At 40.1% G+C, this 144,179-nt stretch overlaps 3 protein-coding genes and 1 long non-coding RNA gene across 9 annotated transcripts; 1 reads left to right on the plus strand and 3 right to left on the minus strand.

Moving 5' to 3' along the window:
* Nucleotides 1-772: 772 nt before the first annotated feature.
* Nucleotides 773-19,023, minus strand: sall3a (spalt-like transcription factor 3a). 3 transcript variants are annotated; one of them, XM_086310620.1, is made up of 5 exons: nucleotides 18,561-19,023; nucleotides 15,027-15,220; nucleotides 3,402-6,557; nucleotides 2,753-3,090; nucleotides 773-2,423 (listed from the first exon to the last, which is right to left on the minus strand). In XM_086310620.1, the coding sequence occupies exons 2-5, from the start codon at nucleotides 15,106-15,108 to the stop codon at nucleotides 1,992-1,994; spliced, it is 4,008 nt and encodes a 1,335-aa protein (XP_086166746.1). In that variant the 5' UTR covers nucleotides 15,109-15,220; nucleotides 18,561-19,023; the 3' UTR covers nucleotides 773-1,991. The 3 variants fall into 3 exon arrangements, with proteins under 3 accessions (XP_086166746.1, XP_086166745.1, XP_086166744.1); XM_086310619.1 differs by lacking the exon at nucleotides 18,561-19,023 and adding an exon at nucleotides 15,552-17,329; XM_086310618.1 differs by lacking the exon at nucleotides 18,561-19,023 and having other exon boundaries at nucleotides 15,027-17,329.
* Nucleotides 15,057-80,684, plus strand: LOC147318593 (uncharacterized). Of its 2 annotated transcripts, none has more exons than XR_015131471.1 (5): nucleotides 15,057-16,755; nucleotides 18,698-18,772; nucleotides 48,588-48,702; nucleotides 64,741-64,786; nucleotides 78,825-80,684. It is a non-coding gene; the product is annotated as an uncharacterized LOC147318593 (long non-coding RNA). The 2 variants fall into 2 exon arrangements; XR_015131470.1 differs by lacking the exon at nucleotides 15,057-16,755 and adding an exon at nucleotides 18,507-18,592.
* Nucleotides 80,685-81,402: 718 nt separating this feature from the next.
* On the minus strand, nucleotides 81,403-91,325 carry LOC147318594 (uncharacterized). Of its 3 annotated transcripts, none has more exons than XM_086310622.1 (3): nucleotides 84,295-91,325; nucleotides 83,976-84,086; nucleotides 81,403-83,889 (listed from the first exon to the last, which is right to left on the minus strand). In XM_086310622.1, the coding sequence occupies exon 1, from the start codon at nucleotides 91,169-91,171 to the stop codon at nucleotides 85,595-85,597; it is 5,577 nt and encodes a 1,858-aa protein (XP_086166748.1). In that variant the 5' UTR covers nucleotides 91,172-91,325; the 3' UTR covers nucleotides 81,403-83,889; nucleotides 83,976-84,086; nucleotides 84,295-85,594. The 3 variants fall into 3 exon arrangements, with proteins under 3 accessions (XP_086166748.1, XP_086166747.1, XP_086166749.1); XM_086310621.1 differs by having other exon boundaries at nucleotides 83,976-84,112; XM_086310623.1 differs by lacking the exon at nucleotides 81,403-83,889 and having other exon boundaries at nucleotides 84,035-84,053.
* On the minus strand, nucleotides 91,239-102,552 carry LOC147318595 (uncharacterized). The gene is made up of 6 exons (XM_086310153.1): nucleotides 101,682-102,552; nucleotides 100,697-100,728; nucleotides 98,396-98,422; nucleotides 92,724-94,097; nucleotides 91,334-92,639; nucleotides 91,239-91,244 (listed from the first exon to the last, which is right to left on the minus strand). The coding sequence occupies exons 4-6, from the start codon at nucleotides 93,083-93,085 to the stop codon at nucleotides 91,239-91,241; spliced, it is 1,674 nt and encodes a 557-aa protein (XP_086166279.1). The 5' UTR covers nucleotides 93,086-94,097; nucleotides 98,396-98,422; nucleotides 100,697-100,728; nucleotides 101,682-102,552.
* Nucleotides 102,553-144,179: the final 41,627 nt, after the last annotated feature.

Genomic DNA, 144,179 nt, shown 5'->3' on the forward strand with positions numbered 1-144,179 from the left:
TGTACGTGTGCATGTTTACCTTCAAATGACAAAGGAAAACAAGGATTGCAGCTTTAACAACCTTCTCTTTGCATTACAGACAATGAGATCATTTTAAAATTGTGTGCATTATTACAAATTGCTGCATCTTTTTTCCTTTTTTTATTTATAAATAATTATAAATGTGCCTTTTTCTGCACGTGCAGAATAGTGGATCTCCAGCAGCCGCATGCGTGTGTGTGGACAGAAGAGCACACACATACACACACATAAGTAAAATAAGTAAAAATATGCAGACAATTCAGTAATATTTTTTCTTGTAAATTGAAAAGCTCATTGCTAAGTAAAAACATAAACAAAATATTAATGAATGAATTTTTTTCTTGAAGAGCCTCTTTGAAGAAAACGCTTCCCAGACCATTATAAAGCATCTGGAAATGATTCCTTGTTTCCACCCATTTTTTATGACCCAAAAGAGGAAACATATCTTTGCTGAAAATCATTTTAGGCTCATCCAAAAAGCACCAGTTTGTTTTGGCAGATAAGATAATAAGCAATTTCTTACTAACATATCTGCTATATGTGTGGTGGAATTTCAAAAGCAAAGTTGTTGTTTTTGCAGATGTTTAAATAGCAATGGATTTAAAAGCTGTTTTCCACACTCACATGGTGGCTCACACTGCAAGACCAAATTTCAATGGTAATAATTAGGATGACTAAAAAAAAAAAAAAAAAACAAAGAGAAGGAGAAAGCGTATTAAAAATAAGGAGACCACTGCAACACACACACCTGTTTTCGTTTTATTTTATTTAAGAAGGTTGATTGAGTGATGAGTTTGTACTCTGACGAGTAGCACAGATGCAATGACAGAGAACTGACTCTGCCAATTGTAGGAGTGGTATGCTGAAAACAATGAAAACAGCACGTGATAGATAGCTCAGTCAAAAGGTTAACGGTAACTCACAGACAAAACGTCTTGTTTTTAAAAAGTGCATTCACAAACATGACAAATACTCTCAACTCATGATGTCTATTTTTTTAAGTGATACAAAATATGCATACCTGTTTCAGATTTGTCTTTATTTCTATACATAGATATTTATTCAAAAGGGTCACTTTTTTTTCTTTTTTACAAAGGTTAAAAGCAGGGTTGTGGTCATAGCAGCTTCGGATATCTCTAGCTTCTTCACTGTGTAATGAGATAATCATAGTCTCAACCGATATCCAAATAAAACCTACTGTTTTTCTCTGTTGTTCAACTCAAATGACATATTGTCTTCATTGAAAGAGATTTTCATGAGTGAAGCCTGCAGTTTAGAAAAAAAGATCAATAAAATGCTTGGGCCATTAAATATATTTTTGTATACCCGCTTTTTTTTTGTCAATATCATAAATACTAAAGACACACGACAATAATATAAGACAATGCTGGGAGACTAAATGTAAAGATTAAAATAGTTCAAACATTATTTTTTTCAAGTTTTCTAGATCATGAAAAAAAAAATCAGGCGAACACAGAACGTTATACTTCAGTCTTTTCTTCAGTCTATCCATGGCCCTTTATATTTAAAATAGCAACCATAAACGAGGTTGGCAGACATTGTTCAGACTGACTTTGAGCTAAAACTCTGTCCTTTTTGTGTTTTAGTCCTGTCCAGATAAGATGCTTGCTAATCATAACTGAGGCAGGATCCTGGTTTTCAAAGGAATTCATAAAAGCAGTCAAACGTACTGATAAAAACCAATAAGTACCATGCAAATCTTGCAAGACGACATATTCTCAAACAAGAGACAAAGTATTCTTCGTATAGGCGAAATATCAAGTGAGCAGGGAATGGGTGAAAGGCAAAAACCTCTAATCAATACTAAATACTATGTTTCCAAAAACAAACAAAAAATATTTAATCTGTACATAATATAGTACGCATGAGTTCAGACTGGATCAGCAGTTTCTTTCCTCATAAACAGCCTTGTAGTCTTTGCCTACCTGGAATTATACAGAAAAGTCTCTTTAATTGATCCCAATTTCTTTGTTCTCCTCCATAAATCTGGAGAAGGGACGGTTAGCTGTGACATCCAGACCAGTCTTTTCCATACCCGTCATGGGAGGGCTGCTGCCTGTGTGAACGCGGTCCATCCCTCCAGGCATTGCTCCCAATGAAGTGATTCCTGCGCCACCAAGGCTGACGGGCAGCTGGGGGATGCCTCCATTCTGGATCACAGAGATTTCATTGTTCTTCATGGCCAGGCCATTGGTGATGGCGGCTGCGTACTGGTTCCAAAAGCCCGGGTCAACGTTCATGGCCCGAGCAGCAAGATCTTTCTGAAACATCTCGCTGAACTTCATGGCGTCCCCACCCAGCAGGGCCATGGGATTCTCCACAGACAGTCGTCGACCCCTTCGGGCTGGGGCATTGTTCCACATGTGCGTTCCCATGTGAACCTAAAATTATCGACAAAATGACAAACAAATGAAAAAAATAATGACTCTGTAATTGTAAATGGAAAATACTGGAAATAGAAATTGTGTGGGATGTGCTGGAAAGGAAAACTAAATGTAAAAACATATAAGGCCACATTTTTGGAAGGCTCTCTGTTTTGTGCTTCTTTTTTCTTTTTTTTAATTGATACATAATTTTAAGCAAATAAAATGTATTAATGTAGTACTTTTCAAGAGCAAAAAACTGTTTGTTGGCAAAATCTGTAAATATTACAGAGCTTTGAACCTATGTAAAACTCAACTGATGCAATGTACTTTAAGCTGGGTCATACCTTGAGATTGCCCTTTGTGGTGAAAGCCCTTCCACAAATAGAGCAGGCGAAAGGTTTCTCCCCAGTGTGTGTACGCTCATGGATTTGCAGAGCACTGGCTGAGGAAAAATTTTTCCCACACGACTGGCAGTTGTGCTGCTTAGGAGTGCGTCGTGGAGGCGGGGGAGCCAACATGGGGTTGATGCTAGGGCTCATGGTGGTTGGGGGCGCTGCAGCTGGAACCTGAATGCCCACGGGCAGGTGAGGGTTGTCGCTCAGAGACATTGACTTCCCATGGCCGTTCATTTCCATTTTAATCATGTTTGATGCAGTGCTGGCCAAATTGGGAGTGCTCAGCCCTGAACAAACAAAAGTAAAAAAACAGAACAATTCGATTTATATTCTATTAGTAAAACACCAAAAGCTTTTGAACAGTCAGAATTTGACTTGAAAATCTAAAAAGTACCTGCTGAAATCTTATAGTTATTTGGTCAAGGTCCTTATTATTCATAAACAACTCTTTTCTATTTTTTCATTCTCTTACTGTCAACAATTTTTCATCTTTAAATTATTATGCTATTGAGATGTTGTTATTAATTCATTATTATGAACTCCCAAATGTGCCCAGATAATGAATTCACTTTAGATTTGTGTTTTTGCACATACACACCTCGATCTCTGTTTAGAAACAGCACGTTGAAGTGGCTCTCCTCTTTGATAAAGTGCCTGCCTGGCTGAGTGGCAGTCAGGTCAAGGGCCCCAGTGCCTTCAGTTGCAGGAAGCGGAGATGGCGTCTCGGATTTTTCCGACTTTACTGTTGCCAGGCCAGCTGTATTGTTGTCTTGGACCTCCTCTGCTGTCATGGCACTGCTGATGTTATTATTGTTGAGTGCAGCAGGGGATTTGGATCGCTGGCTCTCAGAATGACTGTGGGCTGGGGACAAATGCTGGATAGAGCCAGAGGACTCAGACAAAGCGGGGCTCCCCAAGCTTTGACCCTCAGCATCCCCAACTGCAGACAGAGAATCAGTGGTAAAGCAGTCAGTCTCCCCTCCAAAGCTACTGCCATTCTGCAAAGGCTTCAGACCAAATGTACGAGTCATGTTGACGGTAGAGTCAATCATCTTCATCTGGTTCTCCATTGCAGCAATGCTGGAGATTACAGAAGTTGGTGGAGAGCTCCCAGGTGAAAAAGGTTTGGATGAGTCCATATCTCCCTCTTTTAAATCAGCTTCATCATCTATGGCCTGCTCCATTTCATCCAGAAGGTCATCATCATAATTGCTCATGGCATCTAAGCTCTTCTCATCAAAGGAGGGGTCAGTATCCATTTCTTGCAGGCTTTCGGGGATGGGTGTGTTGGGAATTTGCCCGCCCATGTGCATACGGATGTGCTGCTGTAGTACAACTGCATTGGTGAATTTCTTTTGACATATAGGACAAGAGTGCTGAACCCGAAGTGGAGGTTTGGACCTGTGGACACCAAAGTGTGTTTTCAGATTTCCCTTGGTTGTAAATGCCCGCCCACATATCTTACATTTAAAAGGCCTTTCACCAGTGTGGATGCGATAGTGCATCTTCAGAGCACTCTGGCAACTCAGAACACGGTGACAGATAACACACTGGTTGGGGTCAGTCATCTTCTTGTCAATATTCTCAACAAGCTGCTGCAACTTGGATGTCTCTGATGTTTGCATAGAGTCTAAGAGGCCTCCAAAGGGAAACTTGGCCTTAAAATGGTCTGAGAGCATGGGAAGGACAGGATGGGAGACAGAATTAGAGGCCGAGTTGGGGCTACTGATGGGTTCAGAGACCTGTCCACTGCTGGACGATGATGTGGAGGTGACAGTAGTGGAAAGAAGCACTTGAGTTATGGTCGTTGTGCTAGTCGTGTTCTCTCCCGGTCTAGTAGAGCAGCTTGCGGGCAAAAGAATGCCTTCGGGTTTCAGTAAAGGAGGTGCCTCACACCCTAGGCTTGGTTTTGGGGATGGTGAAGTAGTGGTCATGCATGAGTCAGTGATGATATTTGGGGACAAAGATGCACAGTCACTTGAGGGTGGGGATGGCCTCTGAGGAGACCTGTTGAGCGGAGTGAGGCTTGGAGACTCACCAAATCCTCCCATCATACTCGGTAATGTTGGAGGCAGCTGGAGTCCGACAGAGGTGGGAACTGTGGGAAGAACTGGCTTACTGTCTAGCCATGTGGTAACAGGTTTTTCTGGGGGCAATGACATGCCATATGGGATGCCTGAGCTTGTGGGAACATTGTCCAGGTACTCTGGCACAGGGTAGGGGTTCATCTGTATATGTGGGTATTTCTCTTTGTGCCTCTGGAAGTGGACTTTCAGATTCCCCTTGGTGGAGAAGCGGTTGCCACATATGTTGCATTTGAAGGGCCTTTCTCCAGTGTGGGAACGCAGGTGGATCTGTAGGGCACTGTCACTGCCAAACACCTTGGCACAGAACCGACACTTATGCTTGAAGAAGGGGTCCTCAGAGCTGGGCTTAGTGTCAAATACAGACACATTTGGGGGCTTCCCCTTGCGGTGCTTCATTAGAGCAGAGAGAGGATCGAGTGCATTGGCTGTGGCTGCTATACTGGCCAGTGGATTAGGGAAGATAACACTGCTCGAAGAGCTGTGAGGTATCAGCGGTAGACTGGAAGAAGAGCTCAGGAGGGTGCTGTGAGTGAGGGAAGGAGGGGTGCTAGAGTTCCTGGAAAGAGTTGAGCTGCTGCTAATGCCACTGCCTCCTGTTATACTACTACTAGTGCTAATGCTGTTGTTTGTGACAGAGGATGAGCAGGGGGGAAGTAGAGATGACAATCCAGTACCACTTGGTGGAGGAAAAGCTGAGTTAGTTGAGGATGTGATCGGAGCTGAAGAGTTAGATTGCTGACTGCTGCTTTGTGGTGTTTGAGAGAGAGGCCCTTCTATTGTTGAGGTCAGAGGTGAAGGTCCTTGACCATGGAGAGTGGCCGGCAGTCTAACAGGCAGCTGATGGACTGGGGGAGTGATAAAATTATGTAGCTGAAGCTGACTTGCAACAGGAGGGACACAGGAGGAGACGGGCCCCTGGCTTCCAGTAGCGTTGCTGTGATGGTGGTTAAGAGCAGGCTGTGGGGCAGACTGTCTGTTCATGAGAGCCACTTGACTGCGAATTTGTTCTATTAGCTGCAGCTGATGAATTTGCTGCTGTTGGAGGGCCATCAGCTGGTCCAAGATCATGGGAATAGCCATGGTGGAAACCCCACTGCCCGCTGCTGCCCTTACACTCTGTGAAAACTGGGCAACTGCAACACGGGTGCCATGAAGAGTCTCTAAGGTAACATTGGTGCTTGGCATGGCGTAACTGGTAACAGCAGAGGGAACGACATCATTGAGCTGAGGTAGGGAGCCATCTGGCTCAGGGGATGTCACATCTCTTTCTTCAGGATCCACATTTTTTTCGGGAGAAAGCTCCAGCTCCATCTGCTCGTCCTCCTTTTCCAGGACACTGACCCCATTTAAGGTTGCTGTCTCTGGGATGTCATCCCCCTCACCAGCAGGGCTGTGGCTCCCCTCCCTGGGGTCCTCACTGTCAGCCTGCTCACTAGGGCAGCTGGGTACAGGGGAGGGCTCTGTAGGGTACTCCTGTGAGGGGTTAGGTGTGTCCTCATTGTCATTCACTATAAGCACCAGGGGGTTCTTAGTGCAGCTCTTTAAATGTTCACAGAAGTCTGACCATTTGAAGAACTCAGCACAACACTTCTCACATACATGGGTCTCCTCACTGCCACTGCGGCTCTCATTCCCGCTGTCGGCATCATCCAGCACATCACCTCGGGCTACAAAAAGCAATGGGAGGGGGGTCAGAGGAGTGAAAAGGGACAAAAAGAAACCAAAGGGAGGAGGGCGGGAAGAAAGAAGAATTAATGAATAAATAATCAATAAAGAATCCACACATATTTTCCAGTGCAGTGCTGCAAAGATTTAACCTTTGATTTTTTTTCTCTCTTTTAACATAACCAAAATCAATATTCTTTTTTTTCCACTCTGAACAAATTGCCCTAGTTCACCAATTCTCAAGACCCAGATTTGTGCATTCACACACTCTCCATAGGGCCAGGTAATAATTTTCTTTGTGCAATCCATCAAATTATGAGGGCCTATCAGTTGTGGATACTGCCACTTAATGAAATTCCATAGAACATATTGATTTCCAATATTTCATACAATTCACAGCTGCCTCATCTGTTGGGTACAAATCAGGACCTTTGATGGCCCTATTAGGATTCCCCTCTGCTATCAAGCTCAGTCATTTCCACTTGAATTTCAAATGCCTGGCTTTCCATTTAGCATCGCAAAGGTAATGCTAGAGCCCTGAATCTAAGCAAATAACTATACTGAACTTTTGCCACATTGTCACAAAAATGCATTATCATATGTAAGTAATGATATCTGTTGACTTTCAACTTTTTTTTGTACACTATCTACAAATAGAAAAAACCCATAAATCTTGACCTTTTAAAATGTGCGCTTTAAATCACTATAATTTTAAAGTTTTCACAATTTCATTCTTTTTCAAAATGTTCCAAATAGAAAACATTCCCTTTAAGTTAGGCAACACTCAGTGTGTTACTCCTCTCTCTCCACTGGCCATGCTCTCTGACATAAGACTCAACAAATTACATGCTAGTGCCATGGCAGCAAAGTCACTGATTAGTTACACATGTTTAATCACAGTTGTAGGAAGCCACTTCCTCTTTGACATGCAACCATCAAGAGTCAAACAGACCCGTGCGAGCTCCGAGCGTGGACCAAATTCACACCTGATATAAACCATGTAAAAATGGCCTCCTCTTATTAAACCCCCCCCCCCCCTTAGTTATAGCGTGCGGGTCTCTCTGTCGGGGATGTCTGCATAAATAAAAATGTCTGAGTAGGAAGCACACTCAGTCACCACAAGACATCTAGCACGTACTTTATTTCGTAGTCGTCTCCTGTTCAGTTTACATTTGACGACCAGCGAATACCTGGTAAACTATTTATCCACAAATTAAACCACTGTGTATACACATTTAAAATATTAAGACAATTTCATGGGCAATTGCTGGAAATAGAAAAAGATTTACTTCATGCAAAGGCTGCTATAAAACAAGGTTATGTTCTTCAGTGATCCTATATTGTTTAAAAGTAGTTAATAACTAAGAAAAAAGTTAAATTCGGGTTAATTATTACTGTATGTGTATGACAAAAAAATCCCAAAGCATAAAAGTTGCATGTCTGAATTTAGCTGCTTTCACTTGTGTATATTTTCCTTTTTCCTCTAAGCAGCTCACCCAGTGGGCTAAACCAGCTTGTTCACTAAATTTTAAAAAAAGAAATCAGAATCAGAAAATTCCTTGGAACATATAGTGCACATTTCCTTATCATTAAAAGACCCGTTATGCTTTTCAAGTGAGCAATCGAGATTCATACATTGCTTGTGCTAACTTCAAAGGTTAAAGTGGAGTAAACCATAGCAAAGCAGAAATGAAGCATTTTTGCCAATTACAGTGACTCATTAGGAAAGAAATTCATCACTCCTCCTGTAATTTGTGGCCAAAGGGGCCATGCGCCATCGTGGTCTGGTGTCTGTGACTTAATTAATTATCAGCAGAACAGTTTTGGACAGACTCCGTGCTCTCATCCTCATTGGGGTTAGAGCTGACAAAGTAAGATATTATTTTACTAAATCGTGGGTGCTGCCAGTTAAAAAGAAAATCAATTAAGGAATTAAAGGAAAAGAAAATGTAAAATTCTTATGGTTTTATCCCAAGACATACATTGTACATTGAGACCTCGGTATTAAAAAAAAATCCATTGAAAAACAAATTAGTCATTTAAGCTCAAATACAAAACAGAAATTGACAAGTGAAAAGGAGCAAGTGACTGGAAACGTCAGCGACACGTGACGGCAGGCTAAAAAGCTCCTTAGCCCAGCAGCGGACAGCAGAACTCATTTCCATAATTGAGGGTTGAAAGGTCAACACAAATGAGTAGGCATTGTGTTGAGCTGATTAGTTATTAGAATGGTATTACTGTCAATCTCTTTTATTCATTCATACAATTACAAGTGGGGGTCTTTGTATGCCTCTGACCTCTCGCTCTCGCGCACACACACACACACACACACACACACACACACACACACACACACACACTGACACGTTTCCTAAGACGGACAAAGAGAATTCACAGATTATGTGCATATGTACGAGGACAAACACCTAAAAAATTACGACACGTAGACCTGCAAAAGCATGCTTTTTTGCCGTTAGTAGAGTGTACCAGTCACCTCTACACATACACAGGCCTCTGCTCCTAAATTGACTTATTTTCAAAAAAACAAAAACAAAAAGGAAAGAAAAGACTCTTATAAATTACATTTTGTCCATTAAAAAAAATCCTTCCTGTCTGATAACTTTAGTAACTTTAGAGCGCTAATTATTATTATAAAATCAAAAAAATCTTATGTCCGATGCTTTTTTTAAAATTCAAATCTGAACGCTGTGTAGTTGTATAAAATACACTGCCTCTTTAAAAATGTGCACGCCGCTAAAAAACAAGGAAAACACACGAAATTGCCGTTTTCAGGTTTACTTTGACTAATGCTAGTTAGTCAGCATTAATCATAGAAACACAAATTACAGCTGCGTGCATTGCAGATTATTGTCATACTTCCCGAGGAAAAAACAAACAAACAAACAAACAAACGAGCATTAGGAAAGCTCATAATCTTAAAACAACTGTGTTGCTTTAACCTGTACAGTGCTTTTGTGCTGTGGAGCTAAGAGGCGACATTTTGTGGTTGCTTTGGGTTTGCAATGCAACACAGTGGAAAGGGATGCATGCATACGTGTGTGTGTTTCTATATGATTTTATATGTGTTTGTGTTGGGGAAGGGGCTAATATTGATTTTCCTATAGTATGAAAAAGAAGGGGACGGAAAAAAAATCCCATCCATTTTTCATTGCTTTAAGAGTCTTCATTTACGAATATTAAGTTGAAGGTAGTCAATAGGGGGATTGTAGACATTGAATCTGTGTGTCCGCTATCTTGCTCAGCAATCTCTGGCATGCCAACTGAAACTGCTAATCTGACATATTATATCAGATGAGGTATTCATGCTTACCACAGATTCTGTGAAAGTCACAGAGCCGGGCATTGAGAGAAGCACCGAAGCCTTGGCCAATTACAAATTTTCCCATTCTTAACAATTTCCAGATTCACATAATGAAAACAAACAGCAATGACAGTGGGAGCATTTACCCTACGTCGAGGTATTTCAATCTCAGTAAGTGCAGGGTATTGTAATTTAAATGCGCAATTAAAAAGTCTTCATCATACCCCGAGAACTTACATGTCATTTACACCAACAGCAGTCTGTGAGAGCAGTATATCGTGACCAGCCTCTGTGATTGCGCTCTTCCTAAAAAAAGGCCCCTCCTTCTGCCCCCTTAAAATGCATTCTTCTCAAGAATGTGAGGATAGCTTAGGACCCTTAAAGAGAGATGCATCCCTGTTGGTCCTGCTCAAGCTGGAAGTTGAGGGGGGAAAAAAAGAAAAAAAAGAGGCCTGCTGCGTCCAACAATGTTGGAATTTGTGGCCTGATTAAATTTTTCCATTACACTTTTTGACACACTTCCGCAACTCTAATCGTGAGTACAAAAAAATAAATAAATAAATAAAAAATAAAGACGTTTCAAGTTATTTTAAGTTGTTTGACGAGACATTTTAACTGAGACACAGCGTGCACTCTGCTTCGTTCTAACTGGGACATAATCTGCACCGGAAGAAGACAAATGTCACTTAAATTCTGAACATTTGTAGTTAGTTCATTTTTGTTTAAAAGAATGACTCTTTAGCATACTGGTTAAGCGTCCTAGCAAAGTTAAGATTAACTGCATGTTTGCATGATTTAAAAAATAATAATAATCAAGATTCAATAAAAAAAGGAAATCTAAATAATTATGCTGTCCTGCTGTACCCATGAAGCATATCCACGAATGACCCAGTGCATCCTCGGACTTGCAGAGGCTCAGTCGTCCTCAGCACAGCGCTGTGAGTGTGTGTCATCGGCCTGGTCAGCCCTACTGCAGAGTGGTACAGTCATATCTGTCCCAACAGAGAGGCCTTTGTCATGGCCTGCAGATGTGGAGCAGCCAAAACATTAACGATTTGTTTGTGTAAGCATTTGCAATACAGTATTCAATGACGACACTCTGTCCAGATGACACTCGCCAAGATTCCTCTCTGCCTCCGGATTTACAAAAAGAGTCCGAGACGAGGCGCTCTCGTTCTCTAACGTCAAAGGAGATTTTTTATTAATCTTTGCTTGGGGTTTGTTTAAATCAAATTGAACTCAAAGCTATATGTTTCCTGTTTTACACAGAAGGCAGAGCTGCACATCTTCGCTCACACGTTGCTCCTCCGCGTCCCCACTTTCTGGACAAACTGGTGTTTAAAATCATCTGAATAAGCCAAAACCAAACCATCGAAACCAAACCATTTAAAGGAGAAATTTACCCCTTCTGCTGACTACATGTTAGCTTTTTACCTAAATCCTCCAAATCTGCTGTCTTGTCTAACATTAAATAGTTCTTCCCTTCCCTGTCTAGTCCTTCCTCTCAATCAGGATCTCACTTGTTCGTGTGCTGAGTGGTAATTAAGACACAGCCATATTTGAGTGCCTTCTTGAAGACATCTTTGGCACAACTATGTGGGTGGTCCACAGGCCTGCACCCAATGGTGAGAGTGGATTAAAACAAAAGGCAAACAAAGCCCCGCTGCAGGGGAAGTGGTAACAACCATGTTGTCACTACCAGCAGGGATTTTCTCACTTTATTACATTTTTTTGGATTCATAACCATACACGCCCGTGCCTCTGCTGCTATGACGAAAAGAAAGGAAAAGGGCTCAGCCCAGAATGAACTCTGAGAAGATTTTGACTTCAAACAATTGCGACTGTGACCTGAGCCTTGTTGTTACCTGTTCCTCAAGTGTCTCATGTTTTTCCAGAGTAATAATTTTAGAAAAAGAAATCTGCCTTTCTTGCTTGAACGATGCTGTGCATGTCCACTGACAACTGAGGAAATTTACCTTTGAAAATTCTTCTAAATCTTCGTGTGACAGCGCAGAGTTTGGCCACCATTGCTCCCCTGCACATTCACACCTTGAACGACACTGGATGCCGAGAAAGCGGTGGCGTGGTGAAAAGCCTGCTGCTGCTGCTGCTAACGCTTTCTAGGACACGAGGAAACTGCGCTGCCAAGGTCAACGGCACACATGTTCTAATTGTACAAGGAGCTTGACATCTAGCGGCAGGATCTGGCTGCCCGGGGCTACACAAAGGTTAAGACAGCAAGCTTTATAAAAGCACTTCCAAGCAGACCACCCCCTCCTCTTCCCTTTCCCCATCCTAGCACACACACACACACAAACACACACTCACGCACACACACAAAAACCCTCCCATGCCCCCAGGAGGAAAGTGTCCGGAAAGCCTGAGGGGACATGATATGCCAGACAAGGGCTTGTTGGCACTTGATTTTAGTTTTTCATGTTTTCATGGATGCGGCACATTAAAGAGTACTCAGTAAGCTGCAGAGGGACAGCAGTCATAAATGCCACATACAAAGGAGACAAAATAATATTGGGAATATTTAGGGAAAATGAAGGTGTAAGCTGAAGCTTTGCAGGCACAGGGTTCGATTTGGCTGATTCTTTCCTTGTTTTCTTATTTGTAAGAAATGGTGAAGATCCCTGAGCACAATTTGAACACCACATTCTTCTTGACGTTCTCTTCAGCACTAAACTGAGCAAAAATGGATTTTAAGTCTCAGTCGAGCAGCGGCTGACGACTGGAACTTTTGAATCCCATCGACGTTAATACGCGGTGGTTATGTCAAGGCCAACAATCGATAGTGTTCGTCGCAAGCTGCACCACACAGCAACAGAGAGCGGAGAATCCGATCATGCTGCAACGACACACTGACAGGGTGACATTCGTAGCTCATCATGTAAGGTAGTGTTGGTTGAGGCATGGTATTATTAGGTTTATTTAAGTATGTATGGGCTCACTGTGCTCTGCCAAAGGCTTGAGATTGTTTCACTGCTACGTCTTTCCTGAAAACAAGCGAGCCAGTATAGTTGCTTCAGCAAGGAAAGAACATTCCACGGACACTTCCAGTCTCGAGCACAATGGCACTGACAGCATACAGTATGTTACCGATAACGCTGTCTGAGTCTGTGTGTATTTTAATTATGCCAGGAGGTGTGTGTTAATCTGTGGAATAAAATTCAGAATAAGTGTGTAGAGATTTTTTTCTTTTTAAATTCCTCTCTTCTTTTTTCCCTCTCTCTGTGGATCTGACTGTTTTCTGTTTTATAAATTGCAATCAACATTTCAAATCAAATATTTGTAACCTAAACTCGAAATCATCCAAACGTGAGATTTGACAGGAGCAAAAACAAGTTTGATTTTCAATCCACAATCCTACAGGAGTGCAACCTGATGGATGATTATCTCTGTACAGAATCTGAGCAGGGTCATCTGAAACACCGAATCAGGAAAAGTGTCTGTGTTTGTCAATTAGTCAGAAATTATATTTAAAAAAAAGGAGAGATCCAAAGAGTAAACTGAACAAAAGAGTCGGGAATCATCAGTGTGATCCCCCACCCACCCACCCCTCACACCAGCATTTCCCCATGCAAAGAGAGCTTCTCCCCAGAGATTACATCACACATTTCTATTCTAAAGAAACCCTGGAAAATGTGTGTGTGCGTGTTCGCGTGTAAGTGTGTGTGTGCATGTGTGGGTGTCTGCGTCTGGGTGTGAGTGTTGACCAACATGGGCCAAGATAGAAAGGTATAAATAATAGCAGTGATTTGTTGAGAGCTCTGAGCTTCACTGATACCCAAAACACACACAAACATAAACACGCACACACACAGCTTTCTAAGTTTAAATAAGAGAAATGAAATTGACAAATTGTGATTTTTTTTTAAGTTTTCAAGTAAATTACAGTATTGTTGTTAAGATATGCTGCAGTAAATTGACATATTTTGTCTTATCCTCATATTTCCAATACATAAAATGATTTTTTTAAATGTTAGATTTGCCACAATTTCAATAATAATCTGCCAAATAATGTGGGACTTGTGCTCTGTACGTTTTTTTGTTTTATAGAAATCCAGTCATATTATTCCTGCAGCACTTCATCTGCCTTCGGACCTGACTTTAGCCCTATAATGATAGTGTTGCTGCGCAAAAGCGCAGTATAAAGGACAAATAATCCTTTTTTCCCCCCACATGGCGAAGACGAGCTTTGTCAACCGATCTTGTCGATACTGTGCGCAAAAAGGAACAAATCAAGTGTGCTAAATTTATGTGGGGTGGGGAGGTGGGGGTAAACAAAAAGCATTTCCATAACAAAACAAGTCTTCGACCTGCAACAGATTCCGCAGGCGCTCAGGGACAAGAGACACACATGCAAAAAAAAAAAAAAAACTAAACAAAAAAAAAAAAAAACAAGATAAAAAAAAAAAAATAGAAACGTATAAATTAAACGGCTTTTTAAATGAAGTATTTTTTTTAAAAAAAACTATTACGACCCATTGCTTTCACATCTGCGGAATAAATAATTCTAAACCTCTGGGAGAAAAAAAAGCCAAATAATTTTCCAACTTCTTTCGTGTGTTTGTTACAGTTGTGCTTGCATTTCGGCGCGTGCGCGTGCACGTCCGAAACCAACTGCAAAAGTGTTGAAATACACTATTTTGCAGTGTACAGAGCTCCGAGATTTTTGTTTTTTAGACAGGCCTTTAAAATGGGCCTCCGGCACCTAATGTAGACGCTGTAACCAAAATGTAAACTCTTAACTATTATTCAAATTAACCTGCCTGACAAAAGACGATCATATGATGCAGGTTTAACAGTTTTTTGGGGGAGGGAGGGAGGGGGGACAAAACAGACACAAAACTTCTAAATCGTCAGACTTCTTCTTCGACTAAGGTGACACTTTTGACTTAATATTCGCATCGTTTTTTGATTTATTGCAAATGATTCCGCCTATGCCTATGAAATAAATCCAGTATCCCCACTACAAAAAAACAAAATAATAATAATAATGATGATAATAATCCAAATGAATGTGTTAAAACGTTTGTCAAACAAAGTAAAGAAACAAACGTAAATTGAAGAGCAGAGCTGCGAGGGAAAGCTCTGAAAGCAGATCAGGCTAAAGGAACTTCAGCTGATCAAATCCACTCACCGTGCTCGGAAATCACCCCGGCTAGTGCGGGATCCTCGTCCGACTTGAGGTGCTGCGGTTTGGCTTGCTTGCGTCGGGACATGCTGCTGGCTTTAGTGGTGGCGATGCTGCTGCGTTTGCGCTCCGAGATGTGTCTGCGTTTTGCAGATACATCAGCGAAGAGCGAATCAACACACAAAAAGTTCGCAAACAGTCTGGTGGCGGAGAGAGAGAGGAGGAGAGAAAAAATATAAATCTGAAATTAGCCGGTGTTGCTGCTGCCGCTGCTGTTGCTGTGCGTTGGATTGCGCATGTCGGTATAATAATTATGATAGTGAATAATGCCTCGCGATTAATGGCAGTGTGTGAAGGTGGGGAGGATTGGCTGGAGGCCAATGGACGCGCATTGGATATGGTAATGAGGGACGGACTAAGCAATTAGCCGCTTCACTCTCAGACTTTATCCGTCTCTTTTGTCTTTACTATCCAACCTCCACCTCCCCAACAACACAAAACAACACAACACACCAAAATCTCTTGTTATACCCAGTTCACATGGGGTCTCCAACGAGGGGAACGCCGGGCTCCTTTGCCCCCTACTCCTTTGAGTAAGCGCACTGACTCACAAGTGCTAAGGATTCACCAGCGCTTTCTTCTTTTTTCTTTCTTTTCTTTGACGAAGTGTCTCTCCCTGGCCTCAACGATCCATCGTTTACCGCAAAACTTCAGAAAACGTTTTCTCGTTAAGTCTGTCCCGAGATACTGGCTCAGTTCTCGCAGCGCCTCTCTCTCTAACTTCTTTTATTTATTTATTTTTCTTGTTCTGTGCGTGTGGCGAGGTGAACACGCAACTCCTTGAATCGGACTCAAAGGAAGCGACGTCTAAAGTCGAGATGTGTCAGATTTCTGTCGGTGGACATCTTCCCAGTGAAGCAGCCGCTGTTTGAGTTGCTACACGGGCACCGGCAGCAAGGAGAAGTGGACGGGACGAGTTAAGTTCTTTGCAATAGAGCGATAAACTGCCACCAGCTTTTGCTTTTCTAAAGGCGCAGCTCCGCTCTCCAAACTTTGACGCGCGTCTTCCGAGAGAGCGGCGCCAAGATTAGCAACAGTGCTCCTCTCAGTAACAACAAGAACGTCTGTGTGATCAAACACTCGTGTGTCCGACAAAGAGAAGTCGCTTCGGTGCGTGTCTGACCGCGACGAAGTTCCTCCCGTGTACCTCCTCTCGCCGTGTATGCGCCCTCTTCTCGGTGCGCTCTCCAAAAGCGTCTTTTCTGGATATTTGCTGATCAAAAAAGCCCTAAGCACCACTTGATTTCCGAAAAAATCCAAACCAAAACAAACAAACAAAAAGAAAAAAAAACTAAAGCTTTACTCGATGTCTTTCCTTCGCTCGGCTCTCGGGCTCATATCGAAACCAACTTTGAAGTTATCTTCTGGCAGCCCTCTAGCAGCGTCGGTCGGTCTGTCGCTGTTGGGCATGGCTCTGTGTGTGGGGGACTGCGCTGTGTGTGAGAGTCAACCCCCAAGCAGGGGTTCAGCCCATTGCTTTCAGCCACCACTAGGATGTACCACCACGTTACTGTTCAATGGATCGTCCTCAGACTTCTGTGTGAACACCCAGATTTGACCTCCCATCATATAATATCTCACCCGTCACCGCCCGTATCCGCCAGAAGGCTGGGTCATCATATTAATGCGGCAGAGTATTTTTATTTCGTGACATCGGCGATTTTCTGATTACACGGTAGGCTTTCAATCACAACACCCCGGCTTTATTCTAATTTTGATTCTGGAATGTGGACATTTTACGCACGGTGGCGGTTTTTGAACATGTGGGCTGCTTTTTGATTTATGTACCGACACTAATATTGGGGAATTATTGCAAAACAACACAATAATAATAATAATAATATGAATAAGTAAAGTGTGTCAGAGTACACAACATACAGCATATAATTAAAACCTCTTTCCCTCAACACACAGTTAAAATAAATACAGAAATTAATTATAATTTTGCACTAAAATGTACGCATGCACGGTGGGGAGAAAGGAACCAAATAAGCTCGTGCTTGAGTGCCATGCGAACACTGCGTTTTATTTATTTAACAGAAGTAACGGTTTCATGTTTATTTCCGTATTGCTAACTTAAGGAAAATGCATTTTCATATTGCATCGTTAAAAGTGGATGTGGAAAATGGGCACATCATAATCGCGCTTGTTTCCGACTTCAGGCGCACAAATGCTGCCAATTCCTGACTAAATTAGAAACCTTTTTACTGTAATGATAGATCTTCAGCTTTTTTCAGTTCATGGGTGAGCTCAGTTAGAGCTTCCCCGCTCTCCCCCCTCCCTCGCCCTCCCTCTTGTCTGTTTGACTTGTCTATTCCCCCGCGTCCACCTCATATGAGAGACAAATCTGTTGACAACAAGGTCGTCCTGTGAGCAAACTTTCGGTGCCCCCCCCCCCCTTTTCTTCTTCCTCTCCATCTCTTTCCATCATCCCCTTTGAAGTTATGTCCAAAAGGCTGTTATTATCTGGTATTAATAGATGCAGCCCCAGGAAGACAAAATCAGCTATTGATAATTGCAAGGAGTATACGGCAGCTACTGTATCGATCGGCGTGTCCTCCACTCCCCTGGTACTGAGAGATAAGGAGACACACTCTTTAGAGCAATATAATTTCTTTTGACCTATCTGCTTGCTACAGACTTATGATGAATAGCCAGAGTGGCTGAAGTCCTTTATCACCAAAGTTACCCCCTTGATATAATATTGATTCTTTATAACTAGCTCGCCACACAAAAATCAAACTGTCCACTTGGCCATCATCATCATCAATATCATCACAAAGGCGGAGGAATGAAGATCCCCCGCGCGTCTAAAGGCGAGCCGTTACAATCTCCTCTGTAGGCCTAATCTTTATTTTGCTGATGATGAAAGGAGAGGGGAAACGAGGCAAGGTGCCATTTAAGACGCGGTGCCATTTAATCCGGTATAGACTACACATACACACACGGCACACACTTATAGAGAGAGAGGGAAAGAGAGGGGGTGTCCAGACCGGGCTGCCGAACAGCTTTGGAATTCACGTCGCTTGAAAAGTTTGATTTCCACTAAGCTTTACGTAACCCTAAGAGCCCCTGTGATTTTATATAGTTTGATCTGACTTCAAAAATAAATAAATTACCAAGTCAAATATTACTGTTCTCCAATTTACTGCGTTGGACGAGCAAATAAATACATAAATACTTTTTTTTTTTTAAAAAGCACTTTTTTGTTTCATGGCACTGCGGATGCCGGATGCGCCTCAGAGGTATCCTTTAACCTTAGAGGCTGCTTCGCTGCAGAGCTGGAGCCCCACCGAGGCTATTACAACGGGGGCCACTCTCTCTATTCTCCGAGAGAGGAGTGAGAGTGCTGCTGGTGCTGCTGGTGGAAGAGGAGGAGGAGGAGGAGGGGGGGGGGGGGGGGGGGGGGGCATGGTGGCGGAGGAGGGTGGGAGAGGAGGGAGAGCAGAAACGTGTAATCACCCAAACAACCGTTTTTACCCGTTTCACCCCCTCTGGATCTGTGTCGCAAGGTGAGAAAAGGGCTGCTTGGGCTTCCACGCTGGCCCTCGCTGCATCACAAAGTGCACAGGCAGACTTCGGTAACAACTCCTCTCCTCTATTCTTACACCCCGCAGTCCGCTGTGAGCCTGTCTGCCTTTCACTGCGGATATCGTGGAGGGAGGCCGGAGCGTGAAGAAGACACCAGAGAGGTAAAAAAAAAAAAAAAAAAAAAAAAAGAAGACTCCCAGAGTTTGAATTTACTGCTTCGCTTTGGCCGCTGTGCATCACTGTATAATAATAGCTTTACAGTTATCCGTTACATATCTTTAAATAGAAGGATCTAAGAAATTGAATTTTTATATGTGTGGCTCAGGTTGTAAAGCATGTGATTAGACCGCTAAAGTGGCGCAGTATGAAAAAAAAAAATGCGTGCGTTGCGTCGGTGTCCAATCAGACGTCTTTGCGCCGCCGCAACTGGTGCCAAGACGCATTTACACACACCGCAGGCTACTGTAGCAGCCTATAGCAGCCTATGGCATAATCCCAGGGCTTCATCTGCACCAATCAGAGATGAGATGGAACTTTTTCTGCCACTGAATGAGCCCAATTACAGCGTCTCTGAAGGCAAACCCAAACAATATTTATGTTGTTTCATTGTCTGCGTACGCTTTTGAAGCAATCTATACTTACATTCTGTCTGTTGCTAAACTTGTACTTTATTCCTTGTAATTAGTCCACGAATAATTTACAATTTAGCAATGATTTTTTTCCCAGTCTTAGAGCTAATAAATACAATTATTACGTTTTGGCAAATGCATTATTAATAGTAGAATTTAGCGTATTTGAAGTATAATAATACTACACATATACAGAATCATTATGATGATTGTAATTATTGGAGCATGGTCACTATAGAGGTTTTAATAATCTTGTGTCCTAGAGCTAATTTCTGCATATATACTTGTAAATGTATAAAGTAAACACATTGTTATCCCCCACCAGCCTTTATCCTTATACTACTGTATGTCTTAATACTTCGAAATTTGCATTTAAAATTTAATTATTTTAAAATGAAAAAAATAGGAGCACAAGTTGTGTTCTAAAGTTTATTGCGGCATGCAGAACTGTTTGTATGTTCTTTTTTAATTAAGTTTTGTTGAGGGGGGGTTCAGAGAAAGTCACTTCATGTGCAGCTTTAGCAGACACTGCATAGTTTTTGCTATGTGCTACACATCTTTTAGTTGGATATCTAAACGCACACATACTTGCACACGATTTGATACATAATTGTGGACATCATGCATAAGTAATGGCTGTTGTAGCTGGGACTCTAACTAAGTGGTAACTGTCTGTGATCCTGCTCTGAAAATTGAGTGTTGTGCTCTCACACTGATCGCACAATCAGAGATCAGGCGGCACATGAGTCTGCTTGATAGAACCCAACCATATATTTCCAGTTATCATCAGGACCTGCTCATCGTGCTTCATTTGAGCCAAGCTGAGATAAAATGTGACAGGCAGCTTGTACCTGAGATGAGTAAAATTTGATTTGACTGGTCCCATCAGGTTTAATTGAAATGAATTGAATCAGCCCATTTCTTCTGCTACTGTAATTAAATTAGTAGCTGGGCCGCAATTGGACGTCGAGTTGGCACTTGAGAGGAGATGACAAAATGCTCATTGCTGCCGCCAAAGGACTATGTGTCAAATTTGATGTGAAAATGCTGTTTGACACACTGGCATAAGCTGTCGCTTTGCTCGAAGTGTGTACAAACAAACACGCTGGGATTATCTCCTGGACTGAGCCACTTCCTCATGTGAATGAAAAAGTGTGGAGATATGCATGCAAGTCATCAGAACAAATTAAGTGTGAAAGCACATTTGCTGCATATAGAGTGCAGCAACATTTCTGTTATTGCTTTATAGCCCCCAAAACACCTAAATGAATGCCAAAAACACTGACGCTGGCTTGCCACTGCAGCTCTTACAAGGTCTGAAATAAAAAGGAGTCACAGACTCAGAGTCTGTAACCTATGGATCTTTTGAAAATTCAAAATTAAGAATTAACATGAGAAAAAGTTGAATAAAATTCTGCAGCATGCAGAAATAATAACACTGTCGACGTGTGATAAAACTGCAGTGCTCGTAGATTGGTTTATATTGGTGTAAGCTTCCTCGATAAAGATACACGTGAGAACATTATTGCACTTTGATGTTTGAATTGGAGGCCTTGTGTCAAATATCTCCTGTATCAACCAGGCCCACCACTCAGGAAGGGAAGAGGTTTTACTGCTCCAAGGCCTTGGTCATCTGTGGCTCTAATGCCATTTCCAAGAACGATGAGAAGAAAAGGGCTAAAGCCGCACTGATGACACTTAATCTCATTGGAATTCCTTGTCAGGTTTGACCTTGGAAAGATATTAGCCACTCGACAAGTGACTGTGGGCGAGGGGAGGGGCTGTGTGTCTGTCTGCAGTTACTGTGCAATTGTAAGTTTCTATTTAAGTATACAAATATGCTTCCCTGTGCTTTATCGCATATCATAGTGGCAAAATGATTTTCACTGAACTTGAAAGCCATTTCAGGTTTACAAGTGCAGCGTGAGCTTTTCTACCGAGTGTGTCTGCGCAGCGGTGTAGCAGTCGTGATGCGACTGTGGGGTTGTCTAGAAAGAGATTATCCATATGCATGTGAGCAGCCAGAAACCAGACCATTGGGCTGCAGGGATCTGTGGTCCAGTGATGTGTGTGCCACATTGTCTGTTCAATACAGGCATCTAAATTTTTAAACAGCATCAGTTACTTCATACTGCCATTGTTTTGGCACCATTTGCCTTGCTTAATCCTGTCACATATCTGTGCTATCTTACAGTGCAGAGGTATGTGTCTGTGAGTGTGTGTGTGTCGGTGTGGGACGCTGAGAGATTTTGTGTCATTATGAGTAGTTTGCGATTAGAAGTTTGTGTGTGTGTGTGTCAATATCTTTACAAATTTGTGGAGAGAGATAAAACTTAAACGCACTCATTTTTACACTGTGCCTCTGATTTTCGACATTCTCACAAGTGTGTTTCTGTATTTTACTCCCAAAGTGACTGCCTTCATTCAGTCCACAGTGTTGCATCAGTTTGTTTCAGCTGTTCCCACTACAAAAATGCATACAAGGTGACATTGCTTGCAAACAGCCTGCAAGCATTAAAAGCAGCATTTAGAATCAAAACGATATCCATCCAAGTAAAGCTGAAGAGATCCCGTGTTGCCACTTTTTGCAAAAAAAACCAACAATTCCTGACTTTTTCCTTTTAAGTACTGGTATCTAAATAGATGCGCATTTGTGCACGAATGTGTTTCACAGACTGTTTTCAACTTAAGAAGTAGAATAAATTGGAAGTAAATATGACGCAGCGTTTGTCTCAGTGATATCAGACTTCAACACCCGCACGTCCCAGAGACATAAAAAAAAAGCAAAGTGCTGTTAGAACATTACTGCTGTAAAGGAGTTGCATCTTGTGGGGAAGATTCCTCAGTTTACCATTCTGGATGCACCGTTATGTCAACAAACCCTCAGTCTTTCTCTTTCTGTCTCCAGGGAGAAATATTTGCACAGGGAACCCTTCTCTGTATAGTTTCTATAGTATTCACTTATTTGTCCCCAACGCTGACTTATTTATGGCAACCCGCTAATGAGCTATACGGTCTTTTGTAGTGACAGACAGCATGTGTAAACATTTAGATGTTTTTTTCTCCCTCTTCAAGTACAAGGCGAGATCCACCAAATTAAAAGGCACAAAGTGAAATGAAATCGCGCAGCAACCTAACACCTGATCAAATACAAGGTTACCCATGCAGTGTTTTGTGTTTTGCCGTGTTAATGCCCTATGTTGCTATCAGTCTGGCGTGTGTTTTGGAGGACTGCCAGCCAGAGGAGGAAGAGCACCTATTTTGTGGAGAGGTAATTGCTACACAGTAGCCTCTGATTGCCAGGAACTTTCACTGGGAACGGCCCCGGCTCCCTTTTCACTCGCACCGACAGCCTGATTACAAATCATCTTATTGATTTGATGAGTGCAAGATGTTTGCTAATAACTGTTCTCATACCATCTGTTAATCTTTGTTGTGATTAAAGAGGTAATCCCAATACCCATTATTCCCAATGACAAGAGCGGGGGGATCGTTCTCTTACACAAGCTTTAGTCTCTCGCAGGCCAGGCTGGGCTGAAAGGGAAGCTCGGGAGAGGGGGATGGGGGTGCAGTACCTAGGATATCAGCGATCTCCGAATGCAACTGAGAAGTCTGCGCCACCTTCCACATAACAAACGCGATACGAAAATAAAAGGGGGGGAGAATTACATCCTTGCTAAAAATCCATTACCTCGTGTAATCACGCAAAATGATTTTTCTTAAATATGATAATAAATCACAGGCTGGATCAATAGCCTGCGGACCAACTGCTATGCCCTGATAACGTATCAATCAATATTTAGTATTTAGTATTTAGATTTTAATTAATACCTTGGCGGGGCTCGGAGCCCGTTAGCACACGAAAGAAATATAATCTGTGATAAAAATAGACCAGAATAAATACATTTTTAAAAGCAAATGAGCTCCTGTTAGCATTTGCACAGTAGCCCCTCGTATCTGTCATTGATCAGTCAGTTTCTCGGTTGTGATTAAGGACCCTTCAAAATCAAGCTTTGTGTGTGTGGAGGTGTGCGTGTGTGCATGCATTGCATAGAGGAGGGATGGACGTGTGCGTGGGTTCACGTGGAAACATTTTCATCGATCATTCTCGGTAAGGCTGAGCTTCTGAAGCACCTGATCCAAACTGTTCATACACAGAAGATCAAGTGTGAAGGATGTGTTGTATTTCAAGTGAAAACATAAGCAAAAATATGAATATGAATATGCTACCAGAAGATTTCTGGTTTATCAGTAGTCTGAGATATATTATATATTGACAAATCATGTTTCTGTATGCTATGTTTACATTGTTTGGATTTGCTAACATGCATATCTCAAAGAGTTTGGTATTGCTTGATGATTCAAAAATATATATATTTGTTTGCTTTCTCCTCTTTTAAAAAAAAATCACAAAAAATGACTAGCAGACAGAGAAGTAGGTATACAGCTAATTGGTTAAGGCCAAATACTTGCGTTTAAAAAAAAGTTATCGTTGTTGGAAAAGACTCCAAAGATAATTGCAATTTCATTGGGAGCCTGAGCTGTTAAAACGTGTCTGTGTGGGAACGAAGTCTGCAAAGTTCCTCAAAAACTTCTGCTAGAAAAACAGCGGTTAGTATGTGTAACTCACAATCTATTAGTATGTGTGAAGTTCCCGTTAGAGTTCACGAGTGTTGTTGTGGGGTGCAGTGATGAACAAACTTTCGTTTGTGATGGCTATGGGTTTGCTTACCCATACCCTGGCTCTGTCCATTCCCAAACTGTGATCTTTTCCTGAACTCTACAAAGGAATTTTGTTGCATAAAGCTAACACAACAGCCAATGATTAGGAAAGAAGTTAACAATAAGAAAGAAACACTGATTTAAAACAAAGCAGCGCTAAGAGAGACAGAAAAAAACTCACATTTCCCACAGAACATGAGACACAAACTAATTTATTCTACTTCCACTCATCCGGCCTCCTTGTGTGGCCTTTGGCACTCTTTAGGGAGATCTTTGTTTCTCTTTTAGCAGAGTTTGCACTGGATGTTTAGTGTCGCCATGCTAGTGAATCACAGCACCTAAAGACACTTTGGTGTGTACAGCACTGACACACCAGCAGCTTCAGCAGAATGGCAGAATTTAAATAGGAATAAGAACAGGTGGAAATACCATGCAGACTATTTGTTTTCCCAGCACTAAAACTAGTAATCCTAATCTTAATACTCCTGCATGCTTACAGATATCCTGCATGCAGTAGCTTTAAACAATTTAAGTGATGCTTCCTTGAATTACTCTGGAGCATACAGTAAGGAAGTGCAATTAATCAAACGATGTCCTGTTCTTACAGAAACACTTAAGCAAATAGTTTCAAACTGATGCATTTAAGTCATTGCTTCTTGAATTTACACGCAGGGGCCCTTTTATAATCTTTCCTTAAGGTTTTAAGTGTTGAACACAGGACTGCCAACCGCTTTTCAATTGGATTGAGTCCTGTGGCATTTGTAATTGGAATCCTTTTGCTTTATAAAGAGATTAAAATAGTTAAATATAGAAGCAGAAGGGCAGAGTTTGACCATCAGGATGTGCATGGCTAACACAAGATTAATAAGACATAGTTAAACAGGATTCAGCGCTAATCCTCCTTCGAACTAGTGCATCTGACTTGACTGGTTTGACTTGTAATCTGATGACACGTGTCTTTCCTTACTATGTATTTTCTTAGTTAAAAATGCACGAATTATGATTCATGTATCAGGTATGTATTTACAACTAACTAACTATATGATGTCAAGTTGAGTTTATCAACACGACATTTTGTCTTATTCTGTTTGAAGATCAGCATTTAGTTGTACCTTACAGAGCATATGAAGAGGAGACTGAAGGGCTCTACAGATTTTTGGCTGGAGGCTGTGGTAGTTCTAAGGTTCCTGGAAAGTCAGTCGGTGAGCTAACAGGACATGTGCATGTTGCTCTGGGCTACGGCTGGATTTAAGTGTCTCACGGCTGTCTGATGTCTAACCCAGGTTAACAGGATATTAGGCCACAGCAAGTGGCTGGTCTCTCATTTAAGCTGATCCCTGACACACACGTCCAGTGTCACTTTGGCACATACTGTAGGACACGCGCATAAGTCAAGGTCACACCTTTGCCTGAATCTTTTTCATGTTTTAATATCTATTCAATGATCATTCCTTATCAAAGTGATGAACCCTCAGACACAGACAAGTTCCTCTGACGTGATAAGTCTGATTCAATATTTTCCCACATCCACAGCCATCAAACTGCAGTTATCACTGTTGAGCTTGAATATCAGATTAGCTCCGTGTTAAAGCTCACACACCATGAGACTGGACTGCATGGGCCAATCCCCATTAATCCCGTCTTACTGTTAGGTGGACAAGGTGCCAAGGAGGCCCTGTGTGGGCTGGCAGTGGGTGTATGTTAGCAGAGTGAGTCAGCTGCTGCCGGAATTACTGTAATTGAATTAGTGTATGTGTGGTAGTACACAGCAGTTAAAGTGATATCATGTAAAAACAATGTAAAATTCACAAGTTACACACTGTGTATCATCAAACTATATATTTAACACTTTCTCAGCATCACCAGCATGAGGATTTACACGGACCAATCATTAGTAATACTGTGAGAGTTTGTTGACTCATTATGACGACTGTAAGGATATAGTTTCCCTTCTTTACATGCAGCCTGATTAAAGATGAGGTTATTAATGTTTACTTAAAAATAAATGAAGAAGTATTAGTATAAATACTTTTACCCTTATACATAAAAAATCGTAGGTTTACCATAAACTCTGCATAGTGATATTATTTTTTTTTTCTTTTTGAATTTTAAGCTGGCTGTGACTTTACAGTTTACTGAAGGGTCACTGCTATCATCAGCCCCATTTTCAACCATTTAAACAAATAAATATATGCTTAATCACCCAGTAAAGTAAGTTAGAGTCTAGTCCTAAAAAATAAGATTTAGCTGTTCACGAACTTCATATCCGTGTTGTTGCAGACCAAAGAAAAATATACTGAATTTATACAAAGTGGAAAATAAAATGTGTCGTAACTTTTTGTTTGTGTGGAAACCTGTATATCATTAGGATGTATTTGTGCGAATGTAAATACACAGATTCACTGCTACACAAATGAAAGTTTAGAGTCCTGGTCTGCAGGATTTGTCTTGATCAGGTGCCTCTGGCATCACATTTCGGCACTGGATATGCTTATGGGTTTGCTTTTTCAGCATGCAGGATTAATGTTGGGAAAAAAAAATATTTCAACTCAAACCCAAAAGGAAAAGCGACTCCCAGAGTAGCTTTGTTTAAGTCTTGTGTATGGGAATCTAGGATAGCATTAGCGCACGTTAGCAGATGCCTTCAGCTGATGGGAAAAAAAATTGTTTAAGGAGAGTTTTGCTTGAGCTTAGTACTTTTGCAAAGACATCATGGCAATAGAAAATATATACAGAAAATTGCGAGAACAGTATTTTGCTTCTGATTGTTGAGTCGGTGTTTTGTTCGAGAATAGCTCACAAGCCTAAGCAGAAAGGTCCTAGTTTAATTCAAACTCATTTCTCTCTTCCCCATTTGCTTTTTTTTTTTTTTTTTTACATATTTATTAGAAAACAAGAATAAAAAATTATGTTTCATTGATTCACATGTGGAATTTCTGAAAAAAAAAAAAGGTCTACAGCTGAAAACTAAATTAAGAGAAAAGAAAAGCAGAGCAAACCAGAGAAACTGAAAAATTGAAATAATGCTGAAGCAGAGGATGAAGATGGTGGAGGGGGATGACGGACAGTTGTGGAGACAGGGTTGTTAGTTTATGTAGGCTGCGGGCTGACTCGACTGGAAAATTTTGATCACTTTAATTTACTATATCCAGGGTTGCCTCTCTCCCTGTCCAGCACTTTTATCAAGCCCTGTGAGCCCGTATTGATTTTTTTATTTTCTGCCCAGGATAAGAAGACAGAGAGTTAGGGAGCTCTGGTGAATGGAGAACTTTCCTCAGATTGCTGCTATTCTCCAGCTTATTGCATCCTGTCGTTTGTAGTTTCAGATGATGTCCAGTACGCCACGGCTGCTCCAGCCAATAAACAAGGTGACTAACAATGGAAGAGGGCCAGGAATGAAGAGAGGGAGACAAGCTAACCACCACACCACACACAGCTAGAATGCAAGGGCGGAAGAGGACATTTTATAGCTAGAATTTGCCTTTTTTTTCTTTGTTTTTACGGCTATGTTGAGAGGCTGTTTTTAAAACGTATCATTATGACTATACTGCAGTATAGAAAGCTCATGTCATGTGTTTTATTTTTATTTCAGTCTTTTTAAAATCATTTTTTTGGGCATAAAATTTTGTCATCATATTAAGCGAAGCTCTGTGAGGCAGGGGCATGATTTCTTAGGGATTTCTTAGCTGGGGCTACAGCTGTAAAACATTCAGCTTAAATGTAGTTTCTCTAAATCGTGGCCATTTAGGATCTAAAATAGCAAACCTTTTTTTCCTTGGACAGCAGAGTATTATAATCCTCCCCGACCCCTGAAGACAAGATACAATTTAACATTTTTTAATATATTTGTATATATCTGTATTCTTGTTACTGTGTTTCTCCCAGAGCCAAATTAATTATCACCTTTGCCCCAAAGAAAAGGCAATTAAACAGGAGAGCTAATGGTTTTTCCTCTAAAAATGAAACGGGACAAAGGTTTTGTTCCCATTTTATTTTTTTAATAACGTGTGTATCAGACAAATTGTTGCATAAAATCTTCTGATTTTCTTTTACATTTTTTTGCTTCTTTCTTTCTAGTGGTTCTATTTTTGCATTTTCATATGTTAGCCTGTGTGTGTGTGTGTGTGTGTGTGTGTGTGTGTGTGTGTGTGTGTGTGTGTGTGTGTGTGTGTGTGTGTGTGTGTGTGTGTGTGTGTCTGAGAGAAGAGAAAGTGGGTGGGAGAGAGAGTAAGAGAGAGAGAGAGATTAGTGACAGTCTGATAAAAGATGTCTCCAAAACCCTAATTAAAATTGAATACCCCTGCGAATGCAAAGCAACATGCAATCTGCAGGTATTTCATTTAGAGCAACTATCTCAGCGTAAAGCTGCTTTTTTATGTCTTTCTTCATTGCACACAAATAGCTATACCCAGTTCATTTTATTTTTCACACTTCCACATCTGCCGCCGTCTTTGTCAGACCACACAAGCTTGCCCTTCTGTCCCTCTCTTGATGTAAGACAACACTGATAAAACAAAATCAAGCTGAGGAACCTGCAGTTTGTCCCCCCCCCCCCCCCCCCCCCCGAAAAGGCTTTCAAGGTTCAGCTCATTAAGATACTTAAAAAACAGAGAGCTCTAATGAAACTGTGAGCAGTGATATTTTGATAACGCAGGCAGCCCTTATAAAAAGGATCTTCCTCGCCTTTATTTCTTAACAAATAGCTACGCTGATAATACTTTGATAGCTATGGCGCATCTATTTGTCAGCAGCAGTTTTTAGAAACGGATTGGAAAGAAAGTCAAAGCAGTAACTCATTAAACTTTGATCCGACTCGTTTTGGAAATAAAAAATATGTAGACAGTTACAGTGAGTTTGATTGGTTGGTGGAGATGTGCACTTATGGTAACCGTGTGAAATAACGAGCGAGACTGATTTAATTTACAGATCATATCTGGTCATTTCTCCTGTTCTGTCTTCAATAAAAAGTGCGTGTTCACAGTTCCTAAATCTTCACATTGCCTGCTTGTTGCATCATTTAAACTGAGCCTCTTCCTCTGTCTTTTTTGTGTAAGTTTTGTGTGTAAAACGAGAAGACCTATTGCACTGTACAACTGAGATATGACCTGTGTTGTGGCTGCAGTAGCACTTTCACTTCCTACTGTCTGGACTCAGACTGCCGGCCATGTGATCTCAGTTTAGAGGAATCCACACACACTTGCCAGTGTCATCAGCAACTGGTGGCATATGGTTTACCCAGCGGTCAGACTCTTCAACTAGTTATTAGCTAGTTATTCATATTATTATTATTATTATCCGTTAGCTATTTCATTTGTTTGTTTTGGTTTTTTGGCAGGACATTTTTTATTTTGGGGTTTATTTGTATGTTTTCTCCAGGTTCTTGGGAAACCACCTTCACATATGAAATAATTCTAATGTTATAGTAGCAAAAAAGAAAGAACTAATCAAAAAGAGAGTTCAGTCTCAATAACTAGAAGCAACGCAAATATAGGTTATAAAAAAGTAAATATTTGCCTGAAAATAGGGGAAAACGTTGAATGGGAAATGAAAAATGATCTTTAAAGAGTAAAGGAGAGGCTGACTGAATATTAACCAGGCCACATTTTGTATGTTTTGTCGTGAAAAAGCATGAGCTGCACAAACAAACTAGGCTGCAACAGCCTTAGTGCAAAAATATACCAGTATCCAGGACCTCTGGTTTTGAAAAACCAGGAGTGCTTAAACATTGCTCAAAGCTCGCACCTATAATCATTTTTACTTGGCCGTCTGCCCATAATGCAGAGGAAATTGCTCTGGCTTGAGCCGCCGTTTAGTCACAAGGATATGGTCAATTTGGTACTCTGCCAAAGCCATACCCCTGAGTCATTTTACTGTATGTATTTTTTGTTATCCATTCCCAGAACAGCAATTGAATCATACAGCACATAAATAATCCCCAGCACAGAGCTGAAAGTGGTGAACAATAAATGTGTCTTCAACAAGTGCTTGTTTTCCCCTAACCCCACAGAGCAGGCTTTTTTAACCTCCTCATTTTCCATGTAGACAGTTATTAACTTCTCAGATGATATCTTGTCATTGTTAACTATCGATTCCCTTCATCATTAGAGCTCTTGCCTTGACAATTTTTGTATATCTGCCAGGAGTGACAGTCCCGCGTGTTAAAGACATGTTTACTTCACTCCGGGATCAATAAATGCTGTGAGCCAGCATGAGACAGTATAGGCCCTTACCAGTGTTATCGATGCACAGTGTATCACATTATGAAATATACGTAGGTGGAAGCTGCCCACAAGATTAAGGAGTCCTCATAGATCAATGAAGAGTATGAGCATTAATATGTGCTGCTACTTCCATCCCCTGGACACCATAGGTTATTTTTGCTCTCAGGCTGAACACCGATGCACGTGCTTTTGCGTGAACTGGGAGAATTAGATTTGCTTACCGGTGTTACAATCCAATATCTATCATTGAAAGGATTCTTTTCACACACGGCCAAAGGTCTCTCATTTTAGGCCCGGGCAGCGGCGCTGCAACTGAGTTCTTATGTAAGATTTTAAACTTATTAAGATGGGAGAAAGTCTACTTTTGCAATGTGTTTGCATGACCGTGTGTGCGTGTCTGTGTGCGTGTGAGACAGCAGTGCTGAACTTGAGAATGAGGGTGGGAAAGCTTCACGATGTCAGGAAATGCTCTTTCTTCAAGCGATTTCACTGTTTAATTCCATGCTGAAATTTCGTCACCTTATATTAACCCTTTCATGATCTCGCTTTATTTTTTTCCCTTTAATCTGTGAAAGAAACCTCTTTGTTATTTGCATGTACCCTGAAAATGACTATATTACCCAGCACCATAAATATGACGTTTTCCCCTAGTAATCATCTTGACCACAACCAGTTGTCCTCATATAGAAAATGAACTCATAAAACTCACTTCCTATGATGCACGTCAGCCCTAAGAGCTTCTCATCTGAATATATCCCCACTGTGGAGGACAACAGAGGCGTGTTGTCATCCAGCTGACCCTTGAAGTGGCTAGATGAAGGGCATTGAGGAGGAGGGGTGAAGGGTGGAAGGGAAACTTGGGCCAAGGTCAAGAAAGCTAATTTGTTTCCTGTGTCCCCCTGCCGTCCCTGAGAGGCAGACCACACACTGCCCATTCAAAGGGGGGGGCTTTAATGTGGTCAAGGGTGCATAACATGGGGTTGAGCTCATCAGCTGCTGGGTCCTGTATCATGTAAGAAAGAAATCATTTGTATTTTTTTTCTTATTAAGAAAACTATTGTATAAAAGATATAATATTAGTGCTGTACAAGACTATATTTTGGGACATTGGATAGAATGACAACTTGTGCACAAAAAAGTACACAGACACAGTTAACATGGTTATTCTATGTTGGGGTTGAATGAGATTTCACTAAATGTGGCCAAATATTTTACTAATTATCTTCAAATGACACTAATTAGTGATTATATCACCTTTCTCTAACTGTGTCAGCTGGTCAGGGGAGCATAAGGAATGTGAAATAACAGAAACTACAATTGACAATCACTACAGTCATCAGCTGTGTCACCACGAAAATATATTTCACACACACACACACACACACACACACACACACACACACACACACACACACACACACACATGATTATCATTAATTTATCATTATCTGCTTCTCAAGTAAAGTTTTGTGTTAGTTATTACTCTTTGTTAAAGAAAAAAAGTATCAAACAAAGAATTTACAAGTACTTTAGGAACTAGTGACTCCTCTGGCATCATTAATATGTTATTAACAGTAGAATCCTGAGTTGCCTTATAAGTAGCTGCTATTTGCACCACCTTAAAAACTGTGATATCCATCAGTAAGCACTGTAAACTGCAGTGGAACTACAGGTTAACAGCACTGCTCGTTATAGGAATTTGAAAACAAACTTTTCTTTTTAACTGATAAAGCTGCGGTGGGATTTGGTGAGTGTAGTCATGTATGAAGCTTCTCCTTTATAAACTGAAAGGTAGCTGTGGTGTGTGTAGACTCACAGAGAGCTTTGATGTAAAGCTGTAAATATTAATTATAATTTTTACGTTTGCTCTTGCTATTTTAGTTATAATAAAGCTGGCACCCTCCGAGTGGTCCGTTGAACACAAACGGGTTGTCTAAGCGGAGCAGCCCAGCGTTGTGTTATTTTAACAGACAAAGTCAAAGAGGAAGCGAATACATTTGCCACCTCGGGGGCACACATGGTACCTCTGTCGATCCTGTAAAGCAGTATTTAATCAGTGCCTGCATAAGGATGCAGCCTTCAGTAGGGGGAAAGCCGTCAGCCATACAGAGAAAAGGCTTCAATTACTCAGCTACCGCATTTGACAAAGGCCAGACCCTGTAATTCACGGCGCATAGGTGTGTATATGTTTGAGGAACAAACGCTGATTCATTTACTGTACAAATACTGGGATATAATAACAGTGAACATCTAATCGCAGATAAGTTGGCTAAGTTTTTAATGGATGAACATATAGATTGATGGACTCAAAGTTACCAAAGAGATCAGTATTTTTTTTCTTTTTAATTGGCACCTGTGAGCTGTTTCCCATTAACACTGTGCACATTAAAAATCCCTCTGCTTTTTCTAATTAAGTAAAGTGGAAACAGATTAGATGGCTTCTTTGAACAAAGGTCAGTGATTGCACTTTGTCTCGCCCCACTGTTTGTTTGTTTGGCCGGCACCAAGAGAGAGTCTGCCACTTCTTCGCAGAATTTCACTTCACAATCACTGTTTGTTTTAGGGAACAGCCTTTTCTTACCCTTTCTGTTCATCTCCTCGCAGTGTTTTTTTGTGCCTTCTTCAAAATGTGATCAATAGATAAAGACGTGCCTCTCGCTCCTTTTTTTTTTTTTCCCCTTGGTTCCATAGAGGCGAACGTATATTCTGCTCTACAGGTGGGAAAGAACGGCTGATGCGATATAGATTTTTTTGCTGATATGATTATGAAGCACGTGGAATGTCAGATTAAAGCCAAACTGATGAAAGATAGGCATCAATCGGGGACATCTCCGGAGAGGCTGCGAGGCATGACGTGCTTGTCAAGAAGGAGGAATATAGTGACTCATCCCTCCCTAATCTCCCCTTTCCTGGACAATTGATCTGCCTTTCATATCCATTAGCGTGTCTTTCATAGGCGCTGTAATGAATGGCCAGACAACAGACATACTTCAAGATCAAACTCGTCTCTTAGACGGAGAGGAAAAAAATAGCTGAAAAAACCCACAGATAGCAGCTGTGATTCACACAGGTATCTCAAACTTCTCCAAGTAGGACCTTCATCTTAGTGTTACTAAGAATAATGGTGTAACTTACAACCGTGGTGTTATTCAGTTGTTAGTACTTAGAGCTGTGTTTCCCATTCATAATGTACTTTTTCTGGTAAAAGATGGAAAGAAGAAACAAAGTAGTAGTGTTGTACTGGTATAAAGTTATTCCATCTGTTATTTTAGGGATTTTTCTAATAAACTAGTGGTTAATGTCACATCAATAACTAGTACTTTTTAGGCTGGCAGCTGACAGCGGATGTCACTTTAATTTGCAAATGTTTAAAATGCACTGCAGTCAATGTCTGAATTCACTGCGATTATGATGACGCAATAAAAATGATTTAGGCTTTAAGCAATCTCTTGTAAACTATGAGCAGCTACTCACAACCACCCAGTGAGCACAGCCCCAATCAGACCACTGAAAAAGTGATTAGGTGGACATTTTCTCTCGCAATAAGCGGTCAGCACGCATTCCAGACGTTTTGATTCATCTCGGTGTGATTTTTTTAGGTGGTGCTATGATTACCACCATCACATTCTTTCAGTCTGAATGTCCTCAACAACACTTCTGCGAAAAGTAAAAAAAATAAATAAATAAAAGGAAAAAAAAAATCCGAGTTACGCATGAGAGGAAGCTGACAATGGGAGTCAGACAGGAAGGAGAGAATGACAGAATTTAATAAAGTTCAACAAGGCAGAAAGGATTGCAGAAGCTTTCTTTTTTCCCACCACCTCCTTCTTTACAACTTCTGGCTACTTAAACACTTTTACACCCTGTCCTTTTATCTGTGTCTGCATTCGCTGACAGAGGAATAGCCGGACACAGAGGGAGACGCTCATTCCATTTTTATTTGAATGTTGACCGAGGATGGCCACCATCTGTGCAAACTGTCTGACTCTATGACTCTCCTGCATTTCCAGCCATAAATATCAGACGGGGCTTCGCTCCTCAGATAATCCGCACATGGCAATTTGTCCTCCCCGCTCTGATTTGCCACTATTTAGGCTTCGATCACTATTCTCTTAAGTTGACACAAACAGAAGCACTATATCATTTTCAGCAAACAGCAATTTCTGTCTAACATCATCTCACACCCTTTTGTCAAATTTACTGTGGCATCTGGTGCCTTTGTTTTTCTTATTCCTCATCATAAAGAAACCTCTTCAGTCTTCCCAGAAACCCAGCCTACACTTATGTCTTGCTGGGTGCGTTTTTTTTTTCTTTTCCCCCCAGTCACCGAGAAGCCTTCCACTAAGCTCAAACACACAAGGGGGAGTGGTGAAAATGGGGTAGATGACATTGTTTTCAGTGATATGGATGCACGGCTTAAAGACAAAAGTGTTGGTTGAATGTTGTCATGTCAATAAGCCATCAGTCGCGCCGCTAACAATAAGTTAATGATTCCCCAGCAGTAATACATTTATGAATAGAGAAGTGTCTTCTTCAGCCCAGCGGGTGTGCCCATTAAAACAGAGCATGAACAAAATAATTGTGATTTGCAGATAAAATCCACTTTAGAATGGGATTCCGACTGAGGAATTGTTGAAAGAGCTGTAATTTTCCACTACACACACTCACAGGAGCCCTGCTAATCAACTGTGTGTGTTTGTGTGTGTACATGTATGTGTGTGCCTGTTTTGAAGTTTGCATCTTTGCACTATATTCAAATTAAATGACAAATGCATTTAGTGGGAAAAGGTTTCCTTATTTTTTCCCAATCTAAATGTTTTTTTGCACGTCCTTCGCAGTAACTCGTTTGATTTAGCTCATAGGTAGTAAAATATGTTTCCCTGCTGTAAGTACTGGTGGAAAAAAAGAAAAAGAATCTATTCTCAAAGTGTGAAATCCATGTAAATGGAAACACATTAGACTAAGAGTACTCTTAAATAACAAAGGAATAGAAAGTTATAAAGTAATGATACTTTTTGAATAACGAATTAAAATAATCTTGATCTATACAATTTCCTTTCACTTCAAAAGCAATTTGGAGATGGACTTTTTGAATTAATTGTGGTTTGCAAAATGAATCTAAGATCACAATTTAAGCACTGGGAAAAATGCAATTTATAAACCTGCTGTATGGAAATATGTTGAGGTTTTATCCCTTTTGCTCTCTGAAAACAAACATCTCTCTTTCTCTTTTTAGGGTTTAAAATTGCCGTTCTTTAACTGAATTGATTGCGAGTCATGTAAAATGTGTGGCAATTATTTTTACATTAATGAAAATTAGAAAAGAAGAAAAACAAAAGATTCATGCACATTTATTTTGCGTTTAAGAAATCTGAAAATGTTTCAAAAAGTGTTCCAATTCTTTTGGCTCTGGTGGAAAAAGTGAAATGTAAAATTTGACATTTAATAAAATAAAACAATAGATAGTAAATATTCCCGGGCGTGCTCAAGATTACGATTCACTCACAAGATTAAAGCTTGCAGCTGATGAAAATATCAGAGGTGTGTGTGTGTTTATGGAGACTGTATGTTTCTGTTAAATATTCTGTTTCTGCCCCGTGCCCTCTTCTTCAGCAGCGCTTTAACGCCACCTGACTGGAGAATTACTTCCTCTATTTCCCATTTATTTCACGTTTTAATACTCGGATAAAAGTGGTAAAAACATGAGAAATAAACACCAGTTTGTTTGTTAATTAACAACAAATTCACAACTAAGGAACAGTTTTTGTCATAAAACTTAAAAAATGCTAATAAATACTGTGTAGTGTATCTATAATCATTATTTTGAAGGTGAATACAACGTTGCAACTGATTTTTAAAGGACACAATAAGCAGGTTGGGTTGTGTGACAGTTGTGTGACTAACAGGAGTGTGAACTTGGAGCACGCAGGTTGTCTTGTGTTTAACAGTCACTGCTTAGTTTTGTCTTCATTTTTTTCAAAATATTTGGTTATGATTGGCCAGCAAACCTGCTTATTTAGATTTAAGCAAATGAGGTTTGGATTTAGATGCAGTGAGTTCGGAGTGAGATTGCTCTTATGATCGCAGCGCTTCAATGGGAGTCACATGGCTACAGCCAAAGGGCTTGTGGGGTACCTCTGAGACCCCAGCAGCTTTTACTAAACAGCGGTGCTTAAAGCCCTCAGTTTTAGGATGAATAATAATACTTAGCAAGTATATATATGTGTGTGTGTGTGTGTGTGTGTGTGTGTGTGTGTGTGTGTGTGTGTGTGTGTGTGTGTGTGTGTGTGTGTGTGTGTGTGTGTAATTGAAATGTGCTGCAGCATTTTCCAAAATTTTGGCTAAACCCTGACCTGTGTCACTCTGATGTAAGCGACTGACTGTTTTTGACTGGTTTAATATTTGCTTAGTGTAGTGTTAGATATTTTGGTGGCAGCCCCCTTTTTTCCGCCCTGCTTTTCTCTTTGATTTTTTGAGTTTGTGTAATGACACACTCAAAAAAGTGAGAAAGGTTGACTGAGAAATGTGACTGCTGTTGGTGTTGTTGGCTTTGTAGCAGACTCAAAGAATTGCCCTCAGCTTTAGCTCAGACAAGTTCACTGTGCAAAGTCACAAACTGAGCGATCGGAAGGTAAGTCCACAGGCCGGCTTGTTAGCTAATAATTAATGTACAGTAGCATTAATTATAGCATGCTGTTAACAAATACCTGTGATTATTAGTAAACTAATAAACTGAACTTCACATCTTGAAGTGTCACTGAAAATGATGTGTTTACTTGAACTTTTTTGCTCATAAACATACTTAGTTGAGTCTTGAAAATGAGAAGCTAGCTGTCCTTTGGTGCCCTGGTCAAGTAATAAAACGTCTAGACACCAACTAACATGAATTTCCCTTAAGAATTAGTGTCATCGGTGTGAGAGACCTGCCCTGCACTCTGGGGTGCAGTTTGAAATACTGTCTTTAAATCAATGCTCACCTCTCCACTCTCCCTTTAATTGAACTTTGTTGCCTCTTGTTAAGGTCTTTAGTCTAAGAAAACAGTCCTTAACTGTAATGAAATCAAACTTTCTTCAAACAAGTGTTTGGCTACATGTTGCTATGTTACTACAAGAAAAACAAAGAAAGAAATACGGCTCGTCTATAGCTTCTCCACCAAAATTCACTAAGCAAGGAAACTTAGAAAATTAAACAGTTAAGTAGGTAAAGCGGAAACTAAACAGCGTTTACATCCACTGGTGACTAGGGGACATTAAAGAAGGGAAAAAAAGGCAGTAGCTACAAAGAGCAAAGGCGTGTGCGAGGTGGTTTAGATAATGGCACTTTTCCTTTTTATTTTATACTGTCAACAATTGGCACTTTGGAGGGAAGTCCACGCAAACCGTCTCCATGTATCATGCTGCTCATGTTTCCAGAGCAGTGTTATTGACACAGTAAATTAGAGGAGGCACACATCAGGTAGCTGACAGATCCGAGGCATCAACAGCAAACTTATAATCGCAGCTCTATCACAGTGGGTGAGTTTCTCTCCCTTTCTCCTCTTCTTTAATGTTCACACTTCGCATTTGCCCGTGCCTCTATAAGTCCATTCAGCATTTTATTTTATGGACATCTAAAAAAGAATGCTCTGCTTTATTGCGAGCATATAAAAGCTCCTCTTACCTGAAAGCATGTTTTTTCTCCTATTTATTATTTTGTGCAGTTTGTACACAAGACAACAATGTAACTCTTCTTAATCTTTTTAAAATTAAATGTGTTTATTTATGCTTTTTATAGCGTGAAAATCAATTATAAGGTATTTTACACAATTGTTGTTCCTTTATAGTTACCAGAAAAATGACTGATCATGTTCGGGAATTTCCTTCAGCTGTTTTTTTAACACAAGCTTGTATGTATTTATTATTGAGTCCTGTGGTTGGAAAACAAACAAACAAAAAAAACAAAAACTGTCCTTCTTTATGACTAGTTGACTTTCCCGGGTCTTACAATAGCATTTTCCTACAGTGAAAAGCCTCTTTAGTCTTTCCACTTCTATAAATTCCCCTGAAAACCTCAGCTTGGGAACGCCACGTGAAGACATCTGTTTCGGTCGTGTCTGTTTCCGTACGTGATTATTAAGTGAAATTACTGCTGTTTAATCCAATATCCCTGTACTTCTCTTATGATTTACGTGTCGTGACTGTAGCATGACACGAGGGCCTTTCATCTCACATATTCTATATAACATTTTCAAAAGCATCTGAGGGAAGAGAGACAAGTAAAGTGGAATCACTGTAAGCATGTTTGCTGTTTATTGTGTTAGCATGTTATGTAACAACATTTAGCAGAAGCAGAATATTCTGTGAGGTTTTTTTTTCCAGTTTCAAAAATCTAGTATGTAAAGTGTTTGGCGATGAGGAGATACCAGTGAGAGACTTGGGGGAAAAAACACAACTTTTACTCTCTAAACGGCGTGGCATACTGCCCTGGTTACCATGGCTATGAGAAGGGTTTGAGAGCACATTAATCATGAGGATGTAGGTTTGGTTCTCTTATTCATAATAGAAGCACAGAAACTCCAGCCGTTCTTTCTGAAGCTAATTTATGATGTTTAGGACATTGGTTTGTAGATCATGTGGGATAACTCTGAGAAGTAGGAGAAGAAGGAGAGATTCCAGCAATTAGTCTATAGCAACAGACTTTTTTGTAAGGAAAAAGTGTTAAGATAAAGACACTTCTAAATGTTTTCCTATCAAGTTAACTTCTGACCAATTTTTTTTCATATTTAAAAGTTGTGTTGAGTTATTAGCGGATGTCAATGTGTTCCTGTGCTGGAGGTTTTATAGCTTAATGAAGATTAAACGTCTTGAAAAAGTTTGGCATGAGAAGACGTGTTCATTTGCCACAAAGGCACATTTGGCACTCAACCAGCCAGTTCTTAATTGCTCAATCTGGAAATAGTAGATGATGCCTCATGTCATTGCACCTATACATGTCTTGATTAAATGGAGCTCTTTGTGCCCACGCATTTTACCTAGGACAGAGAGGGAGCTGATAAAAATTAGATAATGCATAAAGAAGTATCGCTCACGCTGTTGTGCCACTTTTCTGAGCTGCTATTTTTTCCCGCTTTGTCTTTGGTCAGAGACAGCAGATTGATGACGGCGTGACAGAGTGACATTGCATTCTGGGAACTCAGGACTATGGCCATAAATCCATGGCGATTCAGCTTTACAATGGCCCACTGTCTAGCCATCAGAGGGGTAGGAGGTTGTTACTGCAACACCCTAGTGAGCTGCTAGGGGACGACTATTGTGCTTCCTCGAGGAGGAAAAAAGGGGTAAAATGAAGACACCAGGGGGAAATAGGCAGGATGGTAATGAATTATGAAAAACTAATAGAATTGAAAAAAGAGGAAGGGGAGACAGAAAAACCTCTATGGTGAGTGGAAATTTCCCACACTCTTTAGACACTGTGATTCTTTTCAAGTAGATCTTTCAAATCTGAACCTCTGCTGTATTAGAAAGCAAATAAAACACATGGACAAATAAACACTCCGAGTTCTTTATTGACCTTGGACAACCAGCTGTGTTGTGAGTGCAGCTCAACTTGGCTCTCTACACCCTCCCTCAATTGTGTGTGTGCGAGCAGAACACAACTCTTGAGTATGAGTGCGTGTTTTGTTCAAACTGCATAAATGTGGTACCGTGTTCATTGAACAGCTGCCATTTTACAGTTTGTTTGGTTTTTAAAAAGTTGGAATCCTACTAATTATACCTATTAAAAAATATTTCATGCATGCTATAGTTGCAGTAACACATTCTATTAATTGGCCTTGTAATATTGAGGACTTCACACAATTATATTTACACACAGTGGAGAGGATATGATTTAAATACTAAAGTTTACCTGTGGCAATCCTACGTAACAGTATTTTAAGGCTACAACCCATAAACAGCGTCCCAGCAAGAGTGACAAAAGACTGAAGCAGATCCAATAAAAGCTGGAAGGGAGTGTGTTGCATTATCCAAAGTAGGTGGGACACATCTGTGACTACAGCCAGAAAACATCTGAACTGCGTCTGTATCTGTCTGCTGCTGTGATCCGGGTTAACCCCCTCCCTCAAATAACACAACTGAAACTAACGCACTGTAAAGCAGTGAATTCCAAGCAAGCTGATAGCTAACCAACATCTTTTTTTCTCTTCCTGAATAAATGGGCACAATCACTGAGTGGAAAATATTTCACTCCTCTATTTGATCACCACAAAGACTCTTGGTGATTTTGGCTCAGTAATGGGAGCCATACCTCAGCTACTAGCATTCCTGGAGCGCTTTCCTTCTTCTTCAGCGGCTTTACTGTATGTCCTTCCTCCTTCTGCGTGATCGGGCCTGCACCACTTGTCATCTCCCTGGTGGCAGCTTAGATTCTCCAATTTTTAGGTTAATTAATCAAAAATGATTTCTTTTCTCATTAGCCATGCAGTTGGTTTGCAATCTGCAAAATCGATGTTTTACAGATGTTTCCCTGGGTTTTGTTTTTCGAGACGGTGCTGATTTTTATTGGGTATAGATTTAAGAGGGTGCTGAGGGATTGTGAGTTAACTGAGCTGCACACAATCACACACACACACGCAGCCACAGACTCACTAAATGCATATTATAAACAGTCACAAGCCCAAACAAACACCTGCATGAATACAGGACAAAAAAACAATCGCATTCAAACTCAGCTCGGCTCGCGCTTACTTCCTTTTAGTTGCCCCAAATCTTAAGAAAATACAGTGTTGAATGTAATCTGCTCATCTAACTGATAGAAAAACAGCAGCTCTCTCTTTCTCCATTTTGGTTCGCCTGTATTGAGTCGATTGTTGCCAAACCCAGGGGGTTGAGCCACACACACTCTCTCGCTGGGAAGCACTCTTTAATCACGTAACAGCTTCTGGTTCTAGTTCCTGTTGGTTGTAAACAAATGTAATGTTGCATTTCCTGCAGTCTAGACATAACAACAAACCTGGCAAAACCAGAGAGAGGACTGATGGCGGTTGCTAAGGAGTGGCTGGCACAAGTCGCCAATCCAGGGTCTGTGGTCTGATGGAAGGAACACAGGGGTGAAGACAGCTGAGGTGTTGGGCATCGTCTTTGGTGTTATTTTGAGCTGTGCATCTCTGAGGAATGTCACAAGTCTTGGGTGAAAGCTTGTTCAGCGTGCTATTTGGTTTAACATGATTTTTTCCAGGTTTTAAAGACGTGTACAGTACTGTACTTTGTAAACATTTACCCCTTTTTTTTTTTACCATGTTTCCACTTATATATTTCTGCGTATAGTAGTTATAGAAACTTTCTGAGTCTTCTGTGTGCCCATTGTGCCATCTGCTATGCAGTTGTTCTGCCGTGCCTGTGTGTGTGTGTGTTTGTGCCTACATTTGTACTTGTGTACACCAGTCCCCACCCACCGTTCCACTCAACTACACAGGAAAAAGAAGATGAAGCAGAGGAGCAAAGGAGCCCAAAGAGAAATTATTATTGATTTAATCACATAATCAGCCGCAAACACTTCAGGCCAAGATAGCAAATCCATAATAGCCTCCCCACATAACCACCTTTACAAATTTACCATCAAAGCCCTCCACGCACACACCGCAAACACAGGAACCAGGGGTCACCTTCAGTCGCTGGCAAAATATTGACTTTCCTAATGCTTCTATATGTTTTTGAGTTAAGCGTTATCAATCACCGATAAGGGCTTGATGTCTCTGAAACATAACTCCTGGTTGAGGGATTACAGCATCGCTTCTCTCGTCATAATCTAAGCATATCTTTTCAGACAAAAGGCGAGGACGGTAAAATCAATTTCGTCAGAAGCAGACATTTCCCACTGTGCCTGGTCTGGCCTGTCTTTAGATAAAGTACACCAACTCTGCGGTAACCTTTGAGACATCATGAGTTGTTTTTGTAAAAGCTTTGCTGTTAGCGCCTCAAGGAAAAAGAGTTTTCATTAACACTGGGGGAAAAAAACACGTATTTTCTTTTATTTCTAATCTGATTTCCCGGTTTTACTGAAATTATCTTAAAACTCTAATGATGCATATCCTTTAAAGTACTGTAATAAATTATAAATTAGTTTTGTTGAATGAATGAATTTCACTCCTAAAGTCAAAAACAAAAGCACAAATACAAAAGCTGTTGTGTCTTTTTTGTTTCTATTAATTGTGCATAAGGCAAAAAAAAGTTCTTCTAAAAAAAGTTTTGTTTGAGTGAATAAAGACCCAACAAATGATAATTTGACGTCAATAGGCTGAGCTCTGTCTTCATGAAATAAACATAAAAACACTTCCAAATTCTCTCCCTGTTTTCAGTTTGTTGCCAAAAAGTAATTTAAAGCACCCAATGAGAGTGGGTTTTGTTACCTTGAGAGCAGCTGCAAGGCTGCTGTGAGGAGCTCGGGAAATCTCTCGCAGTCTTTCGACAGTCTGTGCTTATGGCGATATTTGTTTTCCAGAGTATGTTTTTCAGAGCATGTACAATAGATGGACAGCCTTGCATTGATATGGTCCAGGTCCAGGGCTGTTTATGAAACTACCTCTGAAGGTTTTGGTGCTTAATATTTCAATGAAATCTCACTGTCATTTGAAATCATGCTGCCTGCTTTAGGACACAATCGAGGTACAGGAGTCAAAAAGTAGATGTAAGATACAGTAGACAAGTATTTGCTCGGATTATCGACAGTTCTACATTTATAATAACTGCGGTCTGCCTTTTTATTATTAGTATTAGTATTATTATAGTAACCAAATAGCTGGATTTGAACTAAAAGCAGGAAGAAAAAGTTTAACTCCAACTGCTAATACTTTACTTCTGTATGACTTAGAAAGCTATTACAGTCTATACAATAGTTTAGACTGTTTGAAATCTATTGTTAATTTCACCCATAGCAGCTGCTCACTGTTCAGCAATCTAACTGTTTAATAATAAGACCCAAACGCTAAATTTTCCACAATTACACATATGAAGGGAGGGGAGAAAAATAATCTAAACCGCAATCTTAACGTGTATTATGTATATATGTGTTACTTCAGATGGAAATGAACATTTAAAACCCTGAAATATCTGCCCCACTCTGTTGTTCGGTACACTAAGGCACACAATTTGTCTGATTTTGTGTGGAAAGCTAACAATGAATCTGATTCAGATTTCAACACTCCATCAACATCCATCTCTCCAGTGATCTATCCATTCAGTCGCCTATCCCTGTCCATCTAGCCCAGGGCTATGGAAGCCTAATTGTTTACCAAAGGGTTGCGGCTCATTTGCTCCTGGAGATTGGGCCTAATTAACACTAACTTATCTGAACACCGAGGAGCGCTGTCCACTCCACTTTAATCTAATCTGTACTCTTTCAAAAAATAATGAGATCATTTACACCTCATTAACGAGCAATGTAATGTCTGGGCATTAATCATAATGATTGCTTATCATTTCACTTTGCAATATTATCTCCTCTAATGAAACTGTTCACACAACTGCCAAGAGGGCCTTAATTGGTCGTGTGAAATCACAGAGCACCCAGCAGCTTGCCGCACCGTGTGTGAAGTTCTAATTTGCATGGGTGGGTGGGGTGTGGGGATTTGAGGGGTGGGCACGAGGGGATGGCATCACTTAAGAACACACAGAGAAATGCACACACAGGCACGGACGTGATGGAGTAAATGGAAACGTGGTGGGATCGTTTAATAAAGTGTTATTATTGCGTGGTGCTGTATGCAGACAACAATGCAAGGAAATTTGCAAACAGTCTGATGAGGTCAAATAAAAACCTTAAACTTGATATTGTTTAGACTTTTTCCTATTTTTTAATGTTAGGTCTCAAAACTAAATATATGCTTCTGATGTTTGCTGTTCCTCTCTCTGGCATAAGATCCATGCCAGTGGTGGGTGTGATTATCCAGGCGACATGGCATCCTGACTGATCCCAGCTTTGTGCCACCACCATGAAGCCCAAACAAGAAAAACACCCATCCAATATCCCCGTTTTTGCATTGTAGCCTCTTACTGTATATCCACCCAGCTGGCCATCCCCGGCAGCCCGGCCTCCTGGAGGATATTTTAATACCAGTTAGAATATATCATCCCCTCCAGTGTGTGTGCGGACCACCTAAAGAGGCCACGCTTGACTGGAAGGAGGAGAGCACTGAGGCTCCTCGGTGCCCCGGCTCCCTAGGCTTAGGAGGGCTTAGGTGCGGATGTCATTAACTCTTTCTCCCTGGTCAGAATGGCTAGCTGCTAATTGTGGCCCCTGGTCTGTGAGCTGAGCTTGTGTAGCTAAGGAGAAAAGGCTTGCCGTAAATTGAAATCTGAGCAGCGTGTCTGAGAATTGGGGTGACTTCCATCCCGTGCAGTTTTAAGACACAGTCATAATTCCTTCTGGGCTAATTTTATCATCCATAGAAACATTATTTTTTCTGTTCACTGCACCAAAATCTGTCACCCTTTTCATATTTTATTACACCGGATCACAATTCCAAGTAGCCAGTGACCACAGTCATTGAGTTCAAGTCTGCCAGTCTTACTAAAAAGCCTAGACTTGAGTCAGGTTGGACATTTCTTATGTTAGATTTGGTAACTAAAACTTTTTTCTTACTTTAAAAAGCAGCTTTACTTTTTTTTTAAAAAACCAGTAGGCATTTTTATTTTAACTTTGTTAGAACTGGTACTTGTTGATACATGCAGCATTCATGGTTTGCACTATCATGACAGGCTGACTCTCCTCAGTAAATCCAGCCACAATTTCTGATTGTTAGGATAGAACTGTGCACGCTGTGTGTCTGCTGTTCACTGAGCTTTACAGAAACTAGCTTAAATGACAACTTTACCACGAGCAAATTAACACAACAAAACACCTTTAAGCACAATTCACTGGGCTACACACTGAACTTAGAAGATAGTATCAAAGTATCGATCCTATTGTGATAGTATTTTGATAGTATTAGCATTTGTATCGGTACTATCAATATCTGGATCAATCCACCCACCTCTACTGGGCAGGTGAGAGTACTCTTTTTCAGATGCCAAGTGATGAATCTAGATGAAGCTTCAGTAGTTTGTTTAGTCATTTGCTCGTCTTTGATAAAAACACTAATGCTAATTCTGTCTTTTTAAATATATATAAATGGTACCTTTTGTTTCATTTCACTTATATTTTTTGTAATGAAATAAGGCCTCTGGTATCTTAGTCCCAACATGTAATTGGTAATCATGCAGAACTTTAAGGTTCATTGTAAGATTAATTGTAATGCTGAGGACATAATGGACCCAGTTAACATGCAGCTGGCATGCAGATTCAAAAGTGTCCAGGATGAAGTCAGGTCCAAACACTCAGGAGGCCAGCACAAGTGTAAGGTGTCAGAAAAGTGGTCCAGAGATTAGTTTCATGTACCACAGTTCTGCCTCTCAGTGTACTTCCCTCCTACTATCAATCCTCCCTATCGTTGCCCCTCGTCTCCTCCGCTGTTCATCAGTCTGAAGCTAACTGTCAGCTCTTCTCCAGCTTATTAAAGGCTCTGGTTAACATCCGCTGTATGGCGGAGTCAAACGCCTGGGCTGGTATAACCACGTGCTGATATGATTTATTCTCTCCCCGAGGAGCCTTCTAATGAACAGAGATGTATGCTCAGCAGCCCCGTACATGTAACCTCCGTGTGCTCAGAGGACGGCTGCGCTGTAATATGATAAGTACCATGTCGATAGCCTGTATGATATGCTAATCATACTAAAACACGGTGCCTCGGGCTCTCCCCGTGTTTATTTATGAAGGCTTGACCTGAGGGAGAGCAATAATCGGCTTTTCTCTGAACTCTCTAACCCTGGGAGCCAAGGGAACCGCCAATCACACACATCTGAGTCCTATAATTCCCTCACCTCTCTCTCGCGCGCTCTCTCGCTTTCTCTCACTCTCTCCTGTCCTTCTGTTTCCCCCTCAGCTCGAGCTGAAACGGTAGATTTATGCAAACGGCACAGAGTGTGCATTTTCCTGCCCACATTTGTCGAGGGCCACATGTCAAGGGCTCAAATCATTAAACTAATTATTAATTGGGACTGACGTAAACGTGCTGTCAGCAGCCTCACCGACTTGACCGTGTTCTCAGCTCAAATATAACCCATTGATTTGATGTGGCAAACATTTAGTCAAGACATCGCCACTCCTCTGATGCAGAATACATTGCAAGTATTGCACAAATATACAATTTCTTTTTGTAAACAACATTTGGTGAAAGTAGAAGAAATACAGTCAAACTGATATTTTACGATGACATGTGATATAAGTGTTTGCACGGCCTTATTACATTTGCTTTAGTAAAACCCAAACATGAATATTCACATCGAATCAGTGTCAAACTTTTCAACACTTCGGTACCCCTTCGCTTCAGCTTTCCGTGCCTTTGACTTTGACTGCCTGCGTCTCGCTATGGATTGTCTTCTCATGAGTACAGCTCTCCCGTCACTGCAAACATGAGGCTGTGCAAATATTTTGAGGGAGAAGACAGGCTGGTTTGAATGGCTAGTGGATACACAGCGTGGAGTGGATATTGCTAACAGTGTGATTTCCTCATGCATTACCATTTTATTTATTTATTTATTTATTTATTTTTTGAGGGGTGACCACAAATGACGTTGAGTGTTCAATAAGCCTATTTTTCATAAAGTCTTAGTCACAACGTATTAAAAATAAGTAGAAATGTGTCTTGGGGTAGGGTGTAAATCAGAGCTCGGGCCTTGCATCTGTGAGCTAGGAAACAAAGGTTTGTTTGTGTGCCTCAATCACTCTTGCTCATGAAAGCAGACACTTACTTGAAAAAAAAAATCCTTCTCCTTTTCTTTTTTTCAGGGAAACACTCTAAACCAACATCCTGGGTATAAATTTGCAAAACGCAATACAGGCCTGATTGTGTGTTGAGTGGATGTGGGGTGCATACGAATAGACCCTGTACCCCTGCCTCTCTCCTCCTCCAAACAGTCCCCCCACCACCACCACCACCTTCCCCCTCACCTCTTTCTGTTCTCATGCAGCCAAGTAATGTACAACAAAAAAAGCACAGCTGAAAGTTTTTTTTAAATTTCCCCTTTGTTTTCTCGTAACAGTTTTGAATTCAGAGTTCTTGTTTGTGTTTTAACCAATCGGCATAAACCAGAAGCAGCAGGTGTTTGCAAAAGTAAAATAATAATGATGATTTTCAAAGGTTCATAAGCAAAAATGTAGTTAATATATAGTTGTACGACAGATCGCGGCACTGAAAACACTACTTCAGAAATAAAAGAAATTCTCAGCTGCTGCGTGGCAATATTGGATAATTCCACTTTAAGAGTTTCCAACTTTTTGAGCTCACACTGTTCACGCCTCCAACTTCAAATGTAGCAGCCGTCATCGCGCCATGTCTTTGGCATTTATAAGACAGGAGAATAACTTTAAATGTGCACTCTACAGTATCATAGCGATGACCGAGTCTGGGAGAATCTGAATGCAAACTCTGGGAACAAGTGAAGCTTTGGCACTGTCACCAGGTCAGCTCAAAACCCCCTCCAAGCCCAGCCCCTCAGCACCAGGTGTTCCCTTGCATTCAAATGATACTCTTATTCATAGACTGTCCCAACTGGAGTATTAAAAACTAAAAATTTGCAACTGAATGCTGATATAATCCTGGAAATATATGTCTCCATTAAAAAGTAGCCCATTTGAAGGAACAAGGCGGTCTTTGTGTGGGGCTTTATGTATATTTATCAAGGCGCTAAAAGGGAACCAGAGGTGGGGGTTAAGGAGAAGGGGATAAGGAGTAGCAGGGCAGACTTTCCAACTGTTTACATGTTAATTTCAAACTTAACAGCCCTTGTCCTGGAACTATTTATACACTGAATGCAAATTAATTTCGTCTCCCTCTGTTATCGTCCTTTTCCCCCCCTTTTTTTTTTAGCAAACACTTGACTGTTGATGGAAAAATGCTAATTAATGGGTGCTTGGAAAGTTGGACTAACTGTGCCCCTGGATTTGAACGACAGGTTGCATTTTGTTAATATGAATGCGACTCAGTTCCATTTTCGGGTTTAGCTACATCAGGTGTCAATAATGACCTTCGTCCTGAAGGATTTTTGCATAGTGTTACGCTTTTATTGGTGGCACTTTTTTTGATTCAGGATGTTGACTCACCAAAATATGCAAATGTTGAGAAAGAAAGCTGCCTGCCTGGATGTTGTGTTAAAGCAAAGTTTAATAGAAAAGTGCTACCTACAAGATATTTTTTCAAACCACTTGTTTCATTTTCAGTATTATTTTTCACTGTAATGTAACATAAAGCTGTCTTTATTATTACTTTCTTATTATTAAATTGTGAATATTATGCTCCAAAATAAAGTTTCCATTTTGCTTTACCCCACAGGTGTGTGGCATGTGGAAAAGTGTGCAGACACGATCAACATGTGACTTATCCTATAAACGCTCTTGAACAATTGCCTTGCTAATCACATTATGGATACAGTAAGCTCAACAAATTGGTAAGTACACTTGCCTACATCTTTGGGGTGCTCTCAAGCAGATGAAGCTACAGCAGATTTGAAACTGCTGAATCAGTGTAGCACCATTGTCATAGCAGTTTACTGGTTCTGCTGTTCATTTTTGGTTGATTCTTTGAAAGTAGCTGCCGAATAACCGAGAGTGTCATCTCTCTGCCGATGACGCTTAACTATAGGTAACTAAAGGTTTTCACCTACCTGTAAGCAGAATGTCATAATATATCATTTTGGCTGTTTGCTGAATACTGGAGATATAAATATTCCCACAGATCTGCGAATCTTATTTGCATTTAAGCAGAACCACAAATATTTCAGGCGTTCATCTTGAATCAAAATGGCTTAGTCCCTAGAGTAGAAACCGACAAGCAACCTCCTGGCAAGCTCAGTTCACTGACTGGTTGGCAAATGGTGTCTGGACTTTGCTAGCCTTTACTGGACTTTGCTAGCTCTTACAAGGTGAAATTGGTCACAAAGAGCGTAGCTACCCCAAAAAACCTCCAAAAATCTATGATTTATTTGGTTGCAGATTGGCATGATCATTCGCAATTTGCATGTAAGACAGTGAATTTCCTCTAAACCTTAACCATCTAATCTCCAAGCTGTACAGAAATTTGAAGAAGGGTAATGCCAAGTGGAAGTGGAGAACATTCACTTTCAAAGTAAAAGTTGTGCCTTATTGATGCAATATTTTATCGCAACGGTAAGGTGCAACATTTATTTTTAAAGCAAATATTCTCCATTTCCTCTCTGCCTAGCACTTTTCACTACCCCTTGGCAAATCGTTTATTAGTGTTTGCAGACAAGTTGGCCTCCTCCATGCAAACTGGTGGCAACCACAGCAACCTGCTAGTGACCAAAACAATCCCAAGGAGGTTTTAATGCTGCACCATTTATCTCTTTGCAACCAATTTCAATTCACACTGGCAACTGCCAGCCACCTCCACAACCACTCATCAACTAGTTGTAAAACTCTTTTCCTTCAAGACCAGTAACCCATCTGGTAACTACAGGTCACCTGAATGGGGCTTTAGCAATTGATTTCATAGCGACTGCCAACAACCTCCAGCAGCCACCCACACCTGGTTGGGGAAGACATATTTTCCCCCCACAAACAGTGTTTGCCACATTTGCTGACTGGACTCTAGGCCTGTGTGACTGGCCCTTAACGACTTAACGAGTCAAACCTTATTGGCATTTTAATATTTATTGAATTGAAGTTTTTCTAGATGCTAGTTACAACCCGTTATGCCTCAAAAACAAAGTTTTAAAAGCTTTTTCGATTTCATGGAAGTTATATTTCTACCATTATCTTTGCTGTTGCAATGGAGTCTTGAGTGCCAAATCTATCTCTTATAATGTCTTGAATATACTGTTGTATTGAAGAGAGCAGTGTCATTAAAATCACTTGGTTTAAAACCGAAATAAAACAAAGAACAAAGGAAGAAAGACTTAGAGACCGAGAGAAAGAGAAGTTGATATGAAATGTGGTCAGCTGAACTGCCATGGCAACTGGTCAAGAGTCCACAGAGAAGGAATGTGTCTAATGAAATGTAACAATACCATCCCCCCCGCTCCCCCTCCTCGCTGCCCTCCCTCTCTCACTTTGAGTGAATGACTGAGTATGTTTTATGGTTGGAGTGCACAGGCTCGACTGCCGCTTTGTTTAGACGGGTTTCAGATGTTTGGCTCATTGTGTTTAGGTTGTGCTGATTGTTTTTTAGGCATATTTGAGTGAATAAACAAATGTCATCACTTCAGCGCCATCCTTCAAGAGCTTTTTATGTCAGTGTCAGTAAGTGATAAAACATCTTTTCACGAGCGCATATTTTCGTCCTTCGTCCTCACTTGATATATTTTTTTTGTTTGCTTGATACAAGGGAAATGGTCTCTTAGAGTGAATAGGATATCAATTAATTATACAGTCGTCAGAGTCACAAACCAAAGTGCAATACTTTAAGGGTATAGAAATTTGGATGAAGTGAAAAAGTTGTAAGAGCAGTTTGAGTGCTTCTTGTAATTACAATATAAACAGTAAAAAAAGGCCTATTACTGAAAGCACCCAAGTTTGAAAATAAACCAATGAAAAGAGATCAGTTACTAAAGTACTATATGTTGAAATCACTCAGTTATAACATGAATGTCTAAACCTAAACATGTTGGAAAATTCATAGCAGATGCTGACTGGTTTAGCTGGTCTCTCCTCATAAACCATGCATAAATCAACCATCACTGCCGCCTCTTTCTTTCTGTCTGATTATGATGCTAATATCACCACTCTAAACAAAGAAACAAGCCCAGTGACAGAAATGAGAGACATAACGCTTTTGTTTACAAAAGAGGGAAAGTATAGAGGTATTATGCGGACTACAAGACTGTGGGGCAGAGGGTGATGTCTACAGAGAGGTTGGATCGGCCTGCTAACGTGATCACCTGAATTATGCACAAACCATTGTGTCCAAATATCATAAACCGAAGCACGAACATCCCACCCCTCCCTCAAACATGGGTCGAAATTATTATTTATGTGGCTTCAGAGCTGCAGAGAGACAATTAGTCATATTCGTATGCTGAAATTAATTGAGAGAGATGCGGGAGATAAAGACAGAGAACAAAGACAGCTTTTTGTCACTTCTTTCTATCTGACAGGGATAATTAGATATATGAAATTGAAATTCCTCACTGGGGGGTCCTATTGACAACACTGTTTTCTGTTTCGCTCTTATCCCCTGTTTCTTTTGTGCTCCTGTTTATGCTAATTTGGACCCAGTGTTTTTCCCTGACCGCTAAAAGCTGCATCCTCCCCAGCCTTCAGATTCAATTCATGTAGAGCAGAGAGTAGCCTGTCAGCTATTCACAGCCCTTTACCTGTAACACAAGGACTCGGGGAATCAGTTTCTAATCAGCAGAATTTAAATAGCTGATATATACATGTGTATGTGTCACACTGTGTGGAGCTGCAACAGTATTAATTAAATGAATTAAATATAAAAAAAAAAGATTTTATTTTATTGGATATGTGTTATTATAATATTTCAATTCATCTTTTTTAAATTCAACTTTAATTTTATGTCTCATTTTATTTTATATTATTGTTTCCTTGGTTTGGAGATGTCACCACCCGATAAATTACAAGTCGCAGGCTTTGTGACACCAGAGATATTTAACTCCAAGTTCTATAACTTCCAGTTTTCTAGGGGGCGCCCATGAGATATAAGTGAATGGAGCTTGTTTTGTTGTAATTAGGGGTGGGGGTCTCAAAACTATATTACAAAGTTTCAATAAAATTTGCAATAATATTATTTCTGGTGAAACAGGAAAAAAAAATACTGAATAAGGTTTTATTGATGCGTGTGGGCAGCAGCATTTATAAGGGTGAGTAAATGCAGGGCATTTCCATCCTTCTTTTCCAATGAGCTGCTGTCAGTGATGACACACAACCTAATTCAAAGTGTGATTCTATTGCAACAAGGTGCCAACAGCAGAAGCAGCAGCATTATAATGCAATTGTAGTGACACAGCAATATATCCAGTGACACCGCTTAAGTCAGATGTAAGCACAAACGTAGCCTAGGTAATCTTTTTGGGGGGTTTTTTAAATAAAAGTAGATGATAACACTTTAAATTTGTAGTTTCACGGTATAAAGTAGCTTAACCTTGTGAGGAGCCTGCACAGCATGTTTTGTCTGGGATGTTGCATCTTGGGTCAAGCCCCTGCTTGTCTCTACCTTGTCTGATAACCAGCTGCTTCTTTTACACTGATGTAAGCTACTGCCCTGTTATAACAAGGCTTCTCATATTTTTTGTAGTTATCTTTTGATAATGGATGCCATTGAGGGAGGCTGTCCTTTCGTGTATACGTAAATGGATATTCAGTATAAAAGTGCTAGCACAATGTTAGCATTTATGAGACTAAATAGATTAAATCAGTTTTACTGTAAGATAACAGATAACACAATGATTTAAAAATGACACTAACACACTTACATTCACTCCTTTTGTAAAAAATAGTGTAATATAAAATATTTTTGTTTAGAGGGAGCTAAACAAGTTACCTTTGACTGCTAGCTGTGTCAGTAGCTAGCCATTGTTAGCAGGCACCAGTGTGTGCTTTTGAACTTCAGCATTATCTTTTATTCTGTTAAACCATTTGCAAAAAAAACCCAGATAAATCTAATATAACAAATTAACTGCTGCCTTTACACAGTAAGTTAATAATTCACACTCACAAACTGTATTAGTTACACTGGCCAACCACTTAAAGATTGAGAAGTAGAGCGAACAAGCTTCTTGAATAACTTGCTTAAAATTTTATGATTTCATCTATATTATACTTTACCTGCTACGTTGCCTATTTTCTAATGCCCCACATAATGACTTGAACATAAGTACCTTTGTGCATTTTCTGAAGTTCAGTCCTTTGGTTAGCATCATGTGAACCACCCTCACAGTATCAGAGAGGAACATCTGATAAAAGAACATTGTGGTTTTAGTGGAATTATGGGTTATGTCACCTTTCACCGCAAAACTAGAAGGGGCCTCTCAATAGTTTTCCTCTCACATGAGAAACAACCACTGTCATGTTTCTCACAAGTGAAGGAAACTGCTAAATGCCACAAAAAAGACCCACATAAAAATGGATTAAGCTGACAGCGTGAATTAAAAGTGTTCTTGAAATGAAAGAAATTGTATGATGTACTGTATGTATGTATCTACCCTTTTTTAAAATTTGTTGTCTGGTTTTGTGCTTATTTACTTATTTATTCTTTTATTGAGAATGTTTTTTTTTTGAGAAGGTTGGTACTTCAGCTACACTTCTGCTTTTATTATTGCACATGTCTGCCCTGGTTTCATTTTTAAGCATAAAGATCTCATTCCCAGAAAGGACCTAAGAAGCGCACAGACACTTAAGATTTTTCATGATAGATTCTCCATGTAATTCAAATATTTTGTAGTGTTTAAGCAATTAAAACTCAAAATTCAAGTGACGTTAGACTATTGCTTTTAATTTCCCCACTGCCCCACATGTCCCTTTCTTTTCAAAATGATTGTCTTAGAGATTTATATAAAAATTATATACTTACCTGACACTGATCACTTGCTGACCTCTTGCTGATCTTTTTTTCCTGCTCTAACATACATTAAAATACTGGCCTGCCATTATGGATTGTGTAAGACCGGAAAAAGAAAAAAAAAAGAGGATGGTGCATGGTTGTTAGAAGGGAAAGGAAGGCAGGATGGAGATATGAATTGAACCGGAAAGAGCCTTGTGTCTAATGCTTGCCACATTCGCTCTCGAATGAAGGTCTAATTACCCATCGGTATTTGGTGCCAGCGTTCCCAGGTCCCAGCAGCCCCTGGCCCTATGCAGGCACTGAGTGTCCAAAGCCAGCTGCCTTCCAAACACTTGCAGGTAAACAGGCCGGGCTAATAGTCCTACCACAAGGGAGCCAGATGAAAGAGCAGGAAACTGCTGCCAGAAGCCCTGAAAGGATTTATGTAAAGACGTAAAGACAGGAGATGCAGGGATGTAGTAGCAGCTAACCCTATCTAAACTTACCTATCTGTTTGCTTAGATGATTCTTTATGACTCAAATCGCAGGCCTAGCGTAGAGGTAAAATTATTATAAAGATAACATAAACATTATAAAGGCGTGTTCAGACAAACATATGTAAATGCTTTGTGTATACAGTGTATCTATCATGCTGGCAGTTATTGCTTTGTGAAGGTCACAGTGTAGACTTGCTGTAGTGTGGAAAGAGAGTGCAATTTTGATGAGCTTTACTGAAAGAGGATTTTTGAAGGGGTGAAGGTAAAGAATTACTTGAGGATGTGGAATTATAGATCTGTAGAAGAAAGTAAAAGGCAAAAGCAGCAGAGACTTTTGCTGACTCTAAGTCTTGCTGGTTCACTTGCATGCAAAGCTACGACAGTCTGATGTGTCACATATGTTCACTCTGAATAACCGCATGTGCAGATGTGAATGTGTTTGTCAGGGATCATATCCATTTTCTTTTGTAGTGTAAACTCAGTAGCAATATCTCCTGCTGCCAGTTTAAAAGTGTAATATCTGTGAGCTGAGGAAAAGTGAGCAGTCTTCTGTGTTGGATACGGTTTTCATGAAAGGGCCAGCCAGGGTGGGACGGGAACATCGCCAATCATGACTACTCCAGATCCATCCTGAGGAACAGGAATTCCCACAAGCTGGATAAACATGCACTTTGGTCGAGAGAGCTGGGTGCTTGATAGTCGCTCTCTCATCTTTGAACACGGACATTCTCTAGATATTGATTTATTTTCAGAGCCAAAATAAAATACGGTGAGTTTTTCTGGGTTTTTTTTTTGTTTTTTTTTCAAGTGAGAGAGGAAAAGAGATGATTAATGGAGTCCAAAATTTTACAGCCTTTAGCATTACTTGAGGTTTTGTTTCCTAGATGGCATGTGCCACTATCTGATGGCTTGGGAAGGACAGAAGTAATATGGCTGCCACATGTGAGAGGACAACATGCTACTGCGGTTGTCCAGAGAATGTAAACTGTGTTTATCCTAATGGATTCTGACAGAAGCAATAATGGACACCGGGGCTAACTCGACTGACCACACATTTGAATTTTGTTTCCCTTCTGGGAATTTGTGTGTTTTTGTTCGACTTGAGGGTGTAATTTTTTGTGTCTGGCACAAATGGCGCTGACTATATTTCTCTCAGTATTTGAATATATAGTGTGTGTACTTTTGCGGTTGTCGCTTACATACACACACGGGCATTTGTGTTTTCATAAGTGATTACTGTGAATCAACTCTTTGTGCGTGGCTCAAGTCATAAAACAAGAGAGAAAGAACATCGTTATGGTAGTGGGGCACCTCACTAAAACGCTCCAGTGACAGAAAATGAAAAGCTGTAATTCCTCCTGTGAAGTGAAGTCTGACTTGTCAGAGTAAAGCACTTCCTATCCTTTTGTTCAGATCTCAAAGGGAATTATAGAGGAGAGCGTTAGATATGGCTGTTAATAAGACCAGCGAGCCCTGACCAGATGAATGTCTGAGTGATTTAGACCATGACAGTTGTATTAAACTAATGAAACTAGATTAGTTTAACCTGGAGACTCATATGTTCACAGAAAACATGAGAGAAAATAACATATATTGAACCTTTTATGGACAAGTCAATCAATTAAGCACTTACAGAGAGTAAGTACAATCACCAAAAAAAAAACCTCACACAAATCTACATATTTGTTTCCGTCATCATCATGATGAAGGAAGCACTTTTTTTTTCCAGAAGTGATGCAATCAGCTCTCATATTGATAAGTAAAGAAGAAGCAGAGGGTTGGGGCTGGGTTAGGTGGGGAGGAGGTGCTTGGAGATCAATGGGCTAATAAAACAAATCGATGGAATGAAACCACAGAAAAAAGTGAAGTCATTAATTTGCAGAGACAGGATGATCCCACCAACCACATGCATTGATTAGAAATGAGGTCTGTGGAGAACCTTCAGGGGGTATCATATTAGGGAAGGGAAACAATGGCCCAGGTGGAGTGGTGGTGGTGGAGGTGGTGGCAAGGGGGGGGGGATGCTTTCCTCCTAGGTTTTGCTGCTGAACTACTGCAGGAGAATAGGTTAACTGGCAGATCAATGGCGTCTTCAGGGTAACTCCAAGAAAACAGTGGTTCTGTATATGCTCTCCAATGTACTGTCAACACATTATCGTGACACCTCCTTTTTTAAAAGCAAAGTGTACTCAAGCATGATTTTGAAATTCAATACATCATATAGTACAAAGAGGTCCGCAAATAAGGTCAGAGGTGAGAGCTAATGTACCATTTTTATCAATATTGTTATTGTTAATCATGATTTGTCATCAATAATATTGGACTGAGTTATATACACTGCAGCCTCTTCCACGGCACTGTGAGAGCAGTGGAGCTTGCATGATCTGCAGTGTAGAAAAGGACTGCTTCAATACTGGGAGTGGTACTCTCTCCATATTGTGACTGTGTGAGTGCGTAGGTTGCAACAAATGTTACAGTCAGCCCAGTCTCTTTGCGAACTATTAAGTTTGTCCAAATTTTGGCCTCACCACCAGTCCTTTTTTGGGTTGTTTTTTTTGTTTTTTTTTTTTTTGAAATTCAAAGAAACCCTTGACGCTTTCCGTTGGTCAGGGTTCATGCAGACACAGCATAGCTTTTCTGAAGCCGTTTGGCTGAACGAGAGAAAAGAAAAGCAGGTGATGTGAGATTGACGACTTAAATACTTCATCAATCAATGCTGCAGCCAATGTGTTGTTTGGTGATTGGTGGAGAATTCAGGCAATCCATCTTTCCTACCAGCAACTGACATTCAAGATTCTCCTCAGGTTCTCCATGTATTGCCTTTATTTCTTTATTTCCAGGGTTAACCTAGGCTGCAGAATATGTGTGTTTGTGCGTGTTGAGGTGGAGGGGGTCCACGCTCTCCTTTCATCTGTTATTAGAGTCTGTTAGACATGTATGCTGCAGCAAAATCTGGCACCCACACACACGCAGGAGTACAACACTCAAGTCAGCTCATGAGCAGCCCTCCCATGCTAACGAGATCGTTTCACAGAAATTTGAAGGCATTAGTGTAATTACTGTAATTATATTTAAATGAGATTATACGCAAGACGACGGGCAACATCATCTTTGAAAATGTGTTTTAAATCGCGTGTCGTCTGGTCGATTTTTTCTTGCAGGAAATTAGCTGAATCGCTTCATATTTGAGTTTTGAACAGTTCACAAAATTCAGAGCGCAAATGCTAATCTGGTGCAAAAAACGGCACCGGAATGTTCACGTGTGGAAAAGAAAGAGAAGATATACTGTCTCACAAAAATTGCAGGTTTATATTTTTTTATAAACCATTTTCTAAAACGAGTGTTTTAGACTCAAAACGTGTCAAATCAAAGCTGATAATGTAAGAATTCCTCCTGCCACCCACCCCCTGGATTTCTGCACCTTTAAACCTTGCAGTTTATTTCCTGACACATTATTCTTTCTTTTTTTCATCTCACTGTCTTCCCCCAGTGTGGCCAGAGTAATACTGAAGCCCCTGGGTTTTGCTTAATTAAAATACATCCTTTTTCTTTTCCCCTCGGAGTCCAGGGATAGAATAACTATGCAACAGGGTTAGCTGTATTTAGCTCCTTGAGGAGTTACCCAGTGTTGTGTCAGGCAGCCACTCACAGCTAAATCAACAACAGAGAGCAAGGGAAAGAGAGAGAGAGGGTATAGTATAGGAGGAAAAAACAGGGGGGTACTGGAGGGCTCCCACATCGTGTAAACGCCTAGCTTTTCACACTGAGCGGAATTTTCATGCTAAGCTCCCAGCTTGAACTGAAATCCTCTCACTTATCCTCAAATCCGAGATGAAATACTGTCAGATGTACTGTGATCCAGGGAATTTAGTAGGAGACTGACAGGCCGGGTGGAGAGACATATGAGTGACTGATACCGAGAGGCACAAGTGCGCTTGTCCGTGTGGAGGAGGAGCAGGGAGAGAGGGGCGACGACTGTGAGGGGAGGAGATTTTTATCCGATGATTTGTCAGAGGCACAAAGAGTGACTCGTGTCAGTTAGGTGATGAGTAACAAAAAAAGTAGCACATTGTCACATGATCCAATCATTTTGTGCTACATACTTTGTTAATGTATAATGTATTATTTTATACTGAAATTTAAATGATTTCTTTTCTTTTTTTTCTCCCAAAAAATGTCTGCATTTGATTTGTGAAAGTGTGCTGTACACGGAAACACTTTCCTCACGCTAGTATTGCTCTCATTTGTCAGTCGGATGCTTTATGTGGGGTATTGGGGCTGATATTTGGAGGGTGTGTACATCCCTCATCTCTGAATAGCTCTAAGGCACAAGCAGGAAATGGAGTCCTGGCATTTTGTTTTGCATCAGTGCTCCTCTTTATTAGAGAGGAACAGAATCGACATAGAATTATAATTGGAAAATTGTAAGCTTGCTTTCATTACAATTAGCCAGATCACAGGATGCAATAAACCAATTATTTTACTTAAAAGCAAGTTTCCTCATCACTCTGCAGTGCGTCGCAGGATGTGTAACCTCATCCCACATGGACGTGCCAGTGAAACAGCAAACTCTCTGTCTCCTACTCTGTCGCTCCCCGCTTACATGTAAACACCAGCATGCTTGAGTGTGTTCAGACAGCTGAACATACACTGACATATGAACGCCATTTAGCGGCACCACACGGGCGCGCAAACACACACACACACCTCAACAACATACAAATAATTGAGTAAGATTTGCTGGTACATTAAGTTTAATGTGTTTGACATTTGGCGGGAGGAAATGGTGGGCCCAAAGTGGAGTAGCCGGGTCTTTCTTCAATCAGGGCACTGCAGGGCTTCATTTTACAACCCCGACGCAAACCCAGACCCGTCAAAGCTAATTAGCGCCGTTGCAAATGGATACAGGTCATGGCTCTCAGCGGATTGGTCCACAGAAGGGTCGCCAAAGGTCAAACCTCCAGTATGGAATGATATAAACAATCATCTATAGACCACAAACCAATCAATTCCTTTTAACACTATCCACTTCCTGGTCGGCTGCTCTCAGATGTCAGAGGTCAGTGTACAAAAAGACAACTGAGCCAGTGGGTTTGGGAGTGGGAAGCATATCCAACTTATTATCTATTTATTTGTATTTTACCAGCAAAATATCAAATGCATTTAAATCTGTTCTCTGATAGCTTCTGTTATGTTTGTATATGTACATGCCCATTCATTTATTATTTTCCAGAGGTGTGGACTCGAGTCACATGACTTGGACTCGAGTCAGACTCGAGTCATTAATTTTATGACTTTAGACTTGACTTGAAAAAATGTTCTAAGACTTGTGACTTGACTTGGACTTTTACACCAATGACTTGGGACTTGAATTGGACTTGAACCGGTTTACTTGAAAAGACTTGATATTTTACCCCAAATATAAAATTTAACATGCATATTATATAGAGATTGAAAATGTGACGTCATTCACGGGTAGAACCGCAAAGGATTCTGGGAACTTGTGGCAAGCGGTACTAGCGCACGCAGGCTTTCAATTAAAATCAGTTACACAGCGATAAAAAGAAACACAAAAATGGCAAGAAGCTGTTGTATCATTAACTGCAATAGCCGGTCGCATGACAGCCACGGGAAGCCGACGGGTAAAGAGATCGGTTGTTATTGGATTACGTCGTTGAAGAGAAATTGTTCAGCCATGTTTCCGAAGTAACAAAGAGGCGACGGATGGCCTGGATTGCAGCCATTCTAAGACCAAATATAACGTCCCAGAACCCTCCAGCTCACAGGTTAGTCTGCTCCAAGCATTTACACGAAGGTCAGTGTTTTTTAGTAGTTAACACGTCATTTTCATAACATAATTAGTGATATAGGTTACAAGCAAGTCTGGCGCTGAACAGAAATTGTCGCGCTATGCTCCTTTATTTATTGTGCATAAATAGTGAATTGTCCTGACACAATATTGCGTTTCGCTTCTGTTATTATGGTACATTGACAAAAACATATGCTTTTATTCACAGGATAAAACAGGTTTTTTGTATCACTAATTGCCCAGTACGATTACAGCATACAATATTGTTGTCACTGCTACATTTCTGTGATTGGACTTTTACACCAATGACTTTTACACCAGAAATTATTTCCACTGCTAATTAATTACCGTTGAGCTCAAAGGTCCTATTAATAAACGGTTAATGAATGTGTATTTATGACGACAATTTGTGAGACTGGTAAACTTATGATACGTACGATGGTCTTTCGTTCTACACGGTGCATTTCAAGGTCCTGCACCCATCTGTCGGTAAACTGTACCTGGGCTTGTTGCAGTGACCTGAAGTTACTAAACTTCATGAGTGTATGCACTCACTCCAAGAACCGTATGATTATAAATATGCATATAAATATGCTACGATGAGATAGCTGACTTCATCTAACTAGCAAATGTTGTCCAGGCTATGTTGGTGATACAGTTTTTTTTTAATGTGTATGATATTTTTGTCATGCGATTTTAAAGCCGGTCCTACAACCGCATCCAAGAATAACATGCAGCTTATCTCAGAACTGTCGGTGAAAATTATTCTTGGAGCTAAGTTTAATTGAGCTGCATTTTAAAGAGGTGCAATTTCACAATTTGTGTATATTTTCTAAGTTCACTATTTTGTCATGTGTTGAGAAAAACACAGATTTTAAATTACATGGTCTAATATTTACATTTAGCATAACTGCAACATTATTTTTTCGTTGTTTTTTTTTTAAAGACTCGAAAGGACTTGAAATTCAAAGTTTCAGACTTGTGACTTGACTCGGACTTTTACACCAGTGACTTGAGACTCGACTCTGACTTGCCTGACATTACTTGAGACTTGACTTGAGACTTGAGGATAAAGACTTGAGACTTACTTGAGACTTGCAAAACAATGACTTGGTCCCACCTCTGTTATTTTCCACTGTTTGCATGACAAAGCTTTAGATCTTGGAGAGGCAAATCCTGTATATTTAGTTAGTCTTTCATGAACTCTATACTACATAAAAATCAATAAGAGTGGAGTGAATAAAAAAATGATCTAAAACCATCTTCTTTCTTTGCAGCTAAAGCACACTGTGTGCGTGTTTTCATGCAGACTGAATAAAGCCACTTCAACATCAACATGAAGTTCCGCAATTAGCCGGGCAGAGAAAAAAAGGACAGAAAGACAGCGAGAAAGGAAGAGAGGAGGGGTGGGGGAGGAAAAAGGATGGAAACCAACGCTTGAGGAATTGAATTACCAGAGCCTTTTCTCATTATCATTTAGCCGTCTTTTATGGCCCACCAGTAAGAGATGATGTTCCCATGACCCCGCACAATACACAGACATATTATTCAATCCTGCCTCGATGAAATTCCTGCAAATAAAACCTTTGTGCCAGGCAACAGCTAATTATTTGACAGATTGGCCCCCTTCTGGCTCAGGTTACAGTGTGGAGAGGCCATGTTTTAGCCCCCCACTCCCCACCTCCCACCCAAGCAAGAACACCACCAGCACTCCCTCCCCGCTCTCTTCCAATCCTGGTGCAGAGAGGGGCCACTTTGACAAAATCCCAGAGGGCCTCATTCTTTTCAGGAGATTATATATTTCTGCCCCCCCCTCCCTTCCCAACCATCTATCCATCCAAAATCAGGGGAGCGTGATGTGTGTGTGTACAGATGGGGGTTCTGTGTGTCAGTGACAGCAGTCATTTCATAGTTTAAAGGGTTTTCTCAAGCAGAAATATTTAATCTTCCCACGAAAACAAAGTTTGGTGGTGAACGACCATGATGGAAAGACAGAAAGAGAGATGTAAAAAAAAACGAAGAAAAAAAAACACCAAACCATGTCAAATATGTGTTTTGTTACACTCTATTTATACTTACTTTGAAGAAATGCTGTACCTATGAATTGAGCATAATTTTTTGTAATACCAAATTAGAGAGTGGGGAACATTAAGGGATTAAAGTTTTGGGTGGGCATGCCTTTGGCTTTGATTCAGTCCACTAATAACAAGAGTTTGTCATTAGTGTTCGGACATGGACCACCAAGATAAATGCCAACACATGTTTAAATTATCTGGAGAGTAATGGCATTTTCCTTCAGCCCTTTCCCTTCCCATAAAGGTCCCTTGTTGACTCAACTATGCCGACATTTTGAGTTATCAGCTCAGGTTTAATCTGTTGCTTACTTTGCACCCATGCAGATGGAATAATTCAAGAGGTTGTACGTGTTAAAGAGGTTAAAACGAAGCAATGCGTAGAAATGATGTAAGGGAAGGCCACTGGGGAACAATGACATTTAATTACTGTGGATTTTAAGCATACATGAAATGTATAAACATGTTATATATAGAAGGATGACAAACTGTGATAAACACTTTTTCAGTTACACATATAATAATAAATAAATATATATATTGTTCTGACATTTGTTATTAAAATCAATTGAACTAGATACAGTCATTTAAAAACTGCCATTTAATTGTAATAGTGAAAATGCCGCGACTGAAAGAAAAAGTCACAGATTATTTTTAGAATCTTGACGCAGTGCTTGTAAAACCACAACACTTTTGCCTGTCACCCAAGAGAACTAAAACAGGGAACTACTGCTACTGTGTGAGGCATTTCTGCCACAGCGTTTCTGGAAATTGCCAGAGCTGAATATTTCTAAACGGGGAATTGATATCAAATAATGAAACAACCTGAAAAATGGAAGTTGGAGTTGGACTTAGAGGAAATCAAAAGGGTTGTTGAAATGCCAAATTCTGAGGCCATGCCAAGCAAATGCTGCACTATGACCAGTTTGTCTGCAGTTTCCGTGCTAAGATTGGTGTTGTGACATATCAGGACAGGATGTCCTCTGAATTTGGTAAAGTCTTAACAATCCAACCCTTTATATATGAACTAACTATATGCAAACATCTTTAAAAAGACAAAACAATTTAGCCTTTTTTTAATGTACATCACCCCGTAAACACCACTTTGAGCTTCTGCTCCTAACAGTTCCCAACAGTTACACCCTTTTGTTTTTCCACCTCTTGTACGGTGAAATTCTTGCTGGGATCCAGTTGCATGTCTGGGATGCTCGACTACTGTGTTCACCTGGCATGAACCCAAGTGAGCAGAGCCTAGAGTATTCATTGCTCAACCTGGATGAAGGTCATACAGTCCAGCTCTTCCCCACTTCGCTCCCCAGTGAGCAAACATATGGCCATGGAGCACCTTGAACATGTTTGGGTGACCAGAGCTACTTGGCCTGGGTTGCCACGGCAAAGAGAAAAAGTGGCACTAAGGGAGGTTTAGGCCTAACTTGCTAAAGCAGATCAAGGATAAGGAGGGAATCGGAGGCTGCCAACAACTGAGATCATCAATAACTAGTTGCTTGCAAACACTGAAAGCCATGTAAAGTCACCCAGCCGTGCATGCACATGGAAATCTACAGAGTTTCTCGCCTGTCTTGTTTCTCCTCCCCTGTTTCTGTTGATATAAATGCTTGTAATCATAAGGTACAATATCATCACCCCATTGTTCAAACAGCCAAGCCTCATCTAATCGCTTCCACGTTTCCTCAGTGTTAAGCTCATTAGTGGGTGACCTAAAGGCATGTAGGGAAAAAAAAGAAAAGACAAGCAAGAGAGACAAAAAAAAAATCTTTGGATAATGGATGCTTGCTGTTTTGAGACAGTAAAGATAAACAGGTCTGCAGCCTTGATAATGAATATGCTGCAAATGCTGGCCTACAGTGTGAGTTTATCACAAAAGTCCAACTAATAAGCCTGACTAGTGCGTATGTGCATGCATTTTTTAATATATAGTTGGAGCAGTGTGTATGAGCATGCCAAAATTGAGTCCTTCATTCTATGTGTTGCTGCATGTGCGTGTATTTACCTTCCGGCTGGCTGAGGGTTGGGGGTAGGGGTGGAGAGGGTGTCGGAGATGACGATTCGCCGCTAGACTTTGTGAATGGGGATGTGAAACTGTCTCTAGTGTCTGAACGTCCGGCCCAGGTGGCGACTGGAAGGCTGACTTCATTAGCCTTAAAGAGGAAACAAAGGAAGATGCATCGTAAAAAAGTGCCATCCCTCATCTGCAAGGCCACCGCCTGACACATTAGGAATCTGTATGCTCAATTAACCACTGGCAGGCTCATTTTTCCTCTCTCTCTCTCGCTCTCTATACCACTTTCTCTCTTCCCCCTGCTCTTGATCAAACAGCGAGCGGGAGCAATCACACTAGATAGAAGCGAAACTCAGTACGTAGCGTGTTTGTGAAGTTTGATGTATTTTACTTGCACGCTAACTGCAGTAGGTTAAAGGGAAAAAAAATACTTTTTTGTCAAAGTTTTAAAAAAAGAGTCAATTTTTTGTAAGCTTAATGATTGCAGTTGAACACATTCAAAACCCCTCCCTATGAATTCTACAGCTGTGTAATTTTATTCTTATTATCATTTATGTATTTTTTGTTACAGGAGAAGAAATGTGATCCCTCGGAATAGAAGAAATCAGCTTTAAGTGGTATGTAGTTTATTTGGGACTTTTTTTTACTTGAAAAGTGCACAAAAATATGATCCCCACTTATATATTCTTATATGTTCTATCAGAACTCATAAGCATAATTATACGCACAGGTGACAAATGAAAGGGAAAGACGACATCAAGTGTCGAACATGCTGTTGAACAATGGGTTGTAATGAAGTTGTAATGAAGGGTTTTCTAAATCGATATATTAACGTCACACAAGAATGTAAAAGAGCTACGTCCATCAATATTGAAATAATGTTTTTATTAAGCCTTTTCAACTTCTTAACTTTTTTGTTCAAACCCATGTTACTTGGTGTTCTTCATGTGTTCTGCATATCATATAACCTTGAGCCGCCAGCCTTAAGAGATGAGAAATGGGCCACAGAGTTTTCAGTTTGTTCTAACTATGCACCTCCTAGATTTTCTGATCCATGCACACTTGCAGCCCCAACCAGTGCTCACACAAGTGAGGAAATTTATCAGACTTTGTACAGCTCCCTCTGGAGGGAGTAGTATATGTAGTAATAAACAGAGTTTAATGTGTCCAATCATATAAGATAAACACAGGGGCGGCAAAGGTTCCTCCTCATGTTTTGTTGATGGAAACGCATACATGATCACGCAAACACACACACACACACACACACACACACACATAAATCAGACTTAAATCATATCAACAGTTCTCTTGAGCTGGGTGTCAACCTGAGGATCTTTATCTCACTGAGTTTGAAAAATGACACCTGGCTAAGGTGGGGCTTTGCTGTGTGTGTGTGTGGAGGAGGTCACCCTGATACGCATCAACCTTTGATTAACGCTCTTTAAAAAGCACAGGCATCATAGCTCAGGAGGCCTCCATCAAACCCTTCGCTGCACTTCACAAGCCCAACTTCTTTTTATGATCTGACCCGCCCATTTTCTTTCTCCCGCTCTCATGCCACCTCACTCCCACCCACGTCCCCTTCGCTATCACCTTTCTTTTGAGGCCTATCCAGAGAGATGAATAATAGCAAGCAGCTGGCCGAGCACTTCCTTCCCCGTGTCAGGGTCAACAGTTCAGCATGCTGATAGAGACCCTTACACCTTTTTTTTTTTAATAAGAGCTCCCCTACACTCACACAGGTCACTTTGCTGCATCGCTGGACAGCCGTACTCCTGCCATCGTCTGCGCTCCCTTTCATTATATTTCTTTTTTCATCGCTTTGTGAGTCGCTGATTGATTGATAGCTGCTGCTTTTAGGTTAGTAAAACACCCCAAATGTACTTCGATTGATACAAAATAAATATTTACATATTAATAATTAATGCAAGCTATCTATTGACTGGGGTTTGGGTATAAAGAACAGCCTCAGCCTGTCAGAATTTGGCTTCTCTGTGTGAGTAATATTTACATTGATATATCATGAGGCTAAGCTAATAAACTTTTTGATGCTTGCTGCAGTTCCAATGTAGCTCCGTGTGGATTGACAGCAGAGGCCACCCTGGTCAGATTTTGAGTGGGCTCAGAAAGAAGTGCTAATCATAATGCTGAGCTAGCCTTGTTGAGCAGCTAATTACCTCCATTATGAAGATGCAGAGGCCTGATCAGAGGCGCCTCTGTGTGTACATGTGTGTGTTTTATATATGTGTATGTGCGTACTTTCCTGTGCCGATTAAAAAGGAGGATTAGCCGTCCGTCCAAGACAGAGGAAGCCGGGGTGGGGGGGGGGCTGGTGGTGATGGTGGTGGGAGGAGGGTGTCCCCCCCTCCTGGAGACGAGCCCTGACCTTCTCATTTCATCCTCATTAGTATCTCATGTCAACAGAGCAGCCACTCCTTAATCATCTGCTATCATCCCAGGCCTACACACACACACACACACACACACAAATAAAGACACAGAAAAACACAAATGGGCAAACAGGGCTACTGTTACAGACAGGGACCAGCACATCCTGAATACCCATTTATACTGAATATGAATGTATAAAGATCATTTTACAAGAAGAGTATGTATTGCATGTATGTATGTATGTAATGCATAATTTGTTACTTCAGTTTTCTGTGAAAAGTATTCAAACTTCTGGGAACTCTGATTACAGTAACACTGCATTCTCAGGGTAGAGTGTTAAATATTATTTGTGATCATGTAAAATGCCCTCTCAGCCACAATTAGGGAAGTAGCACCAAATGTCAAACTGTTTTTACTTTTTTCCCCTTATTCATCTGCTTCTATTTTCTTTTTTTCAACAAATCCAAATTGTATTTGTTGGATTCGGTGTATGGGATGTGTTGTTGGACAGCAGCATAGCTGTGTGGTACAGGGTGGGCTCGTCCGTCTGTGTCGGCCTCGGTGCCACGGAGGCCCCAGCAGGGTCGAGGGGAGCTGGGGCTCAGGGTGCCAGCACAAATGAGCTCCATTCATTTCCCCACTTCGGCATATGGTGGCCCATTGTCCTCGGCCACAGAGGCAGAAGTGATGCAATTTGTTGGCATGTCCTGTCATTTTCACAAACTGTCCATCCCACTGAGGCCCCGACCAGCAGAAGACAAGCAAGGGCAGCTTGTTGTTTTACCAGATAACATGTGTAGTTGTGCGTATGTGTTTACTGTATTCAATCCAGAGCTGATGGCGACACTCCAAAACAGAATAGAGACATATGTTGTCATCTGAGCAAATATTTTGATGAAGCACAAGGCAGAAACAACAGGATCAATCAGAGGAAATTACTCAGATTAAATCTCCCTGAAGATTATGATATGCAGTATGTATGTCAATCCCTGTATTGTTGTTTTCCAATACTGTTGTCTTACAATACTTTATCCTTATTTAGAGAATAAGATCTAATCTGATCTGGGCTTTAAGACATGAAGCTTCCTTATTTGCTTAATGGTAGATTTAAAAAAAAAAAACCCAGCAGCATTAAAAGGAAATCAAAACCAACGTAAAAAGAATACACACTGAAACCTCAGATTCATGAGTGAGAGTGAACTGAGCAGCTCACCCTTGCCTGTTCCTGGTTTCACTATGCCAACCATGAAGTTGCTGTCTGCGAGGAGAGGGGAAGGAGTCTTGTTTAACTTCCTGAAAAAGCAAACTTTTGACATGAGGTGCACAATATTAGCAATGCAGCAGCAGAAAGAAAGAAGTGTCTAGACATAACTACATTTAGGTCAGACAGAGGAAAACATATGATCGCACAGTCATGCACAAAACGATGGGAGTACATGGTGTTGACAGGCAATTGAATGACCAGGGTCAAATGTCACTGAACCCATTCCATGCTAACATTTGTGAGTGTGCATGTGTGTGCACCACATCCCTGCTTCATGCTGTGGTGTCACTCGCCCTTGGCTGCGATTTGGTCAGAGGTTTTCTTGGGTGCAACCGCACCCGACTCTCCCACGCATGCACACTCTCACATGTAATGGGAACGTGGGCTTTCCACTGAGCTCACGTGAAGAAATCAGCGGGAGCACCTTCAGACAGAAGTTGACTTCACTTTAGCCTCTTTGAAGATTGTTGACATTGGTGCTTGTTTCACTGGATGTAAGGAACAAGTGGCCCCTCAGAGACTCATTACACCTCAGCAAGATTTGGAGAATAGAGTGACACTGCTCCCGATTACCAGATTCATCATTTGTATTGGACTGAGTTCCTGCTTCACAAATGCTGGATGCTAAACCAAAACTACTGACGTGGTTTTATGCCCTTTGCTGCAAAAGAGCTAAAGAAAGAAAAAATAGTGGCAAATGTGATGTGAGCTGTGTTTGTTTATTTTCCCTCACATGAGACGTGCATAAACAGTCAGATAATCCATCTTTGTCCCCCCACGCAAACATTTAACCAGGCTCATCTTATACCCCAATCATACATCCCTGACCTCAATCCTGGCCACACTTCTCTCCATTTGCTCCCCCCTTCAACCCCGCCCTCGTTCTTCCAGCCACCATGCTTTGGTAGCACGGATCCTTCTCCGGCCCTATCCTTAACCCCATTTTCACCCTCCACCCCCACCTATCCTCCAAACCTGTCAGGGACTGGCTTCACATGTCCATCAGCGAGTGATGGATGAGGTGGAAGGTCGTCACCCCACTCTCCAGAGTTCACTGATCCTATCAGCCATGCAGACACCTCCAAATCAAAGCGGGAGAGACGTTACTGAAATCATGCAATTAGGGTAACAAACTTGGCTTTGCAGAATTTGCTTTTAGACGGATGTGCAATTGGCCATGAGTCATAACTCGTATATTCAGTGTCATTTTTGATGCTTTGTGGAAAGAAAACTGCAACAAGGAAAATTAAAAGTATCAGTTCAACCGTGTTTTATGTGTTTACTTTTAAAGCGCGCTCAATCTGTTGCATTGCATCTTGCTTCCACGGGGGAAGATTGAGTGGAAGAAGAGAGTATATATAGTGTTATTTCAACAGGCTACACAAGAAAAAGATTGCTTGTTGTGTTAGGCAAAGTGCGAAGATTTATTGGATTTTCTTACAATAACAAGACTGCTTCTCATTAAATAGATATCCAACATTCCCTTGAAAAATAGGAATTATTTGCCCAAAGTGATTTCCCATAAAATGCAACGAAATTTGATTGCACCCTGGTATAAACTAGAGAAGAGTATCACCCCTGACTGACCTTAAATTGCCTCTTGATGCCTATGGCGCTGTAGGAAAAACAGTAGCCCTATTGGTTCATTTCACATATGTCGTGGTAAACAAAGCTACAGGATATGATTGGTGATTCAATTGCTGAGGAAATCAAAGAAGGCAACCTCAGAACCTGGATAAGTCTGCCCCCAGTTTTCCAGCAGCAGAGAACAAGGCGGCCAAAGGATGCAGGATATTCTCTCACTGATATCATTCTGTCGGAGGGAGATTGATAAACTATAAACACACGGGAAGAATAGACAATGCACAATGGTGTCAAGCGTCTTTGCTGACAGGAGCGTAGATCAATGTTATTTCCCGCTTTTGCAAAAATACCTAATTCCCCTTATTTAATCAAGCGTCTCCTTTCTCTGGCCCTCCTGGCTGATTTATTACACCCACTGCCTTTATGAGTACCTGTTTCATTTTCTTGTCTCTGCTCTGACATCTAAAGTGATAGGAATTTTATGCTTTTGATAACAATATGAGTTTCACTTTGCCCCAGAATTCATAGGCTTGTCAGCAGCCAATAAATAACAACTGCGTGGCACAAAAAAAAAAATCGCTTCCACGACAAAACATCCACCTAATGGGATTTACCTTGGGATGAAGAGGATGAAGCTTTGAATAGAAGAAACAGAGAGAAACAGAGGGCTGCACAGGGGGGATGTTGATGGGAAAAACGCACGATCTCGGTAAAAAGGTCATGTCAGCAAGAGCGCGAGTGCAAGATGTTTTCCGGTGTCTTCTCGTCGGGATTCATAATTGGTGGGCTGTCATATGAGCATTTTGATAATGTCACATGAACATAAATGCCACGTTGTGACACACTGTTCTTCAGTTTGTACAGCAGGGGAGCTCGAACAGTGTCACGGCATGGATCTTCAATAAAAGACATTAGAGGTCACAGACATCTGTCTGACTTTATCCCAAAGCCCAAGAAGTGTGAAGATGTTGACAGTTATGCTTCTTATGTCACAACTTGTTTCAAGATATAATCTTCACCATTATTGTCAAAAGTGTGTATGTGTATAACATAAAATTAATGCACTCTGTTACTTAAAGACTCCCTAGAGAATTAAATTTGTCGCACTACCGCTATTCATTACAGTACTTTTGTGTTACTGTGTCACATGGCCTGAGAGCCACTCTTATATATAAACTTTAGGCTACAGTTTCACACACTGACACAAATCCTAACCCTTATGAGGACACAGGATCTTTCTTTTAGTGTTTAAGTATAAACACAAAGCTGACAGCAACATTGAAAACCAGCCAAGCACTACAGACCAATCGCCGCAGAAAGAAACGGGTACAGGTAGAACTGGAGGTTGTACTGACTTCTCTTCTCAGTTTTTGTTACCTGTTGAAGATCAGATTCTATCTTCTTGGCTGGTGTCAGGAAGCAACCGGCTTTAACATGGCTCTGGGTTCTTTGCTGCTAGTTTAGTGTTTGCACGGTGCCCTTATTGTCCTTTTGTTTGTCCTTGCATGCAATGAAAATAAAATTTAATTCCAAATATCCACATCTCAAAAGGTCTATACCACTCCATCATTTTCTCCTCCCCGCACATGAATTGAAGGCAGCTGATGGTACTCGAGGGGCACAAGACAAAAAAAAAAGAAAAAGAAAAATAAAGACATGTTAGTTGAGCTATTGTAGAGATAACTGAGGGTGCCGTATAACACAATGTCAGTATTGAATTTAATAGTAACACTATGAGTAACAGTACTGCGTAACAGAGAAATGCAATTTGATTACAGTAACACGCAATGCTAAAAATGAGACAAGCATGACTCAAATCCTTCATCAACAGTAATATATTTGACAAGAGCAGTGTCAGCACTGTTTAGCGGGAACAAAGTCTGCAAAAGGAGGAGGTTGGGGTGCATGGATAGGTCAACAAAACACAAACTCATATATATATATATATATATATATATATATATATATATATATAAAGTTCAGTTGATGTTTAACAGTGAAAGTCAGAATTATTTTCTGAAAGGTCTAATCAGCACCCTACACTCTACTGTAAATATGTATGCTGTGAATGAAGAACTGCGGTCTCCATTAAAAAAGCTCTCTGCCCTCACTTCTTTATTCTTCTCCCCCTCTGTTGGACCAATCACTTCCATCTGCGGTCAGCTGTAAAAAAAAAAGAAAGAAGTGTGTAATACAAAAAATATTCTCATATGCATATGAAAAATCATGTCCTGGATGTAGCCCTGAGAGATTAAATAGATTTATATTGACACTTCCTCACATTCCACTGACAAATTGGCCGTTTCTGCGTCGTTGCCAAAAACCTGCTGGTTACCTAGGCAATGACATTAAACGGCTCTTTACGTGTGATAAAGTCAAACAAAGATGACGCACTGTATCCAGCAACTATAGCTAAGGAATAGGAAGTAAAATGTCAAGCATTTCAAAAGGAAGCTGCTGTAAACTGTGGTTATGGAGACTATAACAAATCATTGCCCAGACCTAAAAGTCTCTTTGTTCCAGCCAGTCCTGCTCCTCGCTAAGTGAATATTATGGCTCTGAGTGAAGGAGGGAGGAGAGTTCGATGTTTTTTGTATATCCCTACTTGAGCCTTGTGTGTGCTTGGCACAGGGGCCTCGAAAGAGCGCAAAGAATAGAAGAGGCAGGGTCACAACAAGTATTCGGCGCTATAAGGGCTTGAACTGGCACAGGCTCTTGGCATGTGCACAATGCATGTTGGGATGGCAGTGTCCAAGAGCCTCCTGACAGAGACACAAGCAGCTTGGGGTGGAACCAGCATCTCAGTGGGGACACAGAAAACGAAGGGAGGGAGACAAGATCAGAAGCAGAGGGGAAAATTGAGACAGATTTTCTTGCAGGTGTTGAGATAATAGACGAACAAATGATCTAATTGTTGGAGCACGAATCAAGGATTGGAGTCCCTCAGATGGTTCGGGGGGGGGGGGGGGGGGGGGGGTTCAGAGATCACAGAGAAAGCAGGATTTGAATTACAAAGACAGTCTAGATGACATATGCTAACCTAAAAACCATGACTCAGATGTTCTTTCATATTCACAACTGTGAAATAGTTTAAAGCGCACATATTTCACATCAACAGGCCAAAGTTTTCATTTATCCAGCTTTTTTCTGCATTTATGGACAACCGGTCCCACTCACTTCATCAGGTTGACATTTATTCTCTGAATAAATTACTGTAATGTCAGCAAAGAAATGTATGCACTTATCAATTAATTTCCTTAGTAGGATACAGTTAGTAGTACTGTAACTTGCCATCATTTGTCCAAAATTTGTTATTTTCCCAGCTTTTTGATTTTTTGTGAGCATGTTAGCCCAGTGACGTCAAAGCATCATTGCGCTCTTTTTATGTGGTCAGGCTGGGAATATTAGGGGAACTATCTGAGGGACTTTTATGGTTAGATGACTGAGCGCCACAGCTGGCCTTCTTGAGTGTTCAGTGCTTATTACCTACCCAAACTGGTCCAGGGAAGGAGAACCAATAAAGCAGGATCCAAGAAGCTCAATGATGCACATGCAAAACCAAGTCTGCGCAATGTGGTGTTACACCACAGAAGAGCTACTGTAGCACAATGCTTGATATAGGAAAGGTATCAGGATACATTTCATTGTTGCTTGGTGTGCACAGGGCAGTGCTGACCTGTGTCCACAATGCAACAATCAAAAAGGGTCCACTACCTCGTTTAGTCATGATCTTTTTTAAATTCACATGCACACTTGAACTTTTGATGATGCCAAGGTTTGCAGTCCTGTTTTTCTACTGTAATTCTTTCTTTATTGTGTTTTATTAATTTCTCATCCTGTCAGATGGTTTCTCTGTCCCCTCCTGGAGGTTGAGCCGTACCACTACATCACTGACTATTTACAAAATGCTTGTTCGGTGCAGCATATTAGCACGTACGGTTTTACATTAAAGTTACAGTCCCAAAACATAGAAACACATTTATGCACAATCTAATCAACAAGCTCCTGCTTTAAATTATTCAGAAACACCCCTCACCTCTATCCATATTCTCCGGTGAGAGAAGCAACGATATATTTGGAACATCACACTTTTAAGAGCGTGAGCTTCAACTCCCCTGGGTCATTTTCTGCTCTGGTCTTAATTGAGAGTGTTCTGGAAAAATCATTACTATATTAATGATTTAACACAAAGTAACTACCTGCTTTTTTCCAGGAGGAAAGGGAGATTTGCTTCGAATCAATACCCATGCACGCTCATTATAAGGGGGGTAAAGTTATAGTAATTAGGCAGACACCAATAACTTTTTAATGATCTTTGTTTTTAATTGCATATTATCGGGTTGCACAGTCTGTGTGTTTATACCCAAATATAAGATAATGGTGAAAGGAGAAGTAGATTAAAGAGAGGAGGCACCTGCAATTTTTTTTTCTTTTTTTTTCTTTTTACTTCAGCAGCAAGAACAGATAGTCTGCAGAAAAAAAAGGAGGATAAATGTGACCATCCCTTTTTTGTCTTTTCTTTTGTGCATCAGTTAACAAGTAATGTGCCCATACTGGCAGTCTGGGGTTTTGAAATATTTGTGAAATAACACTTCCCTTTCTGCTGTCTATTAGGCTGAGGAAGTGAAAGGACTGTAGATAAAAAAAAAAAAAAGGGGGCACAAGGACCTTTAAGAGAAATCATTAATATTGCACTTATATCATAGAGTGTTTCAATTAAACACTTATTGGTTAAGTAAAAAAATATTAATACAGTAACTGTTTATTCAGTCTGTTTTCAGCTGACTGCAGGCAGTCGTGTGTCCCGCCGTTGATTAAAGGTATCATTTCGCCACTACAAAATAAAAGGCAATGAAAATATAAATTAAAATGAGGATAAAATGCAACTGCAATGGGCAGCCATCTGTTAGCTCTTAAAGGGGAAGTGGTATACTCGAAGCAGCGGAGGGCTGTGTGTCTCAGGAAGAATAAGAGAGGGAGTGGGATAAATGTGGTGATAGAAAGAGCCCAGGAATGCCAGGCCGGCAATCCAGGACTGCTCTGAATAAGCGAGCAAGCCAAGAGACGTTTTTCTTCTTCTTCTTTTTCCGCCTTTTGCCCCACTCTGCCTCCCTTCTCCCTCCCTTCCTTGGCCTGTTCGCTCTGGCCGGTTCCCCCGAAACACCGCAGCAGATTGTCGATCCAACGACTCCCTTGTCAAGTGATTATCTAGGAGCTTTAATGTAATCTTCCGCTCTCACGTACCATATTTCAATTACGAGTGCCATTGCGAAACAAGCTGCATATTCACTTCACCAATCGCCCCGCTGCTGCCTCAACAATGTCAACTGTAAAAGAACGCCAGCTGAAGGCAATTACGCATGTTTTCAGAGCCAATTATGATCGCTCTCACGGCGGCGGTTATGCCACAAGCAAGGGAGTGTTAGGAAATTTTTAATTTAATGACAATATGCTCATGGTAGGATTCAGCATGCGGCCCCCACTCCCAGGCCTGCCATTTCAGAATCCACAGAGGGAACCATTAGGCAGATAGGAAAAGATTATGGCCTCTCTCAAGGGCCACACTGGGAGCACAGGGATGGCCTCAGTAGTGCCGGGTAGATGGCATCCACTCATCCTCTCTGCAAGATCACAGCTGGCAGGGCCGAGTCCAAAGCGGAGAGGCAGGCTGGTTAGCTCGTCATCCAGTTTGGACTATGCCTGCAGAGGGAGCATAAACTCACACATTCTCACAGCAGATCGGAGGCTGAGAGATGCTGCGGAGAGAGATCAAAGTCTGCTCTGCGGGGCTTCCTTCTTCGACATTGCTGAGACACGGGCTTGACACCATTGAGTCTGAAAGCTTCTGGTAAATGGTCTTGAATTTGACATGCGAGGTTTTGGGGTTGTTTTTTTTTCCAAAATTGTGGAAACAAGTTTTCAGCTTTGTTCCAGAAAAAGAGCTTGGAGGAGGAAAAAGTTGTAAAATGACACATGTCACAGTAAAATATATATTTTTTAAAATTAATCTGTCAGTTACTGGTTATGAAGTAAATGACAATGTCATAATACATGTTTTAAAAGATCTATATTTTACGAAAGCTGTTTTACGTGCATGATCGCACGACCACTACAAGCAAGAGGTTACAGAACAGTCAGGTTTGTATTCACCGTCACAGCAGCAAAATAGGTTTTACAGAAAGAAAGCATATTGTTCGTAAATTTGGGTTTATAACGGTTTTAAAGGCTCAATTGTTCAAAAAACAAAATGCAGGTTAGAGCTGAGCCTCCCCTCCCTCTCCCAGTGGGATGTTTGTATAAAACCCAGTCAGTTCTCGGGGGTAGGGGTTGACAGGAGAAGACATCGCCCCAGTCCCTGGGAGATTGGTGAACACAACACATATATTAATGCATTAAATGTGTTGACTGTGTTCAGCCCAGAGATGCAGGAATGAGAGAGAGCGAGAGAAAGGTTTGGGGGAAGAGGAGAAAAAAAAGCTGCTGTTATGTATGGTGTTGTCTTGTATACCGCACCTGGCAGTGTGTGTAAGTGTGTGTGTGTGAGGTGGGGGTGTTGGAGAAGTGTTGGCCAGATTATAAGGCCTGTGTTGAGAGATGAGGGATGGCCAACTTGTAAACAAGTGACAAGCGTCCTGGATGACAATTCCTAATCCATCATAGTGCTGTCAGCGGTGACCGGCGAGGTGACGGACAGCACCCAGGAGAGGGGGCAGCTGGTGCACGTCAGTCCACATCATAATTCGATTTTGCACATGAGCCGAAACAGAAGAAGAGTCAGAAAGAAGAAAGAACTTTCTGTCAGTTGCCTTCTTCTCAGTCAGTCGTCTCCATTTTCTCACCTCTGTCTCATTCTTCATCGTTTTAAGGCTCTGAAATGATGTAATGTTCAATTATGGGGAGGAAAAAAGGGATGCCATCAATTTTGTAAAAGTTCCTTGTGAGTTCAGTTGAAAATGTAATCTTCTTACATATTTGTCAGCATTTACTAAGTGGCAAAAAACATTACTAAACTGACAATAAAGAATACATAAGTTTATATAAGAATATAATATGCGTGAGGTTTTTTTTTAAGTCAATAGAGACTGAAATGTTATCCTACTTTGTGACATTATCTTGCAATGCAACTCCAGTGAACTGTTTTGTTTGTTTGTTTTTCAGTGATAACAGGAATCTGTATAAAGAGGTTGGCTTTACTCCCAACTCATGACATGATAACACAGAGCCAGCCTAGCAAGTGGACTAGGCATCTGCCCCTACCCTCCACGCACACACACACACACACACACACACACACACACACACACACACACACACACACACACACACACAAACCAGCAGGGGGACCCAAGAGTGTTCAAACATCTCAAAATAAAGACTGATTAAAAAAAAATCTGCAGTAATCACACATAACAAAATCAAAACATCTTGATGAATCTGTTCAGCTTGCATCAGAGCTTGTGTCATGTAACTACTTACAAGTAGATTACAACAAATATGTCCCCATAAAGTGTTTATTCATCTGAGGTTGCAAAGTGAAAGATATGATGAAGCTATGTTTCCACAACTAATTACAGCATTACATTAAGTGTCAAATGAGCCCTGAGTTCAGTCAAGGTTTGGTGAACTAATGTCAGCTGGCAGGTAGTTAGCGTTAATTTAATGTTAGCTAGCATTAATATGAAAATAGCTACATTTCGCCCCTTTCGCCCCAACTATTAGTTTTACAGAGCTACACAGATTTAAGTTTTTAACAATATACAAACTTTCCTGCATGTTAGCTAGATTATGTTGTATGTAAACCATAGCAACCAGGTATAATGGCAAAGTATAGCAGCAAAATTTTATTTATGTCATTTTCTCTTGTCAACTACTTTATTGGTAAATATGGTAAATGGCCTGTATTTATATAGCGCTTTACTAGTCCCTAAGGACCCCAAAGCGCTTTACATATCCAGTCATCCACCCATTCACACACACATTCACACACTGGTGATGGCAAGCTACATTGTAGCCACAGCCACCCTGGGGCGCACTGACAGAGGCGAGGCTGCTGGACACTGGCGCCACCGGGCCCCTTATTCAGAACAAAAACAATATTAGGAATCTATGTGTAATAAAATTACCAACCAACTTATAAAAAGAGGCACATGGTAAGATCTTAAATAGACTGTAAGTGTTAAAAAATAAATCTGCACATCATACTCATTTTAAAATAATCCATAAATGAATTTATAGCTGAACATAGGACAGTATGTTCCCCAATTTTTTTTTGGAATTCTCATGTCTTTTAAGAGAAAATTAGAGTTTTATTTTTTACATTTTGAAAACTTGTAAAGATCAGGTGTAAACCAAACCTAGACTAAATATGAGAGATATTTGGGCACAGGTGTAAAGAGGCCTATGAGTATTAATCTTTCTTTTTGGCTGCTGGTGCGTTGATTTAGTTGCCCATGTTATGTCAAGGCCGTCATTCTTTTCTTAAAGACCTTGCTTCCCTGCCAAACCAGGATTTCCGATTGAGGGGTCTCAATAACAACTTTGATGTGGACGGCGTTCTGGAGGGTGAAGTGAAAGGCGCTAGGGAGGGGGGCCACACAATGGCCTGACCTTCCTACTGCATCTGCACAGATCGCACTCTAAATGGTCACATTGATGCTGCTTCTTAGGCCTTTTCTGGGAGCCCTGATGGAGCCAACACTGGTGGACTGGGACACAGCAAAGCCTGGGCACCTGCCAAAAGACAGGGACAAATTGATTGAGACCAAGCTAGCTCCTCCTGCATTTAACCCCTGCTCCAGCACCAGTTGGTCCTTCTAAATCACCACATAAGAAAACAGAAAAAAATAAAGCCTAAATGGAGCTGTTGCTGCTAAAACATATCTCTCTATTTACTTTTCATTATTTTCCATTTCATTTTTTCTTTGTTATTATTGTTGCCTGCTGATTGTATTCACTTCTGTTTTTACTCTATTTGTTAATTTCTATTTGGTTACATTTTCACTCAATTACTGAAAAAGTTGGCCTTCAGTCTTTTTGGCTCAGTTTGCAGGGGCACTTGTGAATAAATACAAAGTTGGAAGAGACTGCTTGCATTGTGCCAGAGGCATTGTCACTCGTAATGATGAAGGTGAAATTAAAAATCCCTATAAACCATGCTGTCTTTTACTTGAAAAACCAATTAAAACAACTGAGTTGATTTGCCATCCACTAAAACTACAAAAGCCTCCATCCTGTTAGTGTAGTGGGGTAATGCAACAAAGTCTGCTGCATGCTTTACCGCTATTTTCAGTAATGCTACACTGGAGAACAAAAGGGGGCGGTTATGTGTTTAAATTCTTAAATGCAAGCAAAGTTCTAGTTATATCCTTTTGTTTTATATCAGTATCAATAAATGCACTGCTTTCTTTCCACAGAGGGACACAGTTTTCCACCCTCAGATGTCTTGCGAGTACACATAAGGTCACCACAGAACAAGAGTGGGAAGAATCTGGGAGCAAAAGGCAAAATGGTTTGTGTCGATTTAAGCAAGAGGGTAATAGGAGGAGTGGGAAAAAAATCAATAACAACATAAAATTGATTTAGTGCGTGTCATAAAACATAAGTAAGTGCTCTGAGATGGAGAAAACTGGAGTCTCAATTTAATCTGTGCAAAAGCTGCACTGTACAGATGAAGCGATGTCAAGAGGGAGAAAGATAGGAAGCGGCTAAAGGAGAGTGGGTGGGAAGAAAGAAGAAAAGCAGGAGGGAGGACAGAGTAGCTCACAAGATAGAGAGAGGAAGATACAATAAAATCTAAAAGACAGACACTTAATTGTCATATTAAAGACTCTTTCCAGTGCTCGGCAGAGTGGAAGGTTAGCTCCCATTCATCATCTCGCTAACAGCCGCCTGAATGAAATCACAATTAAAATCTGCTCAGTATTGTCCCTGGGACGTTTCGCGAGCATTAATTTTTTCCCATTGATTCTCTACCCCCCATAAATCAGAAATGTTGCAGCGCATGCAATGGTTTATGGAGAAGGGATTATGGTGTTATGAAGCTAATGTAGCAGAACCGTCTCATTTACACACAGCCTCCCTGGCCAGCTTACAGGGGACGGAGTTATTACACTATTACACAGCCTATCACAAACACAACACACTGACACTGTTTAAACGATACGTTTAATTGGGCAGTACTGTAGATTTATGATCATAACAGCATTGTGTTTTGAGGATTCTGTTCATTTGCAGCACAAAAGTGCAGTAGGAGAAGATTACAGCATTTGTCGCAGAAACCAGTGATTCTCTAAACATCTCAGAAGGATTATCCAAAGCCCTGATCAGTTCCTATATATAATTTTCCAGTATATGGTTCTAAGGTGTAGACTTTTACATCCTTAAAAGACAAATCCAAGCACTGAAGTTTAGTTTAGTCTGAAAAAGTTTTGCTCTGCCATTCCTAAGTTGCTATTAAAAAAATAATAAAGTAAAGGAGAATATTAAATGCCGTAATATAAAATAAAAGGTAGAAGAGGACACAATAAAATAAACAGATAGTTTTAAAGTAAGTAAATAATAATAATTAAGAGCCAGTGAGGCTGCTAGCTAGCTAGCTGCTAGCTAGCTAGCTGCCCGCTAGGCGTTATCTCAGCTTCTTTTAAACATTCAGCATGACCTCGCTACCTTGTTTGCAGTGGGTTTTTGTTTTAAACTTCAATAATGTGATTTGTAATTAAACTGTCTCCATTCTTGGTTAGTGGTACTCTGGTATTGTTTTTATGAACATGTTAGACAGTGCTTTTGCACTCCCTGCTAACCATGCTTGCTGGTTAGCTAATAACATAGCACACCGCCTTCTGTGTAAATGCAATCAATTCAGCCTAAATGCTAAAATAAAGGCTTCAACACAAGGTGACAAGATGACTGGTGAAAGCACAGTGGCTACATCCATCTTTTAGATATAGTTTAAGACAGAGCGCAGTCGTTAGTGGGAATAATGCACAGCATTATTATTATTTGCAAGCATCTGGTCTTTGTCTGAAATCATTTTCTTGTCCAGTCATTTGCTGCCTTACCTATTTTGCATAATAATTTAATCTGCTGTGAGCAGCAAACTGTCATTATGAAGGTGTATGTGATTTTTTTGTCATTACTGACAGGTGTCATGTCATGCAAAGCTAATTTGGTTCTACAAATTACACAGCATTGTATCGTAGAACTTTTAGTTTGTGTTAATTGCATGCATAAATTTCCCACTCATTTTGGACACTCAATAAATACTATACCATCTTTATTGTTTACAGCTGTGTCTTCCTAAGTAATATGAGCCTTGTAAAAGAACATGGGTAAATGCAACAGATTTGTCACTGTGTTCTCATAGCACATTGTTATATTGTTGTTTTTTTAATGGCTTGAGCCCATCAGCAATCCAAAATCCATAACTATCATAGTTCATTCTGAGGGAGTTAGATCAGAATGAACTACCCAAACATCACATCATCGTCACATAAACTGGTCCTGACACCAGCTAAAAAGGGAGATGGATCATGTGCTGTAGCTTTTTGATGCTGGAAAAGTTTTTATTTTGATGAAGCCCTTAACTCATAGCTAGAACACCATCACCACCAGACATCTCTATACAATGAACACACATATACACACACACGCACACATAGAAACACACGCACTGCTTTTCCAACAGTGATAATTGTATCTTCAGCGTCAACGGCTTAACAGGACCAAATCATAGAAAGTACCTCTTGGCTAAAGCAAACCACTTCTACTAGATGAAGTGCATATGTCTGCCTTTGTGCAAAGATGGCCTAACTGCAGTTTAACTTTATCCTATAACAATAGAAACTAGAAAAATTTGCATTTCCTGCGAAAATGCAGTGTGGATGCTTTAAAGCTGAAGCTGCATGCAAAAAGTAGCTGAAAAAGCTGAAAAGTTGCAGAAATTGTAAAGCTGAAGCTGTCTGCTGAAGATAGTTGAAAATAGCTGAAGAAGCTGAAGAAATCAAAGCTAGTTTTTAAAAAGTTGTTGAAATTTTAATAACTTTGCAGAACAACATCAAGTTAACAAAAATGCAATAACTTAGCAGAAATGCAATAACTTAGAAGAAACATAACAATTCAGCAGAAATGTTGTAATTTACCAGAAGCTACAACTTAGCAGAAATGTAATAATTTAGAATAACATAACTTAGCAGAAATGATATAATTTAGTAGAAAATTAATAACTTGGCAGAAATATTACAACTTATCAGAACTGCTATAATTTTGCAGAAATGTAATTATTAGGAAAAAACTGTAAACAGATAAAAGCTAAAAATGATGAAGTAACCTCAAAGTTACTTGTTTAACTGTGAAAAATGACCAGAAACATTAGAAAAGGAAGAAAACCAATTCAATTAAATTTATATAGCGCCAATTCACAACAAAAGTCGCCTTAAGGCGCTTCATAGATACAGAGAAAAACCCAACAATCATATGACCCCCTATGAGCAAGCACTTTGGCGACAGTGGGAAGGAAAAACTCCCTTTTAACAGGAAGAAACCTCCAGCAGAACCAGGCTCAGGGAGGGGCGGCCATCTGCTGCGACCGGTTGGGGTGAGAGAAGGAAGACAGGATTACCAGCCAGCAGATAAACTGATGTGAAACAAAACCAAAGTAAAATTGCAGAATTTACACAGTTGGTGAAATGTAAAAATGGCAACAAAAAAACCCCAAACAAACAAACAAACAAAAAAACAAAAACAAACAACATTTAGTTAATAAATGCACAAGATGATTTGATGATAAATATGGTACCAATCTACAAAATACTGTCGAAATGAAGTCCACATTGTGATATATTTCAGGTGTGGAGAGTCACACAGCCAAACAATCGATGTGCATATTTAAAGAATCAAATAAAGAACATTGTTGTGGAATAAATTACAGTGAATAATAATCACTGCCCTGCATTAGAGAGTGACTTATGATGAGGTATTAATTGGCTTAACTTTACCTCTAACAGCTTTTCACATAGTGCTGTGACCAGGGTGAAATCCATCATAAAGTAACTGTAAACAGTAGAACCATTAGCATGAATGTTATGGTTCTACTCTGATCAAAACTCAAGTCAGCTGTGTGACCTGATATAAAATGATAAAGAGGAACACATATAAATGACCTTTATGAACTTTTCAAAATGACTTTATATGTCTGACCCATTATCTATATATATTAGAGCAGATGTGGAAAACCACTGTTAGACCTACTCTATACTAACACAAACACAGTCACAAATTCATTGCTAGTGTGACATGTGGTCCTTTTTGCCTTTGACCAATGATATGCTGGTTACTTGGACCAGTTTAGTATTTGCTGTCACAGAGGAATGTTAACCATAAATCCAAAAGACAAAACTGAAAAAATATGTTAATTGCAAACATGTTTTTGCTTAGTAAAAGGATTGAAATTACATGGAAACTATCACCTTAAAGCCTCATTGTAAATATCATCACAAACAGATGTTTTCCACGCGGTTAACAAAGCTCCACCACATCCAATCACTGCATATAAATCTAAAAGAAAACAACAACAAATAAAATGTAATTAACACAAGTGAAGTCTAAGGAGCTTGGAAAGAAAAGCGTCTGGACTTCTTTGAGTTTCTTGAAGACGTTTCACCTCTCATCCGAGAAGCTTCTTCAGTTCTAAGGGTCAATGGTGGAGAGTCCCAGATTTAAACCCAATGTGAGTTTCTCCACAAACAGGGACAAAGAACCCCCTGATGATCCTCTACCTAATCACATGAGCCAAGGTGTGAAAGTGGGTGTGGGTCCCAATCAGCCAGGGTTTTGGGTGAGCTCATTGTGAAACCTGGCCCCACCCTATCATGTGATTTCCTGAGGTCAGGAAATCACCCACGCCCACTCCCAGGATGTGAGTGGACGTTACAGTGTCTGGGGAGGGAACTCAAAACTGGATTATAGATGGCAGACAGTTGGTGTTGTAAACCACCGCCTCTGTTCAAAGATGGTCGCTCACAGTGGACGTAAATGGCTTCTTTCACTCCTCCATCTATCCAAAATGTGAACATTGGCATCCTCAAAGAGTGACCTTTGTCCTTTAGATGCAGATGAACTGCTGAGTCTTGTCCTGTGGAGGTGGCTCTTCTGTGTTGTGCCATGCGCTGGTGAAGTGGCTGTTTGGTCTCTTCGATGTAGAAGTCTGGGCATTCCTCGCTGCACTGTACAGCATACACCACATTGTTAAGTTTGTGTTTAGGAGTTTTGTCTTTCAGGTGAACCAGTTTCTGTCTGAGTGTTTTGCTGGGTCTGAAGTACACTGGGATGTCGTATTTGGAGAAAACTCTCCTGAGTTTTTCTGATACACCGGCCACATAGGGGATGACAATGTTGTTGTGTCTGTCTTTCTTATCCTCCCTCGCTGGTGTCTGATGTTCTTTTCTGTGAAGCTGGAATGCAGGCACACTGGACGAGCTTGTTCTAAAAAATACAGAAAAAGGAACATTTTATTTGTGTTAAGGCCTAAAAACTACAAATAAGTTATACAATGAACAATATTGAAATACCTTATAGGTGCTGCGGGCCACATAACCAGAATCCAGAGCAATCTCACACTTACATGATGGTGAGGAAAGACATGAGCTCTGCAATGAGGTTTGAATGTCTCAGTTGGGACACTGAAGAACTCAGAAGACAGCAATACCTGCACAGAGAGACAGAGTAGAAAAAGCATAGATTTGTAATCCATAATGTCAATTAAAACTCAAAAAGTGTCAACAAGTATAATCATTTGAGTGTGGAATTGTTTATTCAATAAACAGGATTTTAATTAATTAATTGAATTAAAAACACTGACATTTTTTTATCAAAGATAAAGAATCATACCTCTCTCTGCTCTGAGGATCACTGAGCATCTCTGACAGGAAATACAGTTTCCTCAGTAGGAGTCATCATTGATGGTCTCAGAGGTTGTAGTGTGGCAGCATGATGATGGTCTCCAGATCAGGCAGGAGGTCAGGTGATGGGTGTGTCATCTTCTCCATTGAAGACACACTGGTATGGCAGTTCATAACACAGCAGTCTCCTTGTGGCATGTAGTTATCTGTGCAGTCCAGCACTGATGGATCAGGTTTGGCTCAGCAGTTCATGAAGATGGTGTTAAGATGTTGTTGTTTCAGCTGAGGATGGTGAAGTTTGAAGGTTTTCCCACAAAGGAGACTGTGCCCTATCTGAAAAAATATATCTAACAAAACACGTGCTTATAACACCACCCACCCAGCTCAGCCCCCAAGTGTCTATGTAATGCTGGTATGGGGTGTCGGTTACTAAGTTTAATTAGTGCATCAGAAAGCGGGGGCTACACCTAAAGCCCACACTTTCTGATGTCTTTGTTTATTAGCAGCTTTTTCCAGCTGCTCAGAGCATTCTGACTTGGCCTTTATCCACCCAAACCCAAACCCACCCGGATAAAGGCCAAGTCAAACTCACACACCATACCAGCATTACATAGACACTTGGGGGCTGAGCTGGGTGGGTGGTGTTAAACTGTAGTCGGGAACTTTCAGAAAACTATCCATTTACTTCTAAATCAGTTTTTATACATATTCTGTAAGCTGTACTAATGTTTTTCTCTACATAATGTATCATTATAGACATCTCTGGTAGCCTAAAGATAGTTTAAAACTTTTGACATTTTTTACCTGTAAAACATGATAAGCAAAAACTCATTCATCACAAAAACTTTTGATTCTACAAAATCTACTATAATCAAGAAAATATAATTGTCTGTATTTATTCGTGTATGTCATCATAATAAATACCTGCATTTATCTGGGATTTATTTATTTACTATTTCATATTTTAAAGCCCTTGGAGGGGAAGATCTCGTTTGTTGAGCTACATACGTCATAGTAAAAAGATTTAGTCATTTAAAACATGATGTTGGTTTATCAAATGTTGCAGCACATTTCAGATCAGAGGTGCATGATAGCAGATGTTCTCTGCTCTGCATGAAGTTCAGCAATGATTTGGTGAAATGATTAATAACATTGCAATAAGAAAGGGTCTTCTGACAGACAGAGTAGGGAAGACCCTTTTTTCAATGAAAAATCTTTTTCATGCTCTACAATCAGTAAACTCTGTAACAAACATGATCTGTAATTGTTTCAAAACTCACCAGACGACTTCATGATTGGCTCGAGGACAGGACACAAAAGACAGGGTTGTGGTAACTGTAATATGATCTCAGAACACCTGAATACAGACATTTCTGTGGCTGAGAAATAAAAATGAGGTCAAGCAGGGTGTTCTTGTCTGTAGTGGCAGAAGTGATCAGCTGTGAATACCCTCTCGACTGAAACTGCTCCAGAATCTGTTTTCTTCCACTCTGCAACTGGTTCTCATTAAAATCTCCACACACAATTATTGGGTGACAGTCCATTATTTCAAGTGAATCTAAAAGACTTACCAGGTTTTGCATGAATGGTGTCAAACTGTAGTCAGGGGGTCTGTACACAACAGCAATGAGTGCAGGGAATGGAGCCTGAACCTTCAACACTAAAAACTCAAGATCAGTGACATTATGCAGATACTGTTTTACCTGAACCTGAAAATGATTCCTCAAATACACAACAACTCCCCCACCACTTCTGCTGGCCATGTGAGGAAAGTTTGTGTAGGACACATGTCTGTTGCGTTTGAACATGGTGTAGCCATCCAAATGAAGACTGTCTGCAACAAAGGAGCCTTGAAGGTGAGACTCAGTGAGACACAAAACATCTGCTAAACACATTTCATGATGACTCTTGATGTCACTGATGTGAGATGGCAAACCCTCTGTATTGTGATGGATCAGTGTAAGAGTGTCAAGTCTGCTGGCTGTTTCTCTGACCTGAAGAAGAGGCATCATTTCCTCAACACTGGCTTGTCTCATGGTTTGGAGCGCTGCAGTTACCTCGGGATTGGCGTAAATCTTTTTCTCATCCAAGTCCTGCAAATAGAGTCCACTGAGAGACGTCACCCTGCTGAGAGCAACGTAAGCCATACCTGGTTCAAAAATGTTCTTCATTGAAACTACAGCTGTCTGTGTTGTAAGACCCTGAGTTTTGTGAATTGTGCAGGCGAATGCTAGCTTTACAGGAAACTGTCTGCGTACTGCTCCTTTAAACTTCAGACTCTCCTCTGCTCTCTCAATGTAAACCAGATCATCAGAAGCTGCATTAGCACTGCGGTTGTGTCTCATAGGCTGCCGGTTGTCCATCCTGAGCCCCAGTTTAATCATGTGTCCATCATTTTCAGATCTCACCACCTTTACCAGTATACCAAAAGCACCGTTGACTAAACCGTTTAGTGTGTCCAAGTTTCTGGTCAGCATGACTCGAGCTCCTTCAGCAACATTCAGAGTGTCAGGTAAATCATTTCGCCCACCTGTAAATGGTTTGTCTCTTCGTTCCATTCTGCCTGTACATTTATCCTTCTGGAAATCGTCTGCATTGATTATTATGATGTTTGAATGAAGCTTCTTCAGGGTATCTATGTTATGGGATTCCACATTCTTGTTGGTGGCATAAATGTGTAAGACCTCAGTTGGACATTCTTCTGGTGCAGTCACAGCCTGTGACAACAAATCTCTGTCGCACTGAGAAAGCTCATCTGTCTTTTCTTTGACTCTAATCCTGTTCAGCATCTCTGCAAAGGCCACATCATCTTTCTGACGCATGATCTCGGTTAGAGTGATCATCTGAAAATGTTCCTGCCATAGGTCAATCTGTTCTGGATCGTAAACACAGAGAGGTTTAGACTGTCGCACTGGTGGCAGCTGGTAAAAATCTCCAACAGCTAAAACTGACATTCCACCAAAAGGTCTCTGAGTGCCTTTGATTTGTTTCAGTCTTGCATCCACATAGGCAAAAAGGGGTTTTGAAACCATTGAAATCTCATCAATAACAATAATTTCAGCATTCATCAGCTCAGATCTGACTTCATCCAGTTGGTTACCAAGTCCTTGAATGGGTGGTTTCAGACTCCTGGGTAGTTTCAGTAGAGAATGTAACGTAGAGCCACTGATAGAAAAAGCTGCTGTACCGGTAAATGAAGTCAGTAAAACAGTTGGATTTGATATGTCAGCTTCTTCTGCATTAGCAGGCAGTCTGCTCAGGATCTTTGATGCTTCAGAATGAATACACTTAATCAGATGTGACTTTCCAGTTCCTGCACCACCGTTGATATAGAAGAAAAATGGATCTGGGTTCAAACCACAAACTCGCTGAATACACCAGTCTCTTATGGCATAGAACACGCAGGCCTGCTTCTGGTTCAGATTCTGATACATTACACGTACCACGGCTGGATCTACTGCAGGTTGTTCTCTGACGGCTCTGATCTTTGTTACAGCATCAGACTGACGACTGTAGTCGGGAACATTCTCCTGTTCGTTCTCATCATCAGAATGTCTCTCAGGAAGATTCTCATCGCATTGCAGCCTCACAACTTCAGATTCAGGAGCAAGATTACACCATTCATCAATCACAACATCCCTATTTTGTTCAAACTCTTCCAGTGCACTCTCAATATCCTCAGAGTTCTTCTCATACTTGTCTTTATTTCTTTTCACAATCCGTTTCACAGACTCACTGTGGTCTGAACATGGAAGTCGTACAAAACCTGAGTTGTAGAAGGACTGATAGGTTTGGAACCCTTGTGGTTTCAGTTCCTGCTCTGATCTGTGTGGAAGGTAAAGTCTCAACAGTCGACCATAATATTGCTCAGGATCTTTTTCCTGTGAACAGTGGTAATATCTGATTATAGCTGGTTTATCATTCTTTCGCCTTTGTACAAATCCAAGCTGGTTTAGAAGAGGAAGCACATCTTTTCCTTCATTTGGACCACTCACCAACCTGCACAAGGCAGCAAAATCAGCCAGTGACATTTCCTCATATTCTGGGGTCTCAGGTCTGCATTTGTATTTATCACTCAAACTTGTCATCCAAATATTACAACTGTCGTGTGTTGTGCTTTCCAGGAAGCTCATGGGCCGACTCATTTTTACTGGGTTATCATCTGTTGGTACAAATACAACACTGCGGGAACATTTTTTCATTTTTAGGCCACAGACTCGAGTCACACACTCCTGTGCGCTGATTTCTCTCTTTTTTGAGTAAGCTTGCATCACAGCTCTCATTTCATCACATTCATTGACGGTGTTCTTATCAGAGTTGTCAATAACTGTCTTCAGGTATTCAGAGAGGCCAGATTCTTTCTTTGTTATATATTTACAGAGGTATTCTATACATGAATAGGCATTCAAAATGAATGAGACATCTAAATTAGAGTTCCAGGCTTCAAGCAGGTCTGGGTTGTAATTGTTGATCCAACACTCATTTGGGTCACGTTTCAGAATCAGAGCTGTTTTCTTGTTTATGTCTTGGAGGCATTGTTCATACTCATTCATTGTTAAGTTGCATCGTGACAGAATCTGCTCTATGGTGAGGGAAGCAGCTTCAGGTTCCTTCAGCAGGTTCAACAAAGGTCTGAGTTTGGCTTTTGCAGCTTCAGTGTCTGAATCCTCATCCTGTCTCACAATCATTGTTCTTGTGGCTGGTGGTTTGGGAAACCCAAATCTACAACCAGAGTTCACACTCTTAAAGCATGTCTTTGTGTGGTTTTTGCTGTGCTTTTGTAGCTCAGTGACTTTTTTGTGCAGTTCAGGTTGTTTTTCTGGATCAGGGAGTTGAGCTGAGATGTATCTGTCCACAAAGTCACAGACAGTTTGGTCATCATCCACATCTGCTTCTACCTTTTCTCGAATCCACAGCAACATGTGTATATGTGGACTACCTCTGTGCTGGAACTCAACTCTGTAAAAGTAATCAATGATCTCACCAAGGGGCTGTGCAGGAGAAAAAAGCAAATCTCTGAACAAAGCCTCAACACGTTTATCAAACATTCGCATGGTGGTTACTGGATTTGATCTTAGAATTTCACACTTTTCTGACCAGTCCAGGGCTTCAAAATCAACCTCTTCACCTTGCTGTCTCTTTATTGCTTGAATCACTTCAGGCCATCTCATCTCAGCAGCAGAGAAAGTGACAAAGAACTGAGGTGTTCCTATTTGGCGAACCATGCTGAATAGATCTCTGGTAGTTTTCTGCCAGTAAGCTGGAGTTCCTCTGAGTGGCTGCATAAATCTGATTGCATCTTTATTTCTTACCAGCTTCTCTACTTCTGTCTTACTTTGTAACATTCCTGATGTGATTTTGCGTCCATCTTTGGTCATAGTTTTACCTTTCCTTAGCTGTATTGTCATGCTGGAATTAGCCAAATGTATTTCAGTGACAAACTGTGAGAAAAACAAGTAATTTGTGTCTTTAGCAAATCTTGCATCAATGTTGAAAAGCCTTGACTTGAAGTAAGCACTTGGTGTGAGCTTGAGACGTCTCTTTTCATCCAGTGTATTCTGACCAGTAGGAAACTGCACAGGAAATGCCATGGCTTCCAAATGAGGAGTTCTGAAGAAGCTAACAGGATTGTTTCTTTCTGCAGGAGCCACACAATATGTGTTATCAGTGAAACAGAGAATCTCTTCTGAAATGTCTACAGGCTGCAGACAACTTTCTAGAGCAAAACCTCCATTGCTCAAATCACTTTCTGGTTCATCTGGATTTTGTTCCTCTGGTTGTTCATCACAGGATTGCATATTAATATCTTGGTCACTTTGAGACTCACTTTCGCACAAAAGGGCATCTTTTTCATAGTTGTCAATTTCCATTAAATCTGCTTCATTATAATCATCACTTGCCATGCTGGCTTCATCACTGCTGTCATCATCAGGTAACGTTGGATCACAAAGCAATGCATCATCTCTGATAACAATATCTGTGTACTGTGGATGAATTTGTTTCAGTTTACGCAGAGCTTGAATGAGTTTAGACCAGGTGACAGTCTGGAACAGCTGATGGCCTTTGTAGCACAGTCGTCTTTTCAATTTCACCCTCATGATCTGTGATTGGCTTCTGATCCTCGGTAAACTGTCAACTGTTTGTTGGACCTCAGATGGTACACATACCACATTACCACGTATGAGTCTCTGTCTCCCCTTTGGAAGAGGAATAATCTTAGCAAATGGTATGCATTTGGCAATCAGATGTCTCTCCAGAATGTTGAGATCACAAAGTTCAGCTGGAATATCCTGCAGTTCTAAACCATTAACAGCAGCAAGCCTGGGCATGCATCCACTTTTGAGGGAACTGTGACATGTGTGACAGATATACTCTTTTTTTCTCTCAACAGGAAAGCTGCAGTGATCATGACATGCTTCATCACACACATGAACATATTTACCAGTTAGACACTGATGAGCTACAGTCTGGTGTTTTGAGTAATTTTGTCTTTTGCAGATTTTCACCTGATTAGGAAAAGAAGCTTTTAGACAAACAGTACAAACATAAGATGGTGCTGACTTAATGTTTGATCTGAAACAAGATATGGCCTCATTCATTAAAGTGTTCTCTGGATGACACTGTAAAGTCTCAGCTGGTCGATGCATCTGGCGATATTTCCGTTTTATATTCATTGCACATCTGATATTATGCATCTGTCTGAAAGAAAAACCGTTCCAATATTTTACTCTCATTCGTTCTCTCATATTGTCCTTGTGTTGTTGCTGAAATCGTCTCTCTTCTCCATAACGCTTAGTCATGTAAGATAGTTTTTTCTTTTTAAATTCTTCACTTTCTTTATATAGGTTATATACATATGACCTCATGTAAGCTTTATGTTTTTCTCTGAATTCAGCACAAGTTCTGTATATTCTTCTTATACGCTCTTTCTGCTTATCTCTGAATATGGGAGACTCTCTATATGTTCTTGTTACACGTTCCTTCTGCTTTTCTCTGAATATGGGAGACTCTCTATATGTTCTTGTTACACGTTCCTTCTGCTTTTCTCTGAATATGGTAGACTCTCTATATGTTCTTGTTATACGTTCCTTCTGCTTTTCTCTGAATATAGGAGACTCTCTATACGTTCTTGTTATACGTTCCTTCTGCTTTTCTCTGAATAGGGGATTGTCTCTATATGTCCTTATGACACGTTCTCTTTTTCTCTCTCTAATTTTAGCACTTTCTCTATACATCTTTCTCAAATGTTCTCTGTGTTTCTCCTTATAGGTAGCATTTAATTTATACAGCTCATTTTTGTACAGACTCCTTTTATGTCTGTGATCAGGATCATTACACTTCTTAGTTGAGTTTTTTTTCTTTGTCTTGAAGCTTTCATCAAACCTGTACATCTGCCTTTCTTTCGTCTTCTGATTTTCCTTTCGTTGTGGTAGCTTTTGTTGGGCTAATAATCTTCTCCTCATTTTTTGCCTTTCCTGTTTATTACGTTTCAGCAGTTTATCTGAGAGTTCCTCTGTTATCTTAGTTGAACTGGAGGCACTGTTTGAATCATTCTGAGGAACAGAATCTGGTGTTACCGGAGTTTCTCTCACAGAAGATGCAGAGGTTTTCTTTTCAAAATAATCAGAAGGATGTTTTTTTCCGGGAGCAGCTGTCTCATTTGAAGAATCAACTCTGGATGACATTACTTCACTGGTTAAATCTTTGGCCACAGGTTTCCGTGTCTGCTCAGTGTATATTTCGGAGTTTAATTCATGAACACGTTCATTTAAAGCTGGTGCTGGTGCACTTGTAGCTGTTTGTCTGTATTCGGTGGTTTGATTAGCATCTCTTTGGTCAGCAGCGTTTTCACTGTGAAACTCGATGGGCTGTAGTTCATAAGTACAGCTTGGTGCGATGCTAAACATTCTGTACAAACGTTTGATCCTGTCAATCATGTCATTAAGACGTGTGAATTTCAACATAACTGCAGTTCCACCACTTACACTTAGCGACAATGGCATACCAGTAGACTTACGTGGGTGAGGGTCAAAATATGCATATTCACCTGAAGTCAGCCTGCTAACAGCGATGACTGTTCCTCCCATGACTAGCAAAGCATAGCGAAACTCTGAAGCCAAACGCTGTAATCCCTGTTCAAGGCTCGGAAAGTGATCTGTACCATCAAATGTGCCGTAATGAGCAAACTGAGACATGTCGACTTGATACTCGTGTGTGCGGCTGGTAACAACTGAGGGAAGTTCATCGCAGGCTAGAAACACACTGTTCACAAACCTCAGTCTGGCATCTGAATAGACGGCATGGCCTTTGTCCAACACACGGTTTAGATCTGCTCTGGTAATAAATTCATCCTCGTGTAAGAATGACAGGAAAACCAAACTGTTAGCCATGCATTGCTGATTCCGGTACTTTCCATACCTAGGAGAAGCCTGGCTTCGGGAAGCACAGACGCTACTCACTCGTGGACTTTCACTGTTTGTAACCTGTACATGAGACTGTCCTGGAGCTTGTCCATCATGCTGTGTTTGTACAGTTAGCTGGGGTTCAGTCTGGATTACCTGCATAACTTCAGGCTCTGGGACAGACACTGAGGGAACACTTCTCTTTACCACATCTGCATAAGACACTGTGGCTGTCTGAACACTGCTCTGCACTTCTGTGCTGGGAAAAGCTGAAACACACACCTTTACCTGCTCACTGCTCTGAGAAACATTCACCTGTTCTTTCTGCTTTTGCCATCTAAGCTTCTGGGACTGCGACCTTTGACTTTTTCTTGGCATTTTGCTGAAGTACAATCTGGAGCTTATATGTGTTTATACACAAATATAAACAAAACTGAACCTTGAAACAGAAAAACTTATAACTCCTTAAGTTACTGTTAAATCTGAGAAATGTACTATTATACTATAAAATGTTTTTATGAATATATGAATAGATGTTAAAAAGCTGATTTGTACTCCAAACTCAAAATAAAGGAAATTCAAAGTTCTCTGGAAACAATTTGGTCCGTTTTATTGTAGCTCTTTTAGAAACGGGGTTTCTTCAGCTGGATGTTCTGCAGCAGTCAGGAAACAGGAAGTCTGGGTCCTCAGGCACTTCTCGATGACAATACTGACTGAATACTTACACTGAGTGACAAAATGGGTTTGTCCTTAAATAATAATACTATAAACTTGCAGTCAAATGTTATAGCCAATGAAACAGACTAACAGACTGGATCTGATTTATTATTTATCTGAATGTATGTATTACAAAATAACCAGATTATCTTATTACAAATAAACTTATAAAAAGGTGATATTTTATACAATTGATCAAAGTAAGCCAAACTAGCAGTCCAAACTAAAGTCTAATGCAAAATTAAAATGACAAATGTAGGGCTGTGTAAGTAGTTTCTACTATAAGTTCTACTGTACTGTAATTCTACTACTGTATATTCAACTTGTAATTTAAAGCAAAATGACTGAATGTGAGAGAGCTTAATGACAGGAAAGAAAGAGCAGTGAGAGCAGAGATCTCTCAGAATTCTGTAACAGATAGATCAAGTTCTGGTAACTTGGATTTCTGAAAATTGGATTCTGAAAGGATTCTCAAAACTTGGATTCTCAAATTAGATAGAGCAGTAGAGATAGAGGGATACAAGATGGAATGGCTTTCAAATTAGATAGAGCAGTAGGGATAGAGGGATACAAGATAGAATGGCTTTCAAATTAGATAGAGTTGGGAGAGTGATAGGATAGACAGAATTGCTTATAATGATAGAGAGAGAGAGGATCTTCTGCAGCAGGTCACCTGTAAGACACAAAAGGACTGGAATTAGTCATATTTCCAACATGCTTGGATTTACCATATTCTTCAGACTATATGGCATACCTAAAATCCTGTCATTATCTCAAAAACATACAATGTGCCTAGCGTATCGATTCTGGTTATGCTTACTGACCTCAAACGGGATTTCTGTGGTACACAGCGCTCAAAATTCTGTGAAATATTTTAGTAAGACTTCGTAAGCTACAAAGCTGTGCTGCTTGATGTATTGTCAGAGCATTATGGCTACCATAGTCAGGACCCTCGTAGAGTAATTCGTACGGTGCTTCAACATAACATTATGGTGTGTGTACAAGGACCTGGCACGTGCTAAGAGACATGCTTAAGAAGCAGATTTCAAACTGATCAACCCATGAAGAGTTTGATGGATTTGTGGATGAGGAATGAACTGAAAGAGTGTATTGTTCTGTATTTTATGTGTTACAACTGAACAGTGTTGAGAGTTGTTTGTGAATGACTTGAATAAAGTTTGACTTATCTGACTGTTTGTTTGGCTTAATCTGCCTTAAAAACAGGCTTGTTTATTGACATTATGCCTTATAATCTCAAAAATACAATACATGTAGGGCTTTAAATACTAAAGACTTCTACAGTAAATTATTCGAGTGAACAGAATGACAATGTTTAACAAATGATGGTGGAACTGTTATAAGGACATTTTTACGTTCTATTAAAACAATAAACTAAGTCTATAAACTCAAACCAAGACGTGCTGCTACAGTAACTTACTGTAAATATTATATGGTCCAACAAAACCAACACACTGAGGTTACAGCACAGTTTCAGGTCACTCTGTATGAATTTTGGCAAAATGAGAAATTTGGAGACAACTAGTTTCTACACAGCAGTTTCTACATATTTCAGTCACATTTGGGGCATGTTTGATACACAGCAATAAGCACTACACTAAATCTATAATAAACTTATCATAGCTGATATAAAGGCCTAATTAGCAAAATTTAGTATGATGATCATTTCTTTGTAGATCATTTCATGATAAAAAGAACAGAAGTGAGTGCTGTATCTGAGCTGGTGCATGTAAGATCTTTGCTGGAGATTCCCACATTTCTTAAACAAACAAACAAACAAACAAACAAACAAACAAACATGACTTTCAGACAGTTCATCTTTTGTAAATTAGGGCAGGATTATTTTCAAAAAACAGCCTTGATAAAAATATCAGGCCACTATAAAATGTCTTATGTTTATGTTTTCATCCCACCTATATTTTGCAAGTCATTATGACAAATTACAAAAAGCAGTTTTTAGGCAGTGATTTAAGGGAAGAAGCTTTTGAAATCCACCATGCCCTACCACCAGTGGTCTCAAACTCTGGTTGTTAAGGCCTGGTGTCCAGAAACTTTTCTATGTGTCCCTGTTGCAACACACCTGAATAACATTAGTAGGTCATTAGCAAAACTCTACAGAACGTGACTGCATGCTGAGGTGGTAATTCAGGAATTTGATTCATGTTATAGCAGCTCATGAGTGAATGAACATGATGCAATGAAAGTACTTTTAGAAGTACATTTTTCCAAACACTTAAATTACTTAAATTTGAACAGTCTTCGGGGATGCCACTTCAACACAGTCAAATTCTATACTCTCACTAATGACCTACAAATGTTATTCAGGTGTTTTGTAACAGGGACACGTGGAAAAGCTTCAGGACACCGGCCCTTGAAGAGTGGAGTTTGAGACCCCTGCCCTATGTGAATATTTAATTGTCCCTAAACTGCTAGTCGTGAGCTGCTCTAATGTGAAACAAACACATATAGTTCTGTAAAGGTTTACAAAGAGATTTCTAAGGATCTGGAGACCCCAGAAAACAGAAACCCTCCCAGACGTTTTTGCCTGTTCAGCTACAACAAGTTGCCTAATAATATCTCGATGATAACCAAGAGCTGTGCTGACTAACTGCACTAAACTGAATCATCTATAGTGAGAGAAAAACACCAGCATTAAAGTCAAACATGGTGCTGTTACTGTGATGTCCCAGAGTTCCTTTACTACTTCAGGACCTACATCAACTCATCAGGTCCTGGGCTTAAGTTTAATCACACTTAGGATCTGAAGCACACAAGCAAGTCCAATTGAATGAATGAAACAAAACACTTGGTGTAAACGAATCAGTCTGGACTTTAATGAAATTAAGATACTTGGTATGACTTGAAAACCCTATCCATCCATCCATCCATCCATTCGCTTCCGCTTATCCTTTTCAGGGGGCACTGGAGCCTATCCCACCTGTCATAGGGCGAGAGGCAGGGTACACCCTGGACAGGTCGCCAGTCTGTCGCAGGGCCAACACACAGGGACAGACAACCATTCGCACTCACATTCATTCGCAGATACACACCTAGTGACAATTTGGATTATTCAATTAACCTATCCCCACAAGCTGCATGTCTTTGGACGGTGGGAGGAAGCCGGAGTACCCGGAGGTAGGGCTGCTCGATTATGGCAAAAATGATAATCACGATTATTTTCACTGAAATTGAGATCTCGATTATTTGACGATATTTATTTAACCCTTTAAGACCTACTATAGAACCAAGTCCGCCAGAGCTTATATTATTTTTTTACATGTTGTAGTGCCATTTGTGGGAGCATTTCAAGTTGCTATACAACTGTTATAGCCCATATTTTAATAATATGTATGCATTAAGTCCATAGTAACTACATTAATTGCAAAAAAGTGCAATAAACTACAAAAAAATTGAAAATTGTTTTTGTTTTTTAACATATATTTCTACTTGGAGAAATTTAAGAGGTTTATCCCTCAAAACTTTAAATACAAAAAAGTTGCAAAAAATAGTTTACAACAACAGGAAATTTATTCAGTGTCTTCATAGTTTTATTTTGGAGATACAGCAATTTTTATATACTGCAGGAAAAACAAAAACAATCCTATGATGCAAATTTGCAAAGAAAACAGCAGGTGCATCAAAATAAACTATTTCCAGCAGTGCAATTCGAGTTCTAAGCATCCCAGCAACTATTCAGAAAAGTCAAACATGACCAGTATAGGCTTTTAAGGCCTACAAGTAAAAAAAAACTACATTTTCCGCGAAAATGACATCACTTCCGGTTTCGGGCAGGAAATGGCGGACATGTGATAGTTAGCGGTCTGTTTCAATGTGCGAAGTGTTACGAACAGCTGATCAGATCGGCAAAGCGTGTTTCTGGAATATTATGTTTTTGTTCCTGCAAGCGCTTTTTATGCAATTTATGTGGAAGGAAACCGTGACCGAGGACAAGCTGATGGCATAAGATGTAAGTTTCATATGCAAAACAAATTATTGCGCTAGCTTACACGGTTCAGGTTCTACAGGGATTTAAAAAGTTACACAAAACAGAGCGTGCTGCTCTGACCGGCTTTAAAGGGTTAACAATAACAATGTATTGAATAATGACTTTAAAAAATAATATAAAATAGTGTGCAACACCACTGAAGTTTTTTTTTTTTTTTTACCTCTCTTTTCAACCAACGGCAGTCACTCTCCAAATAACTTCTGCTTAGCTTTCCGAGCTTCCCTCGGGTCCTCTTAATCAGCGGTCTCAACCTTTTTTGCGCCACGGACTGGTTTATGCCCGACAATATTTTCACGGACCGGCCTTTAAGGTCTCGCGGATAAATGAGGGAGGGGCTAATAATCGGCTCAGTCATTTTTAATGATCGTTGAAAGCCCAGATCGTAATCGTGATTAAAATTCGATTAATTGAGCAGCCCTACCCGGAGGGAACCCACGCAAACACCGGGAGAACATGCAAACTCCACACAGAAAGACCCCGGCCTGATGTTGGAATTAAACTCAGGACCTTCTTGCTGTGCGGCAACAGTGCTAACCACCGTGGTACTTGGTATGACTTGAAAACCCTATATTGGGCCTTAATTAAGACTTTTTTCTTTTCTTTTTTTGCCTGTCCTGTTTGGATCTAATTAAGACAATTCTGAAATTATAGTGGACCAAAATCAACCAGTGATGTAAACCAGTCATTACCAGTTACTGTAAATGCTTGATGGTAATTGTTGCTATCAGGGCATCCACAGCTGGGTATTAGAGACCAATATGTTTTTACATTAGACCAGGTTGTTCTGGTTCAAAAATGAAATCATCACTTTAAAACTGCTTTTTGTATTTATCCAGGTCATCCTTGTTAGATGATTTGAAACATGTGAAAAAAAGCATAAACAAAATAAATCTGCAAGGAAGAAAGACCTTTCTCAGCACTGTACTGCAGACAAAACCTATACTTACCAGACTTGCGACGATCAGATCAGTATCCTAGAGAAAGGAAACAACACATCAGATCACTGTTTAATGACTTACACTGTTGAACCTCTTCACACACAATCCAATTTACTGTGACATGAAATAACTAGTAAGATCCTCAATTTCTTCAAGCCTTTATGAACTCACTGTAGTCTAAAGAGGACAAACTTTAGTTACAGAGTCTCACATGACGATGACATGTGTAATAAAGGCATGCATACTACAGAAGTGCAAAGAAGAGGCACCTATATTTGTTGGTACAGATTATGGCTTTTTAGCTCCATCATTTTCTATCACAAGTCAGTGCTTAATAAAGTGTGGAAAAACCACAACTGTTAGAATCAACGGAAAACCTCATTAGGTTTTAGTTCTGATCTGAATATGTAAATCCTAAAATACATGTAAATTCTGACATGTTATAGTAACAACAGTGGCACGCCATTTTTGCAATTAATTTCTTAAAAATTATAATAAAAAGTCCTTCCATTGTACCTGTTGGCAGGAATCTTTTTGTATTTTGCAATATTTCCCTTTTATATATAATTTTCAAACACATTGTATCAAGCAACTTATTAAGAAACTGATTTAAACTTAGTGTACATAAATTACACACAGGCTTTAACATACACAACATTGCCTACTCACAACTCTGGTTCTCTTAGTCTTTTATTATTGCTTAAATGTTTAACGTACCACTTCTGTTCACTCAGGCAAAAATACTTCTATAGTGGTCTGACTTTAATGTAATACATAAGCAGAATATGAGTGAAGATATAAATCAACAACTGTGGTGCTCTTAAGTGTTTAAGCTAGGGCTGCTCAATTAATCGAATTTTAATCACGATTACGATCTGGGCTTTCAACGATCATTAAAAATGACTGAGCCGATTATTAGCCCCTCCATCATTTATCCGCGAGACCTTAAAGGCCGGTCCGTGAAAATATTGTCGGGCATAAACCGGTCCGTGGCTCAAAAAAGGTTGGAGACCGCTGATTAAGAGGACCCGAGGGAAGCTCGGAAAGCTAAGCAGAAGTTATTTGGAGAGTGACTGCCGTTGGTTGAAAAGAGTTTAAAAAAAAAAAAACTTCAGTGGTGTTGCACACTATTTTATATTATTTTTTAAAAGTCATTGTTAACCCTTTAAAGCCGGTCAGAGCAGTAAGCTCCGTTTTGCGTAACTATTTTTAAATCCCTGTAGAACCTGAACCGTGTAAGCTAGCGCAATCATTTGTTTTGCATATGAAACCGGAGGAGTTGTACTTACATCTGATGCCATCAGCTTGTCCTCGGTCACGGTTTCGTTCCACATATAGCTTTGCAAAAATTGCATAAAAAGCGCTTGGAGGAACAAAAACATAATATTCCAGAAACACGCTTCGCCGTTCCTATCAGCTGTTCGTAACACTTCCCACAGTGAAATGATGCACATGCTGTTTTCTTTGCAAATTTGCATCATAGGATTGTTTTTTGTTTTTCCTGCAGTATATAAAAATTGCTGTATCTCCAAAATAAAACTATGAAGACACTCAAAATAAATTTCCTGTGGTGGGAAACTATTTTTTGCAACTTTTTTTGTATTTAAAGTTTTGAGGGATAAACCTCTTAAACTTCTCCAAGTAGAAATATATGTAAACAAAACAAAAGCGATTTTCAAATTTTTTTTTGTAGTTTATTGCACTTTTTTGCAATTTATGTAATTACTATGGACTTAATGCATACATATTATTAAAATATGGGCTATAACAGTTGTATTGATGTATAGCAACTTGAAATGCTCCCACAAATGGCACTACAGCATGTAAAAAAAATAAATAAAAATAATATAAGCTCTGGTGGACTTGGTTCTATAGTAGGTCTTAAAGGGTTAAATAAATATCGTCAAATAATCGTGATCTCAATTTCAGTGAAAATAATCGTGATTATCATTTTTGCCATAATCGAGCAGCCCTAGTTTAAGCTACCACTTACACTAACTCACCTAAAATGCGTTCATAGTTATGTCTGCTAGGTAAATCCATAAACAAACGGAGAACATGAACAACTGTATAAAAACAGTTGTTTGTGTTCAAACATAAAAATCAGACACAAATGGCCTGTTAAACTTCAGGGACAGTCAGAGGTCATGTGTGGGGCCTTTGCTGCTACAAGGTATAAATTCTGACCATTTGTTTTTGCCCATCAGTAAATGGTAATGTCACAAAAACCAAACTACGTTAGGTAAGTTGCTAAACATGTTACACAGTGACAATGTCATATTACTGCAGTTACAATTGCTGCTTACTTACCAGCAAAGGCAAAACCGAAGTTCTGTTTCACTCTGTAACAAAAGAACAAAAATACAGAATCAGACAACTGAAATCAGCATCAGAGTCAATACTGCATCACAATCTGTAGTGGGAAAAAAAATCTGTTAAATTCTTTGTTTACAACAGCTTTACTATAAACACCCCATCTTCTCTTTCTGCACCTTATTAAAGATTTCTGTCTTTATTAAGGTGATGTGTCGTTTTATCCATCTGCAATTCCACAGAAATTCCTCATGAACGTAAAGCTCTAATACTTTGGTGCTATTACATAACACAGCAGATACCACAAGCAATGATTTGCTCGCACTGCACACTTGATCAAATGATAACATCACAGTTTCAAAGCGTGCAACAATCACAAATAATACTTGATACTATAAATGCTTGATGGTAGTTCTTCGTATCAGGGCTTCCACAGCTGGGTATTAGAGACCAGCATGTTCTCACATTAGAACAGATAGCTCTGGTTTGGTTTTCTCTGCTTCATACGTGAAATCATCACTTTAAAATGCTTTTTTGTATTTATTCAAATCATCCCTGTTAGATGATTTGAAACATGTGACAAAAAAGCATGAACAAAATAAATCTGCAAGGAAGAAAGACTTTTCCCAGCACTGTACCTCAGACAAAATGAACTCACTTTAGTCTAAAGAGGGCAAAATTTAATTGCAGAGTCTCAAATGGCCTTAACATGTGTAATAAAAACAATAATTACTACAGAAATGCTTTGATAAGCCTTTAAAATTAGACATAAATGGCCTATTAAACTTCAGGGACATTTTTAGGGACACTCAGAGATCTAGGGGGGGGGGGGGGGCTTTACTGCTTATAAATCCTAAATGTGTTTTTGCCCATGAGCAAATGGCAAGATATCACAAAAAGCCAAACTATTGTATGTAAATTGCTAAAAATGTTACACAATCCCAATTTCATATTGCTTCAGTTACAATCACGGTTTACTTACCAGCAAAGGCAAAACCAAGCTTTATTTCACTCTGTGTAACAAAAGACAAAGAACAAAAATACAGGATCAGAAAACTCAAATCAGCATCAATACTGCATCACTCTCTGTTGTCAAAAAGATTCACTAAACTTCTTTGTTTACTACAGCTGGAATACAAACAACAACTCTCCTCTGTTTTCTTTGGTCTACATCTCATTTAAGATTGCAAAACACTCATACATGAAAAACTGCACGACATATTTTTAAGGCTTTAATATTTGAGGTGGTCTGCATTCAAATTCTACTTCCTAAAATATTACCAACTGCACATAGTATCATTAAATATGCTGTTATTTTAAAATAAATATCTATATACCATACTAATAATAATATACTGCCATATTTTATTTATGTGAAGGTGGGCTGTTGTTTATTTCATTAATTTCCCACAAAGTGAGAATTTAAACTGTGCTGCAGATTTAGGTTGGCACAAACAAGCCTTTGTTAAACAGTTCTTAAAAATTAAAGTCTACATATTAGGAGTTCTTATTATTCTTGGGCTATGTCCACACGTACACAGGTACTTTTGAAAATGGAGATTTTTCTATGCGTTTGCACCTTTCGTCCACACTTAAACGGCGTTTTCGGTCACTGAAAAACTAAAAACGCTTGCCAGAATATTTTCGAAAACTCCGTTTTTGCATTTATGTGTGGACAGGGAAACGGAGAAAACGCAGCGCCTTTTTTGACGTCACACTGTGCGCCACGTTATTGTTTCGGTGAAATGCATTTCTACAATACGGTTACTGTTAATTGTTCTCTCTGCAGTGTTTAAATGCTTACATATGCGCACACAGTTACTGTCCCCCCACAGATATGACTCGGTTCTGCTTCTATGCCCCATCTTTGTTTGCCATTTCCCACCGAGGCTTCTAGACTTCTGATTGGCCAACATTTCTACACGGTTAGGAATATAGCGCCACCTGCTGCTTTGGCATGTTCCTAGCAGCGTTCTCCTTCATTTCTGCATTTATGTGTGGACGGGATTGTTTTTTAAAACAGAAACGGAAAATCTCCGTTTTCAAAAATACCCGTGTATGTGGGGACATAGCCTATGTTTAATCCTCAGTTTCTCCCCCCCTCCTTTGTCTTAATTAACCCACAAGACCTGCACACACGTGACTCTTTCTCCCGTGTTCGGTCAGAGGCGGTAAAATGGCTCCTTTGATCTTGCCGACAGCTGACACTGAATCTAAGATGGCGGTTCGTTAAAAACTTTACAGCATAAAGAATGAGGCTGTTTTAACCAACTGATTTGTGAAGAGAACTAACTGCACCTTATGTAACAGGCTGACAAACACGAACACACCAAATGTAATTAATAAAACAACACGATAACCGTGGTTCACAGTCAAATTTTCATTTCACACTGGGCTCAAAGGAGCGCTAGGCATTAGCATCGGGTTGTTAGCTCATCAAACACTCCTTTTACATACAAAAATGACAAAGTTTCACTAAGAAAAAGCAACCACTGTGTTACTCTAATATGAGTTATACCTCGGTTGGCTTTATAAATCACTAAAAGAACTCGTTAAATCGCACAAACAGACTATAAACATTTAGGAGAGAAGAGGAGAAGCAGAGCAGCAGCACTCACCCAGAGCGGACTCAGCGAAGTGTGCGGAATGGCGGATGTCCGGCAGTCAGGTAAAAGATGAGGCGTTCACGGGTAGTAGGAAATTCCAGTATTTACACACAATGGGCATTGTAAACATCAAAAATGTAGGTGATTTTAAATATTCTATACAATATTTATTTGCTACAGAAAAAACTCGCAGAACTTTAAATCTATAACTTGAATAAATATTATTAGAAGGCTCTACTCCTGAACACCAACACCAAAGAGCTGAGTTCACCAGACCTGAAAAAAAAACAACAACAACCAGTCCAGGACAGTCAGTCTGCAAAGATGTTTTAAAGACAAATATATATATATAAACATTATCCATTAAGGATTCCCCTCAAAACAAATGACTATAATTTCCTAACCGTAAGGGCTAGAACGGTCACTGCACCGTTTTGTTCAGAAGAGATGGGGGAATCTTCAAGTGTTGACAATTTATCATTAAAATGTGAATTTTTAGAGATATATGACATGGATGACTTGTTGACTTAGAAGCCACGAATTCCCCAATATGCAAATAGATTAAGCATAAATACTACATTTAGTAGAAATACTATGTTTTAGCACAAATAGTATAAAAAGCAGAAATACTGTAATTTAGCAGAAATACTATATTAGGCACAAATTCTATGAAAAGCAGAAATAGTATGATTTAGCAGAATAGTAATATATAGAAATAGTATGATTAAGCATAAATACTACATTTAGTAGAAATACTATGTTTTAGCACAAATCCTATAAAAAGCAGAAATACTATAATTTAGCAGAAATACTATATTAAAATTAAAAATGCAAAAGACAATAAATGTCCCTAAGGACCTCTGAAGGTTAAACACAAATCCTATAAAAAGCAGAAATACTATATTAGGCACAAACAGTATAAAAAGCAGAAATACTATAATTTAGCAGAAATACTATGTTAGGCACAAATAGTATAAAAAGCAGAAATACAATTATATAGCAGAAATGCTGTATTTAGAAAGAAAAATATAACATAGTAGAAATAGTATGATTTGGCAGAAATACTATATTTAGCACATATACTGTAACATGACAGAAATTCCTCCAATTAGTAGTAATACTTTAACATAACACAAATGTTATGATTTGGCACAAAAATCATGATTTGGCAAAAATACTATGATTTAGCAGAAATACTATGATTGAGCAGAAATACTAAGATTGAGCAGAAATACTAAGATGTAGTAAAAGTACTTTGATTGAACAGAAATACAATTATGGAGGAGTAATACTTTAAAATGGGAGAAATATTGATACACACACACACATACACAGAGCCTAAAGGGAAGAGTATTTGTGCCATGGAGTGTTAACAAGAATGTGAGGTCCATATTATCAAAAGCTGGTAAAATCATAAAAATTTGCAGAATTGTAATAAATGATGAATATGAATTACTGGTCTGTGACAGTGTATTAATTTGTAGGGAAAAAAAACATGTTGACCAAGGTGGAATCGAACCCACGACCTTTGGCTTGCAGAGCCGTGTCATTACCAACTGCGCCACTGGGAAAGAGAGCGGCCGCTTTGGAAAAACAGGCTGATGAGGAGTCAGAATTAGATTGCGGTGAGAGGCGAAAAACACCGTTTTTTGGAGTTACAAAACGTTGTGTAACTCAAAAACTAGGTGGACTAGAAGCATAATTCTTCTACTGGCTGAATCAGCGGACTTTGGTGTACTTTGACTGCGATTTTCATTGCTCTCTGTACATCTGTCGCTGAGATATGACGAGAGAGGAAACGGGAGACCTCAGATATGATTGGCTGGCTGGGAGGCCGTGCAGGCTGTGATCTGTATACTTGAATGTCTGAGTCCTCACAGAGGATTGGCTGCCTGGGGACCTGGCAGAAATATATAGAAATAGTATGATTAAGCATGAATCCTATAAAAAGCAGAAATAGTATATTAAGCACAAATCCTATAAAAAGCAGAAATTGTATGATTTAGCACAATAGTAATAAGTTAAACAGAAAAATTGGAAAAGCAAAATGGACAGCTGAAAAAATGCTGAACATGCTGAGGGTCCCTCAAATATACTTGTTAAATGAAAAAAATCGGCAAAAAAAATATAACAGCCACACAATCACAAATATGGACACATAAGGAAACACACATGCACAGAGAGACACACACACAAGATCCAATTCAGTCAACCAGTCTAAATATATTGATTTTGAATCTTACAATGAGATCATCCCATTAAAAGGCTTTCTCTCTCTCTCTCTCTCTCTCTCTGTCACACACACACACACACACACACACACACACACACACACACACACACACACACACACACACACACACACACACACAGGGAGAGAGAAGTAAGTTTCTAGGTCAGCCTGGGAGCTGGTGAATTTGAATCCACCAATCAGAGAGCCTGTGCACTCTTTCCCTCCAAAACAGGTGCATCCTTTTTACACACGCAGCACAGAGAGGCACAGGATTATTGCAGTCTATTTCTCATAGTGAGGACTCCCCTCAAACAAATGACCATAATTTCCTAACTGTAGGGGCTAGAACAGTCATTCTTACACCGTTTTGATCAGAAGAGATAGGGGAATCTTCAAGTGTTGACAATTTATCATGAAAATGTGAATTTTTAGAGATATATGACATGGATGACTTATTGACTTAGAAGCCACGAATTCCCCAATATGCAAATTTGAATGCCTGAGGCCACATATATGATTGGCTGCCTGGGAAGCCGTGCAGGCCCTGATTTGTGGATTTGAATTCCTCAGCCCTCAGATATGATTGGCTGGCTTAGAAGCCACGAAGGCCCCAATATGCAAATTTGAATGCCTCAGGACACTTATTTGATTGGCTGGGAAACTGTGCAGGCCCTGATTTGAAAATTTGAATGTCTCAGTCCTCACAGAGGATTGGCTGCCTGGGGACCTGGCAGAAATATATAGAAATACTATTATTAAGCATAAATACTACATTTAGTAGAAATACTATGTTTTAGCACAAATATTATAAAAAGAAGAAAAACTATAATTTAGCAGAAATACTATATTAAGCACAAATCCTATAAAAAGCAGAAATAGTATGATTTAGCAGAAATACTGTATTTAGCACAAGTACCGAAAAGTACCAGAAATACTATGATTTAGCAGAATAGTAATAACTTATTGAAACACAAATGCACAGAGGGACACACAAACACAGGCTCTAATCCAGTCAACCAGTCTAACTATGTTCAATTTAAATCCTACAATGACATGCTGTCAAATAAGGGCAGGGTCCTCTCTCTCCCACTAAACACACACACACACACACACACACACACACACACACACACACACACACACACACACACACACACACAGGGAGAGAGGACTAAGTTTCTAGGTCAGCCTGGGAGCTGCTGAATTTGAATCCACCAATCAGAGAGGCTGTTTACGTTTTCCCGCCAAAACAGGTGCATCTTTTTACACACGCAGCACAGAGACATAGACCTGCTTCTTTCAGTTTATTTCACATAGTGAGGATTCCCCTCAAACAAATGACCATAATTTCCTAACCGTAGGGGCTAGAGCGGTCATTCTTACACCGTTTTGTTCAGAAGAGATGGGGGAATCTTCAAGTGTTGACAATTTATCATTAAAATATGAATTTTTAGAGATATATGACATGGATGACTTGTTGACTTAGAAGCCACGAATTCCCCAATATGCAAATTTGAATACCTGGAGCCCACATACATGATTGGCTGGCTGGGAAGCTGTGCAGGCCCTGATTTGTGGATTTGAATTCCTCAGCCCTCAGATATGATTGGCTGGCTTAGAAGCCATGAAGGCCCCAAAATGCAAATTTGAATGCCTCAGGACACATATATGATTGGCTGGGAAGCCGTGCAGGCCCTGATTTGAAAATTTGAATTTCTCAGTCCTCACAGAGGATTGGCTGCCTGGGGACCTGGCAGAAATATATAGAAATACTATGATTAAGCATAAATACTACATTTAGTAGAAATACTATGTTTTAGCACAAATACTATAAAAAGCAGAAATACTATATTAGGCACAAATCCCATAAAAAGCAGAAATAGTATGATTAAGCATAAATACTACATTTAGTAGAAATACTATGTTTTAGCACAAATAGTATAAAAAGCAGAAATATTGTAATTTAGCAGAAATACTATATTAGGCACAAATCTTATAAAATAGCAGAAATAGTATTATTTAGCACAATAGTAATAAGTTAAACAGAAAAATTGGAAAAGCAAAATGGACAGCTGAAAAAATGCTGAACATGCTGAGGGTCCCTCAAATATACTTGTTAAATGAAAAAATCAGCAAAAAAATGCACAGGGAGAGAGAAGTAAGTTTCTAGGTCAGCCTGGGAGCTGCTGAATTTGAATCCACCAATCAGAGAGCCTGTGTACTTTTTCCCGCCAAAACATGTGCCTCTTTTTACACACGCAGCACAGAGAGGCACAGGATTATTGCAGCCTATTTCTCATAGTGAGGACTCCCCTCAAACAAATGACCATAATTTCCTAACCGTAGGGGCTAGAGCGGTCATTCTTACACCGTTTTGTTCAGAAGAGATGGGGGAATCTTCCAGTGTTTACAATTTATCATTAAAATATGAATTATTAAAGATATTTGACTTCTAATGCACCATAACTGAGTAGAGCGAAGCAAAAACTGCCTTGACTTGCCCTCAAACAACGCTTTCTAACTCTAAATCTATTTGGAGTATCGATATCATTCTTTCACCGTAAGAGACAGCAGGGTTTGGTGAACAATCATGGAAATTTTCAGGTCTCTGTGGAAATCCAACAAAAAGTTATGACGAGAGAAAAAAGTGGTTCATTTCCACAGTTTGAAATCTGAAGAAATCTGAGCGAAGGACAAATTTCCTACCCTCAAACAAGTCCAACTCATTTCAGAACGGTAATAGGTGAGAAAATAATTCTTGAATTGTGAGCGTCACGAGTGTCTGAAGATATACCGGGACAAGCCTCATGTCTTAACTTTGCTTCGTTAAGGAGATATGACGATTCGAATATGCCTCTCATTACAGAAATGCAGCGGTGATTTTGAACAAACTCTCCATTGACTTTATATGGAGAGTTTTCTGACCTTGTGTTAGTCTGAGGAGATTTGCCAAAATTCTATAAATCCCACAACAATGATGGTGACATTTTCTGAAAGCCAGCAAAAATACCTACGTTTTGATGTATAATTTGTGGAAGTTGAGTGAAAATTGAGCAAGTAGCAGGAAGTTGTTCGGACATGAAGTGAAAATTGCAAAACCTTCAGTGGCACACTGGAAGCCAAGAGCATAGCAACCATAACAACACATGTATTTTGTGAAAAATCACAATTTTGCAACTCAAAACTTTAAGAGGCATAAAAGTAAAACAGTAAAAGATTTGAAAAAGCTGAATCATACCTGAATAGCCCAATAATTTGTGAACATTTTAAAATTTGAATGGTTGTTCTAGGTGAAAGTATGAGGAAGTAGTTAAGTTTCAAAAACAAGCAAATTTTAGCAGAATTGCTGAAGTTTCCCATTCATTTCAATGGGACAAATTAAAGGAAAAAAGTGGAATATTTTAAAAAGTATAATAGTTAAAAATAGCAAAAGTCATAGCCGGAAAGAGCAAAAATAGCTGAATAGTTTAAAATTTGAACGGTGAAAATCGGCTGAAAATTGTGGAAGTAGTTCTACGGCGAAAAGTGTACGGAAGTCCTAAGAATAATAATAATAATAATAAAGAATAAAGAGAAACAGGAACTCAATAGTGTGGATGCTTAAAGCATCCACACAATGATATATACAAGCAGAAGTACAATGACCTTTGGAATTTCAATATGAAGATGAAAAGCAGCAAGTCTCTTTGACAGGTTGCCTCACAGCCAGTGTCTACATGTAAAAATGATGTATGTAAAGAGAAATATCCATAAGTGCCATGGCCTGCAGTCTTTCCCATACATGGCTTTTACTGAGCCTGGCGACATGTTGAAGGCACTGTATGCAACAACATGAATGACAGCTTTACAGTGTGCATAAAACTTCTCTGTAGACAGAGGCACACGGTTATACTGCCTGGTGTCTCCAGCTCTTAAGAAAACAGCATCAGGAAGCTTCTGGTATTAATGTGCAGACTGGAGTTGGACACTTAAACAGGGAATCAGTGCCATCTCTGCACAGCTCACGCATTCGTTCATTTACAAATTAGTGCTTTTACCGAGGTTTTTAATGACTGAAATGATGTTTATTTTACTTGTTTTTTCACTTATTAATGTAAACAGCCCTTAGTATAACACGATTTCCTCAGTATTTATGTAATCACAAGAACGATAGATCTTCATCCGGAATTTAGCACTCTTAAACTTGTGCAGAGTTAGTTGAACCGGCCAGAAAGTCCAGCAGGTGGGGAACTAGTTCCTGCACCAACATGGTAAGTTCTGCAAGGCTGTAGAGAAGAACGGGGACTACTGTTGCATTTAGGCTACAGTTCTTGGACTCACTGGAGAAGCAACTGTAAGACGAGGTCTGCCACAGGATATGATAACACAAATTCAACAAAAGAATAGAGCACAAAATTCCAAACCATACAAAAATTATTTATAAGATGGCACAAAACACAATATGTGTAGTCGTAGTGCTTCTTTCATCACTGCAATTAAGTTAAAGGACTTTTTCTACACAGAATGAATGTTGTTTAGATTGAAACATCAGCTCTAACAATATCTAATGTAATGATGTAAATGATTAAAAAAATCTTGCTTGGTAAATGTAAAAGGGCAATGGTAAGTGGAATATAATTAAAGCCCTCAAATTAACTCAATCACATATGGTGACTTTTAAGTCTGTCGGATTTATAAAAAGATGATTGAATTGCCTTCTAAAGAGGGGAAATAAAGATGTCACACTTTGAAAGACACTACGTGCGTAATTACTAATCAAAGCTGTCGATCAAAGGAACAGAGAATTCGATTGCCTCGAACTTTAACGGAATCAAACTGGTTCAAAATCATAAGCCTATAATTCTTCACATCTAACAAGGTATTCATTTCATAAATGGCACTGAAAAGTAACATGTTGTGCCCGAATAGACCCGTCAAACATCCACATTTTCACTTTGTACTGACTGATCCCAGGACTACAGAATAATGAGGAGCCTAGAGAAATCTCAGGAGTAATGTAGAACTTGTACAGCAGATAAACAAATCATTTGCTCTAATGCGTACGTTATCTAAGTAATGATACAGCCGTGAATAATGTTATTTGACAACAATAAATGGCTACTTGATAAGAGGAAGGGGGATTTACAGTGTCTGTGGGGACAAACATGATAGCAGTGAAATAAATGCATTCTAAAGCGCAACGCTGTAATTCAATCTTTAGTGAAGATCTTTACGGTGCAGCCGGGGCTTCCACCGTCAGCTGCAGTCTGCCATAGAGCATCACATCTCCTAGATAAATTCTCAAGACAGTCTGTGAAATGCTCCCATAACCAGTGACACGAGATGATTTCCCGCCTCTGACAAGCCCCAGTATTGAGTATGATAACACTTACTTTGTCTTCATCCTTGGCTGGAGTATAATATCAATCCGTTTGATGATCCAGCAAACCGAGTCGAGCACTTGTGTATCAATCTTCATACATCGCTGCCTAGTGTCTAACAAAGAGGCCAGAATGGGATCATTCAATCACTCCTGGGTTGCGCTCTGTTTGGTACACTTGGCCTTCTTTACAGCTCAAGTTTTTCACTCTCTGTGAGCATCTGTCCTATTTTTCTATTTCAGTTTCCCTCAATTTCCCTTTCCTTGTCGGGGATAAAGACACTTATATGTCTGCACGCTTGTCATAACTAAGCACACTGTTCTTCCTATCGTCCAGTTGTTGCCATGCCTTCCAATAAACTGTTTGTCTTACCTTTGATTTCAACAACCGTAAAGCATCACTCCATAATCTTAACCACTTACCCCTACAGCAGGTTGAATCCATCCTCATTACCCTTCTCTTTCGATATCAAAAGGAATCCGTGTACGATGTTTTTTTTAGATTTTGACTTTACTTTTGTATTTGACTTTTTATTTTTAGTTGCTCTTTATGCACCAACACGACTTGGTTAGGTTTAACATACACCCGTCCAGGTTTTCCACATTAAGAGAAACATTGATGAGTCCTGCAATAGTCTAAAACCCATTTTTCCTGTCTTACTGAGTCTCTTTTAGACATTGTTGGAGTTTGACAGAAGTCTGTCAAACCATTCATCCACTGATCCATCCATACATCTATATATTCGCTTGACCAAAACAAAACTGGGTTCAATTCAGGATTGCAGAGACGCTGAAGCCTATCGAAGCTGTCAAAGGGCGAAAGACGGGGTACATCGTGTCTCAACACGTGCAGGGGCCTTTGAGGGACAGCAATTTTGGGTCCAAAGACAAATTTTCATGGAATCTTAAAGGTTTACTTCTGACAATTGTGGATGCCATACGATGCCAACAATTCTCTGTATCCCCCCAAAAAAGAAATAAAAAATGTTATAGCTGCAAATAATATTTAACAGCTACAGCATACTGACTATTTCCTATTCTCTGGTCAATAAAGGGGGTTTTGCAGCCAATGTTTGGTAGCAGGATTTGGTTCATTGTGAAGACAACCACGAGGCTTCCACTGAAATATAGCTCAATCAATAGACACGCAGCAATCAACTTTTACTTGTCAGTTTTGATATATCCAGTCATAGCTTAGGGTTGTTTTGCGATGTCTAATGTTCTGTGAAGATGGGCTTTTCATATTCTTTATCGTTTCTCACTCCTTTTTTCACCCCATCAACAAAAAAATGTGTTCACACTTTTGTGAAATAAAACCTCTAAGGGAGAGAAGGAGGGGAGAAATGAGGAGAAGAGAGGGGGGGGGGGGGGGACAATGAAATTTAACCCGTTTAAAACTGTATCATTTTCCGACCGTACCTCAGGGCTCTGGGTGTTTATCGGTGGGACTGGAGAAGCAGAGATCACCGGACTGGTAATTGTTTCCTCTAAATCTGCTGAGCTCTGAGGAACACCAAGTGCAGTTTTTCATCAGACAGAGAATGAGAGGGTAAAAGGACAATACTAGGAAAAGCAAAAATGCTTTAGTCCATCATGTTGGTTTTTATCACTTCATCTAGCAAGTTAGGAAGGCCACTAGCCTTCCACACAAAATAATTATGAACACAGCTTTTGCCACTGACGGGGAGTTGGCGTTGCTTTCTGCAGTCAGTAGAGCACATACAGTGTTTTCTTAGAATAAACTTATTAAAAAGAAATAAATTACTTCTGTTTTAATTGATAAAAAAAAGAGAATATTTTCAAATATTACTTAATGCTAACTCAATTTGACATTTTGCTACAGAGTCAAAGCTCAGCAATAGGCCTGATATCTCATTTAGCTGTAAAGTGATGTGCTCTGCACGCAGCCACAAAAAGACATCAGAAAAGCAAAGTACTGACACTCCACTCGGACCAATTTGTCTCCATCACTCCATTTATATAAACACTGAATGATTTAGCTAAAATTGTGCCGAGAATCTTATGGGGATTTTTTTTTTCCTTCTGCTTTATTTTCATTATACTTTGAGTATGTTAGAGGTTTCGATTCTGCGTGTGCATTTGGCTTTGAAAGTCTCAGATTTAGAGCGGTGGTATTGGCTCATTTTTCATATCCATTGTTGGCTTGTCAGGGTGTCATAGCTGTTCCACAGAGCTGTTAGATCAGTCCAAATGTATAAATCATCCAGGATCTGACACACTCATTTAATTTGGGGGACCCTGGTGCAACAGCGGGACTATTAATGAAAAATCCCTGCCCTGTTTGCTGAGTGGGAACATTCAGTCTATTTTATTTTATTTTTTACATGGATATTCCGCATTATTTCGCCGAGTAGGCTGTTGGCGACCAACCTGGCACTTTGTCATTTATCATCATATGCTGTGTTTGTCAATCTGCTGAATTCTTTTGGTCGGCAGTCCCATGCAAAGATCACTCTGCATATTAAGAAAACGGGGACACCTCCGAGGGCGCTAGGTGAGCCAAACCTCTCACATTCCACAGTGGTTCCAACCCTAGAGCCTGTGTTATTGTTTTCCATCTGTGAAATAAAGTAACAGGTACTTAATGTACCAAAAACAATTTGTACAGCAGTTCTTTTTCCCCATTGAAGGCGTGCATGGCTCGCTGAGGGCTCCCCTTATCTCAGCGAGGCTAATCCATTTTCACACTGCGCTCCGGCGCTCTCATTTTACAGCTGAGGAGCTCTCCGGCTCCACGCTGGGCCTGAAATGGGACCCCAGTCACTGTGGCCCCTTGGAGTTTGCGTAGGTAAGTGTGCAGAACAAATGCTGAAAAGTCTTTAGAAAGTTAAAGGGACTAGTTTGGCTTTTCTCTCTCCCTCGCTCTCTCCCTCCCTGGGCTCCAGCACCTGCATTTTTTTGTGCATTTCACAGTGTGAGCTGCCGTGCTTGAGCGCTGTCGAAGGAGAGTTTTTAATTGGAGAAGCATTAAAAAAAGTGAGAAATGGTGTATTCTGCGCTGGCGTGTACCTGTTCAAACTGTTTTATTTTGTTTTATTTTGTTTATGCTATTCTATCTGATGAAAATGCTTTTGACAGGTGAGTATGAGCCATCAAACATTTATGTCACAGCATAAAACTAATGGAGCAGGTCATTGTCAAGGTGCCTCACTGGTGTAGACTCACACAAAGGGCCTGTTTACAAAGCATGTATTGATACCACATGTGCAAGCTGCAGTACGAGCTGAATAGTAGCAAGTGGGACTGATTGTGGTTTAAAATGATTACCGCAAAACTTGATGGATCACTGTTACACATCAAAAAAGCCATGATTAGGATGTTAGGGATCAGGAAAATAAATTACTCCTAAAATTGCTTAAGCTGGTTGGTTTAGTGTGTGTGTGTGTGTTTTTTCTTTTTCATCTTTTATACACTGCAACCATATTTAATGTTAGTGGGATATTTCACTGTTTTTGAACTTATAGAATGAAAAACACGTTTATCTTTTCCTCAAAGTGGAAGTATGTGCATTAAAGCAGGCTGTGGCACAGGAAAAAGCTGGCAGCTCTGTTACTTGATAATGATATTTGGGTCCCACAGCTTCCACATGAATTACTATCTAATGGCGGCCCTTCTGTCGGTCTCGTGTCACGAGTGTTTTAAGTGCAGGTTGGAAGGAAAGGGTTGTCTTTGTTTGGGACAGTCAGCCAAGATTAACTGGGATCATCCTGGTTCACAGATACAAGGTAAGAAAGTCCCCCAGAATAAAATAACAACAATCCAAATGCTTAAATTAAAGGAGGAAACAAAGCAAAGTTACAAATGTAACAAAAGTCAATACGTGTGACTTTGACAAATTGTCTGTGTTTATATGATTGTTTCTTTTTTTCTATTGTTTTTCTAGATCCTGACAACGTTCAGACTTTCGCTCACATATCACTGAAAAACTGTTTTGTTTCACTTGCGAGTCGTGCTCCTAACCCTTCGCCATCCCATCATGCCAAGTCATTTAAGGCATCTGTGGCCTCTCTGGCCCAGCCTCTGCAGCCCCATCAACCCCCTGCCGCGGCTCATAACAGCGCATGCCCACTTGGCTGGGCCAGCCGGGAGGGCAGCCGGGCCAGGACTCCCAGGACTCCCAAGCATCCAGAGCAGCTGGAAGCCCCATCTTCCCATCCTGCTTCTCAGCAAAACAATCAAAACAGAAAATCTATAATAAATCAGTCTCAGGCTCTATATGGGAAAAGGAAAAAAAAGAGGAGGAATTCAGTCAAGGAAATCGCTGTTTGAAAACTGAAAGCAATGAATTTTCTTCAGCTATCTAAAAAAAAAAAGTTGCCAGGTCCAACCTGGAGTGTGTGAATGTAATAGAGTGCCGCGACTCCATTAGCAGGAGCTGTCATGTTTCCCTTTTCGACCAATAAGATATAATGATGACAATTATTTAAAAGAAGAAGAAAAAAAACACACAAAAACAAAAGGTGTAAGGAATCTTCTAATGTGACTAACTCTGGGTTGTGCGTTAGCAGTTACACTATATACATATAAGTGTATGTACAAGCCTGATGATTTCAAACTAACTTAGACTCATTGAGTTAATACCTCTAACCTAAACAACTGTAATGGAGAGCATGAAAAATCTTCCCTCCCCCTTACTTCTCACACCCTCCAAGAGGACACAAATACACACACACAGAGTCTGACCACCCCAAAGCTAATGCAGTTGACTCAGAGGGTCATCTGTAGTTCACCACAGGGCGATTAAAAAAAACAAATCAAACATATCCCCTTTTAGGTTGTATCTTCATGGGATGATATGAGGGAAAATAAAAGTAGGAGAGGAAAAATAAGGTGTTGTCATTTTACATATACATATATATATATATATATATATATATATATATGTGTGTGTGTGTGTGTGTGTGTGTGTGTGTGTATGTATACAATTAATATTTAAAAAAAATTGATGCTTTAATTTATGTTGTATGGGCATCTACAGGTAAAATCAGATGACAAGATTTTTCCAATGAAAAAAGAAACAGTGGCTTCTATCTTGGTGGGCTCGCCACTCGGCCCGATTGTTTACATTAAGATGAGCTGGATTCTTTTCTCTCTCCCTCGAGTGGAGTGATTTGAAGTTTGCTCTCTCATCCATGTAACTAATGCTGAGCGAGGCTAAGCTAGAATGCATCTGAATGGGCCTCCGAGCTGCAGGAGGAAGAGATTCATAATCACAGGCGAGATGACAGGTGGATCAAATTTCTAAACTTTTTTTGTGCGCGCGGTGACAGGCTATCAGTCAGCAGGCAAAGACGATGTTTTCTTAACCTTAGAGTTGCATTAAGTTGACATCCTGCTGTAGCGGAACTAGGTGACATATTGATGTGGAGGAAATATAACAGGCGGGAAGCTTTAAGGCTTTAGGACAGAGAGGAGGGAAAAATTACAAGCAAGAGAGGTTTGGGGAGGGGGTTTATGGGTAACAGTCAAACAAAGTGACCATCTTTATGACCTGTCTGTGAATATGCCTGCTTCAGCTCTGCAGAAGCAATGATTTAAAAAAAAAAAAAAGAGGTTTAATACACTAGAGTAAAAGAGCAACACAATAACAGAAGGATTAGTTAAAAAAAAAAAAAAGATCAGCAACAGCCGTTTAGTTATACGGGTTTTAAAATAAATACATAACTAAATAAACATCACTTTTATTGATTAATACACAGCAAACAGCAAAATGGACACCCTACAGCAATTTTTCAATTTAGGACTCGAATGGCGATGCCCCCTTCGCCATTACCCGAGAGAGCGTATTGGTGAGGCGGACTAAAGCCCGTGCATCAAATCAAAAGTGCAGAGTGTTACCATAAGCATGAAGACAAACTGCTCTCACGTTTCTAAGTACAGAAGTCTATGTTCAGTTACTTTGTCACAAATCACTGCAAGGCTTCCCTCCCAATCCGTCATTTCGGGATTACCGGGAGTTCGCGTAGGCGCTGCCATCGTCACACAAGCCTGTCACCTGCTCAGTGGGGGTAATAATTGGTATGAAATAGCGTTATGGACAGCTGAAAAGTAAGTGCTCTGATTGACTGGGAAGCCACTCTGAGGATTCCTGTTTTACACTTTGTTAAGGTTCTCAGTTCTCCTTAACTCTTTGCTCTTTTTATTCCTTCTCTTTCCCTCTCCTTTCATTTTAGCCTCATGGATTTGTTATCACAGAGGTTTAACAATTTTGCTGGCACCTCTGTCAGAAAATAATTTTTTTTAATTTAATGACATTTTTTTCAACCAGATCTTGACTGACTCCATTTGTGGGGGTGTAACTCTATCAGAAAGCGCCTACCTGCTCTTTCGGTCATCCTTTTTCTGACTAGTCGAGCGGAGAAACAGAGGGACTAGACAGAGATGGGAAAGGCGAGATGGGAAAAACGACAAGGCTCACAGGTGGATGTGGTTTTAGCCTCCATATTCATTTTTATAACTTTCTGACAAGTACCCTTTTTGTAATTTATGCCAAGAATTATCTGCGGTGACAAGTGGACAGTCATGTCAGAGGCAGAGATTGAGCAGCGGTGCAGCGCAGAGACTTGCTGCACGCCTGTACAGAACAAACAGCCGTGGAAATCTGTACAAGGTAGTTGGGGGGGGGGTGTATAGCAAATCACACATTACACGACATACACTTGACAGTGAACAAGAAGAATTTGTTTCGCTCTAACACTTGAGACAAGGTGGGAAAGAAATGGGAGGAGATCAAAAGACTGTCACTTACAACAAATAAAACACATCTAAAAGAAAAATGACTCTGCCTTTACTGTGAGATGTCTATGCAGGTTGACTTGGAAATGAGTAAAGTAATAAAAGAATTAATGCTCTTTTAGAAACCTTCTAGTGAGAATGTATGGGCAGAGCTCCAAAAGCCACCATTTGAATTTGTCAAACTGTGAGAGGCAAAAACGACGGAAAAAAAACCATCACAACCCTTCTTCAGATCACCCAGTTGTTATTTGTGCCTTAATTCAGCTGCTGGTATTAGTCTCTGAAAAGGCAGAAGCGGCTGCTGTGATGCTCCAAGCCTCACATATTCTTTTCTATGGCTTATCAGTCGGAAAGCCAGAGGAGCTGTCCGGTCTCATTCTCTCATTGGAGAGCACATGTCAGGACCTATTTGCCACTGGTTACTTTGAGAGTGACATCAGTGATGACCCCTTGACCCGCGCTGACGGAGAAATGCTTCTGCAATAGTTTTCCATTACAGAGGCGAGAGAGCGCGGACACCAGACAGATATGTTGAAATGGGAAAATAGGAAAACTGGAAAAGGCATTTAGACCTGTATTTGACCTATCATGTTTCAGTTTTCTGCAGGAGCCTTTTATGAAATGACTATTTGACCCGTGAACAAAGCCCTTGTCATCACCCGCTTGTTTTCTATGCACTAACTGGCCACCAAAGAATATTACAGCTGAGGAAACGGGGTCTTTACACCAACACACGAGCTTCTTTTCTTTTCCTTTCAGTTTTTCCTCATTCTTTTCGTGTTGCTCTGTGTCTCCTTGTCAGTCTCATTATGTGTGAATCAACCTGGAATGTATCTGTAGATTTCTGAAATAGAGTACAAATTGCTATCACGGAGCTTTTGACATGCTTCTCAACAGGTTGGAAGCCAGTGTTTCATAAAGATTTGAGCCGTGCTTTGTTCACCCGAAAGCACTCTGGTTGAGACTGCGCTTGGATTTCTTCCAACACGATAAAAAAGAAGAACAATTAAAAACAATTGCTTTAATGTTGGTTATTATAATGCACAAGTTAAATTTCATTGAAAGGAAATTTGAATTGACATTTTAACTAAGAAAGCGTAAAAAAAACCTAATATTAATATGTAATACATATGTTTTTTTTATATTTAGTTACATCAGATGTCAAATGAACAGTGTTGTTTTTCTTCAAATGTGACGAGACATGTTGAGTTTCACCTGCTAAATTTAGTGTGAAATTTTGGGATATGCATATATTTGTTCTCTTTACAAAACTTTGATGTGAAGATTTAAATGCTCTAGCTACACTGAGCACCTACTGGCAGACTTTTCCTTCAACTGTGAAAGGATCAACAGCTGGCTTGGCTCAGTCCACGGAAGAAGAAAAAAGTACAAAGAGTAGAACCTCTAAAGCACACTACTTTAATTACTTCATTGTAGTACATGTTGCCATATACTGCAATTGCCAGGCAGCCAGCTGAGACTTCAGAAAGTTACTGAGCTTAATTGAGATAACCATAGAAGCAAAGCAAAACAACGGAAAGTATTCATTAGTGTATTTGAGTACAGTAATGGACTTATGTATGTTTTCTAGGCATCTAATATTAAGTGGTTATTTCTATTTTATTCCATTTGACTTTTTCCACATCAATAAATTTCAAAGGCAAATGTCAAGATTTGTCTGAAAAATTTGGTTAAATTAAATTTAAGGAAATATACTTCTGACAAGTTTGTTAAATACTTGGAAAAGTTTGAGTGAGCCTTTCACATTTATTTTGTTGACTTAAAAAAAACAAAAAATCAATGATGAGTTTAAACTAGGGATGCGTGCGACTAAATGATACTTGGTGCTTATATAATGTTTTTCTACTCATAAACAAGTATACCATAAGCCTCATTTACTCACATAGCACTTTTTTGTTATTTACAGACCAATAGATGCTTGAAACTTAAGAGCAACTACCTTGTCCAAAGGCATTTTGATATGTTGACTGGAGGAGCCAAGGACTGATTCACTGACTTCCTGATTGGTAGACAACCTGCTCTTCCACCTGTGCCACAGCCACCCCAGTCAACTAGCTTTGTAAAAGTTGCTGGTCTTGCTAGTCGACCCCAGAAATACTAGCTGGTTAAACTTATATTAATTTTTTTAAAGTACCAGTTTAAAGATGACAAAGAGCTGCATTTCCCAGGGGGGTGAACAGACGACAGTCATGCTAATAGGTGTGTTTCTGTATCATCCCGATGTAAAATATATATAAATAAATAATGTTTGCTGTTTGCTGGCTCTTTTACAACAAACTTGAATATGATCACGTAAATGAAACCAGGGTGAGCACCTTCTGCAGCAGAAGTTAACACTAGCATGACAGAAAACAATGGTCGTGTCCAAATTCATGGGCTGCATCCTCCTGAGGTCGCATTTGTCACAGCGACGCGCCGAAGGCTGTCCAAATTCGTAGACTCCTCCGAATGCAGCCGACAAATGCGTCCTCCTTTTCCCCGAATTTGAAGGATGGGTCGGGTGTGTCCTTCGTGGCCCACCATATCCCAGAATTCATATGGCCCAGCCAAACTCCAGTTTCTAATAATGGCGGCCGCTACTAAGTTTTAAAATTACTCTTACTAATCTTTCTGGGTCACAAAATAAACTTTTAACATATTTTCAGGCGAGAAAGTAGCTGTGTAAACATCAAATATCTGCTCGGTTTATCAAGATATTGCATATTTGCAAAAGTGCTTCGACGTTTTCGGAGCATCTGCTACCCACCAGCTCGATAGCAAGCCGGGAGCTCGAGGGTCACTGAAACCGCCGAGAACGGCACAACTCCCGGCACATCATTTTCAGATCACCGCGGAGTTTCGCTACTCAGGTTAAACATAATATATAAGTCACTTAGACAACCTAAAAATGTTATATGTTCGTGAGTAAATCAGTTTGGCTGAGATTAAAGTTATTAGATTAGATTAGATAAAATAAAACTTTATTAATCCCCCAAGTGGGTTCCTCCGGGATTTTCACACAGCTGAATAAACGTCAAACAGAAAACTGATTAAACAGAAGTGTGAGACGGTCGAGAATTTACGCCAGTGTCCTGTTATATTTTAGATAGCAAGGAGCAGACGGCCGAGTTTATTAAACTCCACCGAGACAGCGGTGACGCTAATCAGAAGGCTAGACCGTCCAATTTCCCCAACCGTTTACTTCCGGCCTACCCGACCTTCTGAGGACCCGGCCCACATAGACCGCAAAGGCCGGGTCCTCAGGAGGATGCAGCCCATGAATTTGGACACGACCAATGTTACTGAAGCTAGCGCTGTTAAGGCTAGCTAAACCAGCAAGCTAATCTGACACATTTGTTTGCAAGGTCAACGATTTTAAAACATGACTTGATTAAAAAGAAATGCAACTTATGGTTTCATATATCTTCTAAAATATGCAGAAACTCTGGCTAACTTTTAACTACATCCATTCGATTATGCTATATATATATATATTCGATTAGATTACAATTACGTTTTAAATGGTTTTAGTGTTTAGTGTTCTGTTATCTATACTCTACTGGTCTAATTTTTTTTCAGTAGTTCAGTATTTAAGAGTTCAGTATTTAAAATACTGCTTAAATAACAACAATGACAATATCAAAATATCACAAATCCATATTAGCAGAACAAATACTTTTGGTGGTGTTTCATATGACCAGATCCTTTAACAAAATCTGTTGCTCATTCAAACACTTTAACCTCAGTTACATTTTATATAACAAACCAACTCATCCATCAGAGTCCCATTTGTGACACTACAATATGGTCTTTGACTCTTGTAAATCTGTTATGTGAATATCATTAACAGAGATGGGCAGTAACGCTTTACTTGTAACGCGTTACTGTAATCTGATTACTTTTTCAAGTAAGGGATTACTATTGCAAAAACGGTAATTAGATTACCGTTACTTTCCCGTAGGAACGCTGCGTTACTGCGTTACTAAAACCGTGATTTTTTTGCGAGAATGTCTCGTGACAGTGACGTAAGCGAGTGCGCCATTAGTGACAACAGCTGTGTGCAGATCAACAATGGATCACATATCTATTGTGGGAGAGAGTATGAGCGTGCAGCGTTTAAAGCGTGGAAGTACTGACCTTACTTTGAGTTTGAGTCCATAAAAAGTGACAAAAACATTAGCGTCCATCGTGCGTGGGAAGAAAACTTCTTTTTACAGCGAAAAAAACCCCTAAACTTCCAAGCAAGCACCGAGTGCGCAACGACGTAATGGGAAACTCACAGAGACACTCGCGGATTTTTCAACTGACCGCGCCACACCTGCACCAGGGTAAACCTCCGCCTACCCCACTCCTGCTTTACAGGTGAAAATAGAGCAACAGGACCGCTGAGTCTTTGACTTTATTTATTTTCTGCTGCGTTTTACTTGCATCTATTTGAAAGAGTGAGTGTAAACACAAAAAGTATTTTATTTTATGTGCTGGAATGTGTAGAAAATAGGTTTAAATGTTAAACTAATTTATTCAAGTCAGAGAATGTTGCATATAATTAAATTTTTGCTTGATGCATAAAGTTAAAAGATTAAAACTGATAAAACAAGTTAAAAAAAAAGAGACTTTTCCATTTGATTACATTTTGTATGATGGATTATGTAGAAAAAGTAGAATTGGGCTGAAAGATCTATCGCTTTATCACCTCTTCAGGTTGTAAATCGTGTTTTTAAAAAGTAACTAAGTAATTAATTACTTTTGAAAATAAGTAATCAGTAAAGTAACGGGATTACTTTTTTGGGGAAGTAATCAGTAATTAGTTACTGATTACTTTTTTCAAGTAACTTGACCAACACTGATCATTAATAGCAACTGTGATCTTCCATCAAAGTATGATTGACAAATTACCCACAGTAAACCATGAGGAGGAAGGCAAACTGTATAGGAAGATGTCCACTTAGAGCACTGATTTATGTAATATGACAGGGATGCTTTTCTACTTTATCACCCATTACCCTTCCCTACAGCTCATAAAGACATATGTCACCACATGAAAGCTTGGCAGGTCATTCTGTAGAGACAGCGAGTGCGCTAGCTAGTCAGCTATCACTGCTGGCCTTCGCCTTCCTGATGAATTACATTTATGAAAGCTGCAATTACCTGATTGCCTCGTCGCTTTGGCTCCCACTCACGAGCAGGATTCATCACAGCCCTATAATTTCTTTCAAATTAGCCATGAACCTTAGTCCACAGTGTCAACAGTAAATGCCATGGTGACCCTACTGAGTGTAAGTAATGTCCTCTTTGGTCAGCACAATAGTAAATGAAATAAGCGGCTCCTAGAAATGAACATCAGAAGATATGAAGTAGCAAGAAGGTGACATCACAATCACTACAGACCCAGTGGAAGATATGAAAGGTGCTGGTTAGATGCTAGTCTATCCTGAGATCGGCATGCAGTAGCTGACAACATGGCATAGCCCCCGGGATCATCACCATAAGCCCCACAGGAAGCTAGTAGCAGATTGTTATTTTCTATACCTCCCTTTCCCCAAGCAAACTGACCTTCTCAGACCTCCCAACACAGAAGCTTCTCTATCCTCAGACCAGCTACACCCTGAGGATTCACAAAACAAACTAACTGCTGGGCTGGTATGGGCCCTCCCACAGACCACCATCTCTCTCTCAGCATGGAGGCAACACTTCTGATTCTGTTTTTCACACACAGAATCAAACAGAGCTATGAAATTTATATAGCGCTAAACTCTCACTCGCACAATGAAGGTGATCAAGTTTGAGTGCAGGAGCAAAGTTTTTTGTTTTTTTTTTATCTCCAGGAGGTGCCGCGCAACGTGAAAGTTGGAACAAGCATTTCCTCACACATTCATAAATTCATTAGTCTAAACTTTTCAGTGTATCAGTTACATTAAGCCTCATTAACTTCTTTTTTCCTGCTTTATATCAGCTAATTAGCTCAGGGGTGGCCACAAATTAATTACCATCTTCTACACCCTCATGCAATTGCATTGTGTTTATTTAGTCTCTCCTATTAACTTTTAATCTTTTCCTTCTCGTAAAAACAGGCAATTAACATTTTTTGATAAACAAAAATGATGCTAGCTCAGGGATAATCAGCAGCTCTGCATGTCGCCCTTGCAAAATTATCCTGTCAGCTAATTTGACCCTCAAACCACCCTTAGTCCAGGGCTCTTTGGTCTGTTAGACTGGCTCGGTGTGTAGCAGAAGAAAAGTGTGTGACAGCAGCGTGACCCTTGTTGCTTTTTCATTTGTTGTCGGGGGTTTTTTTGCCTGCACCTAAGGCAGTAAGTTTGTGTGACTCTACAACTGACTATGTTTTTTTTAATATCCTTTTTCTTTTCTTTGCTGTAGCCGAGTTTGGCAATCAGGCAATATGACAGCAAAGCTTTGAGCATTAAGCAAAGAGATGCTGGAGAAGTCTTCAATTTTCCAGTGTATTTCAATAAGCCAACACAATGGCTGCTTCATTAGCTCATTGATTCATTAATGTAGCCATCATTCTTCCTCATATTCACCGAGCACAAACACCGATGATACAAAACGTAACAGTAATGATAACTCCGGCTCCGGTCGAATTCCTGTTAAGGCACCAGGCAGCAATCCGCTTTGATAAAGAGGCCCATTTATTCGCTGTCTCCCAGCACAGGGTCATCCTTCTCCATATTCGGTGTATTGACCCAGGTTGTTCCTTTTATTACAAGCAGGTTTTTTATTGAAGGATGATTACATTGAATGATGTCAAGTGAGGGGCGAAAGAATCGACCAGAATAATGACGTTCCGGTGAGGGAGAAAGTGATGGGAAGAGGGTTGGAGGGGGTCGATGGCTGCACTTGCCCTGTCTTTCTGCGCAGCCTCACAAATTGAGACGCATCCGTGATCATCCATTATTTAAGGCCCATCGGAATCTCTTGGCAACTATGGATTTGATCATCATTGCCGTGTCCATATTAAATATGTGACATAAATATCACAGTAGGGGCTTGCCAATAAGAGAGCAGCTTGGGACATGAAAGAGAAAAAAATATATGGATACGAGGCAGAGCCACGATTAGAAACTCGTGCAGACGTCTCACTGCTTCTCTGACTAGGAGCTGTTAAAGATATTAGAATGGACCTTGAATAAACAAGGAGTGGACTGCACCGTTCCTTAAGTTTTCACATGGATATATTGCTACAGCACGTCAGCAGCTTCGCTTGTGACATGTCTTAGGTTTATAACCAAGCACACAGATCGATTTTTACAGTGAGTTGACCGTTTTAAAAACAGGACATTTTCTAGCAGACCTTTTTCTATAATTTTACACATTTATCTCATAGTTTCACTGGTCCTACCCACAAGATCAAAGTGGGCTGTATGTGTGCCCACGATGTAAAATGACTTTAGCATCCCTGATCTAAAAGAATGCCAGTATCCAAGGCTCCCCAGCGGATCATGTCACCTGTCAGTGGTTTTAATGTTGTTACTGATTGGTGTAACTGTGTGTTTACTTCAAATTAAGCTAGACCTGGATAGCAATGGCAGACTTTATCCATTTAAATCATCAGCATGTAAACATTTACAGTGTGAGCATGTTAGTGTGCTGATGTTAACATTTCACTCAGTGTGAGTGTTACTGAAGCTGTATGCTTTCCTTTCGTTTTCTATAAAAATTGCTTGTTATCTTCCCTCGCTGAAAGTGCGGCTAAGCCCCTTAGCTTAACTCTTCCAAAATACCTGTTTAAATTTTCTCAAATAACCTTAACAGAGGCGGGATTGTATCTTGTCTTTATTGTTAGCAACAAGCCCACATGCTTTCTCATTTTGCAACAGGTCTTTAGTACTACCGTTGCTTATTATAGGGATTTTGCTCCTCTATTTAAGGATGACCAAAATTGCCTGAAAGTCTCAGTCCAAGGTTGTTTATGTTAAAGCGCCAGAATGTGTTATATCTTTGGTAAACGAAACCAGCAACAAAAAACAGGCATTCATTCCTATGAAAATGTGTCTGTGTGGGCAAAGTAGCAGTGCGCAAAAGGAAAAAAGAGGGTGTCGAGTTGTAAGTCACCACATAAATAAGGTGGAAAGAGAGTTGATAACAAGAACCAGCATCTGCCAGGCAGGCAGGCAGGCAGTATGTCTCCTCTCTCCACGGTGGACTCTTCGTCTCCTGTGATTTTCTCCAGCTGCTGGCCATGAATACTGGCCTATGCACTCTAGATTAAAGCAGAACACATGTTTCTCTGCAGGCTAGACTATATATCATCCCCTGATAGCCAACGACACACGCTTCTACAAATTGTCTCAGAGAAAAGACAGAGCATGGAAAAATACGGATATGAGATATGTGTTACTCAGCGGTTTGACTGTTGTTCCATGTATGTTTGTATTAATCTAAATGTGATTTTTCACCAAATATTGAAATCATTAGCAGCAGCATAACTCTATTCAGTTTTCCCTGAGCTTCTGCTCTTCAATGGAAATATCCATATCATCGTTCACCCAGCAATGGTAAACAAGCTTTTATAGACTCTGAAGTCTGCTTACAACGACTCTTGCTCTTGGTGTCTTGGTTGAGCCACGTAAACAGTGGTTTATGTCTCTGGGCACTGAACATGTTGCTTTGCCCATGCACAACCCGACTGCGTTTGCTGATCGAGTTGTGCTTTTAACTGTGAGCACCACAGGTGGGTTTCAAAAGCATCCACTAGATATAATCTCAGTAAAGCTGAGCAATTGAATTGGACCTCTTAATTAGCTTGTGATGTTTTGGATTACCACATTTTTTTCTTCAAATAATTCATGTGGTGACTAGTAATTGTAGCCCATACCAGTATTTTTACAGTGATGTTTATATGTTTTTTCTAGTTAGCGGGTATCTCTGACTGTGTGATGTATCTATACAGACTATAGATGTGCATTGCTACCTAAGGCAGCTAGTCACACAGGCCTAGAGAACAAATGGCAACCATCTGGCAGCCACTTATTACTAAGTAAAGACTGGTATTTCTAGTCATTCTGAAACTAATAGCTAAAGCCTCATTCAATCAGGCCTAAAGTCCAGTCAGTGTCCCCCTGGCAACCACCAACCAATGGGAAAAAGCATTTTGCAACCAGCTGGTGAGCGTTGCAGGATGTTTCTAGTGCAAAATTGTAAGCAAAGAATTATAGAGTGCTGCACTGATTTGCAGATTATCGCTTTCTTGATCGCTTGATTGCATGTAGTGTTTGTGGAAAATGCTGAATTATCTGTAAATATTTGCAAGCTAGTCATAGAGCAGCAGTGCAACTGTAAAAAGTGTGATGCAAACTGGAAATGCATCCAACATATTTCAACATGTTCTCTGTTTCCGGTTTGTGTTGCTTTTTTCCCATTTTTACTGCAGCTCAGTGAATAAATGGCGACTTGTTACAGACAAGTCAGTGTCGTCCATGCAAACCACAGGCACGAAACAGCAATCTGCTAGTGACCAAGGAAATGGGGTCCATCCTTTTTATACAGTTAATGCATATTACTGAGCTGTGCCAACTTTACCATTGGGTGGAGGGTGGAGGGTTATTTCACAGCTATATTTTAAAGATATTATGATTATAATAAATTAATTAAAAATCATACTATCAAAAATATTACAATGATATTCACACACACATAAGTTTCAAAATCCTGCAATTTTCACTGATTGGTTACAGGAATTTTCGCATGTGAGATAAAAGTGTATTCAGATGAAATTTTCTTTTCTCGCAAAACAAAACAGTTGTTCCACTTAAACAGTCAATGCATGTGATGCCTTGTGTTTTATGTTTTTCATTAAATCATAACAGCAGACGTTTATTTCTCTTTGATTAAGATTTATGCCATGTCTCTTTTGTAGACAGAACTGAAAGAAAGTATGCCCCTAAACCTTAAAGCAATTATGCTATAATACATGTCTTAGCGTCTAATTTGAAGATTATGTATTTGATTGGAGTAAATTGTTTTGATTTTCACTCGTTCATTATATCCCGCTTGGTTATCCTGCTTGTTAATTTACAAGCACTTAAAATAAAAATAGATGTTGTGTTATTCATACAATGACTAATTTGACTGTTTCACTTTGAAGAATTTCCATGAACAATATTAAGATTTTTCATTGTGTAAATGACGTGATAATTTATAAAGAATTTGACGCTAGCCACAACAGAAAACGACATTTAACAGACACTGATAGCAGAAAAAATATTCCTTCCTTCCTGACAAGCTTCTTTCCTTGCTTTAATAAAAGTACCCACTGTCACTATTGCATCAGCGTAGAGGTAAGTATCAGTGGAGCAGGGAAAACAAATTCAGTAATAATTAACTTGGGTCATCTACTCATCTGCTATGGCTCATAAACCTTAGAGAAAATTTCTCCCAGAACTTTTCCAAAGCTTTTAAGTCTCCCACATGAGAGATGTTTTACACAAACCAAATCCGCTCTTGCTTCAGTTCATCACCCACGTTGGCAAAGCCAGATCTCTGTCCCTTTCCCTGATACGTGACTTCTTATGTGCTGTAGTGAAGATCCTGGAAAAAACATTACAAATCATCTGCTGTCAGTACTTTTTTATGAGCTATTACACTTTCTGTTCTCTCATTTTATAACAGATAAAACCAACCGTTCTATGACGGTTAAAAAGGAAGCAAAAGGTGACATGAAGCCATGAAGTCTATATTTACATGGACAATAAGAGTGTGAAAAGAGACATCAAGAGATAGAAATTTAACAATTATGCCTGTTATGGAGTTTTGACCTGGTCTCAAACTGCTGTGCATTATTTTGAATAGACATTCAGTGTTTTCCCTCGTTTTCAAATATGAAAGTTGGAAGAAACTTAGAAGCACATTTCAGTATAATCAAGTCCAATATAAAAACATCTCTTTTCTAGACTTAACTCATTAAAGCGCTCAGATTACTGTTGAGGTTTTGTTTTTTTTTAATAGGTAAAATGAGTGTCGGTTTTGCAATATAATTAATCTTTATTCTTTTCAGTGTAGGTTTTTTTTGTTGCTACAAACTTAAAATAAAAAAGTAAATTAAAGAGTATTTTCTGCTGTTTCTGTTTCACTCCAGCAGAGCTACCTTCTATGTAAAAGTAGTCCATAGTTTTGTGCATTGTTAAGCTTAACTGGAGAGCTAGTAGACAGGACAGCCTTTAAGTCTTCAAGATTTTTAGTGTTATTTTGTCCCAGGTTGATACGTGTCAGTTTCAAAAAGTTTTCATTCAAATTCTGAAAAGGCACCTGCGAATTTGCATTACAATGCACCAACTACGTGCAGTTCCAAGCAACAGACTTCAGTATAAGTATAACAGGAATGACTGCTCGGCTCTCAGGTCTTCATCCGTTTTTGTCAGAAACTGAATATTATTTTGGGGTCTAATAGCCACAGCTTTCTAAAAGCTAGTATAATCAAGAGTAATAAACAAGTATATATAAAGTTTCACCACCTGGGAAGCTTGCATAGTTGGTGCATGGTAATGTAAATTATTTGTGGATAAGTCACAGAAAACAGCCGGACATGAGAATGTCAGCAGAGACCTTCATGCTAACAGTCTAATGACACAATTGACATCACCGGGCCCCTTGCAGATTCCCAGAAAGCATCATCTCTGCTTAACATGCTTGCTGCTGGCGATGTGGTGGAGAAGAAGCTGCCCTATATAACCAAGATGTGAAAGCTAATTCCAACATAATCTAGAAATCTCATAATGTAAGACGTTACTTTTGAAAGTAGCAATAGCCATCACAGCACAGCACATTTTTTGTGAGTTATACTGATGTATGTGGATTGTGTCTACACATTACGGCTGTTTGGAGTGAAGACAGTGAATAGCTTGCTAAATGTTTTTCTCTGGTCGGTCTTTCTCTCCTAAAACCCCTTTCTCCTGTTTTACATTTCTTCTGCTATCTTTTACACTCGCCCAGACAAAGTGTGGCCCTCGAGTGCGCCAGCTTTGTTGTTATGTGTCGTATAAGCTGCCCTCTATGCTGGCTGTCAGCTGGCTGTGGAGCTAATATCAGGGCTACTTCTCTGGCTGGCAGACCCAATCAGACTCTGGAAGCTGGGCTGATTGGGCTGACATACTCCATCAAACCCAGCATCAAACCTCCTCTGACCATACACTGGGGTCTGACTGCTTCGGACATCAAAGAGTAGGCCAGTGCAGGCCTTTTTAAACAATCCTAATATAGACCACCTTCTTCTTTCCTTCTCACTGCTTCTCTGAGTAGAAGTTTGGGATGTTTCGATGCATTTGCTCTTGTCATACTTGCAGTTTCAGAGGAAACATCGTGAAGGTGTGAATGATTTAATTTAACAAGTATTTTAGATGCATTTTTATGTGTCTTTGCCTCTGTCTCTAATGTGCCTGCTGTTCGTGCTTTTTATGTAATATTTCTATTTCTTGTGTGTAGTAAATGAGCTTCAAAGGATCCAGTCAAATGTTCCAGACTTCTGTACTGTGTTGTATTTAATATCAAAACATGTGGCATCAAGACTCGCACGCTTTGAACTGCTTTTAATCCGAGCATCTCAACTAACCATACCGCACTTCCCAAATAAAACTGTTACTAGTTTGACATAATTAAGTATTTCATATAATTGCGTTGACTTTAATCATCTTTAATCACCCAAATATATTCTAAAATTGAAATGTTTATGAGAACATGGGATTTTGCGGGAATGATCACAACCCCGAAAGCCTTTGGACAAACATGTCGAACCTTCTAATTATCTAGTATAGTTAAGGAAGTACACTCGGCATATGTGCGTGTGTGTTTTATTCATTTCCGCCTGGAGGGGAAAATAAAATGTTGTGAAAATTTGTCAGCCTCCGTTTGAGGAGCTTTACAATGTCAACAACATTGTGAGCGTCCTTAGAAAAGAAACTTAAAAGGAACTATTAGAGGCCTTGCTGCTTGTTTGTAAATTCCTAATAAGAATTGATTGCTTTTTAGACAGAGAAGGGGGAAAAATACAATTTTCATGCTCATTGCTGGTTATTACAGAAACCTTAATGGAGCATTTGTAAATTATTTAATTGACTGCTTCCACTAAAGGATCTCTAGAGCCACTCACACACCATTCTCTCCAAGGCTGAAGAGGTGTGCCAATCACAGCGCCATTGTTTCCAAAATGACAGCAATATAGATTGAGTGCCGCCTCGAAAACATTTAGCCCTCCGCTCGGCATCAGTTCTGTAGGAATTTAAAACGCAGGGTCTGACTGGGAAACTCTAGCGAGAAATGATGGCCCGTCTTTGCAAAACTGGAACCAAAGAAGCATCGGGCTGTCTTCTGCCACCACAGGGGGGGATGTCTGCATCAACAGGCCCCCACAACGCGATGTCTAAGTAGTTTTTATGGACTCAAATTGTCTAGCGGAGCAGAGGCAGATGGGAGAAAGTCAAACACAATTTTTAATACAATAATAATAATGAAAGTGGTACAAGATGCATTTCCAGTGTACTTTAAGCAAAGCAAATACACAAAGAGTAAGTTCTAAGGCTCGAAGGGGTAATTACACAAATACTAAGTGAATGCAAGTGACATACAGTGTCCCTGACCGCACAGAAACAGCCATCTCTTGTTTGACATTCTTCTAACAACCTGCTGTATCGCCTTTTGTCATTCCCAGCGAAACCAAAAAAGGGTAGAGGACACAATCATTGCTTTCATTCCTCCTCGTGGCGATGCGCAATGAATCCAGGAAAGGCAGGCTTGTGATACATTTATTCATTATCATTTTAATATAGCCACAATGCATAATCAGCTGCAATACAGCGAGCCTGAGCTGAGAAAACAAATTAGTGGAAAGCCTAAGGAATTTTTTTTATTTTTTTTTCCGTTAGCCTCCGTTCTGCATGCTCGTGGCATATGGCTACCTATTTGCAACAAGAGTTCATTTGCAGATATATAAAGAAATCAGTGCAGGGACAAATAAAATTATGTAATAAAACTCAACCAAGAAGAAATATTGCTTGCGAAACATATGGCACTGTCAAAAATTATCACTTGAGACGCTAAACACAAATACTGGCAAGTACAATTGCAACACGTTCCAGCCTAAATGAATTAATTCACTTCATTATAGAGTAGAAAGGTAGGAGTTATAATCGCCTCAATTAGAGTGAAGCTATAAAGCGAAAGATAATGTATATGTAATTTCTTTTAATTTAGCTACCATCTGTTTGTTGCAATTGAACGCACTGTAATATTTAGCTTTTCATTAGTTTGTTTTTCTCTCGGCGAGACAGATTATCGTGTATGAGCGTGGGACTTTTTTGAGTTCAATAAACCCAGGATGATTGATTTCATTTTAATAGCTTCTTTTTTTTTTGTATATGACTCTGTATAAAACCTTGAGTGATATAAAAAAGAAGAAGAAGAAAGAAGATCTGAGCCCGATAACGGTAAAGAGAGGTAAAAGACACAGTTACTGTATGCGGCTACAGACCTCCTTTCATCTGGTTCGACTACTAAAACTCTCTCAATAGTTCTCCAGAAGCCTCTCAAGCATATGTCTCCTCATCTGCTTATCTTAGCAAACACTTGGCTCGGTAGATGAGGAGCGAATGGAGGAAAGTAAGAGTTGAGTCGACTACTTTCCCTGATGGCCTCGCAGGCCCCGGTGCCTGGCTCAGCTGCTTCACACAGAGTGAGCTCTCTCCCCAACCTGCCATATGGGAGCCATAGCGCTTTTCTTTATCATCTATTCTTTTATGCCTACTGGTTGTGTGGCTGCCTTTGTTGTTCAGGAATAATCAAATGTTGATAGCATAGTTCAAATGGACCATTAAGTATGTGAGAATGCTCTATGGAGATGGAGCAGATAAGAGAGCAGGAGCCAGGCAGTCTGCCACGTTCAATAGCCAGCCTAGTGGTGGTGCTAATTTGATTATAATATAGTCATCTCCGAAGATTAGAGCTATTCAATTAAATATTCTAATTAACCTGAAGTATTAGGCAAATGATGCTAATTACAAATATCCTCAAGAGAGCCGGCTGGATGAAAGGCTCGGCTCGCGACTGATACTTCAGACCACTGTCTCGTAACAAGATGTCCTATATCATAGACTCGGTGAATATTAAATTCCTGGCTAATTTGCCTCAATCCCATTTGTTTAATGGCATTTGCATTTTGTTTGAAATTGTAATAAACATGTGTACCCAGCTCTTAACTTCACAGAGAAAGTGCACTCTTGGGGTAGCTTAGTATTTGTGTTTACACAGCTCCCCAGAACAATCTCTCTCTCTCTCTGTCTGTCTCTCTCTCGCTTTCTCTCACTCACATACAGACACACACACACTACACACACACACTCAAAGCCTGGCCCATTAAACTCAATGTGCTTGTACTGACTGCAATATAGCAGAATTATTTTCAGGCCCCTGTGCACATCGTGAGATCAATTTTATGAAAGTGAGTGTTAATCCTAATAATTAGGAATATATTTATTTATTTATTAGGGATTGCTTTGGATAATCTTTACACATTTTTGTTAATTCTACACAGATGAAACCATAAACCGAGCAAGTGCGAAAAAGCATGGAGGGAGAAAGGCTGAAACATGCAGAGGGCTCGGGTCCAAACGCTTTGTCTAAAATCATGAAATCATCATATTTGACAAAGGTGTGAGGAAAAGCAAAGCTATCATGCTTGAGAAACATGTAGGTGCCCTCAGTGATTACTTTATATTCATAGTTTTTCCACTCCGAGGTCTTGAATATGTCATGTGCATAATGCCGGCCCTCAGTGTGGCATTCTAGTCACTCCAAGCAACGTGTTTCAATAAGGCAATTTTCTCTCTGCCTAAGAACATCAGCGGGGCGCCATTCTCAACAAAGACAGAGTATGACATGTTATCCAAGCATACATCTGCAAGACAGAACTATACTTTATTAAAGGAAAATAGGATTTCACATATGTTTTGACAAGCCAGGGAGGGGTGGTGGGGTTTTTTGCAGGGGTTGGGGCTGGTGGTGTGTTAAAGGGAGGCTTGATTCATGGTTTGTGAGTAAGGTTTGTATAAAAAGGGTTAGGTGAATGAACAGCAGGAAACTCACGGAGATCAAATACGTGGAGGATGTGAAAAAAAGAAACAACAGCTTTGAATGTACGTGATTCTCTTTTTTTTTTCTGAAATAAATCACAGCATGACAGGATTTGCCAAGTGGTGAAGACGGGGCTAAGATGAGCCCTTTCTTGTATCTAAGCAACCATACACAAATCAGTCATGTGATCACAGATTAATTACTCTGATTTCTTTTCATTTACTTTCCTTTTTTTGGAGCACTCTAACATATGCCACACACATCATTTTTTTTGGAAGATGACAGTTAAAAAAAGTAGTGACGCCAAGATTTGGAAACACAAGGCTACCTATACATCATAGCAGTTATTCACAATAATACAACAATTAGTCCATTATTGATACTTTGAGTAAATTTTGCAGAAAGTATTTAGATGTTTACTCAAGTAAGACTTTTAATGCAGGACTGCAGCATATTTGAGACCCATGTGCGCCTAACAATGTACCTGCAGCTGTGGCTCTTGGAATGCTTCTATCTGGCCTTGAAAAGGGAAGCACAGACAAAAGCATCCTCCTAAATCCTCCTAAAATGTTTTATTTCTCATTTGAAAAATGGACACCGGCATCACAATCGCCCAGCATGCAGCACATTCCCGGGATCGCCTCTGAGCTTGTCGGATGTCTGCATTAAGGTTGATACAGCGACTGTATTTACTACTGGGGGATATCATATGAGTCGGATAAGCCTGGAGGGATGATATCAGCTTTTGTTTGAGCCTCTGCTATGTGGAGAGACAGTCGTAAGAACTGTACACCTGTCTCATTAGGAGAACCATGCTGTTGACCCAGTGTATTAGCCTGGGCCTAATCCTGGCGGATCTGAACAGGCTTCCCTAAGCCTCTCATATGGATAAGTCTTCCCTTGAGCCACCATGACAAGACTACAGCACAATGGAAAACCGGGCCATGCTAACACATCATTATGCTTTCCCAAACAGATACAGATTATGAGTGAGGCCGGGTTTTGTTTGTTTATTGGCAACATTACTGTCAAATTATTGCTTTTACTGGCAGCCACTGCGAGAGGCTATTCACACACACATGCACACGCAGAGACGCTTACACAGTTTAGCTGATACGATGCATATATGCTTATTTTACAATAGTTTTGCATGCTCTAGTACTTTATAGAGCATTTTTCAGTAGTGACTTAAAAGAATAGTTTACTATTTTAATGGACGTCTTATTTGAATTCTTTTCAAGAGTTTGATGTTCAGATTGATGCCACTGTCATGTCTGTTTGGTAAATAGTGTGTCACTAGAAGTGAATGGCTATTATCCAAGCATTAGTAATGGAAAAAAAGGGAAAACCTTAGCTTAGCAAGACCCAGAGATTACAAAAACTAAAGCAACCTCTAAAGCATGCCAGCTACATCTATTCATGCAAAACAAGGCTCAAGGCAGTTTTTGCATGAACTAACAGGCTGGTGTGTGCTGGCAGATTGTTCAATGGGCTGCAAGTTTCTGTGGTTGTAACAAAAGAAAGGTCAAAAATTAATTGATTTTGCATTTTTGCTTTTAGATAAATAAATAATATCCACATGCTAGCTAGATTTTTCTAGCTGGCGAATTTTGCACTTCTTTTGACTGAAGCACCTCTGTAAACACACATCACAGATATGGATAGTCAATAAGCTGTGCTGCTACAGAGTTGTCTCTGGAATGTCAGGGTCTACCTAGTTTAATAGCCCATATTTTCACTTAAACCTGCTTCTGACAAAATACTGACTTGTACTTGACTTTACAGTGCTTTCCAATGTTCGGGTAAGTTTTATGTTTCAGTTCCTCACAGAAAAGTGTTTGACTTCAGTATAGGAATGCATTTTGACTTTTCTCTCAGTGGCTATGGCCTTCATCACGTCTACTGTCATCAATGTCATATCGAGAGTGCGAGTCAGCCAGAGAAAGAGACAATAATGTGTGATTTGGACTGTGGGTAGAAATCAAAGCCAATCACAAAGCTCCCTCTCCACATATTGACTCTTTTTTGTAAACATCAAGATGAGGAAATTGATTATTGAAAGAAGTTAAACCAGTGTCGACTGCTTCTTCTCACCTGTCCTTGTCATTTCTGTCTCTTTGTGTCTTCTATTGTCACAGCTAGCTAAGTAGGCCGTGTCGTTTATACAGCCAAGTCTTTTTGTTAAACCACATTCAAAACTTTAGACACACACTGACCCAAAATAGCCTCTTTTGCAATGACCCTCCACTGTAATAAACAAAACCCACAGCTGCCCACAGACAAATATACAGTACCCAATCTCACCATTAATCTGCTACCACAGCCCTGTTGAAGATGAGAGATGGTGAATGAACAAAGCGCTCCTTGGAAGGAAATCTGTTGAACCTCTGAGCGGTGTGTCGATTGCGGCTGTGCCTGGCAAAATGCAAATGTCAAGTGACACTCGACAAGTCTGTGATTAAGATTTAATAGAGAAAAATGTGAGGCGAGGATATTAGCCTAACTAAGACCCATCAGCTGGCTCTCCTCAGGATGCCCGTCCCCTCATGTCCTCTTTGATTGCAGCACACAAATTCTCAGATGTTGCAAGTAGGGAATAAATCAAGGCCACTATAACAGTTACACAACATACATTAATGTGCTGATTGAGGTACACGTTGGTTGTTATCTTTGTATAATTTAGCGATACAGCTCCAAACTGTCCTTCACCCATATTCAAGCGTATAATGCTAAGTTCTTGATTTGTCCCAGCAACTGCTCAGGAGGTCAAACAGAAAGCATTCGGGGTGTGGGGGTGGGGTGTGGGGGGTATGCAGGAGGATCCCATGAGCATGCTCATAGATGAAGGTCAGCGCTGCTAGCATTTAGCAAGCCACCGCCATCACCAACCAATCTCTCTGCCACAAATCTCCTCTGAAATTTAAAAAATTTAATTTGTCAACATGTTTCTATCATATGCTCCATCACTGTCCGAGCCAGTGGCAGGGTCCGGAGGCCCATGGTGGGGGAAGGGGTTGGGAGGGAGGTGATGGAGGGGGGAGGTGACATGCTGCAGGGGCCAAGGCAGCTGCTCTCAGATGGGAAGACGGCGCTGTGATTAGGCCCTCACACTGGCTGGAATTGTCCCGGACAGCCTAGAAATCAGATTATTAACTCTGATACCAGACACTCTGTCTCCTGACTGGGATTAGCATGAAAATTTTGATATGGATCGATAAGCAATCTTTCCCCTTATTCACAATCTCCCAAGGCTTCATTAATCTGTGTGTATGTTTATGTCAAGGAATTAAGACATCCCAGTTGCCCCGTCATTCTCTTCCACGACACGCAAACATACCCACAGACACACACTCACACGTGGACCCCTCCTGCACACCCTTGCTCTGTTCTCTCAGGATCTTCGATAGGAGAATCTCATAGAGATTTAGTAAATCAAGCACCGACTCTACTTACCGAAAAGAAAATTGCCTCCCGTTCCTCTGTCTGGCCTCTCAGGTACATATGCCAGAAGATCACTTTACTGAAAAATCCAGTGCATTGCTGGACAACACTGGATAGCACTGACACTCAGAAGACACTCGATTCTCCAACAAGATGAAGAAACTGCAAAGATTTATTTCACTATTTTAAGTGAATAACCTTAATAAGTCATAATCTAACTTTTAGGCTCGATCTTAGGCTTGTTGGAGCTACAGTCGAAGCTTTTTCAACCAAGAATTTGGATTTATATTCTTAAAAATATTTTCATTATTCTTGAAAAAGATGATCTAACATCAACTATAATGCGGTCATCTGTCATAGGTATGAAACCATATGGAAATAAGTTTTATGGAAGAATCACGGCAGCTCCTGTGACTGAATATGGACTGTAAGATGATGAATGTTTAACGTTCAGTTAATGTTACATCAATAATAATCGCACAGTCAACAGTTTTACAGCCCAACTGATTAACCTTGAAAACTGCTTAATAGCCCAGAAGCATCATGTGGTGTCCTGAGAAAACTCTTTTTTGGGGGGCATCCATGAGCAACTTAATCCACTTCCACTGCATCTGTGTATCTGAAGCAGTTTTTCTTAGGATAAAGAAAACCACCAACAACAAAACATTACAAATGACATAGAAGCTGATACGCTAAATAACATTTTTAATATTGTTTTTAAGGTGTCATAAGGGTTAAAAATCCCTCCTTGTCCAACTCATAACCTCACATTGAAAGCAACCATTCTGCAGGATCCAATATCCCCCTATCTTTCTCCCCTGATGTCAAACACTGATAAATGATTAAATAAACATGTAACCATAATACATAAATAAGATGCACCGAAAGGAATATGTGAAAGTGTTGATGGATTATCTGAAACTCAAGGAACAGGCGGAGAGTGCCCGAGCATAGCCAAAGTGGAAAGGATCAGTGCTCGTATAATTATGACCCATACACAGAGTATAATTAATCTCGCCCGCATCATTAGGAAACACGAGTCCAGCCATGTCATTAAAGTGCTTTTAGTCGTCCTACTGTCCTCCCTTTGCCCCGACGCACTCTCTGTTTTACCAGCCCACTGCTGGTCATTTACAGAAAGAGCACTCATCTACGCGGCGGCACGACTCCTCACATATTGTCTTTATGTCCAATCATGGTTAATAATGAAGAGCTTTAGAAGGAAGGAAATGAATAAATGAAAGTCTGGGGAAAATATGGAGTCAAGTTTGACAGTGATAAAGTATTTCTTTCAAGTCGAACTCAGGCTATTTTATGATTTGATGAACTGCGTCGGTCAGTGATCTGATTAAAAGTCTCCTTAACATGTGCAAAGCTGCAGAGTGACTTTTTTTCAGTGGAGATTTCAAAAAGTGCCCTAACGTGCAGTTTTATTTCATGTACCAAATGTTGAAAAAAAAAGGGGGGTGGACCGTAATTAGCACAATTTCCTTTGTGGCTTCCAAGGATCCTATTAGTATAGAGTCATATTATTTACTAAAGTGCTAATACTATTCTCTCATGTCCATTAACAAAGTGAGGTATGTGTATAGGTAAGTGGATCCAATTGGCTAAGAGCTTGCGGTTTCAGCAGAGAGTGCTTTTAAGTCTGCACACTCAAAAGTATTGGACTAGGGGTCAGGTTCAAATTAATTAAAGGGCTATAAATGAAAGAGCCCGCTAATGACTGCAATCTTACCTACCCAATATTTAATATTTCATCATTAAACAGTAAAATGACCCGATATGATCCTAATACAGTCCCAATTATGCAGTATTGATCAAAGTGACCTTTTCATACCAGGGAGTGGGAAGAAAATCAATCCATCCCCCCCTTTGTCCCATTCAGCATTACTATTCCCTGCATACTATAGGCCCAGCCTGTGAATACAGTAAGTCTCAACCCAGTTTTACAGTAAAATGTGTGGTATCTTCAGACTGTGGTGGTGGTTGTTGGTAAAGGAACATTCCCATTGGGATTTGTGTCCCCTTTTCAAACTATTATTTATGCTTGTTATTAGTTATACTTTCTCTTCACTGGGTCAACATTAACATAATGTTCTAAATTTTCCACTGTGACAAGGCCACATCCTGGAAAAATACCCCAAGTGATTGCAGTCATCTCAAAATTTAACAGCTATTATTGCAAAAATACTATGTTTTGTGCAGCTATTACACTTTTTTTCTCTGAGACTAGGCTTTATGTCTATTTAATATATACCAGGAAAAATGCTGCCTGTCAAATGAACTGACCTCAGCAGAGAAAGCAATCTCTCCGTGCCCATACATCTAATTCTTTTGTTCAAAAGCATGTTGTATTTCTCTTTGTGTTTGTTTGTTGTTGTTTTTTTCTTTCCTTTTTTTCCTCCTACCACCCGTGTTCCCTCACGCACCCGCCCCACTCCACCGCCTCGCCTTGTCTGCTGCCAGACATCCAGCCATGTTAAATCCCAGAAGCCGAGACAGGTGACGAAAACGGGGCCAGACTTCTCTGCCCATCAGTTGAGGTGCCATCATAATGGCTAATTCCTCCCCGCCTGGCCCAGGGAGCAGGAAAAGAAGCGAGACGGGAAAAGTGAAATCGGTACAATGCCTAAACACATTTTGCTGCAGGATCTGTCTTGATTTGGTGTACTGCTTGACACTCTCCATTTTCTGTTTGACTGGTAACTGCTGATGTGCTTTTCCCTTGTCAACTCACCATGAAACAAGTTCAATGTATTTCTAAAGATTGCCAAGTTTGGCCTCCGTTAGCTCAAGAACAATAGAGCAGAGCTGCTTGATTACAGTTTCAAAGACTAAAAAGATTTTTGTGAGTAAAACGAGAATGTTTCCCTTTTTTTTATGTCCAGTCAGCAAGAAAATGATTTTCATCAAAAGCAGAATTTTTTATGTATTTATTTTTTGATTTTGCTTTTTGGCTAGGCATACGAAGTCGATCAAGATGTCTACAATCTGAAGCTGAAAATGAAAGCCACAACCATTCTTTTTAACCCCATTGTATGGATTTAACACAGGCAAATGGGAGACAAGTTATAAACATGGCTGCACATGAACCTCTTTATGAGTCACAGTCTGTGTGAGCAAGAAGGTAAAAGACATCTTTTCTTCTTTATGAGATGCCTGAGGAACAGCAGCTCATAATCAACTAAGCACATCTTAATCAATGTCCCCTTCCTCCATGGTGTGGCCTGTGAAGAGCAAAACAGAACATGAAGGATATAATCTGTGTAAAAGCTAACCCCCCAACCCCCCCGGAGCAGATTAATTATGATCTCTGTAAGTCATAAAAACATCCTTTTAATTATTGATGGCTAACCCTTTGACATGAAATTCAAATTAAATCTCTCTGATTTACAGTGGAAGCGTTACGAGCTGGCTAGCTCTCGGCTGCTTTATAGAGACCAAGGAGGTAAGTTAGGAATTACATAACAGATTTGATTGGCTAAATAGAGAGGGATCATATGCTCACATGAAAATGACTTTGTTTCCACTGGCACCAATCACAGGTTTCAAGGTTAGTGAGTTCATGAGGGGATCGGGTGTGTGCTCGTGCATGCGTGTGCAGGTGGGAGGGACCCGTGGTTTGCAATGACAGCTCGGCTTGAATCAAGTGTGGCACTCTCATATGAGTGAAAATAATGGAATCCTATATGTCTTTGAACATGTCAGCATTTCACAGAGGAACCAAATGGAAAGTGATGGCTGGTCGCAGCTGAGGAGTAAGAAAGAGATGCTGAAATGGGAATTGGGTGGCCGTGAGGCCATCCCTGTAGCTGACCTGCAGTCAGATGGAGGACGAACTCGCTGTCATCCAACATCAAGCAGCTAAAAACTTCATCCTCTCATATTCTGCTTTTTTTGACCTGTCTGCTTATGGGGTGCAGCAGTGAAGCAATTTAGGACACAGAGTTTAAATGCAATTTTACCATAACGGAAGTTTTACAAATATGGAAGCCTGTTTCTGCCACTAAAAAACAGATAATAAACCAAGAAAAGAAGAAAAAACAATGTTTTTTGCCACCCATAAGTAACCCGAAGGTACCCAAAGCTATGACATGCTGCATGGCAAAAAAAATGTCAGAAACAAACGTCCATGTATAAACAATGCTGAAGTGAGTAACTTGGTTTGGCAAAACCACAAAAGAAATGTCACAGTAAAACATCCTCAAAATATGGAAGGTTGTTTCTATCATTTAAAAAAATGCAAATAAACAAAATATTTGGCTCATTATCTCAAAATATAGACATCAGTTATTTTCTGAGAATGTTGAGATATTGAGGCAAAAAATTTGAGATAATAAACAGACAAAAAAAGTAAAAATAAATCAGTAGCAGAGAGAAGCTTACATATAAACATTACATTGTTCCATATGTTATATTCCCACCACCCTGTCTTCAAAAAATATCATTACTGAATCAGCAAACCCTTTCATCACATTGATTTATTCACAACCAAGAACCAAATGTTACCTCTGCCCAGTCTGTTTGGTTATGTCCTTATTATTCTTTGATATGTGGACGTAAACGGCAGGTGCGGCCAATGATTTCAGCTGAGTGGAAGCACCTGGGCTTTGCGCTTCCAGGCTCTGTAAACCTCTTCAAGAAACTTTCTCCATGGGGTTTGTGTGATACCTAAATCATATTTTTCCAGCACCTACATCTCCCCACTTGCAGCACAGGCATTTAATACTACAAAATTATAAAATGCATAGTAATGTAACTACTGTTCAGAATGATTTCTACACCGTTTCATATTTTGCTGCAGGGTGTTTTCGTAAGTTTCATTCCTACCGCAGTGGTTTTCTTTTTTATGGAACATCCTACCATCAATTAAACACCTCATAAATAAAAGAAAACATCTCATTTGCTTTAACTTATGATTGTAAAACATATTTGATTACAGAGTGGGAAAGAGAATGGAACTTCTTTATTGCTACTTTGTTGCCACTTTAAGGTGATTTGGTCAGATTTGGAGAAATCCAGAATTTTCACCTCTACCCTGCCGTAATAGAGGTATTACAGATATTACAGTCACACAACTGCAAACTGTACCTTTTGCATGTCCACTAACTATCGCAACAGGAAGTTGACACATGCTCAAAAATTAATAAAGTAAATCCGACGAACTTCACTAAAATAAAGATATTATCTTGTGACAAGGCAAAAAAGTTAATTCAGTGCGACTTCACCATGTTTTCCTACTATATGGATGGATTTAATGAGCATGTAATGGGCTATGGTTTGGATTGTGGAAACTCTCACACACACAGACACAGACACACACACACACACACGCACACACACTCCCTATGACATCTCCATTTCATTCTCTCGCCTTATTTACAAAACCCCAAAAAATATAATTAGAAACCTCCAGCTTAAGATAAGAGGCAGTGGTGTATGGGTGATTTAAAGCACTGTAGGAGTTTCTTGAGTTTGTGGCTGAGGGCAACATGCTCGACTAAGTATGGGGGTCAGATAACCTGGAACCACTTACAGCAGAGGATGTCCTTTTTCTTTCCTATCACCAGCTTCCTTCCACTGTGCTGCAACAAACATTAAAAAACAACAACACCTCGCCTCCCCCCAACACAAGTTCCACTTAATGCAGTCAGCCTCCAACCTGGTTTCACATGGCTAAGCCATTATCCCTCCCCACTACCCCCAGCACCACCAATTTTAATCAAAGATCAGAGATGAAAAGGCTTTATTAATAAAAGTTTCCCCTTCAGGAAGATGGGAACTAAATGATTGCTCAAATGTGCCCAATTTGAGGCAGATCTGCTGGCAGACTGGGCATCTGGACTGGGCGGGGCCAGCAGGAAACTCTTGCATCTGGAAGCTGTTTACTGTGCAGAAATTAAGAGACGCACCACGCACAGATATACCACCCGCAGTCACTAAGTGAGTGTAAGTGAGTGCGTGTCTGTGGAAGTAACACATTTTTGGGGGTGTTTGCCTCAGTTACATTGGTTTATTCCCTTAGTGAAACTTTATGATTGGGATTTTAAGGCATCTTCAGCATCAACGTGCAACCAGCTTGAGACAGAAACACATCTTAGTGTCCAGATGTACTGTAGGAGCACAATACTTTTACTTCAGCTACTTTAATGGATGCATAGTGAAACAGATGCGGCTGTGATGCTTCATAAAGATCCATTTGTGCACAACAAGCCATTACACTTCTGCAAGAGCGAAGGACATCCAAGCACACAAAAAAACTAAAGTTTACAGAAGAGTGGAATCTGTTCCTGTATAGCACAGCAGTGTGTGTGTGTGTGTGTGTGTGTGTGTGTGTGTGTGTGTGTGTGTGTGTGTGTGTGTGTGTTTTCTCCCATACTACTTTTCTGCTGCTCAGAGGCTTTTCTATGGTTGCTGTGGTGATGGAGGAATGTCACATTAGTCTGTGATTATCTCTATGAGGTCTGCATTCGGTTTCCTCCAACTTGAGTAATTGCATTTTTCGTCTTCCTCCTCCTCCTTTTTTTTTCTTTTTTAATCAAACTCACAAACAATAAGCGGGCAGGCACTGACAGAAAGTCAATGTGCCTAGGACAGCCGTTTGGTCTGTGAAGAAGGCCCGACACCAACGCCTTTTATGCTCGGGATGACGAGGCCGAGCGAGCCCCATCACATGGCCGCCAGGTTAAACAAAAAGCCTGAGCGATCGGCCTCAGAGGGCTCGAGCGAAATCCAGTGCAGTGGCGCAGACAGCCACCACTGAGCAATTCTAGTCGTCTGACAAAAGACTGATGCTATCTAATAAAGAGGGCTGCATCCATCTCGAGCACACAAACATTGCAGACAACACAGAAAGGCAGAAAGAGGAAGAGAATGGGTTTGTGTAAGGAGAGGCAGTCGTGACAGCTGCCGACTCTTGAGCACCATAAATAGTAGCTGTACCCTGTCAAAGAGAAATGAACTAAATAAATGAAGGCTAGGATAGAAGAGTGCACATGCACAACA

Source organism: Aulonocara sp. 'chitande type north' Nkhata Bay, linkage group LG11 (genome assembly GCF_057382095.1).
Source record: "Aulonocara sp. 'chitande type north' Nkhata Bay isolate Kocher_YH1m ecotype deep benthic linkage group LG11, A_spYH_male_GT1.1, whole genome shotgun sequence".
Classification (NCBI taxonomy): domain Eukaryota; kingdom Metazoa; phylum Chordata; class Actinopteri; order Cichliformes; family Cichlidae; genus Aulonocara; species Aulonocara sp. 'chitande type north' Nkhata Bay.

Coding starts and splice junctions, on each gene's coding strand:
- sall3a (XM_086310620.1), bottom strand. CDS start 15,108: ATGTCCCGACGCAAGCAAGCCAAACCGCAGCACCTCAAGTCGGACGAG. Junction 3,091..3,401: donor GTTTCTAAACAGAGATCGAG/GTGTGTATGTGC, acceptor TTGTTTGTTCAG/GGCTGAGCACTCCCAATTTG. Junction 2,424..2,752: donor CCACAAAGGGCAATCTCAAG/GTATGACCCAGC, acceptor CGATAATTTTAG/GTTCACATGGGAACGCACAT.
- LOC147318594 (XM_086310622.1), bottom strand. CDS start 91,171: ATGAGGTCATATGTATATAACCTATATAAAGAAAGTGAAGAATTTAAA.
- LOC147318595 (XM_086310153.1), bottom strand. CDS start 93,085: ATGCCAAGAAAAAGTCAAAGGTCGCAGTCCCAGAAGCTTAGATGGCAA. Junction 92,640..92,723: donor CGAAGCCAGGCTTCTCCTAG/GTATGGAAAGTA, acceptor ATTTATTACCAG/AGCAGATCTAAACCGTGTGT.